Raw genomic sequence first — 144,179 nt, 5'->3', positions numbered from 1 at the left:
TGTAATTTTTTTTCCTGGTTCTGAAGTCAAACAGTAATGAGAGATACACATCAAGAAAGACATAGCCCATATTCCATAGTGCTTATATTTTGTATCCTTAAAAATATCCTGTAGTTTTTACCACAAATATTAATTCCTGTCCTAAACACTCTGTAATCTTGCTCTGTTCTTTTAAACAGCAGCCATGTTTTGACGCAGGATCGCTGTATTCCAAGGGCGAGAAAAATCAATGCACTACTGTTTAAGAGGTCTGTAGACTGCTTTGAGAACCAACCAGCAAAAGTGCCCTGCCTTTACTTCATTATTTATTGTTATTTTGCAGAGGTGGCTATAAAGCCTGCTGGAATTCAGTCCCCATGTGTGTTTGAGTGCTGGGCTCTGTTCATGGACAGAGGGCACCTCTGTCCAATTAGGAGCTTTCCAAGGGAACATGGCAGAGGTATTCACTCCAGGGATTGTGTTTTATTTACTTTGCTTCTTAAACAGAAATATCAACTGTTTTTCCACTGCAGGACCAGACCTGAAGATCCTCATCATGTTGGAAGGCAAAAGAAGTCTATTTTCTAAAATATCTGCCACACAAAGAGGTAAAACACACAAAAGTTCTTCTTTGTCAATATCAGTAATACACATATTAAGAACTACAGAAACCATGTGCATTTCATAAGTTGAACCAGCTTATAGTTGTTTTCCTTAACAAATACATATCTTTCAGATAAATCTGTCCAGGGATACATGATGCTGAGAACATCCCAGATCTCATGGATTTATTCATAAATGATACATTCCAACTACTACATACTACACCATGAGTTTTGAGTAACTTGTTCAAAATCCCACTTTTATCTGTACTAGAGCTGGAAAATTAGCTCTCTTTTACAGTGACAAACATTTGGAAAAGCAGATTCAATTCCATGTCATTCCATTCCATTTCATTTCAGAAACCAAATCTGTAAATCTTTATTTTTCTATTTGCAAAATGCAGCTGACAAAGAACATTGCATACAACCATGTTTTTCATGATCTAGGACTCCAGAGAGTAGTGACAACTCTAGTGACAAACTGCTGTCATCTGACTGTCATCGCCATCCTCTAGTTAGCAAACACACATTAGCAAACTTTCTAGGAACTTGCCAAGAGATAGGCCACAAGTCACCAGTAAAACAACTTGAATGAAGAATTCTAAGATTGCCTACTTGCTATGTAGGGACCCTTTTAAAATGCAGGATTTCTGGAAAGAACTCCTGGACTCTTGCCTTTAGGCTGGATAAACTTGTAAACCCTCTGACAGAAAGGGAGAAGCATCAAGAGATAAACAGGGCTATGAAATTTCAAGGTATTTTAAATTATTTCCCATTATTTTTTACCTCAAGAAAGACTCATGTTCATGGCTAGAGATTTTAAAAATAGCTGAGTAACTTCCTGGCTGAGGGAAAAAGAAAGATACAATTCAAGTTTATTGGCTGCCTAGCAGACATTACATTCTGGTTTTCTCTGTGCTTTTGCACAAGCAGTTTCCTGTATGTACACAGTCATAGAATCAGAGAATACACTGAGTTACAAGGGACCCATCAGTATAACCAAGTCCAACTCCTGGCCCTGCACAGGAAACCCCAGGAATCACACCATGTGCCCAAGAGTATTGTCCAAACACTTCTTGAACTCTGTAGGCCTCTCTGCTGCTGTGACTTCCCTGGGGGGCCTGGGTGAAAAAGTTCTTTCCTGGGTGAAAAGCTTTTTCCTGATACCCAACCTAAACCTCCCCCACTCAGCTTCATGCTGTTTCCTCTAACCCTGTCGCTGGTCACGAGCATGAAGAGATCAGTGTCTTCCCCTCTGCTTCAGTCCAAGATGTGAAAGTTATCCTCAAATTAATTATTCCGTTATTTTGGTGCCCAGTGCTTTAAGGAAGCCACTGCATAGTCTATCAAATCCTACCCAGCTCTTCAGATAAATCACTACTTTAAATATTCAGATACTTTGCCACTCACAAGAGCAGAGGCTGAATCCACTGGTTTCTGTTTCATTAGTATCCATTAATGGCTGTATCATATACAACATTTGTAATGAAAACAGTAGCTTTTCTTGTGGCTTTTTTTTTGGTTTTTTTTAATTTCAGAATACCATTACCAGAGGACTTGGGAAACTGCTGAGTTCAATCCCATGCAATACCATACAAAAGAAATTAATGTATCTTCTATGGTCATTGGAAGAACACAACTGTAGAAAACCCAGAAGAGCAGACTATTTGAAACAGACTGGAAAGGACAAACCTACATGACTTCATGTTGTGTTGAAAGCTACATTTGCGTGTCATGATGGTTCTTCTAGATGTGGCCACTGCTGGTATTTGAGACATGGTGCAGAACCCATGCAAAACCCCACTGGGAGAGGGGACCAAACAGTTGTTTTCTCTTTTTTGTGCTGCTTAGGCATATTCACTTGGCTTGAAATAATCAAGCAAGTTAAACAGATTCTTCATCTCTGCCTTAACTCTTCACTCCCAAAGCTATCCCCAAAGCCAATTATATAGAACCCTATAAGGTAAATATCCCTGGTTGTACAAAAACAAACTCACTACATGTTGTTTATTTTTATGAACTGCTAAGAATCACAAGAAAACTCACTTTCTTCAAACACACTCAAATACAAAAAATGGTCATAGGCATAAGCAAAAAGTTGATACAAAGGAGTAGAAATTTAATCAATCACAGAATTCAGAAGGAAACAGATTTGACTAAAGCATGACCTAGTCAATGCTTACCAGACTTACATTCTCAAAGTAGCATTCTAAATAGTAATATGTAATGCTAACAAGGAACATTCATCAAAAAAACACTGGAAACTGAAGTTCTTTTGGTCACTCACAGTTAAATATCCTATTTGAATTTCTAATTCCTCAATTTTTACTCAGACAAAAGCAAGGATATGCCCCACTCTCTGAACCAGTTTTGTCAGGAATTATTGAAGAAATGTTTATGCAATGGATATTAAGGGTTTTGAGGGAACTTTCACAACCCTTGTTTCCTTTTTTTACCTCTGGAGGGAGGTACCTCAAGTCAGATCCCATAGGCAGGGAATACCAGAAGCTGGGTTGCAAAGATTTGGCTTTGCTGTAGTAAAGCTGTGATGTTACATTAATTTTTTCGGAGCAGGACTAACAGGAAAGCATGTGTGGGGTCCCCCACTGCAAAGGAAAAAAAAATAGAAAATCTCCAGTTGGAAGGCTCTGTATGGATTCTAGGATCTCACATCTCGGTGAACGTGTCCAAGTGACCAAACTCACAGCTAGAAATAGTAATTTAATCCTCTCTTCCAAACACATTTTAGCAACATGTGGAAGCCACTAAGTGGGTTGCAACAGATAAGTGACCACACATAACAAAATGAGACTCATCAAAATAGTTGTAACAGACTGAGAAAAACAACAACAACAAAAACTGGAGCAAATAAAAGAAATTAACAGAATGAAAGGCAGGCATATTAGAAAAGCCTGGGAAGTTTGAGTGGAATCCAGTTCACCTTATTTATGTAAATTTTTTTTTTTAAAAAGGATGTCTGATTTCAGAAGACCTGTCAGCTTTTACATGAGCATGAAAAGGGCTTATAGGAAACAAGTATCATCACTGTCTAGAGCTGGTGTCAGAAACCCCAGTATCAGAGCAGAAAGCTTTCAGCTGGCAGGGAGACTGAAGGGAGTGAGTGTGAATAAGTAAATCCTTCAATGACTGATCTACCTACTTAGTACTAATCGGAGTTATTACAAGAAAGCAGAGAATCAAATCCATGCCTTTCTGAATCCAAATGATTTTCAATAGAAACGCTCTGCACAAACATTTATAGAAGTGAAAGGGTGACTCACTGCTTGCATACAAGTTTGTCTAGGAAATGATTGTCTTACTTTGCAGAGTTACATTTTAAGTAGGTGGTCTCCCATTTTTGAATTAATATTTGCTTCCTTTTTTTTTAAGGCAGCTACACAGCCTATAAAATGCTAAGGCTTGTTTCAAAGTCTTGCCATTCTGCACTGTTTAAATAGCACAGCTCTAGAAACCAACACATTTTGAACGCATTACCCACCCACATTACTAGTCATTAAATGAGCAGCTGTGTCCCAAAGTCTCATGCCGACTGGAGGAGTTTGGAGATCCCAAATTCGGTGTGGGACCTACTGACCCACATTGCTCCTCATCTGGTGCACTTACATGGGAGATGAGGCCACTGTTTCAAACACACCTCATCACCTCCCTTTGCTTCATTCTTTGTGCTTTTCACAGGGTGACCTTTTCAGTCACCTGCACATTTTCGTTTAGAAGTCTTTGTTTGTTTTCTGAATAGCTCATATTTGTGGCTCTCAAGCGTGTGCCCTTTGACTCCATCTTCCCAAAGGACAGCCATTTTGGTCATACCTACTCGCTTTTCCTAAACCACAATACAACACTCTGAGTCCTATGATAAGGTGGTTGCTTCTCCTGCTAATCTCCAGACACACAGCTCTTTACATCTGTTGCTATTGTGTCAAATCTCTTTGGAGGTGTTTTACCAATGCTCGTTTTCTTTGAGCATAACCAAGATAGATTTCTTCCAGATTTGCTCAAATCAAAAGGACTTTTTGCTTTTTCCTCTCTTTAAGAATGATTTCCTGATTGTTTAACTGTAGAAAACTGCATAATTAATAAATGTCTGCTTGTATGATTTTGAGGTAAGAGGGTAACAGTGCTGAGTGCCACCAGAGATACCTTTGGGTATCCCCCACTCTGCAGTAGGAGAGCTATGTCTTCCCAGGGACACATGAGACCTTCAAAACTACTGTATGATGCCTGCCAGCCCCACAGAACTGTCATACACACACCCTAGGGAATCCTGATAACATGGGTGCCTGTGGCTGTGCAGCAGAACTGAGCTCTGTCTCTTATATCAGGCTTTCAATATGCCATGCAAACAAAATCGGCTGAGGAGCCTTCATCCCAAGGAGCTTACAGCACAAGAATTTATAGCTGCAAGACTAAGGTGTAACATAATGTCTGTTTATACCCTGAAGACTACTGAAGATGTAAGCTGGCCAGGAAATAGCAGTCAACACAAACATTCAGGGAGTAGAGACAGCAGGCTCTAAACCAGAGAGGAAGAGAGTTCTTGACAGTGAGTGTGAATCTAAAGGAAAGCTAAAGGAAACTTGCAGAAGGGCTGCATGGAGAGATTTTTAATAATTAAGAGGAAAGACAACAATTATCTCTGGTTAAATAAGAGTTTGCCATGACAACCTCCAGATTTAGAAATCTCCCTGCAACTTGTGGATACTTCAGATTTGAAAGATTGATTAACAAAGAAGAGGGATCTCCATGTTTTTATGTTCTATGTGTTATGTGTAAACATAGATATACAGAATGTCTTTTCTTCTTTTCCCTTCAGGTTCTTATAAATCTCTCTCTCTCTCTCTCTCTCTCTATATATATATATATATGTATAACAAATAGTGGTTACAAGTAAGTTTTACATTGAACAAACCCATAGTAGAACATGAAACTGAACCCAAAACCTGAGTGCACGGTCAATAGAACTCCTAAGCCCTAAGACAGAATAAACCATCTCCCTAATACTGTTTTGTGCAGAAGCACACACACATATGTCTAAGACACAGGATTGAAATATCAAGACTCTATTCTTAGCTATGCCAAAGCTTTTCCACCTGACACTAAACATTATTTCCAGATAGCTTAAATCATCACAACTACATTGAAATCATTAATTCTTGTTAGCAATTATGTGTACAATATTCAGACCTCAAATTTATAATAAGCATGCTAAGCTGAACAAAAAAGAAAAAAAATTCACGTTCTGTGTCCTTGTTTGACATAATAAGACGCAAATTTTTTTTTGCATTAAATAATATTAATGGGAATTTTTAATTATTAGGTTGAAGACTGTCACCTATCACGCTTGATTTTTCAAACAAGCTGACCATCTTTGGCTTGCACTGGTTTCAACCAGAGCTGCACTCCCTTAGTTTGTATGAAAACTTCACACCCATGTAAGCACAGGAGTAACAGAGAAACTAAGGACAAAGCAAGACACCTAAAAGGATAGAACTGAAACATCTATATATTACAGTAATCTAAATTTGACCTTCTTTGTATTCAAATTGACATTGAGAGGGAAATCTTGTCATGTTTTGAAAATAGTTCTATTGGTAGCTGTAGAAAAGCTGTCAGAGGTACCTGGCCTTCTGCTGCTGGGTCACTCTTGCAGAAGATTTTTGAGCCAGTTCAGCCTCCCACTAATAACAAACAGATGTACTTAATGCTACTGAATGTAAATATTATTCTAACGCACTTTTGCCTAGTTTTCCATGAGGCCTTATTTTGAACCACACATGCTTGTGAATCCCCCTGCCCAAGGGTTCTGCAGGTGGCCTATCTCACAGTGCCATTAGAAAGTTAATTACCTACAAGGGAAGTTTAAACAAGTTGTTCCAAAAGCAGTGGAACTAATAAAGCCTGGTTTCCTAGAGATTTGTGGCTTGCATCATTCCCTGCTCTGTAATGCTAAAGTCCAAGCCCCTTTTCCATACTCCTTTGATAAATTCCCCTCTCTGTGATCCACACTGCTCCCCTCCACCCCTCCTGTATCCATCAGCTTCAGGTCAAACAAGAGGCACTGTGCTTGTTTCTGAGCACTGTGCATGCCACTGGCTTGACCAGGATATGTGTGCTGAAGATTTTCCCTCCATCCCTGTACACCTGTATTTCCTAGCTCTAGTTTTCTCATCATAAAGAGGAACTTCACAATTTTGAGAAAACAGTGCACTTAAATTCAGTAAAAATGGCCAACAAGTTCAAAAATCTCTTTAGAATAAAACACCTAATCATACTCAGTGAATTATTTTATTAGATATTTTCCTTCAGAAATTTAGTCAGAACTGTTCCTTCCTCTCATACCATCTGTGTATATTTTCCCACTGGTTAAAAGGACATTTCATCTCTTAATCTTCTAACTAGTATCAAATCTTTAAGACCATTCCAATCACTGCCTTCTTCATCTCAAAGATAATTAGGCCTACAGAAAGATAACTGCATGCCTTCCAAAATTTATCAAGTAACATGTAATACTAAAATTAAAATGAGAATTTTAATTTTTTACTGCCACAGGGAATGAGACTACAGTCTGAACCACTCTCAGATACCTGAACTCTTCAAGGACCAAAGTGTTTTATTTCCTTTTGATAAGCCTGTCCCACAGCTCTCATAGCATCTTTTCTTCACTAAGGAATGGTCTAAAAGTGTAATTTTCTTGGACTTTCTACTCAGTCCTCCTTATGACTGTTGTGAATACCATGGGTCTGTAATCTATACAGCGCAAGTTTCCTAGCCCCGCACTCACAGAGAGATTAGACTTTTACAAGAGAGACCTTTCTTAATAGCAAAAATAATAAATGTACCTCCTAAAATAACATCTGTGAATCTGGCCCAAATCACCCAAAGATATTTTTCTATCACCCAGTAACTATAACATGCATGCATATTACTATCCCTGAGCTCTCTGGTCCCATTTTGATTAATCTTTCCCCAGGACACAGAGCCTTCCAAGACATGAATCACTTTGCTTGATTTTGTCTGCACTTTTCCATGTCAGCAGTTTTCCTTCCCCGCCACATGATGACAAGAGCAGCATGCAGCTTTTGTTGACTGCCAAGTGTTACACTCACTGTCACACGAGTAGGAAAGGCAGTGGAAACAGATCTGCTTTGTTTGAGGATGTGCAGTGACTTTGTAGGCTTTTCTAGCTTCATCTATCAAAATACAAAACCTCACTTTCCAAAATACCCCACAGACCATGTGAAGATTTGAGGCAAAATTGCTTTACCACGTGTTGGTATGACACAATTCAAGTGTCATAGTGGTAACTTCACACTTGCAACACCCTAGGGTAACACCCATTTCTGAAGGCTGATACCATCTGAAGAGCCTGACCCTAACACCAGAAATTCCCCATGACACACTCAACCTCCCCAGCACATTTACCTCGCCCTCTTTAATGAGCACAGAGCTGCCCAGCTTCTTTCCAATGCCCACCAATTTCATATCAGCCTTGCCCTTTGAATCTAATCTTGCCCCTATTTTGATGTGTTGTTAACTCTGCAGCAAAGCTACGCCCTTCTTTTGGTGGAGAATATGTTAAATAGTTTTTCATGACAATAGTCATTAAAGACCTATCATGAGTCAAGCCTTTGGTCAGGACTTTGTTTATTCTGCATGAGAGCTTCAATGGAACTTGTTCCAACTGTGTGCATTCATCTTACAGCTGATGAGAGACATAGGGAGAATTTTGTTTTGACCTTCCTAAAATAAACACTTTCAAGAAAAGAGATACAAAATAAATAGCAAAAAGATTGTAAAATATTGAGGAAACTTGGAATGTCTTAGAAGATTACATAGTGTCTTCCCATGCAAAGGGATTAATTTCTTTTCAAAATCCTCTTTAAACTGTAAATTATCAAATAAATATCTATTTCAGTGATTATTTAGAAATTTAAAAACAAAAGGATGAAATTACTAGAGAGAACTATTAAAGGAAGAGGAGGTTAAGGTTCTAATTCATTTTAAAATCAGTCCTAGCTGAAATCTCTGGTAGGATGTTGTAAAGAAACACATGGGCAGCAGCCGAAGAATCGAACCCACTGCTCAGGGTCTGGGAAAGATGAGTTGTGGGGTGGGCTGCAAGACCCAGCCAGAGACACATCTACCCGACACATCACAATGTCCTCCTCTACCCCATGCTCAGGCAATTCATCTGGTTCTGCCCCTGGTGGCTTGTGATCCAGCAAGGAAAAGGAGTGAAGATACTTTCCCTTGCAGTTTTTCCCACTTCTTCAAGGAAAAAAGAGAGGCTGAGGTGAGGAAGAGGTGGGAAGAGAAATGAACGCCTAGTTGTTCTCTGCAACGGCGGCTGTGAAGAAATAAACAACTCACATTACTCACAAGAGGGGGTGAAAGGAAAGTGGAGCCAGTCTGCACTAGCTGGATTTTCCTGGCTCCAGCAAACCCCTCCTGGAGTAATATATTGAGCCACCTCACACCCTTCTCTCCTTTATCTGAAACAAACTGTCATTTTGCCTTCCTTCACAGACCTGTCCCCAGCTGCTTCACACAGGTAAGGGAACAGAGGGACCAAGAAGTCCAAGGCACAGGCAGAGACTCATCAGAGGAGGAAAATAGCCACAGGAGTCACAAGGAACTGAAATTCCGGTACCATCCAGGAAAGAGATGGGAATAGGCTGGCTGCACTGTTTGCAGAGAGGTGCCCTAGCTGTAAAGTTGCCAACTTTCCTTTTGACCTGCAACAGAGCTCGTGGTGTGGCTAACACACAGCAGGGAAGCTGCACAGGGACTAAGGAAAGTAAAAACACCACTTCTATTTACTCCGCCAGATTTGGATTTGTATGGCAGGGTGGCAAACTGGGAACACATGGTGTATTTGCTGTAGTTTTTGCAAACACAAGTTGTTTGAATATGTTTAATCCAAAACATTTTATCAGTTTTGAGAGGAAACGAATAGAGGCAAAATATGCATCTTCTTAGAGGCTTACATTTGAAATATACAATTTCATGCACATGGAATATTCAGAATTCTACATCTTTGCTTTGAAAATCATAGGTTAGATGATGCCCAGGCTAGAGCTCTTTCCTTTCAAAAAAAACAACAAAAAAATAAAGCTTCCAATTTATTTTACATTCTTCTGCACCCAGTACAACTTAAAATTACCTTTCCAACTCTTCCACTTTTTTCAGAAAGATTGCATACTACCATCTATTTCTTTATGCTTGCAGTAACTAACAAAATGGTATTGCAACCAAACTCACAATTTTACATAACCCCCCAAAATTATGGAAAATACTGTGAGTAGTGGAAACTTCTAGGAAACATTGCTCTAATATGCAACCACCAGATGACTGCACAACACATTTATAACTGTTTTAGGAGGGTAACTTAAAATCTGAATCTAACCATTGTGATGAATTATGGTATTTGAATTGTCTTAGAAGGCAGCTTTCTCTTCCACTGAAGATACATCATAGAGGAAGGATTTATGGAATTCACTTTTTATTCAACCCCAGTTTTTCTTAAAGCAATACAGACAAATACACAAACTCCAGGTCAGCCCTGAAAAGTCTGCAGCCCAATGGAACACAGTGGCAATGCAAGCTGAACAGAGGACATACTGGGAGGAATGTTGGGAGCAGCTGGCATGGGCAGGACACTGTGTGACCCACCTGCTCTCAGGTCACCCTGGCCTTGTGAGTACCTCCAACACCAGCTTCCTATCCATAACCTCATCAGAGACTGCCAAACTAGGAATCCCACATCCAGGTCTCAGGCAGGGCCAAATAACAGCCTGGTAAGCAAATGAAAAAACTCATCTCTCGGTCACTTTCTGCAAACCCATTGTTTGGCACCTTCATTCATTGTATGGGGTGGCTTCTGGCCCCTACCTTGAATTTGGAAATTTCTCTTCCAAAGAGTAGCGCCCAGAAGTCAGGCATAGACAATGCACAGGAACACTGAATCACCTCTTTACCTTTGCTTATCAGTAGATAGATGACTTTGGTGTCCAGCTCCACTTTTTCAGACATAACTTAGGCATCAAGAACCACAAGATCCATTGGTCTGCCATAAAGTTAGCTCTAACAACCTCTACATGTTCGAAAAATGTGTTAAGTTCCTTATCTCTGAGTTGGCTTTTGTAAATGTTTCCTTCAAGCCATTTTGGAGACAGGCACATGTGAGAGGACCCAGCTGAATGAATTTTCATCCATTGTGTGTGTGTCTCAGCAGAGCAGCATAAAGCAAACCCTCATTCTGTTAGAGATCCAGAGATTTCAAATCTCCTTTCCTGCACAATCCATTAACTCTGTTAGTTACATTACAGCATTGTCAGATATCCCAGTATTGACCAAGGCTTTGTTTAACATTAGGATCCCACGCAGAAGCTTCCTACTTGTTGGCCAAAATTTACAAGAGAGGGCTTTGACCCAACTCAGTCTAGCAAAAGTGTAGACTTTATTAGTGGGCCCCCAGTCCTTCATCACAATATTGCTGTGTTTCAGCTAACCAGAGTCCATGCTACGATCATCAACATTGTACTTTCCAGAAAGAAAATTTCCTGGGAGTCCTTTTGCAGTCTAGGGCCAGGATGAGGCAACTTGCAGTAGGAAAAAAAGAAAGGCTTAAATGTAGCTCACTGGAGCTGGCCAGTGACTGAAAACCTGAACATTCACAGACAAAATCCTGGCCCTGTTAAAGGGAATGAGCAAATTCTCACTGATTTCAGCAAGATCTGGATTTCTCCCAGATGTAGTCAGAAAAATCTTTAAAAAATCACCCTTGAGACTAGGTCAAGCATTCACATTCCTGCTCCTGTAAAGAAACAAAATTCTCTCAACCCCCAGAGCATGAAAACCACCCCTATATCTAATGTAATTGCTTTTATCTTCAAAAGCATAGCAACTAGTCCAGAAAATGGATCAAGAGTCTTGTTAAATGTTAAACAAGTTACACTCTTCTGTCTCTCCCCTATGTTTCCTCCTGTTTATTTTAAAAAGGAGCTTTATAATCCAAGAACCTAATTCCCATCCTGCAATGTTTCCAGCGAATGAGTTATGGGCATTACTAGGCCGATAAAATACTTACAGGATTTCAGAATTAGTTTTACCTTTTCTAAAATCATCAATTCTTAAAATAAAGTAAGAGGAATATCCGGTGGAAATGTGTTTTATCAAAAGGAAAAAGGCTGCACCTATATTTAGTCCCATTCAATACAGACAGTTTCAAAGGAGTACTGTAAAACCCTTAGACAACACTATATAAACACATTATTTAAGCTACATTCTGGATCTGATTAATTATAACAGGAGATCAAATGTTAACAACTTAAGAATCTTCACTCCCATCTACACATATGGAGTACTTTAAAAAGTATTATAATTTCAGAGTAATAAATAAGAGCTCTCACCTAAATTATATGAACATTATCTTTTGATTGCTTTAAGGTGAATGAACAATATGGTTTTTATTGCAGGCTCATTTGGTAGAAGTTGCCCATATATGGCTGCTGAGAGAACCAAAGAGGAAAATTATGTCCTTTGTAAGAACATTTAATTCACATTCCTGTTCTGTTTTCTGTACAACAGTTATGCTTATGACAGGTATGCATTCCTGCAGTACTTACAATGTGTTTTTATATGAAAAAGACATTCATATTCATCCTTAGCTGAGAACATGTCTTGCGTTGCTGTGAGTGTTACAACAATCCTGTTTCTTAGGAGAATAAGCCAGGCCAACTTTCTCAGTATTTAAAGTCCGAATTCAATTTGTATCCTTACCATTTTGCTTCCAGTTATTTTCTCAAATACTGGAAAACTTCCACTAAGCTCTACTTCTTACAAAAATATATTGAATGTTTATTGCCTGATAACAATTACAGCAATTTTCAGTATAATTAGAACTGCCACATCCTGTAGTCACCAATTTAAGTGAAAGGGAAAAACCATCTCCAGTCCAAACCATAACACAGATAGTCCAAGCTCATTCCAGATGAGAGAGAGCAGAAACACAAGCATGTGATCCCAAGTTACCAATATAGACTTTTATATGCCTCATATCACCTTATAAAATTCAGTAATGGAAGTGAATCCTTTATTTGAGGTTTCAGCTATTTTCCTTTTTCTTTCCCTTTTTCAGAAGCAGACATACTGCACCAGAGTTTCATTTTGAATTAATAGTCAAAGTGATCGACCTTAAGGTGGAAGACTTACAAGGAAAGCAAGCCCAGTATTTTGGAAAAATTACAGCTGTAAACCGCAGCAGAAATCTACTTCCATGAGTTTTCATGGTGCAAAATCAGACTTTTGGGAGAAACACCTTTTTCTTAACTTGTATGAGTCTGGCATCAACCAGTAACCTACCTGTTTTTTAAGAGTTCAATGGTACCCAGACCCTGAATTTGGGTAACTTCAGACCATGAAACATGGAAGGAGGGGAGGAACAGATGCACAGCATTGCTTTTACTCTTATTTCAGTGTCACATTTGAATCAGAAGTAGGCAGGATTTGTACCAAGCCACCACAGCATTCTGGTAACGCCAAAGATATGTCATCTTTATTATGCCATTGCATCCACCCTCCATTTAAAAATGGACACCAGAAACCAAACTTACTTGGTCTTATGTATTCTGATGGCTGTAATAAAAAACAAAGGATGCTCCAGAATTCAAAATGTCCACTTCCCTATAATATCTGTCACATCTTTATCCCATTCACCACAAGTAACTCAAAGAAAAAGTTTAACTTTTTCATTTACTTTTCTTCAGAAAGCAGCAATTGAAGGGTTCATACTATTTGCTCATTGACTAGTAAAATATTAGAATTTTTTCACCTCAGAACTCAACTAAAGTTTCAAAACAAACTTACTTTCTACTGGAAACATGGGGGGAAAAGAAAAAAAAATAAGACCCAATATTTTATCTGGAAAATGGTTAAACGAGAAAAAGGTTTTTTTAATTGTATTACTCAAAGTAACCTTATTTTTTAGATAAGCTCATTTGTTTTCCATTCTATGTTGTTGTTTTCCAACAATAAATGTATAATCAGAATATATCTAAGGAGCTGAGATTGTTATTTCTAGATCTCGCAAGGGAAGAACTTAGATATTTGATTGGTGTCTGAGCTCAAAAGAGCAGTGACTTGACTTAACCAACTTCTTTCTCCTGAAATGAGCCTTAAGACATCATACCTGCACTACTCTCCCACTCTCTCCCCTACCCTCCCCAAAACCATGCCATTGCACAGTGATATCACCAGGCAATCACCTCATCTGAAACATGACCTTTCATTTCAGCACCTCCATTATCCTCTTTGATTGCTGAAGTTTCCACTTCTCACCAATTCCCTTTTGGTCCATGGGCATGCATCATGCTTTCTTCAGACATTAACCTCATGTTTCCTCATAAACATTCAGTTAAGAGAAACCTTCAGAAAGAAAGGCAGATGATATGCTAAAACTCAGGAATCTGGGGTCTTTTGCATTCTTTGTCTTACTGGTGGGGAAGACAATTTGCTGTAGGTCTGAAGATGTACTGTATTATTCATTGGCCTTGACCAGCTAGGAGCATATAGATATTTCTGTATAATACTATTTCTATCTGGAATACACTTGATATTTAAAATGTATCTCACATGGTTAGGATGGTTTGTGTAGAAAACAGATATGAAATGCTACAATGATGATGGCAGCATTAACTGCATGGAAAACTATCAGCTAACTTTTCTACATTAATTTTAATATTTTCAATACTGTGTCAGGATGACTTATCACTTCAAAATAGCAAGTGGATATCCCTGTGGATAACCACTTTTTAGATTTCAACTGCATGAACTCCATAAGAAGAAGGCAGCAAACCTTCCAAAATGTTAGGTGAGGTTTCTAAAAACATTTTTGTTGTTAAGGAGCTTAAACATATATCTTTTGAATTTGGACTTAAACAATTACAAAAAATATCATAAAGCAAATATGAAGAAATGTAAAATGTTGGAGTCCAATATCTGAACAAAGTTCAAGCCCTGTGGAATATGCTCATTCTTTTAAATTTAGCGCAGGATTAACAAGTAACACTAGTCAGAGCCAGGGTGAAATATGGAAACTGTCTTATTGGGAGATGAATGGATAGTACAAGCCTACAGAAACAGGTCTGGACTTTTTGCTTATATAATGGATCAACCAGACAAAAGCTGTAGCACCAGGTTAAAGGTACATATTTATGAAACAGGTGCCACCTTCCTCCTTTTCCCCTGGTCCCAGAGCATTTCTAACACAATGGAGTTTTGTCTGCTGCTGGTTTTTACTGCTATTACACTGTAGGGAATTGAAGGATGTAGCTCTGATTCTTTCACCTGATGCAGAAATCTTTGGGAGAGAACCAGCCCTCCAACTTTTTTACTTATTTACCATATACATGATTCTGAGCTAACAACAGTTCCCTGTTTTATTCTCCCATCTCAATACTGCTCAATACTCAATACAGAAAAAAAAAGAAAGCATATTTCCTGTCCAGCTAAGCCCCGAAAGAATTACGATGTCTTTGGCCTTCTTGAAACTAGGACAAGGCAAGAAGTCCTTTGAGGGTTTGTGAGTCTTGTCACAAAGACAATGACTCAGCTCAGAAAGCATGAGCGGTGGTGCTCCGTGGGCTGTGCAGTGTATCCAGAACTGGTGTGCCTGGCCCTGAGACACTGGAGAGCATGGCTGGCCCATGGTCCAGGACAGCCTCAGAGTACTGTACTCACAGGCTGGAAGCTCTTGTTCTATCAGCTGCTGCACAGCCTGTCCCCAGCACATAGGAAAAGCAGGATCCCACCCACGGTCAGCAGAAACAGGCTCACTCTGTTCATTTCAGCCACAGCACATTGTCATAAATCCTACACACTGTGTGCAGGTGGCCAAGTGCCTCTGAATGCATCACCTGCTGCAGCAAAAGGTAGAGCCCTGTCTGTAACTGGAAATGATGCCCCACCTGCCACAGCTCAGCAACAACAAGTACAAGAATGGTTGGATTAGGTGAGATGATGAGCCTCCACCATGGAGCACTTGCTGCAGTCAGTGTCCATGGGCAATGTTCTTAGACACGTGGTTTAAGCTCAAGATTGTTCTGTGTGAAGAGTGGATTTGGACTTACCAATCTTAAGGGGTCCCTTCCAACTCAGGCTATTATTAATCCAAGGGGCTGGGACTGGGGTGACTTCGTAGCTATGGAAGAGATGTTATTCAGTACTCTAGTCCAGTAAATGAGCTTCATATCCTGTAAATGATCCTTTCATGACAGAGATGATTGACAAAAGCCCTGCAAGGTCTGTCATTTCTAAAGGTTGCTTTTAAAGGGAACAAACTGCTGGGAAGTAGAATCAGCTGGGACAATTGTGTCTCAATATAAATATTTTGCTATATTATGTGGACTGTCATTAACTCCTATATGAATGAAAGTTTCACAAACAGAGGTTCCACCTCCTTCAAAAAAATAAAAATAAACAGCTATGGGTGAGCCAGGGTAAAATTCACATGGTAAGCAACAGAGTTCAATGTGCTAAAAACCATTAATCATGCTGAGATCAACCAGTGCTTTACATATTTCCTCCCCAAACTCTGCCTTGTGGGTGATCTGTCTCCTAACAGGTTTTGTATCGCTGAGTTGTAAAGCGTTCCTGATTAATTGTTTTTGGCACTCAGTCCAAAGCCTTGAAAGCCCAAGTCCCTGAAAATAAAAAGCAGATCCTTTCTTTAACATCAGTGTTGGACACAGCACTGGAACACAGTCTACACTGTGTGCATAACAGGAGAGGAGTCTATGCACATTGGTTTGTCTGTGGTATCAGGGAGGCATGAGGCTGTCAGCAGTGTTTTAAAGCAAAGCCACTAGAGAAAGGAGAGCACATTTGAAAGAAAGGCTATTGATGTTAAATTTATTCCTCCTTCACTCTACCCCAATAATTGTGGAACTTGTTACTGACCCTCTAGCTCCCACCATGAGACAGTGATCCAGTACATCCTTTCTGCTGCCCTGTTATGTCAGGCCCCTGTCCCCCTGCCATATGGTCCTGGGAGAGGGGGTCTGGGGGGGAGACACGGGGTTTCCCTGCCCCGGGTCAGCCTCGTTCCCCATTGATTATTTTGTGTTCCCCTGCGCGGGCAAGGACCCTCGGGTCCCGTGATTGAGCAGTTCCTCGGCAGATCCTCAGCCATGAGGCTGGAGAAATAAACATCCCTCTGAAGCATCCGTCAAGAATCGGTCCATAGATATTTCTTTTCCACGGGCCTCATTGATTGATACACGTGTTGCAGTACCCCCACTGTAACAAATGGTGGTTAATGCGAGCAGAACGATCCCCGATCCCTAAGGACAGTGACTGATTCGTGAGTAAACTCTGGATTTCTCTTCTTGTTTTTGTTTTGCTGGTCCATCTCTAAATTATGGAGGAACCGTGGAAAGACTCTTGGCTCTCAGAGCCACATATGGACATTTATCTTAAACTTGAAAAGATTCTTGAACAACGATTTGTAAATTTTAGCTTAATTCAAGCTCAAAAGGAACTGAAACATTTCCTTTCATGGTTGTTTAAGAACCTGTTCTATGTTTCTTGGGATTTGATTCTTACCAAAGACTTTTGGAAGACCATTTGGACACAGTAAATTTAAGAGTCAAAATATATGCCGATGGAAGAATATTTTTGTGAATATTATTTAATTACCGAGACGGTTGAGCAATGTCAGCTGTGTCTTGTTGAGTTAAAACTACTTCAGGGACCGCGCAATCGAGGCCACGTGGACCAAGCGCTCTGCGAGCAGCAGCGAGGCAGTTCCCACGCGCGGGCGGAGCGGCGTGAGCTGCAGTGTCAGCAGCAGAGCGAGGCGCGGAGGGAGCAGTGGGACCCGGCGGTGCCTGCCCGGCCCCATGCAGCGTGTGGTGGAGCGAGCCCCGTGAATGCCTGACTGAGAGGGGCAGCGCGCGGCCGACGGCCGGCGGCGGTGGTGGCAGAGCAGAGCCGCCCCCAGCTGAAATGCGCACTGGAGCAGGGCGCGGGGGGGCCGCCGCTCAGGGGCCCGGCCAGACGTGGGCGCAGCCCCAGGCAGCAGCAGCGCAGCTGAGAGCAGAGGCGGCGGCGCACGAGGAGCTGAGCAGCGCAGCCCGGCCCGGCCTGTGCGGCCCCGAATGCGACCCCAGGAAGAGCGCGCAGGCACGAGCAGCCCCGACAGCCCCGGCAGCCCTGACAGCCCTGGTAATTCCAACATGGGAGCAAGCGAAAGAGAAAGAAAAAATGCAGCGAGACAGAAAACAGCAGCCACTTGGAAAAAGGAAAAAATCACCATAGCTAAGGTTTTAGGAATAGTAAAATGGTATAATGTCAAACAAAATTAAGGTTTTTCACAAGATGTGACAACCAAGAAGACATATTCGTTCATAGAACTGCTATTAAAAAGAATAACCCTGAAAAATACATCCCAAGTTTGGGAGATAGAGAAGTAGTGGAGTTCAAAATTGTGCAAGGTCGAAAAGGGTTACAAGCAGCAGAGGTCACTGGGCCTGATGGTGTTCCTGTAAAAGGCAGTATATATGCTAAAAATCGTAGTCATGTTAGACAATATCTCCATTATAGGCCCCCCCTACAGTCTCCCTTTCCTAATCCCACCTTTCCTTTTTACCCTATATCCTGTTACCCCCAGTGTATTCCCAATCCGTTTTTTCACCCATGGTTTCCCTCACAAAACTATGCCTTTGCCAATTGTTTCCCCAAAAATCCCTTTCCAATGCCGAGTGGGGGATGAAGAGGGGGAGGGAAGAAATTAACTATTGTTGTTTAGAGTTCCAACAGGTACAAATGGAAGAAACCCTCTCCTGCCTCAGTTTCCCCACAAAGCATGCTCGGAGAGTCCTGTCTCCCTTCTGTCAGCCTTAAGATGTTCCAGAAAATCTGTTTGGACATTTAAAGGCTCAGGAGGGTGGCTTGTTTTGTTTTGAAACTGTCCTTGTTATCTCATGTTTATCCAGTTGTTTTCAATGTTAAGTTTTAAATCTCTTTTAGCTAAAAATAAACGGGTGAAATGTCGGGGGCCCTCCCCCTGCCGTGTAGCCCTGGGAGAGGGGCCCTGAGGGCACAGACACGGGGTTTCCCTGTCCCTGCTCAGCCTCGTTCCCGTTGGTTGGTTTGTGTTCCCTGCGCGGGCAGAAGGACCCTTGGTCCCGTGATTGAGCAGCTCCTTGGCAGATCCCAGCCATGTGGCTGGAGAAATAAACATCTCTGAAACATCTATCAAGAATCAGACCATAGATATTTCTTTTCCACGGGCCTCGTTGTCTGATACACGTGTTGCAGTATCCGCACTGTAACACTGTTACTCTCCCTGCCTTTCCTTAACCTCTCATTCTCATTAGTTTCCTCACACTTCTGACAGAAATGTGCCTTATTCTCCACTGTTTGAAGAAGAAGAGCACAAAACCCACTCTGGCTTCCATCCTTTGTCCTGTGTTTTCGACAGTTGCCATGAGCAGTCATTCTGAATTCTTCCCCACTGACCTCATTCTTTACTCAGTCCAGTCTGACTTCTCCCTTGAAATTTCATCCTTCCAGATACAGTGAAGCACACCTCCTACCTGAATCCAGATGTTCTTATTCCACCTACAGTCCCTCAACTTTCATCTCTTTGTCATGCTTCTCTTTACATCCAGCCTTCCTTTGCTATTTGTGTTTTGATTCGGCATTCAACACACCTCCTTCCTTTTCTCTTCCACTTTCAACAAAGAATCCAAACACTCCATCTTCGGCATATGCCCTTTCTCTTTCAGTTTCCATACCTTCCATACCACCTTAAAATTGCAACCCACACAAACTTTTTGAGCAGAATCATTTTATCAGCTGTGTGTTAAAGAGTCATTACATCACAAAATTCATTAAATTACAAATTCATTACATTCAAAATAATTAGTACTGAATTCTGTAATTCTGTAAAGAGCAATGTTCCTAGACTGCAGAGAAAACAGAGCCCCTTTTTTCTTTTTTTTCTTAGTCTCTTCTCATATAGAATTATTGTCTGAGAACTGCCATGGTATTTTTAAGCAAAAAGTATCAAAGCAATGTATAATTCACTGTCATATGGCACTGTTATGGTATGCCCTACAGTTATACCTCATCCACACATACTCTGTCATAATTTATTTTGTCCTTCATAAAAACACTCAGAACTTCCTAAATTACCCATAATCAATAACATAAAAGGACAACTCTTCTATTCTCAGAAAAATAACACTTCAATTTATATCCGCTTTCAGGTGTAAAAATAGTACTATTTAGTACTATCATTTACTAGTTATTGTAGTACTATTGTGTCTCATGGCTTGGGGTTTCAGTGTGTTTAACTACACAGTCTAATTTTTCATAAAGCTTGTAACCTGAATTGAAAGATCATTTCTCTTTTTGTTTTTACAAAGGTCAGTAGGAATCTATTCCTGGATTTCAGCAGAAGCTTGATCAGACACCTGTTTTCTGTGATACTCAGCTTCATTCATCACTGTTATCTACTATTTATTCTTCAGCACTTGACTAGGGTTGTGATTAAAACACAACTAAACTAAACAAGTTAAAGGAAGTTAAGAGACATTAAAAATCATCGCTGTTTTAATTAAATAATATATGCAAATAACTGTTTATAACATAAGAAAAATATACTCTGCATAAGAATTAACAAACAGCAATGAAGAAAAATTTAATGAAATTCTGCATCTTCATTTGAGCTGGAATTTGTTTAAATACAACATACAATCATTTTAGAAAAACAGTTATGGATTGTTCAATGTAATTACAGTTGCACGTGTGAAAGTGAAAAAGCTTGTTAATATCGGGCTGTGAGGATCAGCTCCTTCATTCCTGTGATTACATTCATTTAGCTATTCCAATTTTTATTTGGTTATTTGTCCATGTCATGTCTATCCTTTTTTACCATTAAATGCTCAGAAATGGAAATTTCTATTTCATGTTTATAAATAACCTAGCACAACAGGATCTCAGTCCTGCTTATGAGATTCAGAAACAATTTGACTTCTAATTATAGGGACTTCATACTCAAGGCCAGCCACAAGTACAGTCCCATTTAACTCTAATTAAATAGGTCTGTAAACAATATTGCTGTCAGCCCCTTGTTTTTGTGACAGAAACTGTAGAATAAATGAATGCTTTAAGCGTTATCATTTCCCCTCTCGTGCACAAGACATGGATGTTTTTATGTAGCCTCTTCTGTCAATAAATTGAATGCATTATTTAATGCTTCATGGAAATCCGTGATCGATGTTCCACCTCAAAATTGCTAAGAAGCTCTGTGTTGGCCTCTAACCTCAGCTGCCCCAGTATCTGCTGGGGGTAAGTGGATGCAGCAAAAAATGTCTTGGTCCTTCGAGCTTGCCAGTGAACTGATTTAGAGCAACCCACGCCACATCTGACTAGCTGTGACCCCACAGGGCTGCCTGCCAGCTGGGATCTGCCAGAACATCGTGTGCTTTGGACATTCCCCTGTTCCCACAGTAACATTTCTGTCGGGGGGAATGTGCTAAGCAATGAGAATACCCAGCTGAGGAGATGCAGCAATTTTCCAGACATCCACAGTGCAGAATAAAGGCGCTCAGACTGACACACTCCAAAGCTGTTTGCAAAAGCAAACACTCTTATTCCAGGACTGAAAGATCACACAACACTACACCAGCCGTGGCTCTGAAAGAGAGAAGGGCAAATGTTGCCTATGAAGGCATTTCTATTTTAATTTATAGGATAGCTAAGATAAACCATGCAAAACTGCAATTGTATTCAGACAGAGAGCAACTAAAATAAATCCAGACAACAAGGATTTGTGGTTTCAGAGCACCGTTCTGTCTTGAAGCAGTATTATCTATCTTGTCCACGATTTTACACGTGTATTTAAAACTGTCCAACCATGGAAAAATTATTTTTATAAAATCAATGTATATAAATAAATGAGATGTATTAATGAAATATTTTTTTTTATCTCAACTATCTTTGCAAGATAAAATACATACTTGGGAGGGGCCTAAACCAACACCCATCTGCATATTAAATTATGTGTTTCTTAAAAATAACTTTTTTTTAATGGGACTTAAAAGTGAGGCTCTAACTGCCAAGAGCACTTAAAAGTCCAAACCCATTTCCAAAGAGGACCTAATCAACTACCTTGGCTCATTGTCTCCTGCTTGTTCACTTCCTGTCCCAATCGAGTAGCCAGGATTGCTCAACAGCATTGGGTGGTTATTGAATTCCTCTCCCATCGATCATGGTGCTCCAGTGCTGGGTTTCCGAAGCTGTGAATAGTTTTGCAAATCCCTGATGAAATGCAAAAAGCACTTTGGGGGGAAAGTTGATAAATGAAAGCTCCATAAAACTTTTTTGTTTAGCACAAGAGCTTAATGGAGCATGATCGTGGTGGGTGGTGTGCACCTTCGATGGGGGGTGAGGGGCAAGCCAGAAAACAATCTTGCTGAGAAAAAGGAGGAGGCAGAGACAGTAAACATGCAGCCATGGGCTTTGTAAGAGATGATTTCTTAAACAAGCATATTCCAGTATGCAACACATATTTTCTATTTCTTTGAAATTGCATCTGCTTTTTATAAGATTATTATGTAAGAAAAAGCCTATTTGCCTGAGTATGTGGTTACACATTTTCTACTGACTTCACAAATTGTTCAAATTTCAGTATTTGTTGGCTTCATTATAGACCAGTGTTATTACTGGCAGCTAGTATAAGGTATTAAAAAAACTTTTTTTATTGTTACTATAGCGTGGCATTAAGGATCAGAAACTCATCTGAAATAAGTGAAAGCTGAAAGGGCAGGAGTCAATTTACATTGTATTACATTTTAAAATCTTACTAAAATAAATCCTATTTTTCCAAAAGGTTAAGGAACCAACAGATCCCCCAGATGTGTGATGGCTTCTGAGGTCTCCTCAATTAGAGCTCTCTGTTTCAAACCAAATCCTGACTGATTATTCTGCTCAGTTGAAGAGGCTTCCTTTCACTGGCCTTTATGCATTAGCTCACTTCCTATCCAAGGCACTTTCTGAACTCATTTAGGGTTGATCTTCCCCCCATACTTTAATGTTTTCTATTGGTTTCAATCTCATGCTAAGTGAATACAAGAATTTCCATCACAGTCACCCACAAACATAAACAGTAAGGAGGAAGCCACAGTGTGATGAGCCATGCACACGGAAGCTGAAGGGTTTGCGTAGGTCAAATCAACAACAACTGGCCCTATTCCTGACAAATTGCCCGCTGCTGGGTGAGATGTTCCAGTGTCACATTTCTGCCAGTGTGACACGCTCTGACAGGCAGAGGAACCAACAGATTTCCACCAATTGCTTATCTAAGTGGTTGCTAATCTAATTTAATTGCTCAACTAATTGCTTATCTGAGTGGCACCAAGCACCAGGCAGTCCTGTGTCAGGAATGCAGGCTCCTCTGTAGCATCAGAGAGGGAACTCATACAGCATTTTGAGGAAACTAGAAAATCAGAAACGACACCACTCCCAAGTGAGATAGGTTAAATCTCTGTTCATTGGTTATGTTTTTACTTTGTTTCATCAGTAAACTGAAACAAAAAAAAAATTGTTTATAAAATCTCGAATTATACACTCAGGTAAATGTTTTCCTTCAAAATACTAAACTAGAATTGTAGAAGCATGTGAAGTTTTAGGGCAGCAAACCTGTGCGTACATTCATCCTGATTAACTGAGACCACAGAACACACCTATATGACTTAACAAGCAGGAAAATTTCAGGCTGAAAAGAATAAAGACATACATGAGTGTTACGTGAGCTGTTGATTTTTAAGACTACAAAAACATCAATTATTTTACTGCCTTTGAAAGTAAAGTGCTCAAAGGACATGAGAACTGTTTATAATCCAACCGCCCTGAGTACATACAGGGGTTCCCTAACTTTTCAGTGAGACACCAAGTGCAGTGGCTGAACTATTTCACTTCATAGAGTTGCACTGAGTGCTAATGTCAGCAGAAGCCACTGTGCACCCCTGAGGGCAAAACTCATCAGGTCTACTCTCAGGTCAGGACATTCAGAAAATTCAGGTTTAAGGTCAAATGTGATGGGACAAAAGGACAGAAAACAAATCCAAGAAGCCAGCAAAATGAAGCTTTCATCTCAATTTATGGCAGCACTATATGCAGACTATTAGAAAGCATACATCCAGTTTGCTAAGTTTCACTGGGGGAGAGGGAAGGTCAGTCAGAGTAAGTGTGAGGCTTTCTGCAGCATTACTAGCCTGGGTAAATGTCCAGTACTTACTGGTTTCACTAGGTTTGACACACCATCTCTAATACAATTACCTACAGCATTGCCACACTCTTGATAAATTGCCACAACATCAGCTCTATTCTTGGGTAAGGACACAAGACCCTTGCTGAGCCCACTCTTCATAAACCCTGCACAAGAGAAAAGATGATCCGTCACCCATCGGTGTCACACTGCAGTTGTACAAATGACAGGTTATTTTGACACCTACTGGCCAACTCCACGTACAGCATTGTTAATTTCCCAAATTCCCAGGCTGAGACAGTGCCAAGAGAAGGCAGACGTTTAAACCAGACCCAGTAAAGTAAAAACTATTTTTATTTCCTTTTAGCTTTGTTTGTTTTCTACTGGAAGCCAATGTATGATTGGAAAGTGGAAAGGCAGGACTGAATGCTAATCCTAGGCTAGTCTGAATCACAGCTTTACTTTAAAATAATTTGAAAGGATAAGGATAGGGAGAGGATAGGCCGGAAGAAGAACATAGGGAGTGGGAAGCAGGATGCCGCTTGGAGAATGTAACATTTACATTTGTAAGCACTGGTGTGGTTAATGGCTCTAAAATAGCTCTTAGGCATTGATGCATGAAATCCATTGCCAGGTTCAGGTGTTGAAAAAGGACTTGACCGATAAGAAAAGGCTGGCCAGAACTGAGAGCACTACCAATGATATAAACAACTGTCATTTGGGGGAAAAAAGGATTAATCACCACTGGAAGCTAATCAGAACACCATTGTCCCTAAATACCGTTAGAGGATTATAGTATCGGAATCCATAGAGAGAGAAGGTGCTGTTATATTACAAGGCAGTTAAAAAACATCATGAAAGTAAAATCTAGGGATTCAGCATGAAAAGATTAATGAACCCTACAAGATTTTGACACTGGGAGTCAAAAAGCATGGTTACTGTCAACTGTCCTGACAGGCTGACACAAGTACAGAATCAGCAGATGCAGACATAAAATGATGATTCTGCCCAGTTAGTTGGACCTACAAAGTGAAGAAATTATTAAAGATCCAGAAATTATAGTACTTTTTGAGAGAACAACAGAGTGCATTCATTTAAGCACTGATCCCTGGATTCTCCAATCTTCTTTGCAAGAGATTCCACACTCCACATTTCCCTGGCTGTGCACCTGAACAGAAAAGGAATCCCACAGTGCAAAGCAAAGCAAAGTTCAGAGAAATGCTCAGCTGAAAGCAGAGCAAATTTTCCAGCTTTCTGCTGTTCCAAGCCAGTCCTTCAGATTTAGCTACATTGTAGACAGCTTAAGCAACAAGTCATACCATATTTTTTGCAAGTAAGGAATACAAGCAACATGTTGCAAGAAAACAAGCCAAACATGCTTTCCAATTTTTTTTTTTAACCAATGAAATTTAACAGTTAGCACTAGAGTCACCATATGTCGCATTATGCACCAAGGAAAGGTGAGAAACGGGCAAAAAAGATAGATTCTAAAGTGTTGAGACCTAATTCTACCCCACCTTAGTCAGCTAGACTTGGACATGCAGCAGCTGTTCAGCTGGAACATTGAAGAATTAAATTTATGATAAGAGATGGAAAAGTTTTTCCAAGCTGAAAAGTTTGTGAAAAATCTTCCTGGTGAACACCAGTAGTAAAAGGGATCAAAGTCTTAAAAATTTTTCTTTCTTCCCTCTTTTATTATGCTAGGGGCAATTTAGTTTAGCTGTGCCACTAAATGGAACCCTGTCCTCCATGGATAAGGAAACTGGTTTGGACTCAGCATGGTGATTGCCCATATAATACAGAGAGCGCAGATGTTTTCATATGAATTCCTGCCCTTCCTAGTCCTATTTGTTTATCACTCTCAATCTCCATATTTATTTTTTTCAAGAGAAGCACTCCATTACCTTTTTTTGCTTTATGTTTTCACTGATTTTTTTCCCTGCCCCTTTACCATACTCTTGAAATGAAACGTGAACCCAGTAATATTCAAGATTGAGCTGAACCTTGAAAGTGATGACATCTGAACAGGTTTCAAATTAGACAAAATGAATTCTTCATTCAATTGCACAGGAAAAGACATCAGCCTTTTTAGAGAGATATGGGGACTGACTTATATTTTCAAACAGCACAGAACATTTTTACAATAATTCTGTACTGTATTTGGGATACTGAGTCATTTCAGAAGGATTTTGTACCCTACCATTTAGAGAGGGCCCAGTGTTCAGAGAGCTCATACAGAGTTCATATTTTACACGAAACTCAGAGAAATTACTCAGAGTAATTTTTTAGGCAATCAGTTTATCAGTTAGTATCACCTCTGTGTGGTTGCTATAAAAAAAGCAAAGCAAAGCTGCAAACGAAATACTATGAGAACACTTTTTGAAGTTTGTCTTTATCTGGCCAAATGTGTCTCTTCAGGCTGTTTCTCCCACTGAGACAGGGAATAGGTGTTTCTCTCCTCTGAAAATTATAGTCCCAAGTCTCCAGTAACGTAAAGCATTGCAGTGAGAGTGATACAAGCATAAATATGGATACAAGAGGAATTACAGCGTGAGGATTTAGCCTGTGCCTGTAAGCAAGGGCAGTCATTGGCATCTGCAGAGTAAGAGGTGCTGACTTCAGTTCATGAAGTGTTGTTAAACATATTTTCTTTGTATTTGACTTTGCTGCAGGGAAAAGAATTGCTGGATGTGGACATCAGTGTGTTAGGTGTAGCCTGATCCTGAGCGACCATGTACGACCTCTGTAACAGAAACATTGCAATTCCAGGATCAGACAAGAAGGTACAGACAACTGCAGATGTGCAGGGAAAGCATAAAGAAAGCTGAACAAGTCATCTTGAAGGGCAGAAATCTCAGCTGCCAGGTGCTAATACTCTTTTTCTAGGCTTTTTTGGGAAAACAGAATTTTAGGAGCTGATACTTAAAATTCATCTGCATGTAAAGCCAGTGTCAGTCTCTCCTACCCAATAAAATGACTAGAAAAATTCTTGAGTTCATGCCCTCCAGCTAGTTCAGCTAAAGAACTAGAGGGAGCATCCACTGCATCTCATTTTAGCAGTGCAGAATCAAGGTCCTTGAAACTTTATACCGTCAAATGATGAAGTTAAAAGTCCCTGGTAGCCATTGAGCCTGAGGTCAGATATTTCCCAGCTGCACTCCAAACACAAAAATAACTTTTATCTTAAGCCTCCCATGATACTTCAGATGCCTTAAGCAAAATTCTCCTCTTTCACATGCAAACTGGGTTTCGTCTCTGCTGGTTTTTGCTCTCCTCCTGTGGGCAGAGTTGGTGGGATTCCCACTTAAGCAGAGCAGGCAGAATAACACAGCCAAGATCTCTTGATTCCTCAGGAAAAGAAGTTGTATTTTAACAAGGCTGCCCAGGAAGATCAGAATGGGTATTATTAGAATTGACACATTCAGCTCCCTCCAGCATCAAGAACGCATGTACCCCATTCCTGTTATATACATGGAAGAACAGGAAGATTGTGAACAAATTTCGTGGCTTCATCCCCTACCTCACCAAGACTTCATCCACTCAGTTTATCATTAACAAACACACCACACTTTTGCTGGATAAGGAAAGATACAGCCCTGTATCTTGACACATACCTGAGTGTAATATCTCAGGGATGGGTTAAGAACATCCAAAAGCACTTAATAAAGACTTTACTTCCAGTGATGAAGGGTACATGCAGGTACTGAAGAGAATAAATACAAGAATGACAAGGCTAGTGTAGCACTAGCATTAGAGTTGTATGCTACTTGCTCTGCAGCTGTAGTTTGAAGTAGAAAGAAGCCATGTGTCAAGAGAGGGAGAGAAGAGGGAGGCAGTAGCTGGCCAAACTAAGGCAATTTTACAGCTGTATGGGTTGCAGATATATATGTACATATATGTAAAACAAAGGAAACCCCAGAGCCCACTTTTCCTTCCACTAACTATCTGGCCTCTGAACTCTGATCATCTGCTCCCCCTACAGCTACAGTTCTCCTGGCTTATTTGAGGATTGAGTTTCAAATTATACATGTGAAAAACCAGACTGAAATCCCATTTTACCATTGGTTTGATCACTACTGTCTGAACTATAATTCTAAAATATAGTGACTGTAATGTAGTTATGCTTCTTGTTTGTTCTTTGTAGTATAATAAGATACAGAAGCCAGGAACCCACTGTATCACATTGCGCAAACATATCCCTGTACAATTCTCCCTCCATGAGTTTACAATTTAAATACACAAGGGTTGAGCTATGTTAACACTACTGCTACTTCCACTTTTTTTTTTAAACTAGGCTCTGAAAGACCTAACACCAAGTTGACTGTACATGTTATAAATATTTTCTAAATATTATTTACCCAAGGGGCAGGATAGCAGCTCTGAAAGTATAAGTACAATGTAGAGCCACTTAAAACACACACAACTTTCCCATGCCTCTCCCTTGCAATCCATTTAACACAAACACCCACTACTCTTTTCTCCTAACACCTTCATGTTAAGCACTTCCAACAAAAAACAGAGCTTGCCTTTACCTTCAAGGCACCACTTACAATCACCTCATTCCTTTGCCCAGACAGCAATATCTTCTAGCTGCCCCATTTTTTTACTGTGGCTTTTTTCCACACTACCATAAATTTAACTGAACTTCCAACTACACATGGAAGAATCTCCTTAAAAATATTTCTGTTGCAAACTAATTTCTCCTTGCTACATTTAATAGAGAGCAGTTTCTGTACTGTGCTAAATTACCTTTTTTTTCTTAGATGATACCCAAAGACAGCAGGTCCTGTAGGGCCTACGACTGAAGAGGCTCCAATGGACACATGTTGTAAGAGAGAAACAAAGCTGAAGTTTATGATAAATATAATGCCACCTTCACTTCTGAATTAATTCCATCTTCTTCTTCCCAAGTATGTAACTTGAAAATTAATCCTTCCAGTGCATTTCCCAGCGCATATTCTCTTTCCACCTTTAAGCACTAAACTGAATGAGCAAGGGACTGGCTCTGTTTTGTATCTCACACAGAACTGAGCAGTTCTGTAATTTGTGATGAATATGTGAAAGTGAACAAGGCAACGTACCACCTGAAGTTTCCATTGCAGACCACTGACTAAATTCACACCCAGACATTAAATATTGATTTCCAGAACAGACTGGAATAGTTTCTCCCTCGTGACACACTAACAGATCTCTTGTAATTTAGCTTTTTTCTTTCAGGAATCATATTTAGACTTAAGGTTTAAGTAGTTGAATGAAGTTGCATAAATTTACGATCTTGATGGAGATTCTCACTTATTGTAAAAATGTATCTTTTCTTCCCCTGTTAGAGAAGCTATTGCAGTCACAAATTACTTAGGAGTGATTATAATAAAAGAATATCTCAAAATCATCTTTCTGTCACACATGCATTGATTAGGAAAACTTTCCACATTTTAAGCAGTGGCAAGTTCACCCTTATTGCCATCAGTGGCTTCATCTTAATATATTGAATTGGAAATTACAGATTCTGGTGATTAAAAAGATCCAGAAATTTATTTAATAGATATTTAATTGCTGTAGAGGCTACCATTTTAAAGCTATTCATCATGTGTTAAGTAGTTTATTACATGTAACTAGCCCATTCAAAATTCAAGGAGCTTTGATTTCACTAATATTAATATTTGTCCTAAGTTACTACTAATGATGGATACCAGTTTGAAACGATCTCTTTTCCTTTATATATATGACCTGCAACCACCCAAGCTGTGAGCCTGCTGCAGATGCACCAAAGAATCCATCTTCCAGTTACAGTCATGTCTAGGTTTTCCTCTTTGCTCTATAACTTACCAAAACAGCTGTAGGAGTTTGGCGAGAAACAAGCAATGTGACTTTATTGTGTCTTCTAAACAGTGGACTATTCAGCCAAAATAAACTTTGGCCTTCTAGTAGCTTAAAGGCAGTATTGGCACACGTAAAACAAAACATACAACAATACATACCACAATGAGTGCCAGATGTTCATGGGAGAAAACACACAGCTGTTGGGCTTAGATCACCTGAATTCATTTTAAAGCCAAAGACACCGGTCACCTTTGTTGAGCTGTCAGATTAACAGAGGGACTGCAAAGACTGGAAGCAAGGGTGGGTCGTCTCAGTTACACTGAAGAATGCCAATTTATGCCTCATCAGCCAGCTGTCATGTAAAATTCCTTATGATAGACAGAGCTAAACATAACTCATTTGTCTTAAATGTACTGTTATGTACTTTGAAATAATCTAGTTATAGTTACTCTTCTATCAGAAGTTGAATGTTTCTCAAGTCATCTGCAAAACCCAAGTGACCACAATTCTTCTGTTCTATCCAGAAATATCATTGAGCAGTTCAGAGAGAATTTATTCAGGAAAACTTCACCATCCCGTGAATTACAAGCAAATGGACTGCCAACCCCTGAATTCTATATAACAATAAAATAATAGCTAGGAATTATTATTATCCTGCATACACAAGCACAAGATAAATACTGGGTAATACATATCCCTGATATTGAGCTTCAGTAAACATTAATAGATTACAACAAACAAACTACTAAAGGTGGAGTTACCCTATTGCTGAAAGAAACTCTGGCAAAACTAGTCCCCAGAAGAGCATTTCCCTTAAAAGGATATATAGCTACAGGATTTTAAGTCATTTTGATGTAAACCAGTTGTAAGATTAAACACAATATTCCATTCCCAGTCCTGAATTACAGTAAAAGTAATAAATATTTTCCTCAGTTTTCTGAGCATTCAAACAGCAGGATCATGTATTCTATAAGGATCCAGCAGTTACAGTGTTTGGATCAGTGATCTAAAATTCTGATAGTTTGCACAGGCACAAACATAAACTATTTGTAAATCAAAATAACCAACTGAATAGTCTACTTATAAGTCTATTTTTATTGATATTTATCCTATGTATGTACCCTGTGGAATACACTCAACAATCTGTTGTGTTTACACACATTTCAGTTCTTTCTCTGAAATTCAGTTGTGGCCAATTCCACAAGTACGTTTATCAGTAAGTTTTATTTTCTCATCTTCTTACTATTTGACAAAATCATCTTTTGCCCCTTTTTAATTACATTAATACATAAAATAAAACTCCTTTTGACAAGATATTCTTGCCCATAGTAAGCAAGTATAAAGATGTACCTCTGATTACACAAAGAAACAAGGTTTGGACAAAAGCAATCCTAACTGGCAGCCATCGTTCTACTTAAGACATGAGACAACATCTGGGATGTTTTCTCTTACTGAAGACAAAAGTAAAATTCACGTGGTGCTAGCTCACAAAAGATTTGGCTCCCACAGTCCGCACATCAAGTTTCTTCTTCTTGGTGTCCACATGCACATCCGTGCTGAATTTCCCCAGGACAATTCTGTAAATGGCAAAATTATACACCTAAGTTTTTAAATTTTGTTTCTCTTACTTATGACAACTTACTCTGGCCTTACTTAGAATCAATATGCTCTAATATTTGTCTGATAAGCAGATTAGGTCATGGTAGAAAGTTCATCATGCATTCAACATCTTCTGACAAATTTAAATCAGCCTTTATGGAAAGGAGAGTCTATGAGGCCCATCTGCTTTCCATAGGGTATGAGAGCCCATGAGATTCCTATAGTTTCATATTCTGCTATTAGTTAAGGACTTTATTGCTTCCTAAATAAATACAGCAACTCAATCCATAAACTCACCACTGTATAACATATTTGGTATGACAGGCCTGACATTACCCATCTGAACACGATTGCCAAAAACAGGTGAACAATTCTTCCTTCAAAGCACTGTATTTCTACATGCACTGAAAGAAACATTGAGAAAAAAAAATTAAACTATCATAAGGAAACATAACAAATATCTTAAATATTTTCATTGCTGTAAACTCTCACGGGTGGTTTCATGGAAATACCCTCTTTTTATTAAGTCTAATAAGTTCAGTGTTTCCTAAAGTCATTGCCTCAACCGAAGAATTTAATTGCTATAATAGCACAAAACATTTATTCACACATCTGGTTGGAATTCCTTTTCTCTGACAAATTTAATCAGTGTAATTATCTATTTGACAGACACATAGAGAAGGAGAAACCTCAACAAGATGTAATTTACATGCTTCAATTAATCTTTCTAAAAATTTGTATAATCTAACAGATGGATCAAACTTTATGCAAGTATTTGACCAAAAGCTATAAATCAAATGACATGTTTTCTTTCAGGCAGAGGAATTAATATTGTTTCACAGACTTAGACAAAAGAATTGTTAATCTTACAATAGCTCCCTTCCTCATAAAACTATCTACTACATAGAGAATATTAATGATACAGCATTCTTAACCATGGCAAAGAAAGTATAGGTTTAATACATGTTATTCTTGTTAAATCATTTTCTTTTATTAATGTAAAGAACTTCATAGCTTTGTACTACAGCAAATTAATTCACAGTGACACTGATATACAACCAGTAAAACTCCCCTAAAGGCAGACCCCTCAGTTACCATCTAATCTCACAGCACTCTGTCAAAGCAGAGACACTGCTCTGGTTTCATATTTTCCATTGCATTTTGAAAAATGCAAAAAAATCGTGATATGAAAACAAAATTTGACCCAGGGAAGTGGTAATATTCTAGGAAAGGCTCCAAAAGATGATTTGTGCTGTACAGGAGAGAGGACTATGTCACTGGTGACCCTCCCTGTCACAGATGGCACCACAGTACTGCCTGTCCCTGGCCAGCGAACTCCTGCTGCTTGTGTCTGGAACACTGGCACCACGGCGCTGGGGCTCGGCACACCTGCAGTCGGCCCTCTGAGAACTGCTCTGGGTGTATCAGCTGAAAGCCTCTCAGTTTAGATCAGTCTGGACCTCCCAAGCTGCCCTCAGAAGGAAAAGTAAACTCACAGCTTCACCCCCCACTAACCAAAACACCCAGCAGCTGAAGTGCCATGGTCTGCAGCAGGTCACCATGTCACCACCCTCTCACTCTCCTTTTACACCCACCTGGCCACACTGACAGCAGCACTCAGAGCCTCAGCACCCACGGGAGCTCCTGCCATCCTCCCCTGAGGAGTGACACACCTGACACACAGCAGGTCTCATCAAGGAAGGGAGTGTTCTTGCAGCTGAGTGCCTGCAGGCCCTATGAGATGATCAGAGCTGCTGCTGCCTTGTACACAGTTGTTGCTGATCAGCTGAGTGATGGCATCTTCCGACAGACCAGCTCAAGCAGCTTCAAACAAAGGGAAGAATTAAACTTGCATCTTTCTCCTGCTATGAGTGGAATGCCAAATTCATTTATTATTTAGGCAACCTTCAAAATGAAGCCTCTTTCAGTAGCAGAGCATGCTACCATATTGCTGTCACAGCATGCCTTAAGTTTGGGTACCTTGGAGTGACAATACTTCTTACTCTTCTAAGCACAAGTGAGAAGACATAGGAAGAAAGTTTGTCTGTCATAAAAACGCAGTCTCTTGGTTATGACCTTCAGCATTCTGCTCTGTAAGAAGTAATAGGAGCTTTGACAACAATGAAGGAGCTGGCAACATGCAGCGCAATGCAGACAGAGTAGTGTAGAATTGGGTGGGAGCAAGAATTTCATTTAAATCTTCCACTTGTTAAATACGTCTTTCCATCTGTCTCTGAGTCAGCAGCATCCCCCTCAAGGCTGACACAAAGCTCAAGAGGAAACAAAACTGCTCCAAAACGTTTTTGAACTTAACCTATCAAGCCAAAATTGAAAACCATCTGAGGTTCACTCAGCTCTAAAAGAGAGGGTGGGAATATTCCTTTCTGAACCGTGAGTGGACTTCAAAGGTATACTCTTTTCACTTCAATGTGAAAAGCAGACCTAGTCCTCTAAAGCTACAAAGCCCTAATGCCCTTGATGTCTTAAAGATTATTTCAAATCAAATCAAAATTAATACCAGATGGGGAGGGGCAAGAAGGCCAGAAGAAGTGAAAAAAAAATTAACTTTCTGTTTTATCTGCAGTTATTTTTGGCATTTCATAGCGGTACTTTAATTTCTTTACCCTTCAGTCTGCTATGACTAACTAATTCCAAGCTTAACTGGTAGTGACTATTGGCAATTTTGGTCACTTGTCAGATAATCACAGCAGTTAATTTTTCCAGATTTTTTTATTTAATAGTGCTGGGCAAATACATAAAAATTTATTTGCAAATACTATTCCCTTGTCAATTATGTCTTCTGCTTTTTCATTGCACTGGTATATGCAACCTGCTTCTTTACTTAGGCCCTGGATCCTGCTGGAGCTTGTGTCCAGAACTTGCTGCTCACACAGAGCCAGCCAGTGGGATTGTGTGTCAGTCAAAAGCTATCTCATGCAAACCATGGATAAATGTGGTCAAACTTTGCATTTAGAGAAAAAAAAAAAAAACCTCTTACTTCACAGTGTAGAAATAGCTATTACAAATTCAACTTGGAAACAGAGAACAAGATAGCACATTTTTCAGTCTTATGCTTTCCATAAGGAAACAAAAAGAATAATGTGCAAAACCAACAAATGATCCTATGGCATGAAAAACTTGCAGTAACCAGCATAAGAAAAAAACCCACAGACTAAAATTAATTTGCACAGATTACTGATGGAACTTTAAGAACATGAACTCATTCCCAACACAACCTGTTTGTGGTAACTTGAATAATCTTGAGGGATATATTTTAAGAAGATGAAAAGGTCCCTTTTTACACTGTTGCTAGTTCAATCTAACTGAAAACCCAACAAAAATGTAAGATAATTTGCTTTAAAGTCTACTAAACTTCTCTTGGCAGACTTGGCTTCACCATAGCTTATTTATTTATGCATGTATATTATATTCAACATATATATTACATTATATTATACTCTATTATATTTATTATATAACATAATATAATAATCAAGACAGCCATATGGAAAAACATTAAGGCTCCAAAACCAGAAACAGGAAAGTTAGCAAAAAAGGCAAAGTTGCCTGTTCCACCATAGTGCCATCTGCTCATGCCTATACATTTTGACACCATCTCCCATTACACAACTGCTTACTCTTTCCCCTAAAGAAACCCTCACCCAGATATTGGATGAGATACTTTCTCCCTTCCTCACCCAGAAAGGTGTGGCACATTCTGTTATTTACTGCCTGCAAGCCTTGCTGCAAGGGCAGGATTCATTTCCTCAGTGGTGAATGCGGTGTTGAACATCCCCATAGTAACTGACTGCTCCAACCACACGTGTATTTCCACAACACCCCTGTCTCCATCCTCCATCACCCTGCTTGGTCCCAATCCCTTTGGCAGCCAGTTGCCTTCCACAGTTCCATGCCCCAGTCACCCAATTCCTCATGCAATCTTGGTCTCAGCCACACCTAGAGAATGAGATTTCTATCCAAGTCATAACTCTGGCACAAAAAAAATTAGAAAAGGTGGGGTTTAACCCTGACTTCCTTAAATTTCTTCTGATGAGCTCCTCTCCAACTCCTGCAGACCCACTCAAGTGGAGAAACATCAACCCCAACAGCTAAAATTTAGCAAATTTTTTTAAAACCCTGTGCAGGGAATTGGAAGGGATAATTTAATGTGGTAAATCATTACAGAAGAAGTTACAGCAGTTCTGCCAATAATTTTTATAAAAGAAGACACCAGTTTCTAGGAAAAATGAATTTGAACTGAGGAAAAAAAAGAGCACATGGGGTTAAAGACACCCCCTGGAGAGTCTCACAAGGTTAGGTATACTTTATTCTGCACCACTTTAAGGGCCAGTTCTCAGCAAAACACACCAAGGAGAGAAAGGTCATTTTACAGAAAGCAGACAAAGTTAACAGTTGTAGTGAGAAGTGTTGTTTATGTGTATTTTCTAATTCAAAAAGCAAAATATATTACATCTTCTGAATCAACTCTTGCTATCTTTTCAAATTTGAGTTTTTTTTAAAAAATAACGGTAATATGAAATTACTCTTCATTACTGGATTCGTTGGGGGGGCAGGAGTTATGTTTAAATACAGTGTTAAAACCTCTTGTCTCTACAGTAACTGGAAAAAATATTCTTGGAAACTTTCTCCCATTAAGACACATTTTGGCAGTCAGATGAACACACACGTGCATGTTGATGAGTTGGTCAGTCACAAAAATCAATCCAGATTCTCATTACTAAGGCTTTGTTCCTCTGCATCCCTGCCTGCAGGCTCTCCTGGACCTGACACACAAAGCTGCAATACAGGATGTGACCTGGATAATTCAGGCAAACCAGATGTGGGTGCACACCTGGGATCAAATATGTCTCTTCTGCAGTATTCCAAGGTTGAATTCTATGATCTTGGAGGTCTTTTCCAACCTTAATGATTCTATGATCTCTAAGCACCAGCTCCTAAGTGGAGACCATACAGCCATGTGTGGAATACTATGCTAATTTAAATCTTTACTGTCCTAAAACCTAATGGTCTGTCCTCTGAAGAGATGCCTCTCCAACACTGAGTCAGAGTATGACCCTGTCACAGTCTCTGCATCTCAGAGTTCACAGTCTGAGTGCAGATGCTCAGGGCCAAGACTGGTGGCCTTCGATTCAAGTGCTTGAGGCTGGAGACTTGTCTGGACTCCATCGTCACCACTGTCCCTGGAGCTCCCCTGCTGAGGACAGCACTGCAGCTGAGCTCCTCTGAAGTGCTCCCACGGCCAACAGCAAAACATTTGCAATCACACAGACTGAAAAATGTCATGGCAGCATAGACATACTGGCCTTCCACTGTGCAGTATCATCTCTGGTAGCAAATCCCTATTACAGGTATGAACAAAACTAACCTTTTCTTTTATCAAACAATTTATACAAGAATTGCACCTGCAGTGTCAGCTTCCAGAGAACTTGCAACAATCAGGAGCATTCAGACTCTATGAGAAGACTCCCCACCTCCAAACATCATAGAACAAGGCAGATAATTTTTTCCTACTTGCAGCTTTAAGACCAAGTACAATATGTCAAGTAAAAGAATGAAAAATTAGCAGCACGCTGACAAAAAAAAAAAATTGACTGGGCTTTATTTCAGTTTTATCAAATCCCAGTGAATTTCTGGAACATTTATTCAGCTGGTCTGGATAAAAAGTAATATCTTAAATATTTTGAAGTATCATCAGATGTAAGACTCTCTCATAAATTACAAATTGAAAGGTCAATAACTGTGTGAGTGTAAATGGTAACCAATTAGAAATCAAAGGCAGGAGTCCAACTATTATGAAATCCATCTCCCGACTCTATAAAGTAGGAGATTAAGTACTGTGTAGCTCCATGGACACTTAGTCCTCTATTAAACTCTTAGTCCTTTATGCATCTATTATTTATTAAAATTTAACAAATGTTTTGAAGGCCACATCACCTTAGTATAGAAAGAACCTTGAATGAAGGATCTTCTGGTTTTTGTCCATAATTACTTTATAATTAATACTTTATAATTAATACTTTATAATTGCTGGTAGTTTTAACACTTTCTAAGAGGTACTCTGCAGGTGGGGGACATAAACCATACTTAGGGTGGTGCTAGCCATCTCCTTGGGTTGTGATGTATTGATCTGAAGGAATGGAAACACTCTAATCTCACTGCACAACAGGTACAGATCTCCTGAGGTGCTGCTGCACATCTGCAACAGAACCAGAGAGAAGTCCAGACCTCCTGGCCCTGGTCTGAGAGCTCCATCCACAGCTCTCCTTTTAAGTGCCTGATGAACAGCACTTAAACAGAATTCCTTTCTGATGGAGAATCTGCCTAGGTGTCACCATTTAGCACTGAAGTAGGGATTTTTTAGTCAATTACACAGAAGTTCCTGTACAGGTAATGCATCCTCTGACCCTAGCAGTGATGGCTCAGGTAATGTCACCAAACATGACAGTCGCGTGCCCAGCTCTTGCCTTCTACTCAGACGGTGTTGCAATGCTATTAATTTTCTCTTTTTCGTTTCTTTTCTTCTTTGCCTTTGTTTTGTGAGTTGTTTTACTCACAGTTTGAATTAAAATACAGGAGACTGGGAGTTGATCTTCAGACTTAGATGTTTATTATATCTTATCTATAATACAGCTGCACAGAGTGTGCCTCCAAGTTAACAAGGTGAAAATGGCTCCGAGTTCTAACTTCCAAGGTCTTTTAAGGTCCAAATTACCCAATTATGGAAAGCCAAGTAATTTATTTTTACTTATAATCCAATAACTAACTATTCATGATCTGCATTGTGTGTGTTTTGACCCAATACCAGAACACCCAGATTTGTGAAGGAGAAAAGAAGAACAAATCCACACCCTAAATCCTCCATATTGTTACATATATCCCATAAACCTATTTTTTCTACATCTCTACATATTCCACCCAGTGATATAACTTTTAATTACACAGCAACAACATCAGTGTTATCACACAATTTGGGAAACCTTTCCCAAGGCTTCAGGTCAAATGCAGTGTGCTTCTGAGGATCACTGTCTGTCAGCACTGAAAGGGGGAAATTCTCAGAACTCAGGGCTCCAACACAATGCCACTGTTTAACTTATTCACGTTGAAAATATATCGTGGGCATTACTATTCATACTACACATGAATGTACCATTCTGAAGAGTAGGAATTTATGGACAGACTCCCTTTTGCTTTCCCTGGGAATCCAGGAGGCCTTGTTTGGTCTCCACCTTGAGAGCTAGAAAAAGAGTGGCTACTCAGCTTTTACCATCTGAATAAGTAATTTTAATGATTTTAAAATTCAGTGTCAACAAGCATCACAGATCACAGAAGAGTGGGCTGCCTTTGTCAAAATCCAACCTACAGAGTTTTTCATTTCCACCTTTAAGGGTGCACCTGAAGCTCTCTTCACCCTTATCTTTCTGCATCCATGTTTGGCTCCTGAATCCTACTTACAATGAAAGCTCTTTGTGACAAGGCCATCATTTGTTTCTGCATTTGAACAACATCAAGTTTTGCTAATTCCAGAACAATGTTAGTGTTTTAGCACTTTTTGATAAAGATAACAAATGGATAGTCTTCTGTTTCCCCTAGGAAAGAAACAAAACCCTCTGAAACACAAAGGGGAGAGGAATGCCTAGATTTGATTGATTTGACCAAATGTATATCATTTACATGGCATCATAACTTACATGGCATAATCATTTACATAAATGACATACTTACACTGCAAATACAAACTAACTAGGGATTGCAGTTTCCATACAAGTGGGCAACCTCAGCTCCGGTGCATGTGGGCATAATGACATTAGTCAGTGACAGCCATATGCTAAACACATGATTCTCCCACATGGTTGCTCTTGATCCAGGAACAAAACTATACAAGAAAGCCTCTAACCAGTATGGAGTCATCTATGCCAAAAAGTTACAGTCCCTTCCTCAAGTCACTTACCTTCAGATGGAAGAAGAGAATAGAAAGGTACACTGAAAACAGCAACTGTTTCTTTTGTGAAAAAGGTGCCAGAAAACCTAGGGAGAAGTGTAAAGTGTTTCTTTGCAACAGATTTCATATAGGCTGAAAGGGCACTCTGCATTTCCTCTCTCTCTCTCCTCTCTGCTGTTCAAGAAACCACTGAAGAGGTACAGAGAAGGGGCAGGTCATTTTATGCTTAAGGTAATCATCTTTCTTCATTGAATTTTATAAGGAAAACACAAACGATTTTATATAGAAAGAAGTTAAAGATATCAGTTTTCAAAACTTGAGGTAACCCTAGCTCTGCAACCAGATGCTCAAGTACTTGTCTCATTTTAGGCATCTGAAATATCTCCTATATGGAACACAGTCAGACCTGTCTTTTGGTGCCAGATGTTCTTTGATGAGACAGCTCATTTGGAAAAAAAAAAAAAGGAAATTCTTGAAAATCATCATCTGTTGTGTTTATGCCATTAACAGCAACATGCAGGGGAAAAGAAACAGTGGTTTGAATACCTAGGAGCCCAGGAAAGGATGTGTTTGCAGACTGGCTTTCTGCAGGTGGAACTGATGTCAAGAGGAGGCCAGATAGAGGTGAGCAGGATGAAAAAAAGGCCACTTTTCTTTACAACTTTTGGATGGCCTGTGGACTGCAGGTCATCAAAAGGTACACATTTTCCCAGGTCTGTGATTCCATGAGAAGTTGTCTTCACCTAAACACTGACCAGTGGTGCTTCTATGCTCCAGCTCACTGTCACCTCAGCCATGCTTAAAGAATGCATGTCAGGCCACCTTGATCCTTTCTTCTAAAGCTCCTCTTCCATATTTTTAAGCTAGATCATTTTCTCAATCCAGATTATAACATATAAATAATTGTGCTGCCTTAGTGACAGTGGAGGGAGGATTTGAAATACCGTAGCCTGATACTACTGAGAACATCCAAGTGCTTTGGTGAAAATGACAATGAGAGTTGGTTTGCATTCCCATTCTGCAGCCATCTTCCCATCGCCCTACTTCCAACTGCAGCTCTTATTGTGTTGGGTCCCGCCCCCGCCGTGTAGCCCTGGGAGAGGGGCCCTGAGGGCACAGACACGGGGTTTCCCTGCCCCTGCTCAGCCTCGTTCCCATGGGTTGGTTTGTGTTCCCTGCGTGGGCAAGGACCCTCGGGTCCCGTGATTGCCTCAGTTCCTCAGCAGAGCCCCGGCCATGCGGCTGGAGAAGTAAACATCTCTGAAACATCCATCAAGAATCGGTCCATAGATATTTCTTTTCCACCGGCCTCGTTGATTGATACGCGTGTTGCAGTATCCCCACTGTAACATTACTGCACCATGTAAATAAAAGTAGGTGGTGAGTTCTGGTCATGTCATTTCTGCTCCACAGCAAGCAACATTCCAGTGCTCTGCAAGGCTCCTTGGACCTGCTTTATTTGCTGTGTTGATGTAGTCAACGTAGCTTAGACACAGATATATCTAATATCTACCATTAATTATTGCAGGTGTTTGCAAGTTTTAGCCACATAATCTAATATATACTTCTAGCAGTACTGAAACATTTGGCTTCAAGCAGTAAATACAGAGAGGTGAGGAGAGAACCCAACATCTAAAACTTTGCTAGCACCAGCTACCAAGACACTCATTATGTGCACAAATGTATGGAGGCTCGCATATATTTATATACACACAGATGTAACTGTGTGTGTGAGCAATACAATGTCCTGCGGGCTAAAATACACAGGGATAGAAGAAATAGCCCAGAACAATTGAAGCTGAAGATGGCTGCCAGTGTGAAGGGCACAACAGAAACCACTGCTCCAATGAGTGGAACAGTTAAAGAAAATATTTTTAAGAAGTGGTTTTGGTAATTTTTTGGTTTTTACAAAAATAATCAGGGAAAGCAACAGACCAGAAAAAAAGACTAATTTTTTTTTCATTAATTTAAAAGAATCCCAAGACTCACTAATATGATTAAAGCACACTCAGGCCTTAATTCATCTATCTTCAGGCTTTGCCAGAATACCTCAGTGATCACTTGCATTAGCCTTCAGCTGCCAGCTGTGTCTTCTGAGCAGAAATAGACAACATCTTTTAATGTGTATGGCTTGCATGATGTAAACAGTCAACTAACCTTGCTGGGATAACTTTTATAAACTTGAGCCTATTGGTTACCTGAAATACACCTTGTCCAGGTCCATCCCAAATATTTAGCTACATGAGGGACACCACCAGACTGTACACTTGCACAATGGAAGCATTGACAAGAATCCTAGAAAATATTGCTTGATGTCTCCCATGTCTAAACAAGGAACCAGTCAAAGCTACCACTTCACCACAGTACACAAGCACAGGACACTCCCACAAATGTCCACGGCAGCCCCGCAGGATGGAGCACTGTGGTCTGCCTGCAAAGAGTTCCAGGACATAGACAGCTTAAGTGGTTTGTACAAACACAGGGAGCATTTGCAGCTCCCCCAACTCAGAGCCAAAGATTCTGCCAATTTCCATTGAAAATGCTGGTCTGCCATATCGAGTTCCAAATGAATTCAAAGAAATTGTCATTTGAATTTCTTGGTGACTAGGTGTCAATTAGACAAACAAGATCCTATAAACAGGCAAAAAAACCAATTCACCTATTCACCAGTTTTCATCACCCAGCACTTCTGCCATGCTGGGGGTTAAGAGCAGAGAAATAATCACAAAGACCAGAATTATCATAGCTGCTTATAGCATCCCCTTTAAATGGATACTGCAGCACCATACCAAATGCTCCTCAGAAAGTTGGCTAATGAAGTGCCTGCACAAGGATCTGGATTCGAACTTTCTCAAAGCTGCATCAGAAACAGTGTCCAACCTGAATCAGTATGGGTAGTGAGCCTGTACTGCAACAAGCTTCTCAACCAAAGAGGAAAAGACTGCCCACCGCAGGACACAGAAACATCCAACCTGTTGTCACAACTAGAACAACTACAGTATGTTTCCACCCATCTGAAAAAAACAGTAACAATAATTAAAAAGTCAGTTGGTGTTTTATCCAAAAGACAGAGGAAGACATTCAACTGCTGCTGACATGCACAAATCAAACTAATTGTATCTCAGTCAATTAACTCACACTTCCTCAATTGCAATATCTGGCTGAAGCTTCTCCAAGCCTGCTCAGCTGCACTTCAGTATCACCACTACCTGCCACCTCAGTCTCTTCTGCTGGGGACCTGGCTGGCACCAGGTGCCCTTGACAGAGGACACTGGGAAGCCACCTCATCAGTTCAGCAGCTGAGCACATGGAAACAGTGTTAAACTCTGAACTTTCAAAGGCTGGCCATTTAGTTAGGAAGATTACCACAGGGAAAACGAGAAAGAGAGCACCCTCTTTAAGACTTCTGATTATATTCAAGCTTAATTGGTACAAACACCAGTTGCACTTTTGAGAACGTTGACTACAGGCTTATCTGCACCCTTGAATTTCAGGGTGATAAAACCAGTAAAGAGGTTCAACTGAAAAAATTCCATTTCCTTTCTTACATCAGTGTATGATTCCTGGGGGATATGATTAGTTTTCTTGTAGTTTATGCTAGGTTGTGAGCTCACTCCCTGTTATAAATGGGTTGTCTGTATAATTGTTACCAATTACATGCAAATTGCTCCTAAACGGCACAGACAGCCCATTTGTGCCAAATGTTGGTTTACACTTTGCTCTCTTTCCAAGACAGTGGAGAGATAAAAAAGCAATTGGATTGATGAGTGGGATGTCAAAATTTCTCTCCAGTTTCCATTATGCAGTTAAACATTGCCTCACCGTTCTCTGACAAATACTGGAATATATCCAGAAATCACACTTCATTTTTTCCAAGATGGTGATCAAATACCTCCCCAAATCTAAGAAGTACCAGCTCTTGTTTATCCTCCATGTCAGATCTGCAATTCAGACACTACAAATGGGAACTTGATATGTTTTCCCGCACTATCAGTCGGAATTCAGTTTGCAATGAGACTTGTCAAGCACCTCCAGATTCTTTTGTTTCTGATTCATTATGGATCTGAGGAGCATTTGTTCCAAAAACAGCAACTTGCCCAATGTCAAGTAAATGTTCTGCTCACAAAACTAAACCACATTTCAACTTTTATTTTTTCAATTTCCATACTATTCATGCTAGAGAAAATACCAGAAAAACAACTGACTGTATGAGAAACATTTTTCCATTTTTTTTTTCTTTTTAACTTGGGAGTGGCTTTAGTTTATACCCTTCACAATGGGTAGAAAATTTAAGAAACAACACAGAAATTCCCGAAAGAACTTTAGCCTCAAAGGCATTTATTTCAATGGAGCCAGAATTTCTGTGTCAGCAAAGTATGACAGAATGTATTCAGCTTCAAGTGTCTACTTAAACAGCATAGACTTCAAGGGAACTTAAATACATGCTTAATTTTGAGCATATGCTTAAGTGCTTTTGGTGAATAATATTGAACCACAGCATTCACTTCTTTTTTAAAGGAGAGAATGCTTTCCAAAGCAACATTTACTTTTCAGGGCACAGTGTGTGTCTTTTAAATCCCCCTTTGATGTTTCTTGGTCTACTTTGTTTTTAAAAGCTCACCAGAAATCAAAAAGGATTAGTAGGTCATGATCCTCCAAGCTACCTGGTATGGATCAGCCCAGGAAAGGACAGAAATGGAGTTTTGCTAGCAAAGAAAAAATGTTCGCCTGAAGCAGTTTGCAGGACGTTTTCTGAGGCATTAATTAATTAAAACTGCTTTGGTGTTTTATTTTCTATTTATAATCATTATCATTCTAAAGAATAAGTAAGAAAAGTAGAAAGCAGAATACAGGATATTTAGCAGATAATGACAAGCAAATATGATTATTAATGTGTATTAAGTATCTTCAACTATGCCAGTGATATTTCATACAACATAAGCAGTTTTTTCCACTCATCCTTAAAAGAAAAACTTTCCTGAACCAAAGTATATTTACCACATTTTGTTTTTAAAATGGGGACTTGAAGTAATATTTTTTTAAAAACATTGATTGCTAGTATGACACTACAGAGTAGAAGTAGAGGAAGTCTTGAAAGTGATATTAAAAAAAGATCTGGATTCCTACTTCCTCCAGAATTCAGTGCTCTAAATGTGGTATCTGAGCAAACACAAGTTCTTGACTTCAAATCTATATTCTTCTCCGAGGTTCATCCACTAGGAGAAGGACTGCTGTGTAGCAGTTAAATACAAAACAAACCTGAAATTGGTACCTTCTGAGGTTTGGTTCTGACCAGCCTTTGAAACAAGATTGCTTTCAGTCAATCGGTTATTTCAGCACTTGACATCACCCCACATAAAACAAGGCAAATGGCCAATTAACTAACTGGAAGTCTTCCAGTTCAAAATGGTGCCAAAATGAATGAAGATGAAGTGGAGTAGAAAAAAAAAAAAAAGAGTTTAAATTGGCTGAACAGTCAGCTCTCTATGGGAAGCTGAAAATAGAAATCGGTTCATGGAACTCAGGAGCTTCACTATCTTCTATTTGGGGAAGATCAAACTTCGGCATTTGCAAGTTAAACAGGGATCCCCAAGGCTTCTAGAGAGTACTTTATAAAAAGAGGTTTTATATAGGACCTGTGTATTTTGCAAATAAAACTGCAACACATAAAATTCTAATCACATTCTATTCATAGCATCTGAAATCAGAGTATAAATTTGCTTCCTACGGATAATTATCTGGACTGGAGTTTTAATCTCATATGTACACCATTACCCCTATGCAAACATGGATATATTTTGGCTTTTTCTTTTCAGAAACATTCAGCTATTTTGACATTTTAAGTGGTTATGAGTTGGTTTTAAATAAAGGCAGCCTAAAGAAATCAGATTATATGTTAAGCAGTAGTATTTGAACTGAGAAAGAAAAGAATACAGCATTGTAGAGTAACATCTTTGCTTGGGAAATAATGTGCAAATTCCAGAAAGAAAAGTAGTTAATCGTGCCAGCTTTGTAAATATAACTTCTATAGAAGTCAATGCTGCTTTAAATACATCTATTAGGCCCCTCATACAAACTGTTAAGCTACATCAGAAATGCATGCAAGTATTCTAAATAGGAAAAATTCCCCTGCAGAAAATTTCCCATTATTATAAACTTGTTATTTATGTTACAGAACAGTGCTTTAATCTTCTGTCAAAACATTAACATCACAGTACAGTCCAAGTTAGATATACCAATGTTTACCTTCTAAACAGTACTCTCTAGTATGACTTTGTAAAAATGTCAAGAACATCATGAAACAAAGATTATAAACTTTTGTGGAAAAGCAATCATATTCCTGACATAAAATAACTGTAAAAAGGAAAAATACAATTGCAATTTATCTAAATTGCCATTCTCACAAAAAAGCAGAATAACCACCTTCAAATATTACAATGATATTTTTCTTTACAAAATTATTATTAAATTTTGCCTATCAGGCTCATTACCAGGTGCACCTGCTGACAAGTAAATTTGCTCTGCATTTAGAAGAAGCTGCCTGATTCATAAGGCCTTTTCTTCCAGTGAAAATCAAGCAGCAATTTAAAGAAAAGGGAATTTTCAGATGCCTAATGATGCAGATAGATAGCACTGACAATTTTCAAATTCCTCAAAATAGCACATTTCACATAATTTCCTAGTGATCTTGTATGTGTCTAAAACATTTTAAAAAAAAGTTATTTTGGTTAAAAAGCAGCTTCATGTGCTTTTATGAAATGTCAAAAGAACAATGTATCCAGGGAGATCATGAACTCATCACATGTTCTGGGACTGACAGCATCTGGTTGTAAGGGAAAATACCTTCACGCTGTTGTTTGTGAAACAGATTCAATTTGACTCCACCAAACTTTAGAACCACAAAAGATAAGAAGCTGCATTGAGTCTAATAATGCTTCAGATCCGTGTTTTAAAAGCACTGATATTCTACAACGCAGCCAGACACAATGTAACTACTGGTGTTCACCACATCACAGAGACTGACCTTAGCGAGGAGCTGAACTTAGCAACAATCTTTAACTGCAGAGCTGTTACTGAAATGATTACTTGCAACAGCTCTGAGCAGGCAGATCACTTCACCAGTGTGCATCTGTGTAAGATCAGGGCCTGAACATGTTTCTTCCCTTCATCTGGCCTCAGCTTCAGGAAAAAACATGCTTCACTTGTCCCAGCCCACTCCCTATGTCAGTGGACATTAAGCATATGTCGCCTCACTTTTGGAGAGCACTGCATTTTTTACTTCATTACTGTTTGCTGAATTGCCTTCAACGAGTTCTCACCTTGGAAAAAATTTTAAGTGCATTAATATGGCACAATTCAACTCTACTATATATGAATCACGTGAATCAGTAGTGGTAGGATGTTACTTACAGAAGGCAACCGGACCCAAAGCAGTGGCTCGCTTGCCTTCCCTTACACACCTCTCTAACTAGATTTGTGTCTATCCATCCAGTCACCTTGCCTTCCCTGCAGAACACTGTCTACTCCCTCTCTCCATACTGCTTAATCCCCCAGAATAATCTCTGACCTTTCTGCTCTGCCTGAGGAACTTGTGCCATAGCACCAGCAACAGCACTGCTCAATCTTCAATCACAGCTGCTGCAGCACTTCAAAGGCAGCTACCACAGCCAAGGATTTAGACTGCAGCTGGAATCAGAAGGCTCAAGGTGGGGTCCCCAAGGCTGAGCAAAAAGAGCAAAGCTCATTTGTAAGGATTAAAAGGTGGACAGGTAATGGATCTCAATGGGGCAGGAAGGGTAGGGAAAAGCAGAGAGAGTGGAAGTCAGTATACAATACAAAAAGCTGAGGAGGTTAAGAGGGGCAGCAAAAGGAGGGGCTGAGGGCACGGAAGAGAGGAGATTCCCAGTTAGCATAAATAATACAGATGTACATTAGGAAGAATGAGGGCAGCTTGGAAACATAAACAACAATATCTTCAGAGGAGGTAGGCCTTTAACACAGCAGTTGGTGAAAGATCAATAGGAATACAATACAAAAGGATGTACAAGTCAAAGACAGCTAGGAAAATAGGCACCAAGAATAAAAATTGTGATGAGACCAACACACAAAATCCATCTGTAAAACAGCTCGGACTGGGACACATATAACATCTTTCATACTATAGGATACCCAAAATGTAAAAGCAAAAATTTTTTATTATTCAAGGTAGCAATGGGCTCTGCATATAATTGTGCTCAGCTCCTCAGAGGGGGAAGTTCTTGTTAATATTTGAACATACCATCAGAGTTCAGGCCGCAAACACACCAAGAAATCTAAGGGTTTAAAAAAACTTCCCACCTGCCTTGGAGGCCATAAACTTGTGAACTGAGTAACTACTTTAGAAAAACTCTTCAAAGAGAAGTTCTCATCTGGTGGTAGTGGAAGAGAGTTCCCCTTACAGCTGCACTTAACTATACACTAAAGCAAGTGGGACACAAACTCCATGGGAAGGAGCAAGAATACAGACTGTAACTCTAGAATAAATAATTTACTGCAAATCACACCTATGTTAGTGTAGAATAATCTTCTCAATATCTAGGCTTCTTTCTTAGAATTTCCCATACCTGAATGCTAAACATTACACACTAAGTCATATCACAGAATTATATGTGTTAAGCTAACAAATAGGACTTTTTGCCATCTGCAATCTTTTTTTAATATAGTTAAAATAGTTTAGCTACTTTATTAAATTACTAATTGTTTAATTGCTCCAACTAGTAAGCACTTGCTTGAACAGTTTAATAGTAACATTCACTTGAAGAACCTCATGATTTTCACTTGTGATATACAAGCTTCCCTCAGAGCCTCATTACTTTCTGAATCTCCAAATGCTTCCTCATGGTGATAAGAAAGCACATTCTGGAGTTTAAACATGAAAAGATTTCTAGTTTGGAATTGAGACAGCTTAATTTTTTTTCTCTCCTTACCTTTCTGTTTCAAATGTGCCAGCAGAGAACTGTGTGCACAGCTAGAAAAGGAACAGGGAAGAAGTGTGAAGTTCACAGAGCAGACTGATTTTTGTCATTTACTCTCAACTAGAAAGAAGAGTACCAGGCCAAAAGTCATTCTGTTAGTTATTTAAAGTGACTGATGCAAATTGATCTATCAACAGTTTCTAATGCATGTTGAATATATCACTCATCATTTACAGACCAAACTGCTGACTGAGATTCATCCATATTCATAAAGATATATAAGCCTATCTTTTACTGCAAGAAGTAATGCTGATGTGGTAATAAAAATACACAAAAACACTAGCATTTTTCAGAGCATCCATGGAGACAACTTGAGACATCAGAAAAGGTATTTTATAATAACAGCTTTATTTCAAGCACTGTTTCTCACTGGATACAATTTATACATTTTGTGCTAACTATATATATTAATGGAACACTTTCAAAATTATCCCTAGATAAAATATATTATATGTTTAAAATTATTCCAGCAACAGCTTTTCCAAGTAACATTTTTCTGAGTCTTAGTTCAAATAACTGGAGAAAAAAAAATTTAAAATGCTTTGGCAAAATACACTTCCATGATGATGTCTTTAAAAGCATTTTGAATGCAGGGCTTCCTCATCCATTTTTGTTCTGGTATCAGTCAAATAGACAGGAGAAAACATAAACACAGTTATACAGTTTTATTTAAATATAATTTAAAAGAATATAGACCTTAATTTTTCAAATGTGTGGTCTCACACATATTTGAATTTCAGCCAGTCAAACAACTGCCTGCTGCTTCTTAATGGACAAGGGTGCAACATGTTTCCGAAACCTCTAATTGCATTGTTGCGGTGGTCCCTGTTAAAGTTCCTGGTAATCCCCGAGCCTGTGTCAAGGCAGGAGGACTGCACAGGTATCAAACCAGAGAAGAGCAGCGTGGTCATTGAACCGCACACATTGAGCTTCTGGGAGGATTAACGCTTCTTGTCACAGGCTCCTGACTGTAGTTGACAATATCTGCCTTCACCACCCTCTGTCATAAAAGAAAACACAGTAACAATCAAAAAATACAACCTTCATGCTGGCAAAGCATTCAACAGATTTTTACTGAAATATGAAGGGAAAGACAACAAACAAGCCAGGTTTTTTTCCACTACCTTACAGGAAGCTTTATCAGGCGCTAATTCTGATTGTAATTTTCAGTTTATTCATACTAAGGAGAAACAAGTGCCTTGGTAGTTTTCACAACACTACAAAAGGAATAAGACTTTCTTGCTAAAGCAGTGAATACAGTTCTACTTCCATGAAAATTGTTCTGTATGAGAGTAATAAAGCAAAATTTATTTGCAAAAGTTGTGCCATTCATTCTTTAAGAATAGCTGCCTAAATTGTAACTGGAAATTGTACCTCAGTTTGCCTTTTTGTCTTTACTACAAGCATTTCATCAGAAAACATGGACAGACTTCAAAGCAAATTTTAAATACAGCCATATTTTTAAAAAGCTTTGATAGGCATACTGGCTAAAGATTACATTAACATAAAAAGCATACTATATTTATTCTCCAATACAGATCTAACAGATATTACCCATTCTATTTACAAAACATTTGATAAGACTGATGTTCTCTCCTACATGAGGAGACGAAAATGTACAATTTTGCATCCATTTCCATCTGAGACAGCTTTGTAATATTTTGAATGTACAGCACTGAATACATGAAGCATTTCAAAGTTTCTACCAACTATCTGATTATTAGAAACACTATATAATTAATTGTACACAGAGTTCCAAAATAACATGTTGAGTATTGCAAGTGCTTACATATACAAAACACAATCTTTCAATAGAACTTACTTTAACAGTTGTTACTTCATGTAAAAGCAACGCAGCTTATAAAAAAGAAACAAACCGAGTTTTCCATCAATACCTGAACTACTGCATTGAGCAGACTTTGCTCTGGCAGTTGGAAGTGTGATGCTGGTTATCTTCTTCAGGATATTTCACTAGTTCTGCCCTGACAACATGCTGTTAACCATGTATCAACATGATGGATAGAGGGCAAGGAGAAGAATGTAAAAAGAAAAGAGAAGGAAAACAATGGAGAGATTAATCAGTTGAAAAGAATGAATGGATAACACAAGATTATGCAGAAGCAAAATGAAAGTGCATTTTCAGGCCTTAGGCTGATACAAGAGCAACATGTCTGGCTGAAAGCAGCACCAGGGCTGCTTCTCGAGCTTCTTCCAGGACATGCCCTTTCAAAGCACCAAAGTGAAAGGCTCATACATGCAATCAGCAAAAGTGTATTAAAGCTAGAGAAGGGACAGAATAAAAAGGCAGGGAATTCAGTGGAAGAAAAGATGACAATGGCCTATTCCTCCTTTAAGTCAAAGATACTTAAATATTAAATACTACATTATCAGCCTGTAACAAATGCATTAGCTGTACGCATGCATCTTTCCCATTACATAACTATCACACTATACCTAAATATATAATCCAAAAGCAGTGACCAAATTAACAACCTCACATCAAAATGCTGCAAGTTTTGATTTTTCTTTGCTTCTTTTAAAAATAAAAGGTTCCCATTTTTCCCCTAAAGACAAACAAACAAGACTGTTAAAAAGTTTTCTCATTATTAATATAGGTAAGGGATACAGGGTTCTCCTTATTAATAAAAGGTCGATAGAAGGTTCATGCAAAGGAAGTAAAACTCATGGAACAATTTCAGCAAAGAAGCAGCAGAGGAGGTAAGTCTGCTATGAAAGATACCCTAAACCAGTTTAATATTTTTTTCTTAAATACTTCAACTTTCCTACAATACATTTTCAAGGTTAAAAAGAATTAATAAAGAATTAAATTCTATCATTTTAAAGGAAACAATATATAAACTGGATTAGGAATATATAAACAGAATATGTTAAAAGATTACCTCTGTAAATAAAACCTGTATGTCAAGCAAGCAACGATAATTGAATAGGCTGGTAAAGGACCTGGATTTATTAGCTGCTGAAGTACTCTTCTTGAGTTTAATGGATCACATTCATATTATCTTATCTAGTGGACAACACTCATGATTCACTGGACTCCTGGCCTGATGTTATCAAGAGAAAGGTTGCCAAATTCCATGTAGGGCAGTAGTAGGAGTTTTAGCATTAAACAGCGTTATCTGACCTCACAGGACCTAGTTTCTTCATACCAATCTTTTGACTAGAGCTAAGGGGCAAAAAAAAAAAAAAAGTCTTGCAATCAGTAAGCAATTAATTGTTTCTCAAACATTGGTCTAAATCCCATCCTGTAAACACAGGCAGGTTAGTGACCTATGCTTAGGTACACTGTAGCAAAAAACTGACGATCATAAATTACTTCCATTTTCTAATGGAATTTCATCCAAATAGGAGTAAAAAAATATCATTGCAACATTTCTTTTATTAAGTTCATGGTAATTAAAAACTTGGGCCTCTGCATCAGATTCTATGTCAAGTGTTATCATTGCCATGGTTCAAGTCACTGTCAATAATGAGAAATAACCTTTCTTGGTCCAGGTGTTCTGTATTCAAGATCTGACTTATCTGCCAAACATTTTATTGTACAAAGCTGGCGCACACACACTGGTCTGCTGAACTGGCGTTTAGTTAGAGAGAAAACTACACATCACTTACAAAAATGCTAGCTCTTGCCAATGCCAAGGAACAAAGCTGTACCCCATGCAGTTTTTACACTACGGTTGAAAGTAAAAAATACAGAAAGAAAAACATTTGATTAGTAAAGGAGCTATTTCCTCAAATTTCATCAGACCCTTGCAATTTAAAAGGGAGAGTATTTTGAGGACTAAAATTAAGTCAGAATCGGCAATTTTTTGATTTTGGAACTGTTCCATTTCAAAAAACATGCTCTACTTTCCAGTCACGCATGAAGAGTAATCTAGTTCTTTGTTTCACCACAGTTTTGTCCAAATAAAGGTTTGATTAACAGTCATCTCAGCATGTGAACAGACAAGGTTTAGTCGCTCTAGCTGAGATAGTTTAAAAACTTACCACCCCCAAATGTCTGTCCTATTCCTCTGGTGGAGATCACTGCTGCCAAAGGAGAGCTGGTGGAATGTAACGTGTACTTGCACCTCATCCACTTCAGCACAAAGTCTGGCAGCTTCTCTTTAAAACAACTTTCAGCAGCAGTTTAAATTAAGCTGCTCAACTTCACCCTGATGTGGCCAAAGCACATGATCACCTTCCATTTTCTGATTCTGATGTGAGAGCAACACATTCCAACAAAAGGGCAGTAGCAAATAGCTTGGGCTGCATTAATATCTTAAACTGCTGCAGCTGTTTTCTAAAACAATGCAGAGTAAATATAATTCAATTTCTAAGGCTTGTTCTTGCAGTTAATTAACAGAAGTTGTGCTGCTAATTTGAAGGCAGCTGAGAACCTCAAATACTTTCCACAAGAGCTTCTGCAGTTCTGCCAGTCATCAAAGTTTAAAAGTCATGAGCCAAACGCCACAAATTCACACAAGTTAAAATAATGTGTTTGGGATTCTTACTACTTATTTCTATCCACCTATGAGTCACTGCTAAGATCTTCCTAGACTGTGACAATTATAACTGACTCTAAACACAAAAGATAAGATCTTCAGGCATAAAATCGAGTGCTAGAAATAATTTTAAAGCATATTCTCAATACTAGACAATAAAAAAAATACACGTATAGCATTTGACTGTTGGCATCTTACACAAGTTCAGTATTTAATCTTATACTTTGTTACCAGCTAGATGGAATGAACATATCTGATGTTCTCTGACAAACAGATTCAAGCAACAACCTTCGCTGTTTTCAAAATGAGGAAATCTCACATTACACAAAATATGGAAAACTCAAATATATCATGCAGTGTGTAAGTAGTGCATATTTGTAAAAACTACAGTGGCTTTTACTCCTTATTTAAAGATTAAATCCAAGTCAACACTTGTATACTTTAGGGATGAGTCACATTATTGTTTTTACTGGATTATTTATAGCATTTATCCAGCATCCATCTATCCACCAATCTAATTTTATAGCCCAATAGCTAGAATACTCAATGCCTAAAAATTTCAAGGAAGCCTACTTAAACCTGATATCATTTTGACACAGAAAGTTATGTATTCTTGAGTTGGGGCTATGTGGAGGTTCCTACTCTAAAGTAACAACCTAAAAACAGACACTCTCCTTAGAATGACACAATTTCCCATATAAACCTATTATCAGTCTCTTTTAAATTTAAGGTATTTGCACACCTTTCTACAGTCTTACACCTGAGGTATGGAACACCACTCACAGCATAGAGAGGTCTAGGACTGATATTCCAGTGCTAGCCAAACAACCAAAGGAAAATTCAAGAACTCTATGTGCTCAATTATTTATATGCAAATAATCACAAAGCTCAGAGTAATAGATGGATGGTACCTTAGTAGTAAAAGAACATTGAAAAGACACACTTAGTATTTCTCTGCCTGTAAATTACAGCTTTTTGAAACTACTCTGCTTGTTAAGTATGCTCTGTAAGTATATTTTACAGTTTTACTGTTTGCAATACAGTTTTCTAGTTAACCACTTCAACACAGATTGCAAACACTGCTGTGGCAAAGCACTTTCAGAAATTACATATTTATTGTATATTTCAAAAAGCAGGAGACCAAGCTGTACATAAGAAATGTTTTACCATTTATTTTAAATAAACTCATTGACTTATTTTAGGGTACTTGTTCAACACTGGTAGGGAAAAGCAGTTCCAGGATATTACACCTCTAGAATAGCAACATTTGGGTTCACTAAGTAAATTTAAATAATTATAATCTCAAATGTCATTACACAGGGTTGCCTCAGTAGTATAATCTTCTTTTTCTGAGGTTTCTGAAAACTGGGTTGTAGAAAAATTTTTCAGTTTAAACCCATGCATATATTATCATTAATATCTTCCTTGCTACCTGTATATGCATACATATTTAATTTTTAAACTCATTTTAAGCGCTATTTTTAAACAAACATCCTTAGAACTAAAGTTTTTCTTCATTTTTGAACATGTTTTTTCTTGTTTCAGAGAGTTGATCATGATGGATAAATAAGAAATTATTATATTTTTAAAAAGCTGTTGTGAAATTAAATAATTATCTTCAGAAAAATAAATGAACATTGATTTAAAGAAAAATTATAAATCTGCAACAAGATAACTTTTAATACTAAATAAAATACTAAAAACACCCATGTATTTGTGGAAAATCACCTGTGATTGTTCCAATTCTGCTTTGTTTAATTTGATGCCGAGTATGTCAGCAGCAATTCTCTGAAAACATAGGAAGACCTATGGAAAAAAAAAAATTGCATTTAAATGATTAAAAACAGACGTCCTTGAGGTTCTTTCAAATATATCAAACCATTCTTGAACTGTAAACAATGATATACAAGATTATGACCTGTGCAAAACAGATCTTAAAATAACCTCATCTGGTACTTTCAATTTTGTTTAAAATTTTGGGAAAATAACTCAACAGTGGTACAAGGAATGAACAGTATGCTGGATTGTTAAGCAACACTTCTACTCTGCCTCCAGAGACCTAAGTTTAAACAAGCTTTTACACAACGCACCTCTCAAATACTACTCTTGGTGCTATAAAATATGAATATGGGTATTCACTAATGTTTAGCACAAAAATATATTATCAGTGTATTGTGAAGTAAGAGATGTAGGTTTCCAAAACTGAGAACAACAGAACTGTGCATCGACATCACCAAAATCTCTGCTACACATGTTCAAAAAATAGCAATATGAAAGAGTTCTGAAGAATCTTACAAAACATATCCTGAATAGAAGTATCTAGGAACAAGCAAGATGTTGTACAGCCTGCAGCAGCAGCCTGGCAGTTAGACTTCGGACATGGTTTTACACATAATACTGGGTGGCAGTGCTGTCTTAAATAATTCCTTTAATTTATCTCAAGACAATCCACTTACCTTACTGTTTAGGTAAAACTGCATTTTAAATGTGATTAAAGAACATGACAGATGTTCAAGAGGAGCAGATTTAAGTGTACACTGCTGCTGAACACTGTATTGCCAGGCTACATGTTGTATTTTATCTGCAGGGCGGTTTGTCTGAGTTCACTCACAGTCTAAATTACTAACAAACATTGGTTTTCATCATGTAGCTGCCACCCCCAAAAAACAAGATCTATGTACATGCTCTCAGTCATTTTCAGTGAAAATTCAGAAAAATACCATTTACACAATCTCTTCTTCCACCTGAGATGGAAAGCAGAAATAAATTAGTGGCTCAACCAACAAAGTGCGGTAGTTTCCAAAACAATTGCTCTTTCTCTCAATTCCTTGGTCTAGTACTGGTCTGTTCTACCAACATCTACACAACAAGAAAGGACTTACTCAACAGAGATTCTGAGGCCCAGAAACCTAGTTTAACCTACACCAAGCTCTCAGGTGCTCTGAGCTACATCACCTGCCCTGAGGACACTCTGTGCAAAAAGCATCAAGCACAAGTGCAATGCTTCAGTTATGTGATCTGATGGACAGTAACACAGTTAGTTATAAAAATCTTCCATGAAAATTTTTCTCCCGAGGAGACTTTCAGAATTTTCTATGTACACAAAATCATCTTCTGCAAACAAGTCTGTTGAAAAGATCTGATGTAAACAAAACAAATCATTTAACTGAGTAAGAATCCTGTGGTCTATATTCACAGTTGCAATGGATGCCCTCTTCTTAAATCACTGTCTAGGATAAACACTCCATCTTTCCTGCACAACTACCAAAGTACATGAAGATTTTGAAAGATGAGTGTGCAGCAACAGTGAAAGGGCTAATTCAAATTTATACTGAAATTCAAAATGAACTACTGAAACTACTTCTTTTTTTAGTAGATATTTAGGCAAAGATTTCCGGTTAATGTTTTCTAGGTATGTTCAGATTTAATTTTGTTTTTAAACAGTTAGCTATGAAAAGTAAAATCAGTATATATAGTGGAATGCTGATGTAATTAATGACTTAATTTAAAAGCTGCAATAAAGATTCTGTCATAATTAGCAATGATAAATGTATCAATTATGAAATGAACTGATTTTGGTGGTCTCCTTGAGAAAAGAATACATTTTATCAGATGCACATTTTATTAACTGCAGTATTATGATTTTTTTCTTCTGTTTCTAACATAAAAAGCCTGTATTTTCACACTTTAAACAAAAAAATATGCCAGGGATTTAACACAAACTATAAAGAGAATCAGGACTCACCGCATTTGTAACAGCAGTATTGTTAGACTTTACAGAAAAAAACTATTATCTTACAAAATTAGGCAGTTCACTGCACAATTTTAATCAAAGACCTTAACAAGTGATTCCTTTTGTGGACTATACTTCCCTGTACTTGAACAAGGTCTTGCTGTTCAATAACATAAAAATAAAGTAAACTTTCATGTCAACAATAATACTAAGGAGACAGATACAAGACTTTTATGGCAATGACAAACTCATTAGGCATGTGACAGAAATCCAGCAAAACAATACAATATGATTTAATTTGACTGGTAGTGTCAACTAAAAAGAACCTTTTCTTTCATACACTTCCAACTAAAACAAATAACCCAGTTAGCTCAGAGTCAAAAGACTGTTCAAAAATGCACTCTGCAAAGCATCTGCTACAAATGCCAGAATGTTCAAATTTCAATGGACCTGCAGAGGCAATGTCTCTCATGGCTCAGGACTCATATTAAAAACTTTTATTGCAACAGGGTCTTGTCACATTATTTACCAATTGTTGGAAATTTCTATATTGATGGTCTATAGATGGGACTCCACCTGGAAGGAAGAAATAAATATTTAACTACAGGCTGACAGCAAACAGAGATTTAGCTGGTCTCAGTTCTCATGCTGATGTATAAGCCACACCATTTCCATTAAAATCTGTACCTCAAACTGAAAATCAGATGAGAAACCACTGTAATTTAATAACAATAATATGCACTCATACAAAGATCTACTTTTCATGCAACTAAGGGAGGCAAAAAAGGGGCCTGCAGCACTCCGAGTTCTCAATGGTTTGTTATGTGAAGTATAACAAAACTGCTGCATCTTGAAAAAAAACAACAGACATCTACAAGTTTGGTTTTTTTCTTACTTACAGAATCTCCTGTCTTGGCTGACACAAAATGGCTACTGAAATTGTTTTCCTGACAAAATCGCTGGTGCTTGTCAGCTTTCACTGTGCGCATGTGCTCCAAGTCAACTAAAAATAAGTTGAAGAAATGAAAAATTATTACACTAGAGCCCATTTTTTTTACCCAGCTTAGAAATTATTCATTGAAAACACATCAGATGTAATACTTTCCTTTATAGCGGTATACAAATGCAAGTTTCTTGCTCTCTATAATCATTTGCTAAAATAAAAGCAATGAATTACCTCAGACTAATTTTATTTGCAAAACTAAAATGAAACCACAATTAAAATTTTATGGTCCCATGCAACAAATTCGTATCTCAAAGCACAAATTTATTTCTGGATACACTCAAATAGAGTTTGTAATAACTCTACTGCTAGCTACATACAAAAACAAGACAGAACTAATATTCCATATTCTGTTTGCAAGCAAGATGCATATTGGGGATTCCAGTGTAACCTGAAGACTTTTACAAAATAAATTCACCAAGCACATCTAAATTCACATATTTTTCTTAAGTAAAAATGTAAATAAGTTATAAAGAATTTTACTGCAGAACATGGCAAAGCAAAAACATTCACTATAATAAAAAACCGAGTAAGAGCAGTGATGCTTAGTTACTTACATATGAGGCTTTCAATTCCACAAAGGTGTGGTTCAGAAAATTTTTAAAAGAAAAATGCACATTTCAAGACACACACATATTTTCATTTTTATCACTTTACAACCACTGGAAGCAGAGTAAAGCTTTCAAATGGTATTTTATGTTGCAAAGCAGTGGTTGCTTCCAAAATCTCACAGAACTCAAGTCTTGTGCAGGTTTTATTGTGTACATTCCAGTCTCTCCAATCTGATCCTAAGGTAATTGGAAACTATATTGAACAGTTTCTCTTTTTTTTATTGCATTACGGTTCCTATAAGGGTGTTGACTCAATGCAGTCAAATTATAAGGCAAATATATTCAGAAGGATTTAAGGACAACCAGGCTCTTTGAGTCAATACAGGAAAAAAAACTTCAACTGATTTCCTGAGGAAGGGACCCAACTGACTTGTAAAAACTTGTAAATTTGCAAATCTAGTAAGCCTGCATAATAGTGTCATTTGATTATCAGCTGAAAAAATGCTCTACTACTACATAAAAGGCTTTATTTTTAAATGATATTGGAGGTCTTTAATTTGTAGGCTCTGGAGATTTTCTCTTGGAGATTTTTAGTCTAACAGGGGATTCCTACACCCCATTTATACTGCTTACCTTGGTTAATGTGGAGGTTTTGACACATATTACTGTTCCTTGCACATCAGTAAGGCCTTGTTTGTAAGAACAGGCCTAAAATCATCCAGTTACCACAAGCATTAATTTGTGAAGGACTAAAATACTAAGCTATTAACACTAACGTTTCTAGTACAGATTTTCCATAATACTAAATGTCCACTATATAATAAAGTTTCATTAAAAAATGGAATAACAAATACATTTAATAAAATAAAGCCTGAAGTCAATAAAAATTTTGCTAAAAACTCATGCATTTAATTTTTTTCTCTGAAAAATGCCAAGATAAAAGATAGACTCTTTTGAAATGTCTTTAAGAATAAAATACAGCATACTGCCTAAAACATTTCATTATTAACTATTATTTTTATGCTTCACATATTAGCTTTAAGTGCAGCCTGGAAAACAGAACAGTGAGATTACTCTTTGGGGAAAAATAAAAACATTTTTTTTTTTATTTTCATTTCATGACCTTTTACAGGAACTTTAACCCCACCTCCAGATTTCACTCGTATTTCTCTGACTGTACCTGAACTCCAAAAACCTACACACAGTTATGATACAAATAGATAAATAGATAGACAGTATGTACACTATATTCCTTTAAAATACCATGACATGTTTACATAAATACATAAAGGCACATTCACTAGTTACAATCTCTCTCAAACTCTCTTTCCCAGGAAGGAAAGAATAGAGAGTTTACAAAGAAAATAACAGGCTAAAATTGATGAATTTCCAGGAAGAAAATGCCACTGACATATTGGAAACCATATCCTCAAATGCCTCTTATTTTCTATGAAGAAACATCAATAATAATACACAGTTAGTGGAGTACATACTTTACTACAGAGGAGAAATTAAAGCACATGAGATCATAGAAACAAACAGACTGAAAGTAAAAAATCAAGGTGTAATTATGTTTTCAAACTTTGTGTACTTCTCAGCCCTTTTCCCTGGTCACAAGTCACTTTCCACCTCCTGAATGTCAGGCTGTCTGCTCTGAACTGTACAGTCACTGTCATGCCAGGGAACTGCCAGGTGACTGTCCATGTACACATTCAAAGCCCACAGAAAATGCCAGGTTAATTCATGTTACATTAGCTCTTGGTGAAAAAGGGCATGGTTTTAGTACAAGAAAAGAGTTTCAAGTGTTAATAAATATTTAACTACCCAAAACTGCAGTCTGAAGTCAATGAAGGGCAATGATCCTAAGTCCAATTCCTTTGCATTGCCCACAGGCCAAGGGCATAATCACAGAGTTACTGAAGATCAGCTAAAGACAGTGAATAGTTACCCTCCAGTCCTTTTTCTTTAACATCTGACATTGGTCAGCTCAACAGGCAGAATTCTTAGCACACCGGGAGATAAGTCTTGCCCAGCTTTTATTTAGACATCACAGCAAAAAGACTTTAAGGAGAGCTTTGGAGGAGAAAAAGGATTTTCTAAAAAAGATGTTTATAAGGAATGCAGGGACTTTATAGAAAGAAAACTAACAGCTGGCCAATGTGGACTCATACGATGAGCCAATTAACAGCAGGAATAGGTATCTTGGGATGAAGGATGATACAAGAATGCACTTAAGCCATGAAAAGTTTAATGGCAAAGACAAATAAGTTTTGGATAGAAAGAAAGTGAATAAGATACATAAATACAGTTTGATTTTATAAACCAGGAAAATGATCTTGAAGAATATTCTAAATGACTAGATAACATAGCAATGGCCAAGAAAAAGGAATTACTGAAATTAAGATACAAAATGAGAACATTTTAACTGTGTCAATGGCTATGATATGCCACATCTAACAAAGGTCTCAAAGAAGGAATCCGAAAATTTGGCCACACATCAAACACAAACATTTAGAGAAAGGCCCAAAGTGACGTTTACGTGCCAGATGGTACAGTCATCCTCCTCATCTTTAGGGAATGAGAAAGAGGGTAACAGCAGGGCAAAATTAATAGCTTCATTTTTACCAAGTAGAATATAAGCTGATGGCTAGAGATTCACAGTGGGATGTATAAAGGAGACAAAAGGACATAGGACACAAGTTAGAAAAGTAGAAAGAAATTTAACTATTTGCAAACAGTGACTCTCTACAGCACACAAATGTTACAAACCAGTACTTTTGGTCAAGAGCCTGAATACAAACTCTCCTATCTACATTAAAGTATGTTTTTGGATCATGAAAAGCTAAAGCAAGCCCAAGATGTGTAAACTTTGGAGAAGGCCATGAGGGTATTTCTTTGATGTATCATTTCAAAAATTCTATACATCTTAAAAATGGGTTCAACAGGCAGAAAGGGCAGTTAAAAGTATAAATTACCAAAGCAATAGTTAAAATGTCAAAAGAGTACATTGCTAATTCCTTGGCTAGAATGGAATGACCATACTTGCATTAAATTGAACACTTAAATATAAGTATATGAAAACTTGTATCAGGAGAAGCAGAGGAACATCAGGAGCAATGGGGGAAAGAAAGAGAGATATAGGTCATAGTATTGCTCCCCTGGCTAGCCTGATGAGGACAGAAAAAGGAGGCTCATCAGCTTCCAAAGTATATTCAAAGTCCATTTCAAAGAAAAGGCATTCACAATATAGGCTGTTTGCGGTTTTGCTCATTTTTATGCCTGAAATACACACTAAAAGCCTCAAGCAACAACTACAAAAAATACATGGCTGCCAGATAGTCTCCAAAAATTATTGTCGTCTTGCTTATCCTCTCAAGAGCCCATCTTGTTGATTCTCTAAAATAAGACTAAACATTCATCTTTAAGATTGTCTACTATGAAGAACCATTTCAATTACACATAGCAAGATAAACTGCTGTTCCATAACTAACAGGTTGATATACATCGGTATGTACAAGTATCCCATAAAGACACCGACACAAAAAAAACAGATTAGAAACTTCAGGAATTCAGACATAACCCTCAGCAAGGCAAACAGATCCAAGTGAAAATCTCCCCTCAAAGATTGAGCCAGCATAGATCAACTGCTGTAGCAAAAGTAGGTAAGACTTACTAAGAAGTATGCTTGCTTCTCATGAATTCCAGGGAGTTCCGTTTTGATTTATAGGTGAGACTAAACAGAGATCTAGTAAGGTGAAAAGAGAAAACAGAATCTAGGAGAGAAGTATCAAACTCCCACAGAAATCCCAAGGATACTCCCTCTAAGGCATTCCTGAAGCTATCCTGAAGACTTCTTGGAAGAAAACCAACTCTCTCCCAGCCAAAACCAGCACAGCAAAAAAGAAAAAAACAGGTAAGAACAACAACACTGCAGAACTTAGGTAAGGGAAAAGACATAAACACCACCATGGCCATCTCTGTGGAGAGCAAGTGACGTTTCAAAAAAGAGAAGGACAAAATAGTAATTTTAAGTTATAACCAGAGAGATTAGATTAGGTTACATCTTCAGGTGATTTATAAAAGAATTTTCACTAAGTACCCTTCAAATTGCTATTATACATCAATTACTTGCAGTGAAAATCTCATGGACAATGCTAAATCAAAATGGAAAAGGAAACCATAGTTTTAAATCCTGTAAGGCTAGATATCTATCCTATGATTAAAAAGTTGTGAGGAAACACTTGAGACAGCATAAATTGTTCTTCAAAGTCAAAACTCTATATGAATTTACTTGAGAAATTGAGAGTAAGTCACTGAAATTTTAGTTTATTGCACTGTAGCAAGGGAATAGAAAAACCTTAAAAAGTACCAGATAAAACACAACTGGGTGCTTTACCATCTACCCACACCCAGACATTCAACAGCAATTCCATCTTGATTGAATAGTTCTGCTGCTTTTGACTTGAGACTCTGAAACCACTAATGGTAAATAAGTTAATGTCAAAATTGTTTCTCTTCCACTATTTAGATATTTGCATCATTCCATAAGTTAAAAAATGGCCTGCAATGAGCCACACAGCACCACCATGCACAGATGGTCATTTCCATTCCACTACACCATTAAACACTACTTTAACTCACCTGCTTCTCTGAAATCCAGGAGCTAGGACCAATATAATTAGCTCACCCGAGTTTGCTGCGAGGAATAAAGTGTGATATCAAATCCCAGAACTGTATTGTCTTAAAATTAAGGCAATAATAAAATACATGTAACAGTTTACCCAATACAGTTGGTACAAACACAAAGCCAGGAAGTACTTTAAAATATATATCATCAGTCAGAAGAATGACAAATATCCTGGTTTTAAAACCATATAAGCAAGTAACTGCATATACTCTAAAAAGACAACAGAACATCATTTGTGCAGAATGTAAAGGCTGCTACTCATTTTATTTATCTCCCTTTCCCACAGGAAAAGGAGATAGGACTGCCAGTCTCTTCTTTCATAACATTACTGGAGAAGAGCTCCGTGGAAAACTACAGGGGTTTTTTAAGTAGGAAAACATCCATTTTGCATGAATTTTTCAGGTAATTCTGGAAGAAACACAAGCAGGTAACTTGTACAGCTACTTCCAAGCAGCTGAGAAACTAGTGACAGTACTTGCTGAGGATAGTATGGACAACTGAGTATAATGCATGTGAAACAAGTCCGACTGTTTAATAATTTGTTGGCCTTTCTCCTGGATCGTGAGATTACGTTTGCAAACTGTAAGCTGTTTTCAGTGATTATACCAGTGATAACTTATCCACTTTCTAAACCACGTGTAGGGAAAGAAACATGAAAGAGATAGTTCAGAGTTTCAGTAAAGGAATGCCTCTCCACCCAAATCTGACCATCTTCCGCTTCCAGACCTTGAATTGTAAAAACTGCAAAGGATTCCATTGCAAAGGGGCAGTTCTCTTTAAAATGAACTTTTTTTTAATTGACAACAGTATTTTCCATTAAAACTAGTAGTAACACATAAATGAAGTTACAACTCTCTAGTTTTTTAGTTATCTTACATATTATAGCTATTTCATATTTCAATATAATTTAGGGTAGTTTTAAAGTTATGAGTAAACATCTTTATTAATCTACGGTACCACACAAAAATATATTCTTTTATAGTATGCTGTGAAAAATGAAATACAAATCTTTCTGCAAAGTATTTGCAGCTGTGCACACAAGGTATACAATTACATAATGTTTAAATAATGAGCTATCACGATTAGCCCACACAGACATGACAAGTAAAATGCTTTAATAATTTATTAATTTGATTTACATGTGCTTAAAATTATGTACACATTTTCTCTTCTGAAAATACTCCAGGGTCATAAAAAAAGGGGTCTGTATACGACAATGTCTTTTTCATCCTATTTTTTGGTATAATTTCTGACTGATTTCTTAAGAACAAAGCTAGCTTGAGCACCTGAAAACATAGTAGACTGAGGACAATACTGTTAAACAGCATTATCTTCATGCAGTACATGCTGCTCAACAAGTACAGTCAGTTTAATTCCAGAACATGACAGTTCTGCTTCCTCCATGCATAAGCAAACATGTATGAAAAAGGGAATTAAAAGAGGGATTTTTCCAAGAGGTACCAAATATCCACTATTCTAAAAAATAAACCATAAATCAAGCTGAACATCGAGCAACATTCTAGGCAACATTATTTACTTCCCAGTTTATCAGACTTCTATTCCATAGCATGTCAACAGAGAATAGCTTAGCATACCCCACTGCTCTGGCCAGAAGGAACCCCCTTTCAAGCCCTCTTCTGCCATAAGCAATATTACCTACTTTTAATCCTAATTCTACCATCAAGAAAAAAGTGAAATTAAAAAAAAGGGCAACCAAAAAAAAATCCTTCCCTAGTTTTTTATTGCACAGCTTACCAGCAACCTACTGCTTTTCCACTAAAAGATGGAGCTATTTCATTATGTCTTAGATTTTAAAGAGTATTTCAATAGGTTACTTAGAACTTCAAGCAACTGCACTTTCATTTTCTATCTAGACACAAAGGTTCTTTCTGTGTAAATAAAAAAAAGAACCACCTAATATCCAGTTATTATTATCCAATATAACCAGATTTATACAGAAATAACAATAAATTAATTTGCTAATAAATTGTACCAGGTCTGCAGCGCTACCAGAGTGTGCATCAGCTAGCTTTTTGAAAATCTGTTTTGATTTGGTACTTCTAAATTACTACAGCACACATTCTCGCATATTCAATCCCAAATGTCAAGAGTGCAAACTGCAGCTTTTCATAGTTAATTTTCTGTTAATACTTTCAATCTTTTTCTCACACTAAAATTGTATAACTGCCAAGAAAAGAAAACTCTTTCATGGAAGTCCTGAAAACCATGCCCCTACTCTGATTTAAGGAAGCTCAAAACGAAATATAAATATAGTTCCAGTACAGATTTTCTCAGTAATTTTTTTAGGTTATCAAGAAAACATCTAGAGTGTTGATCTGGTTATACTCATGTCAGACAAACTATGTGTCACATTAACTACCTCCAGGAAGTTATTCCAAACACAAAATAAACTGTTTATGCCGCTTCTCAGATAGATAGCATGACAGATTGTTATTAATTGAAGACAGATGAAATACATTAATTTGATTGCAAGCATGTGTTTACTTTTTCACTGTCATGTACACTCTACTGCTGGTGCTTTCCTATGAGGACATAGTAACAAATCAAATGTTGTATTAAAAGACTTGCTAAGGCAGAATAATAGCTGGTGCTGCACTTTAATACTTAAAAAACTACACTTAACATTTCCAGATACAACAGGAAATTACTGGTTTCAGAAAGAAAAAAAAAAAAAAAAGATAGCTTAAAACCCCTTGTAATTTACGCAAAACACTGTAACACTTCCTCCTCCAAAAAAATTAGAAATATCAGCAAATATGCTTCTCAATTACAATAATGAAAAATACAGCTTTCTAAATGACAAATCTATGATCTGAGCGCCTTCCAAAAGACAAATTCCTACAGATACAAGACATGAAAATGTATGCCTAATATGGGAAAAGAAAGGTGAAAATTCCTAGGCCTCTGTTTAAAAACAAAAAGACATCATGTCTTTGAATGAGGTTTACCTGGTTTTATGCACACCTCTCATATAAGCCTCCACTTATTTGTACAAACCTTATGTGGAATCCTCTTTCTTGTCCAAAAAATGACATACAAAGACAAAATCTGAGCTTCTTGGAATAAGAATATTTCACACATTAAAATCAAATTGATGAGGCTGACAGTTTGTTCTAATATGGGAAATAATAAAAAGAATGTGTTTACCATGACAGGTTCACTGATTGGCATTTATGAAAGTATTTTATAAAAATATCCCATATTGAATGAGACTTTCAAATACTGTTAAACAATAAACAATTACAGCATTTTTGCTAAAGCTCTAAAACACAGTGGTTCTTGTGCATCTTAGGTTAATGAGGTTAACACTTGCAAGATTTAAAGTAGGTTTCAACAGAAAACAAGAAGAGCAGCCAGAAGCAAATGCCTCCGTCTCAGCACATCAAGTGCAGAGGACACAGTGTGACACGATTCTTGCTTAATAACAAGCATTTTTAATGTCTGGTAGATGGCAGGTCATTTTTAAAATGATGTTAAGTTTTGCAAATACAACAGCAGGCATCTTTTCATACAAAAGTAAAATTTCTTATGAAGGTAAATCAATAAACCCAAGTTCCTTTTCAAAACTAGGATGATAGATGACTGGCTTATACAGCTTGAAGAGACAGTTAAAGAGAAACTAAGAATAATTTTTTTCTCAGCTAGACATTTCCCATTTTCATTTTTAATAAATTCTTGGCAGAAATTCTTGCAACCATTTCTCATTTGACTGAAAAGACTAAGACTACACTGACAGCTGGAATCTGATCCCTTCTGTTAGGTACCTGTACCACTTATCCCTACCCCTAATGGTGACATTCTCGGAAACAAGTATTCAGAAAAGATTATATTATTAAACTAATACAAATTTGAGTCACCTTGAATATTATTTTAGGATTAAAACATAACTGGAACTACTCCTTTTTTTTTTTTTTTAAAAAGGTTATCATAAGACCACAGAAAGCAAGAGATGTGGATGAAAGGCATTGTTGATTTTCCTCTCCCCACCCTGCAACTCTAGTGGCTAAGTACACTGAAGATCTATCAAGGCAGCAGACAGTGAACTCAGAAGGCATTAATCTAGGCACAAAGAGTTTAGATGTCATGCACAAACCTCTGTACAGATGAATGTACCACGTATCTCTGTTTATTGCAGCGTACAGACCTACAGAAACACCTCCTTAGGGTAAGCGCAACAAACCAAGTGGGGCTGTGAATGAAACATGAAACACTTTTGTGCATTCTGGTATGGAGAATGAACAACCTGGCTTCAGCAAATTAATGCTACTCTCTCAAAAGTATCATCTCACAAGACTTTAATGTTCTCTAATTTGCAACCTTTGGTTAATTAGTTTTTACTTTCCACAGAAAAATATATCCTAAGGTTACAAGCTCCTCCTGGAGAGAAGACAGTTTGTTCACTGCTGCTTTTTATCCAGTCAGTCAGATTCTTACATGGCCCCAGTGCCAATTTACAAGCCCTTTGCAATTAGTAATAGATCATTTGCTGACTAATTTGCTTCCCAGTAAATTAGGCAAATACCATTCTTGTTTTTACAAATGGAAAATGAAACACATATGAAAAGATCAATTTAATGCCTTGCTAAGATCACAGGGACTTTCACTGAACCATCAATTTACTGCTTTGTGCACTAAATCATCTTTCATCTTCTTTTACACTTGTGTTCAGGCTTCCTAATCTTTGTGCCAATGAGAAATTTAAGTTATTAAGTTAAGTTAAAGGTGTTAATTTAGACTCAAACATCTTTATGAGTAGCTATTTCCTAGAGACAAGGAGAAATGAGAAAAAGCCTAGGACAGGAGAACACACTCCAGCTGGACTTTTCTTGCTATATTAATTCAATTATAAAAATCACTGGGCATGCACAGTGACCAGCATAGGACAGGAACATAGTTGAAAATGTTTACTGAATGATGCTGAGAAAGCATAGCATAGCACAATAAGCTGTGTTCACACAAACCATAATCGCCAGTGCCCAGCACCCTGAAGATTAATTCCAGTCCCCACAGGCACACTAAAACACTGGCATTAGACAAGGGTATGTTTAATGAAATTATAAATTATACAGCAATAGCTTGCTTCTGACTTGCTGACAGAAAAAAAAGAAACTCTTCTCTGATTCAACATGAAACTATTTTTATCAGGATTACTGGAAGTTCAAATAAATGCTTAAATTGATTTACCTGTGCTACTAGTGACAAATTGCTGGGCTCAATAGCTTTTTTCAAAAATAAATTTCCTCCTTTTATCATTAAAGGTAAGTTTTAGGACCGAGGTTAAAGACGTGTAAAAAACAAAAAGCCTATTTTCCCACTAATTCAGCTAGAGATATCCTTTGTTTTGGTTGAATTTAACAATTCCATAAGGTCAACAGAGTGTAAAAAAAAAAATACAGTAATGCAATTTCTGAAATTCCAAGTTGAATGAGTATTATTTTAAGTGTTCTTTAGTACATTATTGAAGACATAAAGTTGCAATGTACTAAACATTCAGAAGATGGTGCTAGTCCAATATATCCACAAGCCATGGGTGGATCAGCTTTTCTTCATCTCTTTCAAATATTTTCTCTAATTTTCATGTATCTACTACATCATCACCGAATTTATCAATACCAGGACAAGGTATAATCATCACCAGTTAAATACTAAGGGGACTACTAAATTATACCATTCTAAAATTCACGAAGATTTACTGGATTGACAGGCATAAAATATAAAGCTCACTGTAACTTCATAAACTCAAGGTCTTGGGATCTTTATGAAAACTCATACAACATTTCTTGCATCCTGCCTTCAGTCACTCACATCTGTCTCTTCCTGCAGTCAAAGCAAGACTTTCTGGTCACAGTTTCAAGACTTACTGATGCCAGCACCAAGGTTTGCAAAATCTCACCTGTCCCACTCCTGGCTCTTCATTCCCACCTTCACACCACAGTGTAACTACTCCCTCCTCACCTACTTAGGAGGCCATGCAACTCGCGTGAACTTACGAAGCTCAGTGAGCTGATCCACATTAAAAATAGCCTTTTCTTTTTGACCGCTCTGTTTAACCCAGATCAAGTCTCAGATCCGATTTCCATGGAGCAGCAGTGGTAAATTCAAGCTGCAAACATGCTTCACCCCAAAGCCAACTGATTGTGGACCTGCAGCCTCCTTGAGCTTGCAAGGGCTGAATTCCTTATCAGCATTGAAAAGGGCTGGCAGGTTAACAAATTCAGTCTCATTGCTGCATATGAAAAGCTAACCTTTTCATATTAAAGGCAGGTATCTACTTATTAAGATATTATGCAGTCTGTAGCTATAGACAGAAATCAAAACTAATTCCATCTGCCCTCTCCCCACCAAACCCCTACAAAATCTTGGAACCCATTTCCAGTTCTGCCTATAATTCAAACATTATACAGTCCCTTCCAGACTACATACAGTTGTACAAGTAGTTTCTTCCAAAAAATAGTAAATCTGGACATATTAAAACATCAAGCAAAAAGCCTTATCCTTACCTAACCGTTCCTAAAACAGTCTTTTCCAAATAATGCATAGAACATATCTAGGAGTAATATATTTCATGAAGCCATGGAAATGAACTATTAATACCAAACTTATTCCTATAAAAAACATTTACCTAATAAATAACAATGTCTCAGAGGACCCATGCCAGCATTCTTGATGGCTACTGCTGCATCCATCTACACAGTTTCCACAGGTATGCTTCTGTTGACTTCAGGCCAACAGCTACGTTTGGCTACCCTCTCCAGGGTGACGCTTTATCCAATACTCTGAATTACTAGCTCCTACCAGAGCCAGCCCAGGTCAACTCCGGGGCCCTTCCATGCCTGATTCCTTTGTGCTTCCAGCAGATGTAATAAGGAGTTGGAGACGCTTAGTGCTTCTCCTACATACCCCTCTGGGAACTCGCCCACAACAAAAATTATAAATGAACATGAAATCATTCACTGGGATATAAAAGCAAGCCTTAAATGTTCAAAGATCAGGCCAAGTTAGTATTACTGTTACTACAATAAACCTCCAGCATTAAGCAATTTCTAATATCAGTTCTTCTTCCAAAATTTTTCAATGTAGAGACAAGATTGGCACATATCTGAGTGAAATTATTCAGTTACTAGGCAATTTATTACTGCTTAACTGTTCCATGTGCATCAAATCCTGTTTAACAGCAGCCCAGTTTTTCTTCCATTTGGAAGCTTTTGTAACTAATTATTACCAAGCCAAACTGATTTCAAATGGCAGTTAAAAAATTAATAATGCAACTTAACCTTATATTAAATGACTTTTTATAAGAAAAGAAAAGTAAGGCTGGCTAGTAAATAAATATAACATACTTCAATTAAGTACAAAAGGAGAAATTAAACCCAAGCACATTCAGATCAATGACAGTAAATTTATCAGCTAATTCTTAAACTGAACCACAGCATTTCAAAGACTACAAAGAACTGAATTCAAACTGTTTATACTTAACAATATGACTTCAGAGCAGACAGTAGAAGTGGAGCTGTACAAACCTCTTACACATTTGCCAACTCACATATTTCATTATCACAATCTAGTCATCCAGGCAAAAAAACCCACTGTCCTTGCCTCCAAGTAGAGTGAGCATACAGCTCATTTCTCACTGACATAAATTTCTATCATGATGTGAACAGAACTTCATTAGATTAACAGAAAGCTATTATTGACTCAGATATTGAGGAAAAGCTACAAAAGCTTTTTCCGAAACAAATTTAAAACATCAAATAGTGGACACACTAAGATGGATTATACTAATATTGCAACTTTACTGTATTAACCAGTCTCAGATGAGCAGAAGGAACCAAGTCATCAGGCTAGCCATAAGGGACTAAACAAAAATCATCAACAACCTTGTCCAAGATTTAAAGTGGTAACATGCATAAAGGAACCAAGGGAATAAGAGAAGTACTTTTATGCAGTTTGTTACAAATCAGGACCCATACTCTTTTCAGAGCAAATCAGCTGTCTGCCTATGCAAAGCAATGCAATTACCTCTGTTTCTCTCTCACACACAAACAGAAAAAAAAAATTAACCAAACCAACCTCACACCAGAAAGACTTTCATCAAGAAAGTAATGGTTCAGCAGAAGAGGCAGGCCGGAAATCAGTTACGAAAATGATAGTTTCTTTAGCAGCTTAAGCTACTGGAATTGCAAATCAAATGGATGGATATGGCTTTTCCTGGACTACTGGCTGAACATTTCCAAAGGTTCTCATGTGATAGTACCACTGCAAAAGAAAAGGAATCCACATGTTCACTGAAAAATGAACTCCTCTTCGTTCTGTTCATTTGAGGCTGGATCAGTGAATAGAACTCACTCCGTGCAGTGCTACCATGACTGCAGATGACAAAAGAGAAAGTGGGTGAAGTCAGTCACAAAACCAGACCAGGCTGTGTTGTGAGAAATACATCACTGAGAACAGCTAAACTTCAACACATGTATGCACCCTCATAAGTTTTTGTCAGTATTCATTTTGATTTGAAAATATTAAGCAAGTAAGTTAGGATTCAGCTGCAACTTCTTTTTGTAAACTTTTTAACACTTTTTTTCTAAAACTTCCTAAAACCAAAGGTGATTTTAAGAGTTTCTGTTTCATTCCATTTTTGTTGAAATTAGAGAAATCAGCTACATCTGACTTTAAGCAGAACTTAGTTGCTGAAAGCATATTTTCCCAGACTGTTTGGTCAGTCATATCCTCAAACAGTGAAACAAACTCACTCTACTTTTTACAGTTTGGAGTCCTCAAGGATCAGCAGCACTTCCTTTGCTAGGTTTGAAAAAGAAAGGGAGAATATGCATCAAGAAGTTAACAAGTCCCTTGTAAATAACCCCAAGGCATCATCTACTAAAATTTTAGCACAGCCCTGATGATGATCTAATTTCTTTGTGACTTAGAACACTCCTCCTCTTCTAATATACATTAAGAGTTTCTGCAGGCACAACTGCCATGGGTGAAATTTTCTGAATTAGGATAGTAAAGAAACTTTAGTTAATGGTTAAACATTTGTTTAGGCCATCACTGACTACTCTTTGACAAATTTATGTCAACATCAATTCCATTTAAAACATATTAATAAAAATATATTAAACAACACACTAGATTTCTAGAGCTTTTCAGTATCACAAATTTCTTTAACATAGTCTAGGCAAGAAATAGGGTTTTCAGAAGAGTCTGTGAGATTCACACAGCTGAACTGGTTAAGAGCAGATACTTTGAAGAAATACCTTGAGGGCCTAAAATTAATCACCAGGGACTACTGAGATACTCAGTACTTCTCCTCGTCCCCCAGACTTCTTAATTTCTTTATCCAAAGACAATTGTATTGAAAAATAAATGAGACTGTGGAGCAACCACCAGAGTACAGAACACATTCTCTCACCTGCACTGTTCCAACAAACCTGCTACAAAGTAATACACACAAATACAGCTACACAACCTAAGGCACTGAAGTCAAAATTGCAAGGACGTTTGGAGGTGTTTTGTTCACTGTTCTAGAGGGGGTTTTGGAGCTTGGAGTTGGGGAGAAGGAGTTGTAACAGCTCAAGATTGTGAATTTATGATTTTCATTTAATCCAGTAGTTGAATGTCTGGTATAGCCCATGCCAGCAACTTCCCTTAAAGAGCATTCAGCAGCAGGTACTGAGGCAGGAAAATAACAATACAACTACAGTGATCACTCCTTCATACACACCCCACTTTGAGGCAGCCTGAGTTGCTCAGCCTGACACTCCAGCTCCAGGTTGCCAGGAACACAGCTGAAATGTTTTATAGACACTGGTGGGCCAGCCCTTCACAAGTTTCTGCAGTTCCTTTCTGAAGCCATGTGCACTTCTGACTTCTACAATCAATGAATAGGACTTCCACAATTTAGTTCTTCACAATGTGAAAAAGTAATTTAATCTGTTTATTTTAAGCTTGCTGCTTAATAAAAAGGCATGAGATTTCCTCTTGGGTTTGTACTGAAAAGATGCCATATAATTTTTCTCTACCCTTTCTTCACGGTTTTATATACCTGTTTGTTTTTTTCTGACTGCAAAGGAACTCAATCTATTTTGTACCTCCTCATATAAAAGCTTTTTCATTCCTCTTGTCATAATTGCTTTCCTGTGTAAAATGGGATCATCTAAATCTTCCCCAATTCTTGAGGATCATTCTGAGATTCATACTCAAAATTCTAATCCCAGTCTTATCAGAGCTTTGCAGTTTGGCACCAGGGATACACACTGTGTTAGAAGGAAATCACTCACTTGGCATTTTGCTTGTCCTGCTTGTTTCTTCTTTTCATTTCAGAAATGATAGTAGGAAATTTGTAGGGAATTCAAACTAAACAACATAAAAATGGGACATCCAAGAAACTGGAAGTGATAAGAAAGCTTTTTGGGTTCTTGCTTTCTAATAATATGAAGTCACAACATACTCAGACATATAAGGAGAACAATGGCCAAGTAACTTTAAACAAATTTACACTGCAACCCAACTTGTCTTCACCAGCTGCCTATGAAAAGGAAACAAGGGCAACTTGCAAAGTTGCAAAAAGAAAAAAAAAATTGCAAAGACAGATGTGTTAAATGAAAGCCACACCAAACCTTTGAACATGAAACATTTGGCTGCACACCACAGGCCACACCGTTGGGAGCAAAAGTGATACTGAAGGTGTTTCCACAAGTGTGGAAACCCCAACACAGCAGCTGGAAGTGTAACAAAGCAACAAATACCAAGACCAGTGACGGCACCAGTTATGACAGCCTGTAATCTGCTAAGATTAAAAGTCAACAACCCCAACAACCTCAATTTAAAAAAAGAAAAAATCGCAGCTTGGAGAACACTTCAACAGCATCTCTGCTGCCACACAAAACAGTCAAAGCCTACAGCCACCTACCTGACGTGCTCCCAAACTGTCTGAAGACAAATCCACATCCAGATGCATGCTCTGAATGGGCACTGACACAATAAGCTTGAGCTAAGTGAACTCAGTGTGCCCCTACCACAAAGTAACCTCTTGGTGGGACAAGTCACACCTGCTCCAAGTACCACCAGACATCTGGGAAGGCTTTGCAGCGACCATGTCTCGCTTATGGAAGAGACCAGCCAGGAGAGGATCAAAGAAAATTGTTCAAGCAAATTCCAGAGATATGTCTACATGGTTATTAGGTCACAGAGAATTTTATATTCTAGCCCCACCACCACAACATCAATAAAGACAAAATTTTCTTGAGGGAATTACTTTTTTTTTTTTTTCTCTTTCAGAAGGTGGATTGAACAAGGAATAGTCTACATCTGATAAATTCTCTGCCTGTTTCTGTCCAACTGATTAATCAGATTTAGTAACCCCAACTGAAAAAGAGAAATCCTATGATTACCTCAAAATACTTAAATCATGAGCAGGACTATAATGCCTGCAAAATACGGCACAAGGGAAGTATTATCCTTCTACACTTGGTCTTGGAACTTGGGAATTTCAACGAACAAGATCCGTCATTAGAATCAAATGGGGACAGATGTACTTACATGGTGGGTGGGCACGGGTGGACATCAGCCCCTCCAACCTCTCTAATGAGCAATTTCCTCAGATTCAAAGAAAAATTTCATAAAAAGTTAAAGAGAAATGGCAACTTGCCTCCTATTACCACTGGCCTAACTGCTTGGGCTGCTGGTTCTATAAAAAAGGGTTTTTTTCAAAGAAAATAATTGTTAAAACCATTTGGCTGAAAGTGAAGAGCTATTGAAAAGTACAGTCAAACTGGCAGCTTGCTCTTAAAATTCCTCCCACCACTTTTATAAGTATCGTTTTGCTTGTGGCTTTTAACAGCTGTTCACACACGTCTAAGCTAGATGTGAACTTTTATTTTCCCAAAACTAAATGGGAAGCTTTAAACAGCATCTGATTTAATTTTTTTTTAATTAAAAGTGGAGGTTAAAAGGACTGTGGAAATGGATGATGCAGCTGTGCTGATGCTAGGGAAAAGAATTCCAGAACAAGAAGTGAGGTAGAGTAAACACACAAAGTAAGTTTCCCAACACTAAGTGCACAGCACACTCAAATGATTTTATTAGCTGAAGAGAAGTTAACTCTATGTTTCTTCAGAAACATTTTCCAAAATTAAAATAAATTGTATTTTGCAAATATAATAGAATTGTGATGTCTACTATGTTTTTCCCTCAGACCAATCCTAAAATTAATTCCAGAATGAAGTGGGTTCACAGGTTCCAATGTTATTCCCAAATTAATTTAGAAACTCAGAAACTCAAGACACTCAAGTCAGAACTAGCTCACTAATATTGCCATATATTTATTGGTTTGGTTATCAAAAGAATTGAACTTCCCCTGCATTTAGATGTTTCTTGGAAGAATTAAACATTTGGAGTCACATTTGCAATGGTACTGAGAGACTGAAACATGAAAGCAGGCATTCCTGGGGCACTTTTTTAAAGTACTAAAGCAACTACCAGTCAACTAGGCAACGGTTTAACCACATTTGAAAGTGTCACCAGACAGCAGTCTCCATTTCTAAGCACCAGCATACTCATAAAAATTCTGCCTTCTTGGCCTAATTACTTAATAAACAGCACTAGTTACTAAATTCAAACAAAAAACCCACAGAAAGAATAAAAACGCCACAGTTTATTTCTATTTGTACATGTTAAGTACAAAAGCACACTATGAAAACATAACAATTCTGGGTATCGACACATATTAAAGGTCTATTCTACTAAAGCTCTTAAAAAAAAACATAAAAGGAGTTCTAAGGCAGAAAATTCATAGGATTATGAAGGAAATGCCACATTAATTCACGTGGATTATGTACTCTGTAGATGGTAACAGCTCCAAAAGCAATCTTCTTCAGTACACTAATAGAGCTACTACTTAAACCAAAAGAATTCAGTAGTTCATCCATCAAGTTTATTCAAAGAACTTCTATAAGATGTCTAATACAGTGAAAAAGTATGCAAAGTAAGCTACACTTCTCAAAACATAACCATTAAAAAAGAAAAAGAAAAGAAAAAGAAAAAAAACCAAAAACAAACAAAAAAACCCTTTGTGTCTATATTGGGCTGATGAAGCAACACTTCCAGGTCATCTATGGATGAAAACAAAGCCAACAACACTAAGAGCATTCATTCCCTTTGCACCAAGCACCAGGGACTAGGTGTAAAGAGTATGAAGAAGATGAAAAAGTGGAAGAAGAGAGACAAGTAATCCAGCCTGGACAGCAGAGCCTAAGAGAGAGAGGCAGATGGAAAATTACAGTGATGCAGTCATTTGTTTGCCTCCCTTGTCCACCCACATACAAGAGGGTCACTATAAATATGAAAATCTGAGCTAATCAAAACCAGAAATCCAGAACATTCTAGTTAGGTCTAATAAAAAATATTGCAACCTGGATCCCTTCCTGGGTTTCCTCTGGGACAATATCCTCTGGGATATTGTCTTTGATGATACAAAGCCTTGATTTCTGTTGTGTTAGCTCCTTGCTAAATCCAAGGCACAAATCAAGTTGAACAAATGAAACCCCAGTCACAGGTGAAACATTTTATGCAGGTGCACATAAATTACACTTGTGCACTTTAAGAAATCAAAAGTAGAAAATAAAAACTCACCACAGGTAAACACAATGATATAGCAAATATAGCATAAATGTTTCTGACCCTTCTACAAAAAAAACCCTAATGCTTTAAGAACTGATATTAATATACCGTACACCACTTGCAGATAAAATGATTCAGAGTGAAAAAATTCACGTTTTGTATTAGAGCAGAAAGGAAACTTAAATTCCATAATGATGAAATGATTATAAGTCACTTTTTGATTTAGTTCCTAATAGTACTGTCCTCAGCACTACAAATATACATAAACTAACCATAAGAGTATCACTCAATGAAAAGACAGAAGGAACTATCAGTGACCAATATACATTTTGCTGAAATATACAGTTGCTTAATATTCCACAAGTGAGCTGGAGAAAAAATTGGCCAAGTAACTTCAGAAATGGATACACACTACCAGTAGGACAGAGATGCATCCATGCTATAAAATGCTCCAAAATGGCTGGCATAGAAACAGAAAATGCCTTCCTACTACAAGAGATTTCTTTGTCCAAAGGTTACCAGAAATCCTTTCTTTTCCCTACTGTCAGTTAGTATGAGCCTAAACTTACGAGAAGGTAGCTCCCAAAGGTACACAGAAATTTTCCTGTCCTGAGAATTCTTAGCTGGAAGTGTTCCCCTCAGGTTAAACAACTACAAAAGCTTTTTTTTAGGTCTTGCAACCTAATAAATAAGGCATAACAGAGTGAAAGTAATCAAATTCAAATGAAAATAAAGCATTCAAATGAAAAGTAACCATTTCCATCAATAAAGCAATATAATCTGTTAAGGACAAGGAAAGTGGTTTTACTGCATGTTTTCCCAGTGTTCTTTCTACATGGTGGTTTCCTAATCACAGACTTTGTCAAGAACCTGACTTTGCTTACCAATGGCAGCAGAGCTTAGGATGTTAGCAGTCAGTACTGCTTTTCAGAAAAATTGATGGCCTTTCAAAATGATCTGTTCTAGTTCAGTCTGAATTACTGGACATGAAGTAAGAGGCAGAGAACAAAATATTATGACCTGAGCTGTGCAGATCAAGCCTAATTATAAAACAAGGCTTATGGCTAAAATCTCTGAAACAAATCTTGGTCATACTGACATTAAAGGCCAAACAGTACCACTGACAATGGAACTAGACACTCAGTTTTAAATTTATGATTCTTCAGTTCCTTCTCAAAGCTGATCAAATCTTAAAGCTCATCCTCACATACCTGTCAATATGACAAAAGAGTAGGGTACTACTCCATGTAAACATCACAATTAAAATAATCTTTCTACGATCATTTACTTCAAAATTAAGAGATAAGGGGAGTTAACAGTGTTTTGGTGACGGTGAAAGACCAAAACAGTGGATCTATAAGTACGTTTCAATTTTAGAGAAACAATATACAAGATATTTTTCTGAGCAGTTTGCTCCCTAGTGTCCTGCTTCCATTATTAGTTCATTGCCATGCTCTAAGCTTGAAAATATGAAGGAAACTGAAGTCTTGTTTCAGTGCTTTTGAAGGCAATGAGACTGCTTGGAACAAGTGAGGATAAGTGTATATAGCGGGATTGTGACGTTGCTATAGTGCTCTTTCATGAATAGTAATTACTCTGCAAGTGTGTAAAGCAGACAGGCCCAGTTGCATAAGGCTCAATGCAAGTTTTATGAACTGCAGAAAAGCATGATTAGTATGGGGGGAAAAACATGTTTCACACTTTTATTGTAAAGAACATGAGAATCTCAGAGAAACTGCCAGAACAGATGTTCATAAATTGGGCCCTTAATCTGCAGCACTTTCCAGGTTTTAAGCTATATCCACTGGTCTGTAGAACATATTCCTCTCTTTTTAATATAATTCTTCTGTTTAGTTTTTTTAATAAATAAGTTTATGACTTTAGTAGTGTTGCCAGCTGTTCAATTTTGATTTACTGTCAGAGTCTGCTTTAATATATAGTGGCTTTTGTGGCTTACCCATATAGATTACATTTTAAGCTTCAAGATATCACTATAAAGCAGCTGGAAAAAGTACTGGCTGTGCTCAGAAACCAGCATTATTGCCCTAGTGATCAACCACTGAAACATGCAACTGCACTAGCAACCATTCTCTAATAAACTTTTGTATACACCATTCCCAAAATAAAACTGCAAAACTTACAGAGTAAGTTACAGAGCAGGTCATCTTAACACATGTACTTTAAAAAGCCAGCCCAAGAAAACTGCAAAATTATTAATTAGGAGGTATATTAGCTGGCAATAGAGATCTCTACAATGACTGCTCTTTATTCTTTCATTATATTGTTTCCTTTACTTCTACTGTGCAGCTTGAGACAATGTAAGAAATAAAATATTTTGGAACTGCTTTATATAGTGCTTTCTAGGAATTTTCTTTAAAGCAGTGTTTACTGAATATTACTGGGAAAGAACTGTCAGTACTCTTAACACTGAACCATTTTCAACCTCACAGAATTACAATACAAGCAGACTAGGCTTCTCTTCTCCAGCATCTGCAAGTACACAGAGTAATGTTATTAAAATAAACTACCACTACAGTATACTTAGAATTAAACAATGAATTAAACTCAAAAACTCTGGAAATTCTCTACAGCTGAACTAGTTCAGAATCATCAGTCAGAACTACGAGGGCTTTTTTATTGCACTGAAAATTACTTTTTCTGCTCAAAAAGATTCCTTTTTCCATATAAAACTAACTCCCTAAAAAAAATTCCAACCAAGAGAACAAAACAGTTTGATTCAAAAAGATCAGTATGGTGCCTCGTGAGAAGGGGTTTTTTGCTTGTCTTACACTGTTGTTTTCCCCTAAGTTTATATTTGCCAGTTGGACAGTATCCATGGTGCATTACTCTCATGAAGTCCTATCATACCTAAGGGGAAGGCAGACCTACAACATGGAAGATATAACGGGAAAAATAAAACAAAAACAGCCTTTCTACCCATAGCATCAGGAGCAAAGCTTGTAGGAGAATGAAGAAGGAAGAGAAGCATAAAAAATGCTCATCCCTTGAGCCATCGCAGTGGCACCTTCACAACAAAATATGTCAAGATTTTCCATAATGCTTTCGAAGGGGGATTGAGAAGTAGACTCCAAAATGCCACCATTTTCTGTGTCATGAGCAGAACATAAAAATATTTTTGAAACAGTTCAACTTAACAGCATGACCAACAACTCCTATCCACTCCCTTCTGCATGCCTACAGCAATTACTTTCCAAAGTCTCCTGTAAATGTATAAAGTAAGATTTTAGGAACTGAGTGTCTCTCTTTCTGTCCACAGTATCAAAGGTGTGCTATCTGTACAAATCTTGGGTTCTCCAGCCTTCAGGTTAAATTATCTACCCCAAAAAAAAAGCTTGGTTGCAAAATCCAACAATTTAAAGTTACTCTCAATATGCATACTGACTATATCCCTGTATTTTTCCAAAGCAAGCCTTTCTCAAGACCTTTTACTATTCTGTGTGTTTCATTCAACTATTTAGTCTGCAGCTTTTTTTAAATTACTGTTTGTTTAGCATTTGAAACAAAAAGCAATGGTCCTGATGGCAGTTTTTAAATGGTATAACCCAGGTATGATTGAGTTCTCCAGTAAAAGTCAGAAAGAGCTAATGTTATTGCTCTTTCTGTACATATATTTCAAAACTTTAATGAATTCTACCATCACATACTAGTATTATACTAGTATGATATATTCCTGTTACCACACATAATTAGGTAAATGTATTGGACAATACTTAACAGCCCAAGAAAACCCTCATAGTATACAGATAAAAAAGGTAATCCAAAAGAATATTATAAACTAGGGGCTAGCATGAAAACACCAGAGTAAACTTGGAGGAGCTCACTAAATGTGCTCTAAATTTACACCCATGTAAACAACAGAAATGTTTATCTTAAGCACTACTTCTGAAAAAAAATAGATTTAAAAAATCAAAAATGTATCATGAAAATTTCATAGGGAACTCAGTATTTTTAAAACAGAAACTATGTGCAATGTACATAAAATAAAGCCCTCCTCTATTAAGACCTTATTTTAAATAAATAAATTAGATTACTAATTTACCATTCATCCTGACTGTACTCCACCCTCCTTAACCAACACATTTCAGTAAATCTTAATTGATTTTTAACTGAATTTAATGCTACAGGGTCTTAGATCTCTCTCTTGAAAACAAGCATTTTTTGAAGTTATCCTCCAAATCACAATGGCTGGAAGCACAGAGTGTAAATAACAACAATAACAACAATAACAACAATGCTGTCTGCATTTAACCACCAGGCTTATCTGAGCGATCTGTTCCATACTGGCTTAGTAGTTACTCCCATGGTAACACCTTCACGGTCTCATATTACACACACAGAAGTAGTGAAATATCTTTTTTATTTTTTTTTAAATGATCTATAAAACACACTGAAGTAGATACCAGAACGAAACTGCAGCACAACTGGTACCTCATCAAGACATACCTTCTCAAATACTGGAACAATGAAGAACTCGTAACCGTAAGTGTTTAATATGCTTAAAGCTCTATCAAAAAGCCACACATTTAGCAGAGTACACATGCTCCTGTACTGAAATGGGCATCATAAATCCACAACATCTCAGGAATGGAGCTGTAACTGTGGACTAAACTTGAAATGGTAGCATTAATTTCCACTTCTCTTGCAAAACTCCAATAAACATGACAATTACACAATTAAAAAATATATATACAATGCATTTCCCATAATTCTTCTTCTTTGTTCGTAAATCTGCATGCACATCATTTATACTATACCACTAAGAGAATGAAGGTTATCCATTATGATTATTCCCCATATTAGCACAGACTATCCCTTATTCTCTAAATTGAACTGGAATAATAACTGCTTACTTCCAATAAGAGGTTGGTTTTTTTTTTTTTTGTTCACTAAAATAAATAGAAAAAGCTTAAGTTTTCCCTGCTGATTAGGAATAAATTTCTCTTCCACACTTTCTGCCCATATAGAGTATTAAATATATTCAACTACTACATGCATTTCAGTTGAAGTTGCAGAGTACACATAAACACTGTACAACTGTTACTATATTAATCAGTCTGACTCTGAAACTCTGAAGCTTTAAAAAAAGGTTAGTTTACTGACTTATCTAGCTTTTAAATAGAAAATAATGCTACAATAGCGCTTGTCTTTTTCCCCATTTTGTCCAAAATCCTAATATTAATGCCCTATTCACACTCGAAATTTGGTTATCCTCTCTCATCAACTTCCTTCAATAATAATATATGAGAATATATTTCCACAGTAGCTAATGGAGACATTCCTACAAATCAATGTGCTGCAGTGATACAGAAATAAAAGCTTACTTCACTGTAATGATGCTTCCAGACTTCCCTCAAGTCAGGTGGTTACTTGCAGTTAATGATCTGTGACATACCACACAAGTAGTCCTAAAAAGACTTATTATCCACTGCATGTGCAACAATATTTGCTTTATGGATGGCTAAATGAATGAAGACATTCAACGTAACTGTAAAAGTAAAATCAAAAGAAAACTTACAAGTAACATGTTTTCTTTGAGTAAAAGAGCTGTGAACATTTTCCATTAATACTTAACCTTTTGCTGGAGCAGTGCAACCACATATAATGCTTGAATCCATAAGGCCCAAGAGCTGCTCAGGGTTAACACTGATTAACTGCCCCCAATCAAAAGTTGTAACTTTTAAAAATTTCAGAGAGCTTCCCTCCACTAATGAAATCAAAACTGCATTTATGTCATGTGGCAAAGATAGGAGCAGGACCACTGGCAAAAAAAAAGAAATTCTGTCCTGCTTTAAAAACAAGTATTTTTTTCAATCCAATAAAACAGACATGAATTTGACTGGGATTTAAAACTATGTATATTATGCTCCACTGACTTCTATTAATATACTAATAGAAAAGAATAGCAAATTAACCTAAAATAAGCTCCAATCCAACAGCACAATATCTCCCATGACTCTCAGACTGTGCAGACATTCACACATTTTCTGTTTATAATTTTTTTCATTTACTAGACTCAGCTTTTGTCCACCATATGTCCACTGTAGATTAACTATTCCCTTAGGTACAATTAAGGGCTTTCCATTTGTTGTAAGAAGACCTAAGTATGAAGGACGCAGCCAGAAAAAACATTTCTACCTAAACCAAAAACAGAAGCACATTCAGCCTGGACTATAGTTTATGCAGCATCTTTTTTATTGGACGTATGTCTACATTGCTAAATAAACTACAGACAAAATCCATGGAAACAGTAAGAGATCTCTCACCATTTCATTTGTGTATTATTATAAAAATATGATACATATACTGTTCTAACCTTTGTATTTAAACAGTTTACCTCTATTTGCATTTTTCGGTGACACCTCTACAGATTTTTCTGAATTTAAGCATAACGGTTAGGGAATGAGAATATATTATTTACTGGCACTTCTGTCACACTGATGTTTGAGCTCCAGCTACACTAACAACAGTCTACCAGGTCCTTGAACTTGGTTGTGGCTCTTGGTTAGTCATAGCAGGCAAAACTCAAGTGCATAAAACAAAAACCTCAAGTGCAGCCTCAAGATTTGACATGTAGGAAGAAGAAACCAGTTTATTCATAGTCACTAAAATAAAAAAAGTGTAGCATAAGAACTGCTTATTAGTTGGAATAGCTCACAACTATTCTCACTTTCTTGTTAAAGCACTGTATAACCCAAATGAGAAAATATCTTCTGCAAATAGTTCGCACATACCTAAACTGGCCCAGTTCAAATAAATGCAAATTCATTAATTTTCATAGAACTACACCTGTTTAGGTGTATCAGAACTCTGTCTAGCTAAAGAAATCTCAAACTTAGACAAGTGGTATGACAGTAATATATATTCTGTGTGCAAGTCATGTATATTGTTCAGCTTCAACCCTGTAATGAACCCCAGATTGAAAAAGCAAGCTCACTACTAACTAATGCTATCTGGGTTTAAGACAGGCATTTGATAAGGATTATTAATTATCTTTTCAGCAGCATGAGAGAAAGGACCTTTCTAGTCTTTTTATTTTTTTTTATGGGTACTCTGGCAGAGGCCACTTGGTTTTTAAGAGCCACCATCAAAACCTATACTGTATACATGCTTCAATAATGGCTGCAGCACTGTAAGAAAGTCCAGAAGTCTAAAAATTTGCCTTTAATCAGGTTACTTATCAGCTTCTGTGTTCACTGCCTTCCCCCCTAAGAGATCATTTTGTGAAGGATTCTGAAGAAGGCTCGAAACATGGGCTGATTTGCAACCCCTTGCAACAGATACATTTAGCACAGCAAATCCCATGAAGACCGGAGCCAGAATGGAATACATATGCACAGGTCTTTGTGATCTTTCCTGCCAGGTGTTTTCCCTTCACAGCAAATAGAATATGGCAAGGTAAATACTACACAAGAGCAATAAACGTTCCCTCTTTTGTTCTGTATAATGTTCTGTGAGCTCAGATCCTTTCTAAAGAACAGTACTTGAGGCTCAAGCTCTACTAATCACAGTTTAGTAGACTTGTCCACATGGCAATTTAACAGACATAATTAAATAGATCTCTTCAGCACGGATGGTAGCCAGCACTATTAATGTTAAGCCAAGCATGATTTAGAATCAAAATCTTGCAAGACAGATGCTTTCTCAGACAAGCAAGGTAATTTTCTCACTCAAATTGTGTGTTTCTACGTTGCTCCCACTGCTAAAGTAATACAGAGCACATAGAGACACCGGGTTGGAAATACAATATTATGGTGAATAAAAGATCATTTGTGCCGGTAGTTTTCCCTTCCATTAATTTAAGTTTGTTGTTAAAAGTAATTTTTAATAAAGTTACCTGACCATTGAAACAAACAAATCCATAAGACTGCAATTTTCTATTAATCTTACAAGTTGGTTGAGACAAACATTCTATACATACTTTGAAACAGGGTATCATTCTACATTTATTCAAATGAGTTGGTAAATTGACTGTACCACAGGACAAGGTTTTCTTTTTAAGGGAGTCTCTACATATAAGTAGTTTACCCTCCAATCCCAAGAGCATGTGTAAGGCTCAAGTGACCAGACCTGCTGTCAGGCATACAGAACTTTAGTTTAATCAGGCATAAGACTCTAAAGAACGGGGGTCTTTGGATTAGATGCTCAACACTTGTCATAATTACAAGTGAAGGCCCTAAAAAGGGCAAGCCCACGGGAAGCAAGAACAGAAAACCGGGGGAGGTTGGGAGGGATAAGAGAATGAATGCATAGCTCTGAATTTTAATAAGCCAGAATATCAAAGTGAGTATTAATGAAGAAATTTTCTGAGTACAACTGGGGAGACTAAGTATATAATGCAGCAACAGAGTCTAAAAGCAGACTGGGCAAGTCCCATGACCAGCCAGATTCACATTAGTACACTGTACACCAAACATTAATTTGTATCTGGGCTGGAATATGTTTCTTTCTGTGCTCAGATAAGATAGGCAAAAACATTTTATGTTGTATGTAAAGGCAAGTTAAAGGGTACACTGAAACGTAACCTTTAAACTTCACAATGTAACAGCATACCACTTCCTGTTCAGAGATAGCACTCCAAGATCAATTAATCATGGCTAAGACGAACAAACGGTCAACATTCTTAATTACTGTTGATGCATTCTCTTCTGTGCCCTCATCTGTCATGAAGACTGTTTAAAAATCTGAGTTATTAGTCTTTATTGAGGAGTGGATCTGGTTAATATCTCTAAGAACAGAAATAATTCATCTAGCCACTATACACCGGTACCTGATAATTCCTACCCCCTATATAAGCTACAGATAACCACCGCCCTAAGACCATCTTGGTAGCTATAAATCAAAATGAGTATAGCTCCCATGCAACCTGGGTTAATTTTTGTTTACAATATATCCACTGAAAATGCTGGTATGACACTTGAGGAGACTGCTTATAGATTAGTGCAGAAGAAAATACATAAAACAGTGAAGGTAGAAAGGAAGAAAACACATCAATCATACAAAACACAGTAAACCCTCTCGAATTCACACTTAATGACTAGAAGATCCATTGTGATCACTGCACTTTATCAATAACTAATTTAAGCAAAGATGCTAAGCACACAAAACACAGTTTATTTTTATTCACTTGATAACTATAGTTTCATTTATACTATACAAATCAAAGTATTTGACAGAAACATAGCTACAGAAGTTTTAAGTTATTGCATGGAAACTTGAAAACAAGTTAAAATTAACACTAAGGTTTACTCCCCAATTAGCAGTGCAACTCAAGTGGTATTAGCAACACAGAAATAAGCACACTTCAAATATACTTTATTTTAAATAAGAATAAAATGACCCAACGTAAGTTACTAGGAAAGTCAAGTTTAAGATTCAGTATCAGCTGTAAAGTTCAGGATTATTAAGATCTTATGACTTATAATTAATAGGAAAAAATAGTTCTACATCAAATTTTATAATTCCTTCTGTTGTTCACCAAATGCACCGACAAAAACCTGTGGAAAGACAGAGAACTAACTGGTAATTGAACATAGGTGCAGAAATCAGGTCTGGGCAAGATCTTGATTCAAATCAGTTTTCTACTCTCTCTGGCCAAACATGTAGGAAAGGCTATGAAAATAAAAGAAAAAATGTACAGGAAGGAAAAAAGAATGAAAACTGAAACTAAGCACCCAGGAGGATTCCAGCCACCTTAAATAAAGTACTGGCTTTACAATAGACGTCTGCATCTCTGAAGCTCTTCTTCTCCCAATTATTTTTAATAAATTATTTAAATAAATTAACTTTTATTTAATAAAAATTAATTAGGGCAATGACAGTCCTTCATTTTAGCTACTACTGAATAACAAAAAAAAAAAACCCACCCCAAAACAAAACAAACAAACAAACAAACAAAAAAAAAGAAAAAACAAAATAAAAAAGAGAGGTGGGAAGGTCCAGAATTTAGATGTCAATTCATACCACTCTACTGTTTTCAAATAAATCTCTGATGGATGAGAGACCAGCAACTGATTGGAGCTTTTTAAGTAGAAATAACCTTTCCAATGTTTCATGAGTAACTCGTAATCTCTTACAATCATAATAGGACATTTTAATATATTGACACCACTCTGAAGTTAATTATCATGTTTTCAACAGACACAGCAGCTTACTGTGTTCATGCTGCTAATCTATTGCAATGTACAATAAACCAGAACAGTGAAAACAAGCACTGATTCATTTAAATCAGCACCGAACAATTTCTTCAAGTTTTATGGAATACTCAAGAGATCCCCACAAACTTAACATTTAACAGAATGACTACAAATTGATACTAGAAACCACTAATTAATTATCTATAATATTGCATGACTTAACAGTAGTAAACAATTATGCACCATATCTGCTATATATTAAATAATTTACTTTCAATGATAAAATTACCCAAGGAAATTATTTTCCTTTAATACAATTCAAGTGTACAGTTTTCTATATCATACTGTGTAGAAAAATATTTTTGCTTTCTTCCAAGCTATAGCTTTATTCATAGAAAGAATCCAGGTATATCTCCCCAAAATGGAAGAAACACACATGTATTTCAGACAGTATCAGTACGAGGAAACAGACAAAGGACAGCCTAAGCCCAAGTTAAGGAACTAACTTTAGCCCAAAGTTTCAAAACAGAGGCTGAGTTTCCAAATTCTTATCAAGGTATCTAAATACTGGCCCAAAGCTTTCCAGTTGCTATGAATGAAAATAACTGCATACTTGGCAATTTTTAAAAGCTTTTATCAGAAAGAAAGCTAAGTGTTAGAATAACTTGCCTGTGGATATTGACATTTCTAGTCTTTCGGTGAGCTTACCTGGATATTTTCCTAAAAGCAAAAGCTCAAAAAAACCAAGTGAAATCCTGAGACAGAAACCACTCACCGGAGTATTTCTCCTGAATGATGCATGAGGTCAAGTAAGTTCATCAATTCATCAAATGGCTTTTCCTGGCTCTTAACCTATTATTGCTCTTGCATTGTATATGAGTGTCTTATCACTTACTAAGTAAAGAAGTTGAACAGATTCTTCCTCAATAATTTGTTAGTACCAGTAGTTTTATCTTTTCATAATACGTGAGAGTCAACACCATGCTTCTATATAAACACCTTGTTTTCTATTTATGTAACAACAGGAACCTGCCTACAGTTTCCTCTCACAGGCCACTAATTTTTTAGTATTGGGGTGGAAGCCTTCTTAGGTATTCTTATCCTACTACAGAATTTAGAAAACCAATACACTTCTAAAATTTAACTTTTATCATGCTAAAATAAAAATAAAGCAAAAAAAAAACCCTCTGTAAACAGTATCCCCTGCATGCTCAACATGTACAACAGCAACAAACATCCTTAGCATCACATGAAATCAATATTTTTGCTGTTTTTCTTTATACACGGCTTCTGAAGGAAAACAAGGCAGCAAGCACAGTTCCTTCGGCTGCTGTTTTCATAAAATTAAAGCCCTTTCACTAGTCACTGTCAGCCTTTATATGAAAATTCACCTAGGAAACCAGACTCTATTTCCATATGCTCCCAAGGAAATGCTTGGATATAAAAGATTTGCAGGCATGTATATGTGAAAAACAACAGAAATAAAATGCCTCAAAATGGAAACCACTGTATCATTTTCTACATCTATTGTGTCAGTTCAGCAAAGGAACATTTTTTATCCTATGTTACAGTGTATCTTACTGCAAATACTTTGTAAGATTTACAGAATTCCAGCTGGGAAGTCAAATTCTGGGGCAAAATAGAAACCACTGAAAAATATTTTTAATTCGAATTTCAACAGAATCTGTATTATTGACTCTGGTTTGCTAGAGTACAATACAGTCTGTGTTATACTTTCAGAAGTGCTATATATATATTGTAACTCTAAGACCTTCTCTGTTTTCTTCACAGGAAATTAGTCTTTCCTAATTAATGTCATAAAATGTTACAGCATCACTGTAGCAATACTACAGTTAATGGTTCTGAATGAAAGCGTTGTCTCTACATTGTTTTCAAATGATTTTAAACAATTCTAACTTGCTGGATAAGGTCCTTTTCTCAGGTTTGTTCATGACATGGTCACTGTAATGTGGAAACAAATTACTTGGAAAGTGAAAAAAAAAAAAATCAACTTCTACCACTTTGTTTCCAAAATTTTTATATGTTGCTTTTATCATCTTCAGCAGAAAAGGGGGTAAGAGAGCCAGGATCAAGACATCAGTTATGCCAATAAGGATGTTTCTATTAAGATGTAAGATTTACTTGGAAACAGGGGAACTGGGAATCCATCTAACTAGGAAATTAACTAGGTGATGATTATTTATATTTTGGGGGTCAGAGAAAACTGTTATATCATACTGATGTGATCACAAAAAGGAGAGGGTAAAAAAATCCCAAAACAACACAAAGTCACCTGATGTGTATACAGGTATGTTAGAGACTGAAATATTACAATTTATGACTTAAACATGAAGGACTTTCAAAACTGTATTACAAAAGCTGCAGAAAAGACTACCACAGCCTGAATGGGGCTCTGAGAGGCCCTGGACTGCTCACTGATGAAGATAAGATAAAGTAATAACTCAGGGCTGGGGACATTCACAAAGCACAGGCTTAACACCTCAGGAGTAGAGACCACAGCCCCAGGGCTATCAGCTGCCAGGCTCACACAGACCCAAAGGGTAAGGGAGAGAGCCTTTGGGTGTGTGTCGGAAAAGCCTCTGGTGAGAGGCACAGTGACTGCCCATCCTCTGCTGTGCAGAGGAGCCCAGCTGAGGGCCCCTTCACTTGGGAAAAAAGCCGCATCCACGTGAAGGACAGAGGGGGTGACATGGCCCATCAAAGCCCTCCCCCCCAAAGGTGTCCCCAGACCCTGAACCAGAGATGATGCAACAGACCCATAGCGTTGCAAGGGACAGGGGAGGCACCCAGCTGTTCCCACCTGGCCCAAAGGTGTATTATTCCACTGGACTCTGTACTCTTTGGTGTGTGGCGGCGTGGCGCGGAGTGGCCACAGCGACGGGGGACTCTCACCACCAGCAGAGCAGATGGAGGGGAGCAACGAGACATCGTTGGGACCCTCGGATGGGTGATGTGCTTCCACCTAACCCCTGTCCCCCCGCTCCCCCATGCACACTTCTGTTTCTTTCTTTTCTCTTTCCTTCTCCTTGCCTCTTTTACTATTAAATAAAATATATCAAATTTTTGGCACCAACATCTAACCTCGTTTGGTTTTAATCTCATTTTTGAGTGTATTTTGAACCTTCAAAGTTCTTTCCGGTTTATACAGAGACTTAATTTTCTTTGCTCTTCTGGGTTTAAACCGGATTGTTAACAAGGTAACATAAAAAAAAGTCTGATAAGCAACTCCTAAGTATTAGGCCTAGTGCATTGTGTAGTTTTTTAAACATTTACCAGTAGTTAATCCGGCAGTCTCTTAACACACAGAATCATGAAATATACCTTTTACTACATCCAGGAATGCTTCCCAGTTCTCCATTCCAGATGCATGCCATAGGTATATCCTGGGGCCCTATCAAATTCAAACACGGGAGAGTGACCTTGCTCTCTACTCCTGTGTGCTGCTCTCCAAGCAAGGGAGAGAGGGAGAGAGCACAGGGAGAGAGGCTGCAGGCTAGGCAAAGTATGATGCAGCAAGTCCCATAACCTATCTGTGCAGAGCCAGAATCCTGAAGTATACCCAAATATGTCATCTGTATGCTGCAAAAATACACAAGATAGTATTTAGCTGCATTTGCTAAATATATATACCTTATGTCGTTTCTTTAATAGCAAACCACATCCAGAGTATTTCAATTAATATGTAAATATGAGTAACTTACTTTTATTTCCAACCAAGGCCACAAGTGGCTGTGTTTCTGATTCTTCATTCACTTTTTTTACCACATTATACCAGTCTTCCAAATTTTCAAAACTCTGGCCATTGGTAATATCATAAACCAAGAGAATACCCTAAATAAAAAGACATGTTTAAAATGTTACAGATTGTAAAAGGATTTAACATGGTAAGATTTGCATGAATCTAAATTATTATTATCATAAAATAGAGCATTAACAATAATGGCAGCCTATCATTTGAGGGTCAGTTAAAGGAATTATAAATTTCTATAGTATACACGTTATCACAGCATTTGTCCTGCATTTCATGTGTTCCAAATTCACGTTAACTAAACTACAATGGTAGAAAACAATGGCAACACAGTGAAGAGCACAACTGGTTAGATCAGAAATATTACGAACTGCATATGCTTTATGAAAAACCCAAAATAGCATTTCACACTAATAGGAAGATAATTACACTGGAGAAGGACTTTTATTTTAACTTGTATTAGTTGCAGTTTCATTGTTCCCTTGTTCAGGAAAAAAAAAAAAAAAGGCAGCTCAATTTTACATTTCTGCAAACTGTCTGTCATGTTTCTGCTGTCTTTCGGTGATAAAGGTCGGATTCCATTCCTTCAGTATTGTAGAAGATAAATAAGAAATATTGGTGAGCTTTAAACTTTCAAAAGAGAACCTAAAGACATGGTCAGAAGTCAAAAAAGGAGTCCCATATATTTCAGAGGTTTTGGGCCAAGCTACAGGTGACAAATACTCAAAGCAGACAGTGATGATGATTGCTCTGCAGAGGCTGGAGCACTTGTTTTATGAGGAAAAGATGAACAAACCCGAATTCTTCAGCATGGAGAGGAAGCAGCCCTGGGAGGACCTAAAAGCAACCTTCCCATACCCATGAGCCAGGCTCTTCACAGTAGTGCATGGCAGGATAAAACTCAATGGGTATAAGCTGAAATAAGAGAAATTCAAATAATACCTAATGAAAAGCTTTTTCACCATGAGGAAAATAAAGCAGGTTGACCAAAGAGGTTCTCAGTCTCCATCCTTAGAGGTTTACAAGAAGGAACTCAATAAATCCTTGAGCAGCCTAGTTCCTTTTCTCAGTTGACCCTACTTAGAGAGTGTTTTACTACTCACCTCCTAACATCATTCCACCCTGAACTTTCTTAGGAATCTGTGATCAATACAACATGTAGCAACAGGTTTAACTCAATGCAAGAAGATTATAGCAAGGATACACACTAAAAACAAGCAAACAAACAAAACAAAAAGATCCCTATGGAGACTGTAAGAATAGCAAAGCTCTGAAATACACCACCTATTACAGTTACCAACCTGGAAATTTTTGAAGGTTGCTGGAAGTCATTACACATGGATAGCTTTGAAGGAAGGCAACAGATCCTATTGAGATTCCTCCAACTCCTACTTTCCTATGACAGCAATACCAATCTATCTCTTTTCTTCCAATGTTAACAACTCCTTGGCAAACTTGAGTTTTTTTCCTTATACTTACATAGTTGCTATTAATTTCTGAGGAACAGCTTTCATCAGTTCCTTCAAGGAAATTAAGAATTATGACACCCCACTTTTCCCTTGCTATCTTTCCTTCTTTACCAATCAAATCTAATATTAAACATCCACTTCACTCTTCCAACTTTGGTACAATTTATTCCTTAATATCTTGCATCTCTAAGTTAATCTCAGTTAATTTCTCCTATTTTTATAACTACCCAAATGTCTGGGCATATATGTAACTGTCTTTCACAATCTAAGTTCTGCTCTAACAAGGTCGTATTTGTGTTACTAAATGCTCAGTGGAAAAGAGGAAACTCAATCTAAAGGATAGGTATGGTACAGGTTAAAAAAAAAAAGCCAGCCATAATGCTGAAGTTGTAAATGAGAAAGAGCACACAGCAATGCTTCTTTCACCAGCTGCTGAGTTCTCTCACCAGCTTGCAGAAGAGCAGACTATCTAAACCATCTTCAGCACTAATCAAAGTTAGATGAAAAAAAAATAAGAAAGTGTGAGCATTTAAGGTTAGCCAACTCTTTCTAACTAATTCTTCATCAAAATGTACTCTGCTTCATGTCCTCTAGACAACTGTAGCCTACCTACCCCTTTGGATGAAAGGGTATTCACAGTGGATTCACCATGGAAGAAATCATTTAACAAAGTTTGTAACTAAAGCTGACCTAACTTCCTTTTCGTCCCTTTCTTTGTGATCTAAAACACTGCTTCTAAAGCACATTCTTCCATTAACCATTTTTTTAGTCTTTTCAATATTTGCCACACTTAAGAAACAAAGATGGCAGGTATAACATCATAGAGATGCAAAAAAGGTAGCATGGCATCCAGGTCATAAAGAACACTTTCTGCTTAGATTTTCACCACAACAGCACTCTACAAGCAACTTATTATGACATAGATAATTAATGAAGGACTGGTTGTAACCCCATGGCTAAAATTTATTTTACCTTTATTTTATTTAACAGAGAAATCCCATAATTGCTTTCAAAAAAATACATCATATTTTCCACAAACTTACAGTATATGGAGTACAGACCAAATAGCATAAAAGCTGTTGTTTCCCTATTATGTGTGAGGAATTAAGGAGGAAAATTAACACTGGCACTTTTACACAAAAGTAGTGTATTTCCCTGCCATGAAAAAGGTTTGAAACACATGGTAGACAACATGCCAAGAACAGCATACTGATTCTCTAGTCTCCAGCAACGTGGCAAATAGTCCCTACTTGCATAATTGCACTCTAGTAAGAGAGAGACATTTTGCCTACATTAGTGCATATGTGAGTGCTTTTTGTTTTGGAATTATAGAGCATTTTCAAAAATAGGTCACTGGAAACTGAGAATATTGCAGAAATTATTTGCTGCTCCCTGGAGAAGGTAGAGTCTTCAGTACTCCTATTAACAAGCCAATTTATGATGTAGCATATGCCAGATTTTAAAGATAATTTAAACTAAATATGTGGGTAGGGGCAGCAATTACAGGTAAGATATGGGAGTGGTTCTGAAAGATTTACCACGCAAACAGCAGCAGTGTTATTTCAAAACTGAACTGCTAATATGGAAATGTTGTAACCAGGCAATATATTCATACTGATAATCAAAATTTAAGAGGCGTTTATGTCAAGTTTGTGTCAAGACTTGTCACAATAAAAGGAAGCTAGAGAAAACAATAATTAAAAACTTACGTTTTCTTCTTTATTTATCCTCAGCTACCCTCTTCTTATGACTGACTTTTGCATCAAGAAACTAAATTAACTTTCAAGTTTTCATTAATAATATAGGTCAGGCCAAAATTCTAGAGTATTTTTTCTAGTCACAGAATATTAATTTAGTAAAGAGCAACTTAATTGTTGCAGAAATGTGCAGATGAAAACAGTTTTTTGCAAATGAAAGCAGCTTACAGTCCACATATACTTAACCACTGCTGTCTTTGCTGATACTGAGGACATAGTCACTCAGATAGATACATGTGATTAAGTTGCCATAATTGAATGATTTACTGTCTATCAGTACAGCTGTGGCAACGGACTACACAATTACTCTCAGCATCTCTCAATTCTGAGATAAATGTGGTAGTTTTAAAGAGCTTTCAGTCAGTGTTGATTATTAACACCTTTTATTTATAAAGAACAAAGAGCTCTTTTTTCCCCACAGCTTGCAGAGTTCTTCTGCCCCATGACTGAAATTCAGCTACCGAGATGGGATGCAGCAATTACATTGTTCTAAATAATCAACATCAGAGAAAAAATGGGCAGGGGGAAAGCAACTGCTTCACAACAGCAAGTGAACTGCAATTTCTCCAACTGCAACCATGCAAGCAAATTATGCAAGTTCTCATGCTCAAATCTGCCATTCTTACTTTTAAACATGGCACAAGAAATAGGGGATCTCAATCAAAATATGGCATCTTAGCAATAACCCAACAAAAAGATCTATCCTAGAGAATTGATTCAGGTCTCATTAGGGAGAAGGAAACCTCCAGTGGCAAATTTTTGCAGTGAAGTATAGATGGATGCTCCACTTACTCTTCTTGATATCCTGATCAAATTTCAACCAAGATCAGGTGAACTGTGGACCATAATCTTTTCAATTGCTGTAGATTCTCGAAACTTCTATCTCCAGCTGGCCATAGGATTTTAGAAGTAGGCCTACCATACACATAGATTTCTGAGCACAAAAACAAGAATTCAGCCACTTATGATTTCTGAATCTCACAATGATTGAATAGACAGAAATCTAAACAAGGTTATGGGCATCTGCAAATACTGAATAAAGGCACAATGCATACTGTAGGTATGTTACAAACAATTCCACCCATGTAGTTTGAATTATTTAGATTTAAAGAATACACAGATGAACACAATTTCTGCAACAGATCCAAATCATCTGCTTTATCTGTAAGCTTGTGTACTTTATAAACCAGATGTTTAAAATCCCAGCTGCACCACATATGCTAAGTGCTACACATCATAGCCACATACACTTTCTTTGTAGCAACCTTCACCCGAATTATTTCAATATTTTAAAGGCTTTCTTGCACTGGGGAACCCTAAACTGAATTTGGAGTACTGAACACAGACTGAATTTTGGAGTACTGAACACAGTACTCCAAACGTAGCCTCAAAAATGTCAGACAGCATGATATTCACTTTCTTTGATTTGACTACTTCATTCTTACTAACACAGCTCAGTATTCAATTAGCTTTTACTGTTGCAAGGGTGCATTGCAAACTCAGATTCAACTGGTTTTTACCCCAATAAAACACCCATCCAAAACCTTTTTCCTCCAAAGCCATTTCACAGAATGACTGAGGCTGGAAAGGACCTCTAGAAGTCATTTGGTTCAACGCTCCTGTTCAAGCAGTGGCCATGTCCAGACAGCTTTCAAGTATCTCTGAGGATGGAGACTCTACAACCCCTCTGGTCAACTTGGGCTAGTTCTCAGTCACCCTCACAGTAGAAAACGTGCTTCTGGATGTTCAGAAGGAATCCCCTCTGTTTCAGTTTGTGCCCATTGCTCTGGTCCTGTCAATAGACATTACAGAAAAAAGTCTTCCTTGCATCCTTCCTGCATGGATGTATATATATTGATTAGCCCTCTATTCTCCAGGTTGAACAGTTACAGCTCTCTCAGCCTTTCCTCATAGGAGAGATGCTCCAGACCATTAATCAACTTTGTGGCCCTTCACTGCACACTCTCCAGCTGATTCCCAGCTGGACAAGATTATTCTGTACCAGGTGCAGGACTTGGCATCTGTCATCACCTGAACCTCACAAGGTTTCTGTTGGTCCACTCCTTCAGCTGGTCATGGTCTCTCTCAGTAGCAGCCCCACCCTCCAGCACAGTGATCATTCCTCTCCAATTTGGCGCTATTCATAAACTTACAAACAATTTTTTGTTTCATTGTTAAAAAATTAGTAAAAGACACAACAACAGTACCAACCCTTAAAAAATAAAACTTATAATCACGTACCAGTAAGACATTGAGCTATAGACTTTTAAATCCAGCTGTCCATTCAGATTTTCAGTCAATTTATGGTCCACTCATTCCACCTGTTACCTCTACATATTGTAACAATATTATGGGAGATTATACCAAAGGCCCTGCTGAAGTGATGATAAATGACATCCACTGCTCTCCTCTCCAGAGCTGACCATCTAACCACAGACAGCAACCAAGTTGGCTGTGTACAGTTTACCCTCACCAACTCCATGCTATCTCTTCTCAATTACTTTCTTGCTGTTTTGTTGTCCATTCACAGGAAATTTTATCCATGTTTTAAAGGATTTTCCTTTATAAACTTGTTCTACTTTGCCTTTCCTTTTCTTATAAAAAGCTGCAGATGTTCAACATGAAATAAGCTTCTGCATAGAAATAAGCTGAAAGCAGTGCCTTTCCAAACTATTCATGGCATTTCATGAATAGATGAAAATAAAGACAGTTTTATGTGTCCTTAACAGGCACTGTTACAAAGCCAATAGAAAAGTGTGTTAGAAGTCAATTCTGATTATAAGAAGCCTCTTACAGACGTTGGCAATACATGCCAACACTGGGAGAGAAAAATCACTAGTACATTAAAAAAAAATTAAGGTTACAATGAGGACTGGGGGAAGATAAAGACAAAGAGATTGGACGTAGGAGCTTTTTGTTAATGTGTCCTGAATGACTGAAAAAAGAAATCAAACTTTAGTGTTATTGATATCAACTGTTTACCCACTTTGGGCACTGGTATTAACTTTTTGACCTGGTATTTTTAGTAAGAAACTCCTAAGTTTATCACCAAATTCAATACAGACAAAGCTAATAGCCTTTTATTTCCTTCATTAAATTTACTTTGGGCATATGGCAACAATTTGTGATTAATCAAATTCCCTCTGTCTTGGAAGCCACTTTCTCCTATTGCTTGGTAGATCTGTAACAGGTCAGCAAATCATTTTTTATTTAAAAAACAAGAATATGTTATAAAACAGATGCAACAGCTAAAAACATTCAGACATTTTTTTGAAAGTGACAAAATGTTACATTGACAAGTTTGTCTTTATCCAATTAACTAATAAATCCCAGTCTCTTTCACTAGCCATTCCTGTGTTGTATAACATTATCTAATAGCACATGTTATGCCTATTGTTCTCATTACAAACTACAAATTAAGGAACAGAGTGCCTTTTAGGATTACTCATGCTAAGAAGTTTGGCATATATAATACATCCTCCTAAATCTCAAAATGACTCAAGATACAGTTATAATACTTAGCTCTTAATCCTACCATCCACTTTAACTTGCTTAGTTAACCTGAAGATAAAATTAATTTCCACTGAATAGGAGTCTGCAAAAATATTTAGCTACCTCGTTGTCTCCTTTTGTTTGCCCTCTTATAACCCCAGTTGCATGCATGAGTTTAATGGTGTAGGATTGTTCTTAATTTCCTCCTTCTACCTTTTCCCCCCAGGAGGCAGCTGTTCTGAAAGCAACCACTCTATCTACCATGTGGATATCCAAACAGCCTTTACTATTTACTATGATTGCTTTTCTTAACTCAAGACACAAAGCCTGGAAACAACCATCTGTTCTCGAGAGTTACTCAGTTATATAAATGCACACTCTTGCTTTGCTTTTTATGTCAACTCTAAAAAATTAGCTACACACCAAAATTAATGTATTAATATCAATTAAGTTTAGATTGAACAGACATTCAACATTTTTGAGATTTATTAAACAACCACCTAAAAGCCATATATATGTATGTATAATTTTAAGAACAAAGATTCAATTAATTTTATATCATGGCTATAGATACAATTATCAGCATTTATACTATACCTGAGCTCCATAAATATATTTATCCAGCATTTTGCCTCCTATCGTTTGTCCCCCTACATCCCAAACTTGAAGAGTAATATTCAAATTTCCTGGAAAAAAAATTATACAGATATAGTGTAACTTGGAAAATTTAGACACAAATATATTCAACAACAATAGCTTTTAAGAAGTATACAAGAAATAGGAATTAAATATCAAACCAAAAATTATTGTATCATTTGGGAAAAAAGTCATTTGTGTCCAACTAAATTATTAACATACAGTAAAACTACAGCTAGTTATTAACATATCTAATATTAACAGAAAATAATTGGAATTGCATAAAGTATAACACTCCTGACTAGAAATTACATAACATATTCCACTGACAAAACATGTAAAACTTCATAAAGAACGTTCTGTAGTGTGGTACTTGGAACTGAAAGGTAACACAATGAATGCCAATTTATCCACATTATTTCATACTGTGTGTCCCTTCCTCAGCCCCTCTCCAAATCTTCCTTACAATCAAGAAGCGAGAAGAATCTTCATGGTAACTTCATTTTGGAAGTGATGCTACCAACAGTACTACCAACAGTAGTATACAGTTACAGAATTATATACTTGACAGAGTAAAAAAATAGAAATACTGACACACATCTAAGTTGAGGGTGCAAACTATGATTACTTCCTTCACTCACCACTTCAAAGCACAAAGCTAAATTGGACATGATTTACATAATTTCATCTTCGAAGAATCTACACCAAGAATAGACCTTCCTTTCTACTCTAAATGATTTTTAAGCTATGTTGCAACTGTTAGCAGGTTTTTAAAAACAAAACTAACAAAAAAATCACTGAAAATACAGAGTATTTAATATCCTACAAATCATACATATTCTGCAAGCCAACTCAGCAACTCACAGATCAAAAATACACACAGAAAGGTATGTCACCATGTACAGACAAATATATTAAAGTATGATTTCTCACATTTTGCATGGTAAGAGCCGTTTTCAGAACTGTACTGATTACCTGGGAGCACCAAACTCTAAGATTAAGGACTGACAAAGTTTTTTCTAATCCACATATAACTCACATGACATGTTAATACCAATTCTACATACTCACAAATAATCACAACTGCCTATTAATTTTACTCCTAGATGTAAAAACATGCAACAAATTTCACACCACAACAACTGAAAATCAAGTGAAAACGAACACATTATTTTGGGTTGGTAAGAAAGACATATTCTTACTTCAACCACTTTATGTAGTTGACACTCTGATTTTATACCACGTGATCCATAGAGCTGTAAATTTATAACTAACATGCTCGCATTGGTTACACAAGGGAATGTGCTCCATGGAAATGTGAAATCAACCAGCAAATTGTAACTATACAGCTGAATGTATGCTACTCGTGGTGTTATTTTTATAATGCACCTTGCTTTAATCTGGTTAAAAGAGCAGATTTCCAAAACTACTACCTTGGTCTCAAAAATATAGAGATGAATGTGAGACAGTACTATTAAGCTACACTGAGTTTTATGTAATAGTAAGAGGATTTCATGGAGAGCTTAGAAAACACATCATAAACACTCCAATTCAATAAAGGCAACCTTTTATAGTCAACAAAAAGCTTATTTGTTTTGATAGCACATATAGTAAGTATTAATTAGTTAATTATTTTAAAAGCTTAGAACATAAATGATTGCAAACAATGCAGGAAAGTCTTCCATAAAGCACCTGGCATGGATAAACTAATGCACCCACAGTCTGAAAAGACTATACATCCTCAGTGGGTAAACAAGCCATGCAGGCTCAAAGGCTCACCATGCTGCAGTATTCTACCCCTATGTATTCTACTGGAAGTCACATGTCATTCATGTCAGCTACTCTGAAAAAAAAAAGCCCTTTATAAATACTATCACTTTTAAACAAAATAATTTTCAGATGCCTAATTTTGTGTTCAAGTGCTCTAAAAAATTTCAACTTGATTTTTCCTCCTAAGGAAGTAAGTATGCACAGCATACTGGGCTTTGTATCTGGATAATTGCATGGAATAACATGAGAAATTTTAGTGCAATAAATTAAATAGTCTAACTATGACTGTCCAACTAAAATATCTCCTATTACAAATTATTTATTCTGCTTCATTAACAACAGAAAAAAGAAACAGGGGAAAAAAAAAGATTGGTATGTTCATTTAAAGTGAACTCCTCCTTAATTAGGACCTCACTAACTATGAAATTCATACTGATCATTTCCTGTGCAAAATGCTTCATTTTCCCTTTTATTTCAATTAGGTTCTGTAATATTTGCTTTGTGCTCAGATTGATTCTGGGGGAGAAAGAAGGATGTTAGGATTATTCTGACAAAAAGAAAAACTGCAGGCAATTTACCTAGCAAGTGTTTAATTAACAACTCTGATAGTAGCACATACAGTTTTCTGCACAAAGTTTGAAATCTTTTATTTTTTCAATTTAACAGGAACATACAAACATACAACAAAACAAAAAAAAAAAGCATAAGACAGTTCTTAGAAACAGTCTTAATACACCAATAAAAATAACTGAAGAATCCCATCAAAATAACATGCAATACACTGATAAGGAACAAGAAAACTCCAGCTCCTCTTTTGTCTGTAGAAAATGCACACAAGTGTAAAGCTGAAATACACGAGGCAGCCCAGCGCGGGTGTGTAGACTGCTTCTGGTATGAACTGAAGCCACTGGGCTGCTGCAGCACTGACCCTGCAGGAGGACACTTGGTGCACTGGTTAACCTTATTTGAAGCGCTGCACAGTCAAGATGGAACTAAAAACACAAGTCTGACCACTTTTTACACCAATGACTTTTAAAAAAATCCTTTTAACAGAAGAATCCTGTTTACTGAACTGCACCCACAACCTCCCAAAAAGTATACAACTATGGCTCTTAAGAGTCTCTATCAGCAGACTCTCTGACTAACAGATACACTATTTAAGCACTAAAATCTACACCATGGTTGCATCCAGACTATACAAGATTCTGCATCAATAAATATGATGAAACCGATTTGCACTTTAAAAAAAGTATTTTGAACAAACTGCATGAGGTGAATTTTTCATGTTGGAACACTGAAAGTCACATTGTTCAAAATTTATCAAAGGATTTCTGATTTGTATTAAACTCTATTTTACAATGTAAAGTATTTAATATTTTCACTGCAAAACTGCATTAGTTACTAAAACAACTGGAGACAAATGCCACTTTTATCTTAAAAAATAAAAAAAACCCAGAAAAACAGTACTTTATTTTATAAGTTGCAATGTATTTCAATGTGGCCTAATGTAAACTTCTGTGCAATTCTAGAAACCCATAATTTTAACTTCTGGAATCTTTGTTTATGTTGAAGAAGAAAAAAATCAACTACTGAACCATAGTTATTCATCAATTCTCCTACTGAATAAGTGAAATTGAGTCTTTTTTTCCTACTGATACACACATAATTTCTGTGCAGTGGTATGAATTAACCTTTCGAGTAAACACAGCAGCTCTGCAAACCCAGAAATAATCAAGAAATTAGAAAAATGCACTTACTAAAGTAACGTTTCCCATTCCAGTATTTAGAAATGCTACCTCCCTCCCTCTCACTTCCCACAACTAGTCCAGTTTACCTATAAAACAGAGAGCCATATATACCTAAACACATATATAGGCATAGGCAAAACCAGAATGACAACCTACAGAAAAATGTTTCTTCCTGAATATGAATACTAATGCTACTGTTTTGAGGAAAACAGATGTACAGACTTTTTGGTGCTATTTTTACCTGCATTCTGATTTTATTACAAAATAAACTATGAATGAATGAAATTCACACACAAAATAAACTATGAACAAAAATGAATGAAGCAATAGTTGATAATTTTCCAAATTTTCTACTCAACAAGAATATTTAGAATCCCAGCAATGTACTAGTAGCTTCTGTATGCTTAACAGCTGGAAAAAAATTTGCAAAGTACAAGTTCTCAGCATGCACACTGCATGATTTGTGTACACATTCCACTTGCAAGTACTGCTGTTAAGTATTATGCACACTGGTATTTTTAGAGGTATGAGCAGGACAATAAAAAAATTATTCTGTTGATTTTATGGAGAAATAAGCACTGGAATTTGGTACTTTATCACTCACCAGATACTAAAAAAGTACAGCAAAATGGCCTAACCATAACAGTGAATACAGAAGTAGTGTGAAAAGATTATTCTGTTTCACTTAAGAAAATATATAAACATAATGAAGAAATTATTTGCAATATATATTTTTAAAAAAAGTTAAAGAACTGCATATATTTTCTAATAACTTCAGGTTACAGATAAAATGCTTAATTTCTGGGTTTGCTTCCCTCCCCACCCTTCACAAGGAGAAGACAGAACTATAGAACCTGCATCAACTTTATCAAATCTCACTACAGCTTTTAATAATTACATATACTTTTTCTAACTTCTGATTTCTGAATCCAGAAGTAAATGTTTTTAATTATATACTTGCATATTTAGACTATGAGTACACAAAAGTCAGTGAAAAGACATATTTTAAACCCCAATTGTTCAGAGACAAACTTAACCAGCAATTATTCTTTTTTAATTATTTCTTTGCATTTTCCACACAGTGTGCTGCAACTGGCATCTAAATAGTTTCTTTCCTGTCGTGAAGTGAAACATCTTGAATGCTCAAACTGTATTTTTATGAGTGCCAAGGGACCCTAAATTTTAGTGGTCTATTAAATACCAGCAATTTCATGCTGCCTTGCATAAAACAGCATTCGCATATTAGACCACTGTGAGTCCATAGCTGCATTATGTTTCTCTCACACAACTCAAATATGAATTGTGTATTTCATTTAAAAACATATATATTTCTTTCAAAATACATATACTTTTTCAATTAATATGTTTAAAGTTCCATTTCATTGTTGTGTGTTACACTAACCACATGGAAAGTGAGTGCACTCAAGCAGGGATAATAAAATTCATCAATATAGATAGCATTCCTTTTATTTGAATTCAGTGCTTTACTTAGAGACGTAAGTTGAAAATGCATAACTCTTTGTCACCTGGCAAAAATGTACAAACAAAATATTCTCTGAACAACCTAATTTACTTTGCCATAAAAATCACTGCACTAACCTTATTTAGTACACATTACTCTGACAAATCTGTTTCTGCAAGTCTTGCTGCCACCCAACCTTTCAGTGTTAGTTTTTATTCTCTTACCTGGCAATAATATCCTTTTCAAGAAGAAGTCCAGTCCTATGGTTTGTTTGTACTGTTTTCCAAATGTTTCTTGAGCAAAACGTGTAGCTAAGGATGTCTAAAACAGAACAGTATCAAACTGTCATTTTAAACAGCAATAAACTTTATGTTAACCCAGAAGTATGAAATACAGTTAAGCACTTTTTAAATCAATGAATGCTAACAGTGTTCATGGACTTGGATTGACAAGCACTCCAGTCAGTTTCAACATAATAACAGGAGGTGGCAAAGGCTACTAATTTATGCAAAAAGAAGCAAGGTGCGTATTTGCTTTGATTTCAAAAATACTGTAACAGTCCTATAACAAAATGTTACACAGATTTTCATAAGGTATCATTAGTATGCTCAAACTGACACAAATCTAAGTGGCACTATCTGTACCTGAAGATCTTAGCACTTTTAAAAAGCATTCATTTCCAAAACAAGGGTCCTCCCCTAGTAAAGAACACCATGATCCCAGACCTCTTTCTGGGAGGGAATAGAGATCTGCACAGTGCAGAATCCCGCAGGGGGCTCCTAACTGTGCCAAGATTTCTGCCTCTGTACATCAGTTTCAGGATCAGGGATTACAGGAACTCTGCGATGGGAAGGGTACTTTCTTGCACACAGAAAAAAAAGCTGAACTCATATAAGAATGCATATTTAAAGAATCATTCCTTTCAGCAGAACTTTGAAAACTTATTTCTTCAGTTCGTATTTTGTGGATTTATGAAAGCAAACCAATACATTGTTGACATAACAATAAGCTTTTACTATATACTGCTAAAAAGATACAAAACTAACCTAGATTAACTACTGAAGCAAGGCATTTATATTCTGTCAGTAACAATTTTGTGGCAATTTAAGGTCTCCATTCAAGACAAAAATTAAAAAAAAAAAAGGTGGGTGGGAGTAGAAAAGGAAAGAACACAAAAAGCCCACAAAACAGAAAAGGAGAAAACAGTGGTACAATCATAAATAATATGGAAATTTGTATTGTGAAAAAAATTAACACTAAATATTAAAAATTATAAAATACAACCCACATCAAAATAGTGTACACTTAAAAATCTCTTGTTGACATGACATTTGTAAATATAAATACAAATTAACTACAGAAAAAAATAATCTAAATATTTATTTACCTATTTAGAGAAGGAAAAATACTAAGAGGCTAACAAAACCCTTACACTGTCTGAGAAAACTCAAAACGGGCCAGAAGGGCTTTTTCTTGCCAGTTTTCCATTCATCAAGACCTGAAGAGATGAGTTACTCCAACTGTTACCAGAAATTGCTGTTAAGAGCACATTAAGTCAAAAATGCAAGAGCAAAATAATGCCAACAGTTCTGAGATATGACAATAGGCAAGGTCTATGAACAGAAGGTTATAACAAAGATCTAAATTAGGCTAATGATGTCGAATGTACAAACTTTTTTTTTGCATTAAAACATGATCACCAGAGCTCCAGCATTAAAGCTCTAGTATGAATAGGCAAACATTTATTCAACTATTAAATTTGCTTTTAAGTAAATAAAACGAGATTTACTGTTTTCATGTTTCTATATCATACTTATATTCCTATCACTCCCATATATATAATGAATTATATGATATCAGAAGATATGTTTAGGAAACAATCCAATAAGTCAGTTACAGCTTATGGCAACATTTTCATTTACTTCACTGAACTCAAGCCCCAAGAGGATTAAAAATAAATAAACAAATGGGGAAAAAAGCAAGTAAACTAGAAATAGCATAAGTATGCTTATATATTTATATCACTGTGGAAAGGGGGAAGACCACAGAGGATGAATCGTGCGAAGATTCATCGTGCCTCAGGATGAATCGTGCTTCAGCTATGTGACAGTAATACTAACAACATACACAAAATAAAATTCAATACAGATTCAGACTGCAGTATTGAAGAGTCAGTAGAACTGATTCATTTAATCCCAACAGTTAGCATGTCAAGATTACAAAGACATTATCTTTAATCTGTCATGACCTTAAAGATGTAGATGAGAACAAGATGGCTGCATGAATACACCATTCAGTCTTCTTGAAATGTACCTTTTTGGAAAAGTAACTAGAGCCTAGAGTACAGGTACAAGGATCATTTGACTATATCATCAAATTCTATATTCTTCAACACACTAATTTAGATCCTCATTAAATAAGTAACCACTCCCTTCTTGTTTTAAAGGCTCAGTAAATATTAGTTTATCATTCCATTATACTCAATGTTCCCTGAGGACTTCTACAGGTGTTAGTAAAAATAAATGATATACATTCAATTAACAGCCAACCTGTAAGAGCAGGAAGTAATCAACAGCATGGCAAAGTCCACTTAAACAGTTTTTCTCTACTGTGCTCTTGAATGCAAAGGAATTTATAGCACAAAATCATTGACTAACTCCCTTTTAAATTTTTTCCTAATAAATGTTAGAGCTCAAAGAAGGTGTTGGATTACCAGTCTAGGGTCCTCTATTTATTCACAAAACAAGCATTTATCCACAAAATGCTAAGAGCAACAGTCCAAACTTCTTTACAACAATAAACAAAGAAGTTATGTCAATGCATATTCAAGTACCTTTACAATGCAAATACTCCCTTCAAATCCCAGAAGTGTTCACTGCCATGCTTGCCATAAAAGATTTTGCTCAACAGTTTTAACTGAGAGGATATGTTGAATATAATCTATATAAGAAATAATGGAAGTTAAATAATGGTTCAGTAGAACTTTAGTTGTAAAAATAAATAAGTAATCAGTGATTGTTTTTTAGAAAGGTTGCGTTCCATACAATTCCACCCCTTAATGTTGGGGTCAGAGAACAGTACGATAGCACAAAGGCCTTGTTCCTTTGCCCCTCTACCAAGACAACCAGGACACCAGCTTGCAGGGCAGAATTTCCAGCTAAAATTCCATCAGTTTGGAAGGTTCATACACTTGCCTTAAATACTCCAAAGTGAAGGTCGACATCCTATTCTAAATATCAATACACTATTGAAGGCTGGTGTTAAAAAGCCCCTCCTTTCAGACAAGAAAACATCTTTGGGTGCTAACGTACAGCAACCAAGATAGCAGTAAAAAAAAAAAAAATACAGTATTCTAAGCGCAAATTACAATAGGATATTTGGCAAGGTGTTTTTGAAAGAAGCAAAGACGGAATTCAACCTTACATGAAAGGCATGACAGTTTCTCACTTCTGTTTTTCAATGTCAATAATTCGGTATGAACTGCTGACATGCTGTTCCTAAAGGCCTACATAATGAGTAAATAGGAAAAAAATCAAACAATATCTATTAAATAAACTGAAAAATCAATAAATTGAAGTAAATTGAAAGTCAAACAGAACAAGCAATGATAGCCATCTCTGAAAATGACTATTCACCAGGGCAACCAGAAACTTGTAGAGAAAACCCCACCAATGACAACTCTTTGAGTAAAGTCCTACAGAATAAAGTTTTGAGAAAGCAGTGATAAAGTGTAATATCATAGTTGGAAGAAAGAAAACTAAACCCAAAATTCAATTAGATGCAAGCACATAGTTCTGAAGCCATGAATTTGCACCAATGTACAAACTTCAGCCACTAATTGAAAATCCACTTTCCAAAAAACCACGTCTCTATCCCTTCCCTCACTCCCTTCTAGAACGTCAATGCCATTATCCATGCACAGCTACACCCATCCCTCAGTTATGTCCTATCCGAGTGGCAAAAATTTTAGGACAAACAAAATAAAAACAAACACTAGGCTAAATAATGAAATGCTTTAACTGCCATAAAAACACACAGCTGTCCAAGCTGATGTCCTTCCATCCCACTCCTAACTACTGATGCAACTTTGTTCACTGAAAAAGTGAAAATTATCATAACTTCTTGACATTTGACGTAGATCTATTTGATGCAGCTGGGCCAATCAGCACAGCACACTTCATTCAATTTTCCATTTGCAAGACTCAACAGTGACAACAATATTTTTGTCACCATCGATGAAGTTTTTGAGCCTGACTGTAACAAGACAATTCAGAATTGCCACAATGCTTAAAAATCTGGTATCCTAAAAAACCCTAAAGTAAGCAGGACACTACTTTTTATGCCAGCCTGTTTTAGCTCCTGCAAACTCCCATACCAGCTTGAGCATTCATTCTTTCATTTTCATCATCCATTGTTAACAGAAGGAAAAGGTAGGCTGTTTCTGCTACCACACTTCAGTCCCAGCTACAACAGATAGCAAATAAACAGAACCTCGGCACACCTATTTTTCAGGACCTCCCTTCCCATGAATAGCTCCAGGATTTGCTTCCACAGGCCCAAAACATTTTTCAACAGTAGCAAATCATAGCATTCTACCTCAAATCAGCATCCTTGTATATTTCAGTATTAAGCCAATCTGTGCACAAAAAGAGTAGAAATACTTGGATCATAACATTTTTTTTTCAATCCATACTAGTAATGCTGGTTTATTTTAATGGAAAATCATTTCGGCTCAGGAAGAGAGGGCTGATTTAAAACTTAGACATGTAAGGCTGCTGTGTCTATACGTGCCCTTCCTATACACAAAATCAAAGAGCCAACTGCTATTAATAATTGCTGTTTATTTTCATCTCACATTGTCCCCACTTCTGATTGCTTTTTAGATTTTCTTAGTTTGTCTAGTTCATTAAAATCATTCTCTATTATCTTCTGACTAACCAGTCTTGCTTCCCTCAATTTTCTTTTTCACAGTTCACCATTACCTTACCATCTCTATTTTATTCTAAGAGTTTTACAGATTCTGCTCTGTCTCACTTCTCTTATGCTTTCTTCCATTTTTACTCTTCTCTACTTGAGTTTGCTCTGGCAGTGCTTATTGCTACCCTTAAAATTCTAGGTCTCCAATTATCCATTCAATCACCTCAAAACAAATGACTAGAAGCACAGCCTCCCCCCCTTGCCTCACAGATAGAGTAATTCCTTGCTAGGGTAAGTACAAATACTACCCTTAGCTTGAACTGACACTGATTTGTTTTTAAGCTGCCACTAATCCTTGCACAAGACCAGAGTCACATTGCTTCTAAGCAATAGATGAGGAAAACAGAAAGCAAGTTTCCACCTGACCCACAACAACAATTTTTTTTTCTTTTTAAGAGGGGGCAAAAGACAGAAGTCAAATGTGAACACCTCATACTAAACACAAGATACAGTATTCCAGACATATCCCATCATTTTCTACACTCCTCCAGTCTCATGATCCCAGAGTGACAGAGGAAGAGAAAAACTAACACCTTGCACAGTAAAAGAGATTTTAAGTATGCATGTGTGGAAAGACCAGCTACAATCCAGATGTGCAAGCCAGGCAATTTAGAGTTGAAAACACATAGACATACACGTTTTAACAAGTAAGCAGAACAAGTAGCCAACAAAAGAGAGGAACCTCAACAATTTAGACTTCTGAGGTGCTTGAAATAGCACTAGGTACATTTTATCTTCCCATTCCATGACCCAATTGCTTCTCTGTTTTTACAAGACCTTACAACAAATCTGTTATGTCATGTGTGTGCTGCCAGGCCATTGGGATGGCACGAAGGAGCCTCTATTACAGCATCATCTAGGGGGGACAGGAGGAAAAGCAGCCCACCAGAGTATTGCTGCTGTTCATGCTCAATAACCTGCCCTGGAAGCATGAGATTCCCAGAGTCAGCAGGAGATGCAGTGAGTGGCAGCTCCTGTGAGAGAGGTAGGAACCACCAGGAATATACATCAAAACTCAAGAACGCTTGAAAGCCCACGTTTGGCGAGAGGGCTTGCCACAAGCTGCTCAACAGCAGTAGTGAAAGGACTCTTCAGTTTTAATTAAAAACTCCTGGGAAATGCTACCAGTGAAGCAGCACTTCAGCTGTCAATTCTGTGCATTTATTATGCTCTCATCACACAGCTGGTTGGCATTGCCCATCTACTGACTCAGATGAACACAATACCACTTCAGACTGGGCTTAGAATTGCTGGAAACATAAAAAAATGTTTTGTTTCTTCATAGAGCTCTGAATAAGTGAGCAAAACCACATGTACTCTCACTAAGAGCTTATTCCTATTAATTTAAGGCAGTTCATTTAAATATTCATTTAAACTTTTCATATGAACTGTGAGTCAGGCAGAACTTCTTCTCCCTATAATTTCAGAAGTAAACGACAGAGGAACAAAACTGCATACTTCAAGCACACAATAAATTTAAGTGTATCTCACAAAATTATTTGGGCTCCATATGACAATAGATATGTTCAAGTGTATAGTTAAGATCAGTTACTACTTTAATGGTTAAGAAAGCAGCCCCTCTTTTGCCTTCTTTGGTCTCTCCTTCTCAAAACTTCTCTTTCACAAAGAGAAATTTGTTGGATTATTGTATGATTGTTTTATTGTCTGATTATTGTTGAAAAATAAACTTTTATAAACAGGATTTCATTATGGTGATTATAGATAGGGGAAAAAAAACAAAATCATAAAAGTTACAAACGAAAACTAAATGGACCCAGCAGTGCCTTTTCAAACTCTGGAATACTAACTCCGCTAGATGCAAACTGTTCTGTCCAGCTCGGGAGGTTGGTAGCTCTGCATCCAAAACGAAGGGCACCTGCAGACCCTTCTAAGCGACCTTCCCTGCTCGTCCTTTCGAGGGGAGCCGCGAATCCACGTGCTCCAGCCCGGCCCGAGCCCTCCGCGCCCGGGGCACTGCAGCCACCGAGAACTTTGGGCTATTCCAGCGACTCCAGCCAAGGAACTCCTGCCTCCAGCGCGCCATCAGCAGCGCACGGGGATCAGAAGGAAACTCCGTCAGCACCACAGGAGTTACGTTATTCGCCGCTCCTTTTCTTACGGCTCAAGAAAATTGGATTACAGTCGTGTACGTCTATTTGTTGACGATGCCTCCTCGGGTGCGGAAGCCCCGTCAGAGGGTCTGGCTGCCGGGCACGGCGCGGATACCGGCGGGAAGCCCGCGTCTCCCGTGCAGGGCCTGGAGCCCAGGGGGAGCAGCCAGCCGGGTATCGCGACAGCGGCTGCGCGACAGACTGGAAGCCGCCGCGGGCTGCTCCTTCCTCAGCAGCAGCCAGGGGCAGCGTGAAGGGGAAGGCCGGGAAAGGGCTCGGGGCACCGCGGCGAGGGAGAGGAGCTGCCGGCGGGGCCGACACTGACCTTGCCAGTGGTGCCGTCCCCCAGCACCACCAGCTTGAGCTGGCGGTCTGGACTCTCCTCCTCCTCCGAGTCTGACATGATCTCTATGGTCCCAGCGAGGAATAAGAGGCTGAGAGCAGCCGGGAGGAGCCGGGTGCAGGAGCGAGGACAGGACAGGGGGAAAAGCGAGCGCCGCGCTCACGAAGCCGGCAGCGACGGAGAAACCAGCGCCGCCATCTTCGGCGCGCCCGCCGTCGCTATGGCCCGCGCGGGGCGAAACCAACCACAGCGCTGAGGGAAGGGGGGGAAAGCGGTAGATTGCGGGCGGAAGCTACAGCGACAAGTCCAGCAGCTGCTTCGGGACACACCCACTTCTGCCCCCTCAGGGTGATGAGATGGTTCAGCCCGGCTCGCGGCCGCACGCCGCGGTGCCTTGGGCTCCGCAGTGACGCCAGGCGCGGTAACCGAGCAACGGGGGGCGGGGCTAGGGTCCGGGTGTCCCGCTGCAGGGACGGGGCCGCCCCGTGTGGGACTGCCCGGGGAAGCCGCTGGGTGTGGCTGTGGCAACTAAATATGGCAACTACGTTGTAGAGCCGCTGAATGGTTTGTGTTGAGAGGGTCCTTAAAGATCATCTCGTTCCAAACCCCCTGCTATGGGCAGGGACACCTTCCACTATCCCAGGTGGCTCAAAGCCCCATCCACCCTGGCCTTGAATACTGCCGAGGATGGGGCATCCACAGCTTCTCTGGGCAGCCTGTGCCAGTGCCTCACCACCCTCACAGTGAAGAATTGGTTCTTGATATCTAATCTAACCCTCCCCTCTTTCAGTTTAAAGCCAGTCCCCCTTGTTCTATCTCTACATGCACTTGTATGAAGTCACTTTCTGGCTCCCATACCCCCGTTAGGTACTGAAAGGCCACAGTAAGGTCACCCTGGAGCCTTCTTTTCTGCAGACTGAACAATCCTAGTTCTAAGGACTCCACCACTTTCTTACACAATCTCAGAACTTTTCTATCCATATAGGCAATCAGTAAGAAAATTTACCGAGGTAGCCCTCGGCAGGGTAGGCTGAAAACCTAGCTGAGGTAGCTGAATTTTAGACTGTTACTTTATCACGCGCCATGGCCGTGGAGAACAGGCTATAGACTCCTCTTTTGCATCAGCCTTCCCCGTGTTTGAAGACTGCCAGTGTCCCTTTGGCCTGTCGTCTTTCCCATAGACTAAACAACTCCTCTTCAGTCAGTCTTTCCCTGGGTTGTCTTTTCTAGACTTCTGATTATTCTTGTTGCTTTCCTTTGGCCTCTCTCCACTTTCTTGCAGTACTGTGCCAAAAACTGGATACAGTACTTCTGTTGAGGCCCTGGGAATACTGAGTAGAGTGGAAGTATTACTTCATGTGTCTTACATACGAGACTCCTGTTTATATATCCCAGTATGATGTTTGTTTTCCTGACGGTATGACATTGCTGACTCATACCAATCCTGATTTACTAAAAAATCCTCTGAATCCTCTCTTGTTATTGGCATTTCATAAATGTTGAAGCTTTATTTCTGTTTCACTGTAGTGCTTTCTGCTTTTCCCCATTGATTTGAATCCTGTGTTTCAGGCTACTTCCATAATTTGTCATATAATATTATATAATATTATATATATATAATTTTATAATATAATATAATTTTATTTATAATTTTGTCCTCCAAAATGCATACCAGCCATCCCAGCTTGGTTACATCTGGAACTCTGAGATCTATACTCTATTCAAAAGTCATTAATAATGATATCCAATAGTACCAAGTCTCTGCAAGCCTCTATTTGACATATTTTTCCAGTTTGAGTGACAACAATTCTTTGGGCATCATTTATATGACAATTTGAACAGAGGCAGCTGGAACTCTTTAAAATATTGATGTATTTTACTGGATTCAATAACAAGCTAAGAATTTTTAGAACAACTTTGTATAATGCCTGCATAGAGATCAAACCTGTTTCAGTCTCTTTCAGGTTTTCTTTATGAAATGTATGTCTGAAATTTCCAATATTATGAGTGCACTGTTTTACTCAGTCCTCAGCAGGATTAAGAAGTTCCTTGTAAATCATGTATTCATGTGTTTGCACAATTGAGGCTAAATGCTTTCCCAATGACATTCTGGGAAAAAAAAAAAGGAGGGGGGGTGGTACACCATAAAGTACTTTAAATTCTAATGGAAAACGAGACACACACCTTTGTCACTCCATACTTTGAATCAAATTAAACGTGTCATTCATTAACTGTTTTCCACTTCAGATCATCTTTTAGCCTAATTGTACTGCAAGTTCTCTTAACTTGGCACTTCAGCAGGATCAGCATCAGGGCTCAGCTGAACAGCATTTCTTGGAAGGAAGAGCAATAGGGACAAACGTGAAATTTTCCTTAATGATTTCTGACCTACTGAACAGTTGTAAAATTGGCATTAGACATTTAAAAGCTTCACTTCTCACTCCAGGGCAGACACCTGATTGATAAACCAATGTTGGTGGAACTGCTCATATTTCTGAAATTCTGCCTCAGCCACATTAAGAAAAAAGTACGAAATATTAATTTAAAGCTTTCTGATGCTCTTGAGGAGAAGTAGGTTCTATTTAACCCACAAGATGAGAAGCTGTGTGTGCAAAAGCAGAATGATGAGAGAGCAAGGTGCTCCAGGTGTCCAGACTATGTGTATTTTCATTTGAAATACCACAAAGAAATGTGTGTGTTCTAATACAGATCCCAAAATTTAATTTACTTCTTAAATTATATTAGTTTTTCCTTCTCAAATTACCCAAGCTTATTAAAAATCAGCATCATCATCTAAATGAACGTGCAATATAGAAAAAGCTGTTTCATCTTCATGGGCTTAGATTTGTCTTGACCCTGTTTATCTGATCTATTTAAATAAGCACTTAGATACTAAAGCATGATTTTGGAAATAGAATGAATACTTGGTGTGGATAAACGTGTGCTTGCTGTTGACTACCAAGAAAAATGAATGGAAACTACCCCAGGAGATAGTAATGCAAATGGACAACTCAGCCCCCCAAAACCTCCCTGCATAAGTCTATGAATGATGGGGATGTACTAAAATCCTTTTTTATTATACAAAAGATCAGTGTACAAGAAAAAGCTGCCTGGTGGAGTTAATGCTTCAGCAATAATACTACCAAAGAGTGTTGTTTACCATTATTTAACTTTACTAGCATAACAGAGCAAACAATCTGACTGCAAATCTTTACACATCTTGCTTGCGATGTTCAGCAAGTGCATTAAGAGTGTGGTGTAATTTTACGTAGAGTGATACAAATTTTTGCTACCAACACATCCCCTCTGGGAGGCTTTCAAATTGAACTAGTTTTGTCATTGCCTTCTTAACTAAATATGGATAGCATTTTACAGATGAAATGAAGCTAGTCTTGAACTTTTTGATACTTCACAGTTGAAAAACACTGGAATTAATAAACAGAACACTGCTGTAAAAAAGAATCATTGATGGCAGTGTACAAATAATTTGAGACTTACGCATTTTTTAAATACTAAGAAAAAAGTCCTTGAGCAGTTACTTTGAAAAGTACCTGGGTCACTTTTCAGTGAAAAATAAATATATATTGTTAAATAAATATGTATTTTTTATTTGACATTCTGTCTGTATTTTGATAGTTGCTCTTTTGGGTTTTTTATTATACTTTCTATATACTTTATATTATTTCTTCATGATGAAAATTCACTGCTAATCCACTGGTAATTGAGAATATTATGAATAATAACTGAGATGACAACAATTTTAAAATTCCCATATTTCATTAAGGCTACAAACAAGAAAGTAATTGCATCCTCATTCTCTGTCAAGTTTTGGCCTATTACTTTACTTGACCATTTTCTTCTGAGTTAAATCGACTTCTTAATATGTGAAACAAATGGTATAGATAGTTTTCTATATCTGTATTTCAAAAAAAGTGAGGAAACAGCTATGTGACTTCATTTCAATTCCCCTCATTTCAATAGTTCTTGATCAGTAGAGCTGTGGGCGTTTGAAAACACCTCTCAGGAGTCCATGGAAGGTTGCTGAGAAAAGTAAACCCAGAAGACTTATATTGAAGTTACACAGACTTTAACTTGAGGACTTTGAAGAGTCTGTAAGATTGTTTGTTGCTGCTGCTCTATGCCATTACTATATCTTCCACCTTTATCAGCTGGGCAGTGATTTTAATAAATGTTTTTACTTATTTTAGTTCTTCAGGGTATCACTGAAGTTGTTTCAGTTCAGTTCTAGTTGCAAAGGCTTGACTATTTAAAGGCTTGGTAACTCTCCCTAAGTGGAGTCACTGCAACTGCTGAATGAGTTTTGGAGAGACAGAAGTAATAGAGTGTGACAGGAGGGGCCAGAGATGTTTAGGAGAGGAGACAGGCAGTGGTGGAGAAGTCAGAGCTTTTATGTAGGTGAGGAAGAAGGGCTGGAAGGGGAAATCTGTGGGAATTTCTGAGGGTCAGAGACAAGTGTGGGAGTTTTTAGTATTCACTCTTCTTAGTCCACATCTTCTGTGCAACGTCTTCCTCCATCTCAGGAGACACAGCGAGGCACTCAGCTCACTCCTCATCTGGGTCAAAAGGAACTTTCATTCCTGGCACCGGTGAATTTTGTGCTGCTCTTGGATGTCACTAGTTGCCTCCTTCACATTTTCCCCAACAAACCCCTGGTTACATTTTTTCAGTGCAAGCCATTGTTTTTCATTTCTGCTCACGTTTTGAGCTGGCAGTCAGAAATACTCTGGTTTTTTTTTTTTCTCCTGTCATTTTGTTCCAGTTTAATTAGAAAACCATTTTTGGTAATTCATTTCAGTTTGAAGAAGAAATAGCACAGTTCCAGTTTTGGTTCCTTTGCCCCCTTGTTCTTAAGTTGGCCTGACTAAACAACTGTGGCATACACAGTCAACCGTATTTGCAAATGCAAACTGTACAAATGCAAACTAGAACTCTGTGAATGTGGGAGGGGTTTTTTTAGAACATTCTATAAGGTTGCATTCCCTTCATGCAAGTATCTACAAAAGCACCAAAAATTATTACCTACATAGGAAATAGATGTATGCTTCTCCCAAGCTCTGAGAAAAAGAATGAATCAAGCTGAATGAGGTGGAATCTGCGCTGAGAGTAAAAGGAATAGCATGTGTGAGAGCCTTCAACCTTTTTGCCATCCTCTTCAGGAATGCAGGGTCATTAGCTACCGAGTCATCTGTGCTGTCCTTACAGCGCTTGATGGAAACAACACATTTCTCAGAGTGATTGACATGAACTGTGTCCTCTGTTACCAATACAAGACATTCTTTTAATTTTTGTTCTGCTTTTTCTTCCCATGATTATACAACAATACTCATTCTCTTTTGAGTTTCATTCATACCAATTTTTCTATTTCCAGTCTCTGTAGCTGGGATCTGTAGATGCTCCTCTTCTTCAAGGTGGAAATTGACATTACATTTGTTTGAATGAGGAAAGTGTCCTTGAAAAGAAAAATAAAATTGTTGCCACAAAAGTGGAGTGTGCATTTAAAAAGAAAACATATTTACTTCCATTATAATGTTGATTTTGCCACCCATCTCTGGAGCAGAGTAGAAAGCAGCTGTTGGTTTTAATTGCACTACAGATTTGCAAATAAAACCCAAACTGTTTCTTCTTCATCAGTATCATCTCTAATGTCTTTACCAGACAGTGTTTTCTTCTGCACTGCCTGATGACTGTGCCTTGAGTGAAACTCTGATTAATGTGGCTGACTAGCCAGACCACTGAGTGGAAATGGTAAATAATGACTTGTTTTTATACATGTAAAAACCAGTTCCTACTCAACTTGGAAATCCTTGCTTTTGGAAGGGCATTCTTCCATCTTGCATCCTGCTAACCTAAGGTCACTTAAGGAGTAACTGTTTCAAATGCTGTTGATTACAGTGATGTAAACGTCTGTGGCCCAGACACTGCAGTGAACAAGACTTTCCACACAGGAATATGGTTAAGCTGAAGGCCGCAACTTTTATGAACTACATTCCCTAATAAAACAGGGAAGAACCACTAGCCAGCTGCTCCCCACAAACTACCCAGTAAAACAGAACCAATGAGGTTCACCGAGCATGAGACGGTGGAGGCCAAGCTAAATGTTTAAGAGAAAGCTGACCGCATCCTCCCTCTGGCAAAAGTGACCAAGGTATGTGGTCCCACTGAAACTATCTCCTCCTACATTGTCTGTCCTTGGGAGGGGAGAGAAAAGAAATGTCAGCAGTAACTTTAATTTGTGTAAGGCGCTACCTTTTTGCCTGTATTGGGGAAAGAGAAATAGCTCACTGACATCTGGCTAGTACTTAAGACATGATCAGTAATTCTAGCCACAGCTAACATGAAAAACACACATTGGAAACCTACTCTCCAGTTGTGTGAATGGACAAACAAGTTCTCTTGTCTTTTCACTAGCTGAATTTACTAATAAAGCCACACCACGTTTTCAGTGTGGTAAACACTTTTTCTCACTAAAGCACACTATCCAACTCAGAGTATAAAGGCCAGCAACAGCCAGGCTAACAACAACAGTTACAGAAAGACAAGGGGTCTTCAGAGTAAGAATTATTTTATAAAGGAATTACATCTAACTTCTACTGAGACAGTCATGCAAATTTGGAATTTCCCACATGAACACAGACGATCACTGGGAACTCCTGTTTCTTGTCTCCAAACCTCAATGCTTGTTGGAATAATGGAGAAAGCTGTCTTTCTCACAGTCTTGACCTGTTACCAGTTCAAAACAAAGTCTTTTTTTCTTTTTTTTCTTTTTCCTTTTATAACAGCATGGAAAATCCAAAATTGTTTTCTAGCATGTACTGCATGTTTGGAAGGACTCACCTGAATCACTGGTGTCCTGTTGTTGAATTCCTGAAGGAAACCATCGAGTTCCATCACAAAAGTAGGCAAGCCATTTGCCCTCACCACTCTTCCTGGAAGTTTGTTCTAGAGCCTGGTGGTTTTTTTCTATGTTGTGTGTTTACTCTTAAAATTCTTTCCCCAGTCCTGCTGATGGTGGAGTGTGCAAGAAGCTGCATGGGGCTTGGTTGCCAGCTGGGGTGAAACCACAACACCCCACCTGACAGAGAAGCTCCCACCCAGTCACTTGCTCATTCTCCCTCAGCAGGAGTGAGGAGAGAATCAGAAGGACAAAATCAAGAGATGAAGGTTGAGATAATGACAGTTTAATAAGTGAAACAAAGCTACACACACAAGCAAATGAATTTTTTTTTTTTTAAAGGGAATTAATTCCCATCAGCAGGAAGATGTTTAGATACTTCCTGGAAGGCAGAGCCTCAGCACGCCTATTTGGGAAGACGAGTGCAATAATCTCAAACGTCCACTTTCCTTCTCCTTTTCCCCAGCTTTTTTTACTGTGCACAACAATTGCATTTGCTTTTTATCACACAGAAATCACATTTCCAGTAGATCTAACAGCCATCTCATTCTCCTTTTAAACTTTTAGCTATTAAGTCTCATTTTCCCCTGAAGATTTAGTTGCTAGTTCCAAGTGCATGACTTTGCACTCTATATGGCTGTATGACATCAAGGGTTTCAGGCCACAGTTATCCAGTTCTCTTGGCCCAGTATCTTGAGTCTCTGCTGTAGCTTCCCAAAATCCTCTTACCAGTTAATCAGCTTGATCCTGCTTTTTTTGGGCAGCTCATTAAGAAATGCATTACACAATGTTGCACCTGAAACTTACTGCTCAGGTAGCCCACCCCCTGCAACCTGATACTTCTTCCAGTAACATCCATTATAATCTTCTCTTTATCTAAGTCTCCCATCTTCACCTTATCTACTTATTTCCACTTTTCTGCCTTAATGTGTAGCTACTCTTCATGAAAATCCACATAGTTTATATCTACCTATGGTGGGTTGACCTTGGCTGGGTGTCAGGTGCACACCAAAGCCACTCTGTCACCCCTTTCCTCAGCTGCCCAGGGGAGAGAAAATACAATGGAAGGTTCATGGACTGAGATAAGGGCAGGGAGAAATCTCTCACCAACTACCATCATGGGCAAAACCAGCTTAACTTGGGGAAATTAGTTTTATTTATTACCAATCAAATCAGAGTAGGAAAAAGAAATAAACCCAAAACCTAAAACACCTTTCCATCATCCCTCCCTTTTTTCCCAGGCTCATCTTCACTCATAAATTCTCTAACTCCTTCCTCCAAGAGGTGCAAGAGGATAAGCAATGGGAGCTGTGGTCAGTTCATCACACACTGTCTCAGGGAGGACCCCTCACACTCTTTCCCTGCTTCACCGTGGGTTTCCAAGGATCACAGCTTCCTTCGAGGATCTGCCTGCTCCAGCATGGGGTCCTCTAGGTGCTGCTGGTGGATCTCTGCTCCACCATGGACCTCAACAGACCACCTGCCTCTCCAGGGTCTGCACTACAGGCTGCAGGGGGATAAATCTCTGCTCTGGTGCTTGAAGCAGCTCCTTCCCCTCCTTCTTCACTGACCTTGGTGTCTGCATGTTTGTTTGTCTCACATATTCTCACTCTGTTCTTCAGATGCACTTGTGCAGGTTTTTCCCCCTTCTCCTTAAGTCCTAGAGGCACTGCCACTGTTGCTGTTGGCTTGACCATGGCCAGTGGCAGGTCCATCTTGGAGCCAGCTGGTATTGGCTCTGTCGGACATGAGGGAAGATTCTGGCAGCTTGTCAGAGAAGCCACCCCTGTATGTCCTCCCGCACCCCCCGCTACCAAAACCTGGACATGCAAACCCAATACACTGCCATGTCTAAATTGCCCATGTCTAAGAAATCTTTCAGCAAATCAACTGTCACATTAATATGACACATGAAGTAAACCTGTGTTGCAATGCATCCTATTTTTCACTTGCCTAAAGGTCCTTATTAACATTCTTTTTAACTTTGAACTATATGCCAAAAGAAATCCCTTGGAAATATGTCAATTAAAGCCAGAAATATGTCAGTTATTAAAATATAATTATATAATTTAATATCTATTAAATATATATTAAATTATATAATTATAATTATATAAATTATATAATCTATCAGTCTGTGAAGACTGTGTGAACAATTCAGAAGAAGACAAACTCAATTTTCTGAATAAATTCTTAATTGCAAATGCTTTTTCAAGACTCCCATGATAGTGAATATATCCCTTTCAACACTTTTATGATCAGCTTCCACAGCAATAACTATTCACTATTGATCTTCATCCAAGGAGCCGCACACACATGAGTTGAATGAATCTTGACATTGGAAACCCACTGCAATCCCCTTTTTGCCAAGTCTAGATGACCTGCTCAAAGTCATATATGTTGTCAGCCTCAAAGGCAAGAAAAGAGCTCAGAGTTTCCTACTTTGACCTCTCCAAATATACTTTTATCTCCAGCATTAAACTGCAAATATTATAGTCATGACAGCGCAGTTCTGTGTTCACTGGGGCACATGCCAACCATGCTTTCAAAGTGCTCAAAGCTAATTAGTTCCCTAGACTCCTAGACTTTATTGGACTGGTCACTGTAGAGCATCTACTCCTCTGCTTCTCCACTGCACAACCTCATCTATAAGTACTTGGCAGCTGGAAGGTACTGATGATCCAGTACAGTTGTCTATCGTATTGTATAAAATTGTCTCATTGTTCCTTGCTTGTGCCCCATGACTGTGGCAAATTGCTTTCCTTTTTCCCTAGATTGCAATTTGCAATTTTTAAGGAACAAATATGATCTATTGGCTGTACCTGTGTCCATCACCTAGGGAACTGAGATCCTCATGTCTGACTACAGATTTTAGCTGCTGTGAATATTCAAACAATGCAGTCAGGTGTATAGCTCATACTGGGGTTATTTGATGTACACTTTCCTGTGAAACTTTCATGGGAGAGGTAGGTTTGCAGTGACTGCAGACACCCAAGACTGATTTTCTTGAGCAGACAACTATTCCAGTCCAAAATTATATATGTGTGAAATATCTGTGAAGTGTCATTTAGTATCTTCCAACTCAGCTATGTCCTGTCGTTAGAGTCTATATAAGATACAGTACTCGAGAGGATGAAGCCTAGTGTTTCCTCCACAAACCAACCAGCCAGCTATCAGCTGTGCCACTTCATTGCCATGTCAGCAAATAAAGGCAAAGTACTAACCACCCTAGTGTGCTTCTCCAGAAAATGATCCCCATCTGAATAGTTTAATGTAACATCTTAATCAGCTTTGAAATGTCTTCTGTGCCCAACAGGCATGCGTGTCAGTACCCGCTGTGGCAGAGGGCTCTGCCTGTGCTTGGGACCCAGCAGCTGCAGCAGTTCAGGATGTCACCATCCACACCCCCTCCATGGTTTGCTACCACAATTGGCAGCAATGAACGTGCACCCACACCTCACCCACACCACAGCCTCACCTGAGCTCATCTTCATCAGCGACCTGAGCCATGACTTGAGCAATCAAGCTGAATACACGTCCCTCCAGCTACTTCAGCCGCTGTGACATCCAGCAAACTGGAGAGCTGACATCCTGGCTGGGAGCTAGGCACCACAGTCCAATTCATTAGCTGACCTGTTGTAGCTCTAATAAACATGCTTTCTTAGGCATTATTTATATCATTTAGCACAGTAAAGTTCTCAGTGTCAATGTGTGTCAGCTGGAATGACAAAGAGCTAATATTTCTGCTGGTTTTTCTGTACGTCTTTCTTATTGCACATGACAAACTAAAATCACAACTAGCTCCCAATTTTCCATAGGGGAATTTGAGCAGTAGAATTACATCTCTGGGATAACTAATTTTCAAACCCCTACTTTGTATCAATTTTCTTCTGATGTGGTATCAAAAGTTGTGACTCACTCAAACTGTTTTTCCTCAACACTAGCTTATGTGCTTCCAAATAAATTTCTTCCCAGTAAACTTTACGTCTTGAGGGCAATTCTATTACTGATGCCAAAACTGTAGGTGGTTCTGATGGAGATGAAGTAGCTTTGTGGTATGATAATCTCAGATCTACATTGAGCCAAACCATAGAGATGTATTAGCAACATGATAAATATAGAATACTAAGGAAGAGAGAGTTAAGAGAAGCACACCAGGAAAAACTGAACGAAAACTGTGACAGAATTTGCATATCTAATTCTGTACTCAAGTAGACCAAGAAGAAATTAAGGTTGCAATTAAGGTTTTGAGAACATGCAATTATTACTAGTGAAAGATTATGTATTATTTTCTGTTTCCTGAGAATTCCAACACATATACTTTTAACATCTTATAATGGATCTGTTTCTGTTGTTTTTACCTTACTTAGGTAAAATTCTTGCCAGTTAATAACACACTCAAAATAATATTCAGTTTGACAATATATTCAATTAATTGAGAGCTTACTCAGCTTATTACATAAAGAAATACTATAAAAAAAAATCTAGACTGCTATGAGAATTGAGATTCAGACTTAGAATTAGATATGGTGTCTAATCCTTCTCACCATTCAACACAATTTGAAATGTTTGAAGTGATTTTCTATTCTTACTTGTAACTAGAATACATGTTTGTCAAAGGAAATATGATATTTGAGTTGCTAGTGTTCCTTTTAAATGGACCAATGTACAGACAGACAGACACAGACAGTATGTATCTGTGACTGCTGGAGCACATCAAGTGAAGTGGCTGGATTTTAGATCCCTGCTGGCAAACACAACCTGTTGGATGCTGTGCAATTCTATCACTTCACTTTGGTTCTTCAGTGGCAGTTGTAATCTTCTGAAAAAAAGAAAAATTGGTCTCATAAATTTCTGAGCTGTTTGGCTGAGTTCCTGTAATCCTTTGCCTATACAAAACTGCCTTCTATTTGAGCTTTGTTATCCAGTAAAATATTAGCAAAGTTCTCCACTGATCTAACTTTGTCATGCAAGAACTTTTCCAAGATATTGCCTGCTAGATCTCAGCTTTAACTGGTAGGCATTAATATGTTTTAATTTTCCTGAATCAGGGAATGTCTGTCTCAAGAGCAAAACAAGGATCCTTGAGCCAGACTCTTGCACTGCACATGCAAAGAAATTTTTTGAGATCAAAGGAGAAAATCTGGCTGGTCTGAAGGGTGATATCACTGCTAATCCTGTTTTATTTTCTGCCTAGTGAGAATGAAGAGCAGAAAACTTTATACAATATACAATGTAAACATAACAGAGGGCATGAGCCTGTCAGCCTATCATTGACACAAGACATGCAGACCTGGATCCTGAGAAGGATATTTTGTGAGCAAAGGCAATAATGAGGTTTTGAAAAGCACACATTTAAGAGTAGTGGATGCTTTAGAGCTGTGCTCCTACAAGTTGTGATTTAAAAAGCTGGAGGCTTCAATCTGAACCACTAAAATTCAAAATGACAGAAACTTACAAAATTTTATTGCTCTGCAGTTAATAAAATTTACATTTACATGCTGTCAGTTTGAAATGCTGAATAACTCATAGTTTAGAACACTGAACACCAGTTTGAATTACTCTTCAGTTCATTGCTTCCTACTTACAGTCTTTCTCAGATACCCAGAATAATCCTTCCATCACACACTTTTCCTATCTCTCTTAGTTCATCTTTGGCCCCAAAAATATCTTGACTTTGAAGGAAGGTCAGGGAAAGAAATGCATCTTGTTGCCATTAAAAAAAACTCAAACAACCTAGGCATAATGAAAAGCTCCCTTTCTGCTTGCTTAATGTGTTAATATAAGAACATTAAGGCCAATATACCATCTACAGCTTGGTTGCTCTGGCTGTTTGGATTTTTTTTTGTTAATTTACAGACTCAATTATGCAGACTCTTAACTTCACAACATTAGTGGGTGAGAAGATAGATGGTTAATGAAAAAACACAGAGTAGGAAACTTCTGGTTTATATGTATCTTGGGTAACATTTTTAGAAGAACAAGGATCAAAGATTGTAATTTGAAGAAACTCTCAAGACAGGAATAAATGTACGTGACTTTAGGTCACCCCTAAAAATTATGGGATGGCTAATATCCCCACAATTCTGTGGTCTGTTCTAAACCAGAAATATTAAGCCAAATCTTTGGCTCTATATAATAAAAACAGATTATCTAATGGTTTCCAGTGGGAAATATGAGAAAGAGCATTCATAAAGATTCTGTAATAGTTATGAATTATAAAGACTTCCTCATTTTCAGTATGAACTGAGACCCCAATAGAAACTGTTAGATATTTATTCACATGCCCTCAAAGGGACTGCACATGGACATTTTTAATTAACATTATTTGCAAGACCTTACTCAAGTTGTTCATTATTAATTTGACATGTTTTGAAGTCCTGACCAGAAAGTTTTCATCACTTACTCTAATGACATCATTCTTACATGATTTTAATACTTTTAAAGGGTTACAGTGATTTGCAATCTATACTTATTTTAATGAAGAAAGAAAACAATGTTTAAGTAATCAAGGTCATAACATTTAAAAAAAAAAGTCAGGAAGCATAAAATAAACTTTGGGTCATTATCTTTAGCATGCCATTAGACCTTCTCTGTAAGAGAAAACAAGTAAAAAATAAAGGCACAATTTGACAGCACTTCTGCATTTCCAGAGATTCCCATTTTGTTGCCATTTTGCTCTTCTCTTTTCAGCTGCCCAAAATGTTTTGACATTTATTACTGGATATAAAACAGGTATATCAACTTCAGTTCACCTCCATCTGTCCTCACTGGCCAGATGTCTGTGCCCATCAGTTCAAATTATTAAGATAGGGTAAAATGTCTTTTCCTTGCCTCATTTGAATGCTTTTCCTTAGCTTTTCTCTCTCATGCAGTTTTAGCTACTGAAGCCAAACCTGCATGGTGTATCTGCAGCGATTTGTCTGAGGTTACAGCATTGGAAGCAAAGGCAGAAAATATGCAGTAAAAATATGCAGAAAAATATGCAGAAAAAGTTCATGTTTGTGTCTGCAAAGGATAAATAAATTCTACTACTTTCTTCCTAGAGAATGGTAAACATAACTAGAAGAAAAGCACCACTGAAGAGACCTGAGAGTACCTGAGAGTTGTACCATGATAGAGACAGAGAAACCTGCTCATCTTCATGAAGATCTGACAGGCTCAAATATGCTTAAACTTTGCTCTTTAGCTAGAAGCTAAAATGCTGAAATTTAGCCTTTAAAATAAAACGGGCGCTTGGCACCTCCCTTTGAAATAATGTGTTTAACTGTCTCAGCTACCTTTTATGTTCACAAATAAACATTTTCGTTGAAACTGGTTTCGTAAATAACAGCTGGAACTGTAGAACACAAGATGGCAGTGTCAGACGCCACGTACCAGCAGGGGACTGTGGGATGGTTCAGCGGTCTGTCCCGAGAGAGGGGACAAGCAAGAAGCGCTGAGGTCTTTGTCCTTTCTTTAATACCCCTGTGGAACAATTGCTAGGAAGCGAGGAGACCTTTCTGTTCCAACAACACCTAGAAAATACTCTGCAGAAGGAATAAAGATACAGTACCCTCTGCAGAATAGGTTTTGCTCCACGCAATTCTCAGAGATCTGGATAAGGTGGTGTGTTAAGACATAAAGTAATATGTATCTTACAAAGTTATCAAGGAAAAGGAACCTTCTGTCGCTGGAACAATGCTTTTCTTTCCTTATCTAGCAAAGAATGAACACATAGGTTCTTTTTTTTCTCTCTCTTTTTTTTTTTTCTTTTCACAAATTTGCATACCACCAGTCTCTAGATCAATACACATAGTGAGAGGCTAATCTTTGTCAAAGACATACAGGAAAATTAATTTACTAGTTCTTGAATGCCATGGTGTTTTTTCTGGTTTTAGGAAGCTCATTATAATCAATAAGGGCGTGCATGTGGAGGCCAGAATGGAGAAGGTGCGAACGTGGTCTAAACCGTGGCAAAAGCCCCAGACCGAACCTGCCTGAAATGGAGCTATCTGATTCCAGACACCTGGCAGAAGCTTTAGGGGAAAATAAGCTTTAAAGACCCTTTAATCAAACCTGTATGCCCAAAGCGAGGGAAGGTCATTAGCAATTACTGTTCTGCTGAATTTGAGGGATTCTTTCTGGGGTGTCCATCATGACTTCCTCAGTACTACCGAGCACCTGAACCCCAGTCCCGCTCCCAGTGAGGGATGTGGGTCTATTCCTTTGCATGATGCAGTTCGGACCCCCAGTCTTGGAACTACGGGATCCCCCGGCTGTGTGTTGGGCCCCGCCCGAGCACGGGCCGTTTCAGCCCAGCCTGCCTTGCCCGGGCGAGAAGCCCCGCTCCCGGCAGTCAGGCGGTACCTGCTGACACGCAGTCGCTCTGGCTTTTTAGTATGTACTGGGCTGGTGATTTTTTTTCCATCATCTTTACCTTGAATTCGAGGGCTGAGAAAGTATTTTGTTTAATTCTTGGGGAAAGTACAAAAATACCTCAGACGTGCCTTGGAAGTTTAACTGGAAATAAACCTCCTCATCAAAATACCTCGCCGGGAGCCGAGAAACCTCAGACAGGCAATCCCTCTAGTCCTTATTTTAAAGTATATTGATGGCTAAATCCTTCCACTTGCTCCGTTAAAAAGGCTGTGAGAACCCATTTCCTGCTCCTCAGCTGTCCAAAGCGGGGGTCGGCGTGTTTGCCCTTTGCGGGGCCGTTTTGCTGTGGTGGAAGGTGCAGCAGGGCCGGGGCAGTGCCGGGCGGCGGCCAGGCCGGATTCAGCACTTTCCCGACGATGACAGTTCCCTCTCACCACACCGAGCAGCGGCCATGGCCCGGCGGTGTCCCCTGCCCTCATCCCTGTCTCGTCCCTCCGTCCTCTCGCCCCGCCGCGGCCGGGAGCCGCTGTGTCAGTGCCCAGCGGGGAAACGAGTCCGTGAGTGGGTTTTGTAGAAGCACTCGGGGGGAACAGCCTGGGGACTCATCCCACCAAGGGTACTGAGAAGGCCCCGGTAATGCCCCGACGTTCTCCGATGTGTGATCCTCACCCCGGTAATCACCAGCCCCGTCTGTCCCACTGGAAACACGCGTGTCTGCATGACCCTGTCTGGGCTTCTCTGTCACTCTGACTGCTCATTGGGCTGCGTCAGGGAGCATTGCAATGCGGGGGAGAGTAGCATAGGCTCAGGATCTGGCTTTGTCCGTGTCTGCCCGTCCTTCCAACTGTGACTGGGGTATCCACTGTCGGTTATTCCTGACGAAGGAAATGTTTCATGTGACTCTTCGAAGGTTAATGCAGCAGAAATACTCAGGGTTTTAAAAGCAGACGATGCCTGCCTCTTTATAGAAAAGTGAAGTTTCTGCCTTGCAGCACTTGGGCACGAATGTTGTGCTATCGACGTTGCAGTGGCGCTTCCGTCCTGCGGGGATTAAAGTCAAACAACGGCGGCTTCATTCGTTTATTCACAAAAACAAAAACGAAAACAACTAAACAAACAAACAAAAACCAAATAAACCAAACAACCCCAAAGAAATCACCCAGGGTGAATCCTCTCACTTCCTTTTTGACAAACGAGACCCAGCGCAGGGGCTCATCTGACCGCAGAGAGAGTGAGTGCCCCGACGGCCGGGCCGAGTCGGGCGACCGGCGCTGGGGCTGTGACGGAGGCGCGGAACTGCCGATTCTGCTTCCATTGGCTGCATCGGGTCCCACGGAGAGACCTTACATCGGGTGCATCTAATTTCTAGGGGACCTGCGGAGGTAAATACCCCAGGAAATGTGATGGATGCAATGGAAATGCACTGCGCACCCTATTTGCAGCTGAACCTCCCCATCACGCTTTGCTGTCTCCCACAAAGGACAGTGCAAGGCCATGGGTCGTGGCGGATCGAAGCATAAATACACGCGGGTTTTCCTGGCTGCGATGGTGATAGGAGAGGCGGGAAGGGAACAGCCCGCATGGGCGGCCCTGGATGCCGGATCAAGCCGCTTTCCAGCTGGGATTCCTCTGAGGCGTATGAGCGCCTCGGGGGCGAGCACAGCCCGGCTGCCCCGAAGGGCGCCGGGGCGGGGAGAGGAGGGCCCGGCTGCTCCGCGTGGGACTCGCTCCTGCCCCCGCCGGCCCGCCCCACGGACACCCACGGCCGCCGAGCTGCCGTCCGGGGGCTTGCGATGGCGAACAGCCGAGCTCCGGCGGCCTGGGGAAGGGCCGGGGGTGCCGGGGGGTGGGTGGCATCCCAGGTGCCCCGCTCAGAGGAGAGGGGCTCGCTGCAAATGTCATCAGGGCCCCGCTCGTTTCAGCCACATATGGTGGGTGGATTTAGGTGTCAAAAGCCGGCGAATTAGAAATGGTAATTGTCCGTCATTATGGGTGAAACGCGATCTATCACAACAACTGGAACATGTCTGGGCGCTAGCAAAAATAATTTGAATGATTAGCGATCATTATGGATGTCAAGCCGCGTCCATTAAGTTGTATGAAGAAATTATCCTTGACGTGCGAAATCAAACTACAAATACACAGGCCTGGCATTGAGGAGACCCTCCCTGCCGGGCCGCGGGAGGCCGGGAGCAGCCCCGCGGGGCGCTGGCAGGGACTGGGAGAGGCACTGGGACTGCTGCGCTGCCGGGGCCGGGCCGCCGAGCGCTCCCTCTCCGCTGTCCGCAGCGGCCGGTGACGAGGGCTCTGCCGCGAGCTTACATGGCCCTGCTCACGGCGAGGGGACAAGGGACAGGCGCTCGATCGGTCAAAGAAGGTTTTGCAGGGAGCGGGAGGCAAGAAGCAGAGAACCGGGCGGGATGCGGCAGCGATGGGAGGTTGTCCCGAGCAGCCGGCCGGCACCTCGCGGAGGTGCAGGAGAGAAAAGATGGGGAGAGCTTCTGAGATATGTCTTCTGCCAGGCACACGCTGCATCCTCCGTAGCTGCTCCTGTCCTTGGCATGAGGGGATGTCCGGGGATCCGTTCCCCTGTCCCGCGGGGTGCAGCGGCCCCGGCCCCTCCGCGCTCTCCAGCCCGCAGCCGCTTTCCCCCGCTCGCCCCCGCCGTGCCTGCCTGGCCGAGGGCTTTGCCACCCACTGACAATGACATTCTTCCCGAAGCGAGGTCGATTTACAAGTAGCTTCCATGTTGCAAATCTTGCATATATTATTTTCTAGGATAAAAATGTCGGGCTTTTCCTTTTAAAGTTCGCCCCGTACAGAGGGCTTGCAATAGATATTTTTTCTTGCATCTTCGTTTCTGTTCCTTCTTTGTGAAATAATTTGTTCGCAAAAACAAAGTGGTTATTTCAGTATCTTTTGGAGGTATTTTGGGTAAAACTATGTTATTGTGTTCCCACGAGCCATGACCTGACATGGACACGTAAACACAACTTCCCAGTGGCAGCGAATCCACGCAGCAAAAAGCAAAAGCTCTTTGAAGAAGAGCCGAAGACCGAAGAAACCCGTCTGTTTCTTCCAGACATTTATTTTTAATCGGGAAAGTTAGTAAAATTTCAGACAAATCAAAGGAACCTTCAGAGTTACTTGACAAAATCACAGTCTGCACCCGTGCAGAGTGGGGTTTAGAATTAGCAAATGAGCACATGTGTTCTTTTCTTGTTCTGGTCGGTGGGAAAACGTAGTGTGTCCATAGAAGTTCCCCCTTTGCCACCATTTTTCATTTTTAACTGAATAAAGAGAACCGCGAATCATTATTATTATTGTTGTTGTTGTTGTTGTTATTATTATTATTATTACTAATATTAGCTAAGTAAAGACTATTTGTCTTATGTGGTCAGTGCCCCCGTGCAGAACAGATTGGCAATGCCGCCACCTCGGTAAATCCGCGCACGACACGGAGGAAAACGTCTCCGCGGCTTCTCGGGGGGGTCTTCGGGGCTGCGCCACCCCGCCACCCCCCTGCTGCCGCCCAGTATCGCAGTAGAGTGCCAAAAGGAAAGTCCCAAACACGACCTGTCCCTCGCTTTCCCCTCCTGAGCTAAGAAGCCCGGCACAAACTCCGCCACCGAGTCCTAGCTCTGCCGACAGCCGGCAGAACCGCCTTCCCTCCCTCCCCTTCCAGCCTATCCAGCTTTATTCGTACAGTTTGCAAATATGTATTATTCCCGCAAAAGCCAAAAATAATATTAGTCCTCTCCACGCGCATTTCATCCCTAATTATCACTCGAGTCCTCTGCGACACAAAGCGTTTCTTTGGCCAGTTTAAGCGCAGCGCAGATCCGTGGGCAAAGTGATTTACCCCGACCCGGGAGACAAACAGCGGGGGTTTCATCGTCGGACGACTTTAACGGAGAGCGGATCAGCGGTGCCGAGCGGGGTCCTCAGACCGCCGGAGCCGACAGGCAGAATAGGTCTCTGTAGCAGCGGGCAGAGGTGTTTTTCAGAGCCGTCACCCCCTGCAGGATTTGCTTTCCCCACAGAGCAATTTAGGAAACAGCGCCGTAACCCGCGCCCCCCCGACAGCGGCTCCTGTCCCGTGAGCGCTCGCCCCAGCGCCGGCCCCAGCCACCCCTCTTCCCGGCGGTCGGCGCCCCTGCTCGCACGCTGATACCCTTCAGGCCCGGAAAGCTGAAAATCAGACCCGTCTTTGCCTTTCCACCCGTTTTATGGTTTTCTATCATTCTCGTTCGGTGTGGAAGCATTGTTTTACTTGTCAGTCGGCCGTGCATGAAAAGGCTGCGTGTGGCCTTCCTCCCACGCTTCTTTTCTTTTTTCCTTCTTTTTTTTTTTTTCCTAATAAAGAAAAAAATGTTTGAAGTACCTATATACATTTTTATTATTATTAATAGATTTATCCCTACGCTGGTGGGAAGGACATCCTTCACCAGTTCTGGTGGCTACCTGCACCCTTTTGGAGACAGCAAGGTAGTCCCTGAGGGTCGCCTTCTGCGCCCCTTTCTGTCTCTCCCAGAGCCGAGCCACTGCTGCGGGAGAGGAGAGACTTCTTGACTCAGTTTCTGTTTCAGCAGAGGATGGATGTGTTGCTAGCTGCCATTAGTGTCCTTCGGGAGCCCAAGCCGTGGCCTCTTTACTACCGAGTCAGATTTTAGGCAAGAAGCCACAGGCGCACCTGAGAACCCCAGAACGGCTTAACCTGCAGCTCTGCAGCCACCACTCTCCGCTCTAATTTTTTTCAAGGATCACCCCGACTACCGCCAGCATCACTTGGGATGGTTAACACCTCTAGCGGCTCCGGAATGGGGCAACAGGCCTGGGGAAACCCTGGAGAAAGAGCCGGGGATTGTTCTTCAGCCACCCCAAGGGCCTCGGACCGAGGAGCCAAACCCCTTATCCTCTGCCATGATTTTCCTCTGTGGGCCGTAGGACCTGCCTAGGAGGCAGTCAGGGAGGTGTCTGCGGCTGTGGGCGGAGAAGGGCAGCCCTCGTCCATGGCCTGCCCCAGGCAGCGCGACATCCCCCTCCCGGGCCGGCCCGGGCGTGAACTCGCCCTCTCTATCCGCTCCATCCCTCCCTTAAAAAAAACAACGAACAAAACCCAAAACAAAACAAAAAACCCACACCACAAATATTAAACGTTCTAGGAAAAGGACAATCCCCACCTGCGGGTAAGAGTCCACCCTCTCCCGCGGTCCCTCGACAAGGAACCGGCCAGCCGCGGTGCGGAGCCGCCCCGGTGCGGGTTAATGCGGCTGCCGGGGAGCAGAGCGGGGCGGGGGTCCCGCAGGCGGCAGCCCTAGTGGGGCCGGAAGGCCCCGGACAGAACCTGCCGTCCCACCGGCGTCTCTGCTCGCCTTCGGAGGAGGGAGCGCTGTCCCGGAGCGGTGCAGTGTCCTGCCACTGACGGCCGTGACACCCGGTTGGGAAACGTGTCATTTGCTCCCTCGTTATCCTTGCTCCCCGGGTAATTATGTTGTTTCCCGCAGCAGCGGACAACGCGAAGGAACAGTCCGCTTTCTTGCGGCTTTCGGAGAGGTTGGGAGAAGTAATGTCTCCGATTATGCGGCCGGGACAAAAAGACCTGCCCTTTATTTTTCCCATCACCTCGGGAAAAGCCAGGTTGCTAGATGAAGCCACTTTGGATCTCCAGAGGCCGCGGGGTCTGGCTTTCCGGCCGTCCGGAGGAGCACCCCTGTCCTTGTCTTAGGAGCCCTCCCAGAGGAGCGGCTGCTCCGGCGGTTTGGTGCTACAGACCCGGGAGAGCCGCTGGAAAGGCGGCCGGGATTCCCTGTGGCCCCGGCACGGGGCTGCCCTCGGGGCGCGTCGCCGTCCCACTGACAGGAGAATTGGAGCGGAAAAAAGCCTGCCAAAGCCTGCCGGGGAGAGGCCCTTAACCTCCGGACACCTTTGGCCCCTGCTCCCGGGAGCCCCTGGGAGGCTGGGCAGGTGCTGCACCGCCGGGGGGCTGCCTGTGCCCCGGTATCTTCTGCTGCTTCTCCTCATCCCGGGAAAATGACGCTGATTTCTACCTGAGTGTGTTAGCGTGTGTGTGTATGTGCGCAGGGGGGGGACAAATCTACGTGGCTTCCTGTTTTATTACCCTGCGAGCGAGCGGGAGGTAGCTAAATATAGGCAGCCTCCCGGTTGCAGAGTTGGACTCTGCGACTGTGCGACTGTTTAATACACAAACACAAGCGCCAGTGGAGACATATGCAAAGATATACACAATTTACATTACATTTCAACAATCGAATTTCTTGTAGCTGCGGTATTTCCCCCCTCTCCCTCTTGTCTTTGCAAGAATTTTTTTTTAAGACTAGAGCTTGCCCATGGTGAGATGGAAAATGACTCCCACGCCCCTGTATAGATGCGGGGTTTGTGAGAGAGGCCGAAATTGGGACACATTGTTAGGGAGATTATTTTTACGTTGAAGCCGTGTATGTGCTGATGAGCTGAATGTGTGTTTGAGGCTGTATGGAGAGAACATGTTAGAGCCCAGGTTTTGCTGATAACTTAAACGCCGAAAATACAGAGTAATTCCTTTCACCTTGGTATAGTTACACGCCTGTTACTGGGGATTTTGCCATTAAGAAAAGGTAAAGGATGAAGAGAGTTTGCTTTATATTTCAAAAATCAAAATTATAAAGAAAAATAGGAATAGAAATGCCTCAAATTCCGGAAAAAATCCAGTTAAATTATCGATTATATTTTTCCAATATCAAATACTGACGTTTCTCAAATATCGGATTTTGTCAACGTCAAAAGAAGACACTGTCGATGCATAAATATTCAATATTAAACACCAATACTAAAATTCCGGGCAACTTTACTCAGATCAACTTTTCCAGCAACTTCTATCTCGAGTAAAACGCACATCAGTTTTACCTGATTAAAAGGAAAATAGTTTGACACTTTGAGTCCGTTACCCGGTGTTATAACCTGAGGAATCTCGAATAACCATCGCTTCCCTTTCATATCAGAAGGTTCCCTAGAGCACTACATCCTTTAGCAAGCACGAATCAAAATAATACAATACGATGACCTACAGGGAAAAAAATTAAGGCTTAGAAATAGTCCGCTCCCTCGAACAGAGAGCCCGATAGGAACCATAGCCAGCTTTGCCAAAGCCATCCCCGCCAGGGACAAAACCTCCGCTGGTGCGAACTGTCCCATCGAACCTGAGACGGGAGTCAGCGGCTCGATGTCTTGTACGGGGCTACAGGCAGAGAAAAAAGCAAACTGCGAGGCAGCAGTGGCACATCTTTACCTCCTGAAGTGTACGAGAGCCCAGATTCTGCCATCCAAAAGTTTCATTTTCCCAGGAAGGAAAGTGTTGGGAATGTCGGAAGGAAATAGTTACAAAAAAAAAAAAAAAAAAAAAAAAAGAAGAAGAAAGAAGAAAGAGACAGGCACTTCGGGATCGGGCCAAATAAACGTCAGTCCTCCTGCATCTGCCAAGGGACCGCTACAAGGGAACACTCCTTTCGGCAACAGGACCGCCAACACACCCAGTGGAGCAAAACCAAACCCAAAGCATTTCCCCCGGTGTCATGACAGCTGTTGGCTTTGGGAACAGAGAGCTTGTCCCCAGCCCATGCTGGGGCTGGGGCAGCCCACGGGGAGCCACTGCCGCCCCTCTCCCTGCCGCCGAGTTCTGCTGGGGGTGCCAGCCCGGGGACATCGAACCTGCGGGGTGCCCGAGCCTGGGGACAGCGAAATGACAGCAAGGGAGGGTCGGAGTGAGAGGCTGACAGGGAAACAGCCCGGCTGCATCTTGGAGCTGCTGGCAAGCACAGCGGCCGGGAAGCGATGGGGAAGCAGGGGCTTCCTGCAAGCCACTCCGTGCCCGGAAGCCGCAGCGAAAGCCCGTGTGAAAACCAGCGGGAAAGGAAAGAAGCCGGCGGTGATGAAGAATCAGCGGCGCCCAGGCAATGCAGCCGCCTGTCAGCATGGTCCGGCCAGGGCTCCATCGGCGCAGAGAAACAACTGCAGCCACCACCGGGTCAGGTCCCACAGAGCGCCACTGCCCGGCCCCGGACCCCCAGGTGGAGCTGCCCACCCCATGGCAGACTGCCCTCCCCTTCGGGCAGTGCTGCCCGAGGGCCGCAGCTGACGGGGTTGAGCCGCCAGCACCGTGCCGAGGGCCCGGGCCCGCAACAGAGGCTTGGAGGAGATTCGGTCCAAGGAGGGAGGCTGCCCCAAGCGGCTATCGCGGTTGTGTCGGGACACAGACAACCTCGGCAGTTTTGTCGAGGACTGCGAAGCCCCCTCTCGCAGCCCAATCCTGAGCCCGCGCCCCCAGTCTCCCCGCCAGACTCCAGCAGAGAGAAAACAATTCACCGACCCACACACTTTTCCCGGGATCCGCCAAGGTTTTAAACTGGCACGGCCCGCGGTAGAGGGGCAGCAGCCTGCACCGGGAAAACCGGTTCGAGGTCTAGTGGCTCCTCCGACTGCACCACATCCTCACCACAACAGCCAGCCGTAAATTCAGCCAGCGATCCTGGCTCTCCGGCAGATGGGGGATCGCTCCATCCGGGACAGGCGTGACCAAAGAAGTGATTAAGGCGCCCGGCCAGAGCTCCTGGGCCCCCTCCACCTCCCATTGAGGGAAGGGGCATCGGCGCTGCACGGTACAGCCAGGCAAGGCGGCCCAGATCTGCGACAGACTCCACGATTCGCACCACCTGCCTCTGTGCAAGCGGAAAAAGGAGGGATGTGGTCTGAGCCACGGCTGAGGTCTGCTGCATGGAAAAAAATATCACTGGGGAAATCCGTGTCCTCTCTCATGAACGACACAAGCAGCAGAGGTAAGTGTTAAACTAAAGTTTATAAATTAAAAAAAAACCAACAAAACAAGTACAGCGGGTAGCTTACAAACATTCACAATTCATTTGTAGTAAATAATCTAGTTGAGTGCACAGTGCCATTAAAAGAGAAATAGAGGGGGGGGAAAAAAGAAGGGGAAAAAAAAGCAACGAGTTACCTTGGAAGAAAGAGACTGTAATTACATTGCTGAGCAGATCAGAAATCCCTGCCCCTGGAGGAGAGCTCTGCAGAAGAACTGTAAAAGGCACTGATGGTATTAAAGTTTCCCATTACATCGATTTCTTAAAAAGCCTGACTAGAAATATTCACATTGAATATAAAAATAATAACAACAACTTTAATACATCTGGAAAGTGCGAAAAATCCATAACTCCTCCCTCCCCGAACACGGAAAGATCTCAGGAAAAAAAGGAAAACAAGAAGTCAGGAGTTTTGATATATCTCACCCTTTTGTGACATATTTATCCTTTGCCAGGGATCATGGAGTACAGGAATAACATGGGCAACAAGAGCAGGGGGGACCTGAAAGAGGTTTCCTTACATTCAGCACCATACAAGGCACACTCAGTTTGCAACAAGTTGGAAGACCAAGGACTCAGACGACAAAAATAATCTTCCTTACAATCCACTGAGGGAGTCCTTGATCTCCTCTTTTGAGCTGCATTTGGTTTTGCGGATTGTACTTTTTTTTCCTCTCCTTTGTTTTCTCTCTCTTTTTCTCCACACAAGATCGAGTCTCTACCGATCCGAAGGAAAATAAAACACACAAACAAAAAGTCTACACCAAATACACTGACAACATGGATACCATGAACAAGTTGTGCCAAATTGCAAGAGTCCTCAGCTGGCGGGGTGGGGACAGGGTGAGGGTCAGGGTGGGGGTGGCCGAGAAGTCCTACGTTGAAAGAGGAGAGGGTGAGGAACCATCCAAAAATATTAATAATAAAAATAATAATAAAATAATAATAATAAATACTGTCCGAGGCACTGAGAGCTGCAGCTGGGGCTCTGGACTTGAGAAGCTGAATGGATGGATTCATGGATGGGGAGGTGGCAGAGGGAAGATGGGTTTTCTGGCTGCCAGTGTGTATGGTGGGGGTGTCGGTGCCGGGGGGGTATGTATGTGTGCCTCTCACTGGGTGCCGGCAGCTGCAGCGCAGGTGGACAGAGCCCACCCGGAAGGCAGTAGTAGGGGTAGTAGTAGGATGGCTGAAGGGAGAGCAGCGAGGGCGGCCGCAGCACCTCGCCGGGGTGGTATTGTCTCTGGTCGTCGCGCACCAGCACCTTGACGGCCACCTTCTTGGCGGCGGGGGCGGCGGCCAGGAGGTCGGCGGCCATCTGCCGCCGCTTGGTCTTGTAGCGCCGGTTCTGAAACCAGATCTTCACCTGCGTCTCGGTGAGCTTCAGCGAGGCGGCCAGGTCGGCCCGCTCGGGCCCCGACAAGTAGCGCTGGTGGTTGAAGCGCCGCTCCAGCTCGAAGACCTGCGCGTGGGAAAAGGCTGCGCGAGAGCGCTTCTTCCGCGGTTTCGGAGCCGCCGCGCCTCCTCCTCCCCCGGCAGCAGATTGCCGCACTTGCCCGCTCCGTCCTCTTCCTCCGGGGGGCTGCGATCTGCGGGCAGGGCGAGAGCACGGCGGTCAGGGCAGGCAGGAACCGGGACAGCGGCATCCCCGCTCCTCGCGGGGCCCGCACCCGCGCACAGGCGGCCAGGTGCGCTCCCTGCGGCCAGTCCGCAGCGACGGGGCGAGCGGAGAGCCCGCCAAGCCGCTGCCCGCCCCGTCGCCGGAACAGCCGCCGCCCGCAGCCGGGGCTTCTCGCTCTCCTTTAAGCGACGGGCGCTCAGGCGGGCTGCGGGCTCAGCCTGGCAAAGGCCCTCCCCGATCCGCCCTCCCTCGCCCCGCGGGACGCGTTTTGGGTTTTCTTCTCCCCCCGACACAACCGAGCCTGTCGCACAAGCGACTGTCGCCCTGGGGGGCCGGCGGAAAGCCACGATCATCTCCAGTTCCCAGCCCCCCGGGTCATTCCCGCCCTCCTCGCGCGGGTGCGGAGAACCCGCCATCGGGGCCGCCCCTACCTGAGACGGCGGCCGACATCTCGCTGTCGCTGAGGCCGGTGGCGTCCCGCTCCGCCGCCTCCGGTGGCTGCGCCTCCCCCGCCGCCGGCCGCCCCCCGCCCGTGGCTTCCGCAGGGCGGGCGCGGCCCCCGGCGCCCTCCTCCTCGGAGCGCCGCTCGCCCTCGGGGTCCTCGCTGAGCGCGGAGTCCGAGTCCCAGCCCGCCGGCGTCCGCAGGGCCGGGGCGCGGGCGGCGGGCGAGGCGCGCGGCGGGTCCTCGGCGGCGCCGCACAGCCGCCAGCCGCCGGCCGACCCCGGGGCGGCGGCCGCCCCGCCGCGTGGCGGGCGCGCTCCTCCTTCTGTTGAGGATGGCTTGGATGGAAAAAGGCGTCAGGGCGTTGCCGCCGCGGACGGACATGGCCCGGCGACGGGCAAGCCCCGCGGGAGAGCAGCGGACCGCGCCGCGCCTTCAGCTAGGCGACCGCATCACCGGCCGCCGCCGCGCCGGTGCCGGGCCCTGTTCTGCCGCCGGGAGGGCGGGCGCCAGCGGGAGCAGCCTCTCTGCGCCACTGCCGGCCCGCCCGCCCATAGGGCCGGGGCCGCCGGGGCCACCGCGCTGCGCCGGGCGCCGCCGCGGGTCCCTGGCGGCGCGGGCGCTGCCTCCGCCCGCTCTGTCCCGCCCCCGCCCGCCCTCCGCTTTTTCTGCCGGCGGCGCTGCCATCCCTCACGGCCGCCTGACAGCGCCGGCCCCGCGCCTTCCCATTGGGCAGCCCCCGCGCGCCCCGCCCGCCCATTGGCTCCCGCCGCGGGGCGATGCGGCTCCGCGGGGCGCGCGCCGGGGCGCGCCGCCTCTTAACCCCTTGCGGCCCGCGGGGCACCCCCGCCGTCCCCAGCGCCCGTGGCCGAGGAGACCATCGAAGGGACGGTCCCTCTGCATAGCAGAAAGCGGCGGCTTCCACCTGGAGAGTGTCGGATCATAGTTCGGAGGTGTTTCGGGTGTTTCCCCCCTCGCCGCGCCTCAGCAGAGCGCCGCAGCCTGGCGCCGGGAAAGGTCCCGTCCCGACGGGAACAGTCGCGGGGACGGGACCAACGCCGCAGTCTGGCGTGCATCGGTGCGTGCTGCTGGGGAAGAGCCTCGGAACTCGCTTATTTGGAGTCTGTCGGGGGCCGAGACGCCGCGCCGGTACGGGGCTGTGAGAGCCCAAGTCCCCGGCCGCTCGCGCTGTCAGGGTAAACGCAAATCAGGCTCGGCCGGATTTGAAAAATGTGCTTTTCACCATTTCGTTTGTTTAAAAACATGGTCGGGCTCATATTAAGTATGGTCTTCTGTCCATGGGGCTTTTAAAGCCCGTATTAGGAAAGCAATTTCTCGCAGATTAAACTCTTTTCCCTAAACCATGCTTTGCCTAAAAGAAAACGGCCCTACACAAGAAGCTTTTGGAAACTATTACACGCACGTGAATTGTACACACGCGACTCATTGCCAAAACAACAATATGCCCCCCAGCATCATGCTTTTCTATTTTTCAAATATTATTGGCGTTCTCGGAGCTAATAAAAATACCGGCAAGGGTATCAAGCAGGTAGATGAGAAATGAAACGCCTGCGCTTCACGAACACGGGTGTTTGGTGCTGGGAGAACGCGGCAACAAAAGGAGACAAAGCATATAAGAAAGATATCCGCAAACCCGCTTTGTTCCATGAACTAAATTCCCAGGGTGTTACCGGGCTTCTCCACAGGCGTATGGCCACCGCTAACACCTCCCTACTTGATCTCACAGAGATGAGCGTCTGTTTGCAGTAGACTACGAAGCAATGATAATTGATTATCAACGACTCTGGCATGAATTAAATGTTTTCAATCATAATTCTTACCCCCAAACTAAATCAGTAAAATAAATAATCTCTCTTTCAGACATAGCACGAAGCTGGAGAGCACCTCTGCATGACTAAGCGAGAACTGGATTTATCTTTCTGAACAAACTCAGACCGTTTTAATGACCTTGCTTGGACTCACCTTTTACCTAGGTATTTCCCAGGAAAGCCATCGCTTTGCCACCGAAGACTTCGGTGTCACGATACACTAAGAAAATATCCAAAGGGGATTTTTTTAGAGCTGGAGGTAAACAAGAAGCATCTAAAGAAGCTGAGAGAAATCCACTTACGAGAAGATACACAGGGGGCTAGGAAGGGTGCCCTGTACGAGTATTTTAAAGGCTGCTTAACAGCCAAGAGATGAAATTTGGGATGTCGGAAGAGATGCGTGGCCTCAGACGCGGGCACAGAGGAAGGGCTCCGCTCTTCCAAGGGGGAAGGCTGGAAGTGCGGGTCGTGGGAGTCGTGGTTTGGGTTGACGGCCAGAAAGCGGCTCGGGGCACGGCGGAGACGGGGAGCTCCGGGACAGGGAGTATCTTTTGTCGGGCTCTGTTCAGGTGCGGCAGAGCGCCGAGAGCGAGGCAAAGCGGGAGGCTGCGGGGGCCAGCGAGCGGCGGGGAGGAGGATGAGCCTCTCCCCCGGTGCAGCCGATCTCCGAGCTCTGGCACAGGGAGTTTCCAACCCACGAAGACCCTGATTTACAGAGTTTCGTGCCCAAACTGTTGAAAATACCTGCAGATGGTTTACAGTGGCTGTAATTCTTTGCCAAGTTACTCAGGTATCATACACACACACATACACACACACACACACCCCCCCCTCCTTTTCTTTCTTTCTTTCCTAATTTTTTTTTCTCTCCTCCGCCTCTCGGGTGATCTCTGCACCCTCTTTCCGATCAGAAAACCTCTGTTTGGAGGAGGAAATGCCTGAGGAAGAGGCCGGGAGGAGAGCGAGCGGCAGCGGGGGTAAAGCGCAGGGGAGCGGCGGAGGGAGGCCGGGCAGGGCCGGCGGGCCGGGGCCGTGGCGGCCGGGGGCCAGCTGGGTGGTCCCGCCTCGCCCGGCCCCCAACCCCGCCGAGGAGACGGGCAGTGGGAGGGAGGGAAGGAAGGAGGGATGGATGGGGGGAGAGCGGCGGCCCGGCTGTGCACCGCGCTGGCCGCTCGGGCGAAGGGCTGGCAGCCGGCTCCCGGCCGCGCTCCGCGGGGCAGCACCGGAGTGGGCGGCCTGCGGAGGGCACAGGGCCCCCTCCCAGAGTGTGAGGGGGAAACCGGGCGCAAACTCTCCTCGTTGAAAAAGGCTCGGAGCGGGCATGAGGACGCAGCGGTGAGGGCAGTAGAGGGGCAGGGCAGCACCTGAAACGGGGATGTCTGAGGGGACACGATTCCCACCTTGCCTCCACCCTTGACAAGAGCTGCACACCTCCCATTACTCGCCGTCTGAAGCGGCCAAAAGCCTTGATACACCGTAAGATACCGTAACACAGGGATCCGCCGTTTCACAGACTTGTATTACATTGCAGCGGGGGAAAGCCCAAACCCCGCCGAGAGCTGCCTCTCTCCGCGCCCACCGAAGGCCCCCGGCTCCCTGTCCCGGGAGCCCGGCTCGCTGCCCCTCTCCCTCCCGCTGCCCAGCGGCGGAGCCTTCCTGGCCCTGCCGGCGGCCGGGCTGCCCCACCTAGAGGCGGCCTGGCCGCACTGCCCGGCCCGGGGCTCCTCTCGGGGCTGCGCTCGGCCCCCGCACTTACCGGGGCGCCCGTCGGGGCCGTGGTGACAGCGGGGCTGGGGCGGTCAGGGCAAGGAGACACGGGTGCCGAGGCACAGCCCCGGTGCCCGGTATCCAGTGACAAACCACTGCGTGAACTGGACAGCTGGAGGGGAGCCTGCCTGGCTGCAGTGTGAGATGGCTTCTCTCAGCCACCTGAGCTGTTTTACTTCCCAGGTGAGAGGCAGCCCGCTCACAGAAGCACTGCATATGACATGTGGGGTGATGAAATGGGGAAAGATGTGTTCTGCTCATAGGCAGCTTATGAAAGCCCTTTTATCACATGTGAAAGCACGAAGAAAGGCGGCTGCAAAACCTTAAAAAAGTCTTTGTAAGGAGCACACACTTTCTACATAATACATAACGTTGTATAAAAAGACCCAGATGATCCCCTGAGTGGGAGTACATTGCACTGGGAAAAGGAAACGTTATAACTTTTCCTTCAGGGTAGGATTTGCCCAGTATGGGAAAATAATTAGTGGTGTAATCTCCATGTGCCAGTTCTGGGGCAGAGCCAAGCTAGCACAGTACCACTTCTGCCTTCCAAGCTCTTCTCAGCTCTGAGGCAGGCCAAGCAGTTTCATGGCCAGGGGCTACCACACACTGCAGCCCTCTTGGCAGCACCTCCCAGAGCCTGCATGGTGGTAGGTAATACTTTTGCCATACCTTATTAGAGGTGATTTTTTTCCCTAGATACAAGCTGTCTCCCTGAACTAATTTGCCTCCCGATACACTCAGAGCAATGCAAATCCTTGCTGAGTCTCCTGCTGGGTCTTCCAGGGGCTTAGGTGGAAGATGGCAGTGGTACAAACAGTACTTCCTTCTATAAGGAATTTTAATCCCTTTTTGGTAATGGGGAAGATTTCATTCATGGCTTTTACCTCAGCTGCGCTGCTCTCTGGCTGCACAGAAAAGGCACATAAACATGTCCTGGACACTTGTTTTGCAGGAAAATCTTAGATCATCTGCTTTTAAACAGGTTTTGACTCTATTTCTTGAATAATAACAATTTATTTCCAAAAAATGTAGCTGTAACTACACAGTAGGTGACAGCTGTACATCTCTAAACCACATTCCTGTCAAGATTTCTCCATGTATTTCATGAGGGACCTCATACAAGTAACTGCTGCAATATTCAGTCTCCAAATTCCTTTTTACAGTTGACATAAGGACCCTGTGTTGTTGCTGAGATGTCAGCTGTAAGATGCTTCCAGACTTGAGTGAGAGAAGAATATACCTTCTACAATTAAGAGAAAAACTGGAATGATTTTTAGAATTAAACCGAATATGTGCAAATATAATGCTGACAATGAGAACTTTGTTCTCACTAACTTGACAACCTTTTAGCAAATTAGCTCAGTAGGTTTTAATAGCTGCTTTACAATCCCCTTCTCTGCTCATATTCCTCATATGGGGAAAAGCTCACGTCCTTCAGGCCTGGGAGGCTCAAACAAAAACACTCCTATAGGAGTTTACAACCAAACTGAAAATAAGGCTTGAATCTTGCTGGTTGCATATATACAGTGACACAATTTCTCCCAGTTTTATTGCTCAGAGATGCTGTTTCTGGGAAAACCAAACCAAATCTCCCTCTTGTTGCTTCATCTTTACACTAACAAGTGAAAGCTTAGCATGCAGAGTACTAAGCATGAAAATAAACCTACCAACATTTCATTTCACTGCACGGCAGTTTCCCCTGAATTATTCCTCCTTGCAAGACCTTGAAAACGAGAAGACACATGGGTTGTCTAACCACGTTGTGCTCCCAGGAAGGAGTGAAGCTGCACGGTTGTCTCTGATGATTAATGTCAGGAGGCAACCAGCTCTGTACACGCTGAGAGTCCTGTCCCACAGTTGCCTTCAGGCACCACCAGCTTTTGAAATATGCTGCTTTTTCTAGGCTAGGTTTCCTACTAAAGAAGTAAATGGCTATATATTCCTCATTTTCTGATTAGTTACCTGTAGGATAGCAATACAACCTGGATAAGAATAGTTTGTTTTACTAACAAAAACCAAATTAGCATGTGCAAATGGCCAGGTGCTTCTTACAGTAATTAATTAAGGCTTTTGTAGACCCTATATTTAGCTTCTAATCTGTTTTATTTGCAGTCCCTGATAGAAAAATTAAAGTAGAAACAGATTGAAATACTTATGTCATATGTGTGAGTCATCCATATAGTGTATCTACTTGTTCTGAATTTTTCCTTATAATTTAGTAGAACATTTTAATGACTATTCACCATATTACAGTAGATGTGTTTACTGTGTGCAAGTCTCTAGACTTTTAGGAACACCTCTAGCACAGGTTAATCATTTGATGTTTATTTGATACAACATCACATGAAGTCCTGGTTTCCTTTACCACTGCCCTTTCACCTATACGAAAGTAATAAACTTTCCTAATTTTTGTTTGAAATAGTTGAGCTCACTGTTCACATATTGTGGAGGAACTTGGTAATGAAATCAATGGCTACATTGGGGTAACATTTAAATATTTTTATTGCTTCTGATGCTTAGGTAAATCAAGTGAGCCTCTCAGGATACTGGCACTGCTTACACTTCTAAAGTGATTTTACCTCTTTGTCTGACAGTCACCTCTTTATTGATAGCAAGTCAATAGTAATTTTATATTAATATTTCTATCTCTTTATTATTCATATCAGGAGTAGACACCTACAAAAGGTAGAATCTGGTAGTGTTTGGGACTTATCAGTTAAAAATTTACACAGATCATTGATTTCAGAATTTGAGAATTTGAGATCAAGGACTCATTTGTTTCACATCCTCCTCACACTGAATATGAAGCCTAAACCATGGAGATAGGATGTGGTATTTCGCTGTGTGTTTTGGGCAGTCTCCTGCATGCAGTTCTTGCTGTTGGGATCCTGCTCTGAGGAGCAGACCTGACTCAGGAGCTCCTGTCCTGACTCAGGTGTCTCAAACATGGTGTGTTGCAGAGATGAGAATTGTGGAGTATCTGTCCTGTTTTGGATCCAGGCCTATGTGATTGACTTCCTGCGTCTGAAGGGCAATCAGAGGTGTAAGAGCACCAGCAGTTGCACTGCGTGATGGGTCTGGTCCCCAGGAATGCCCATCGTGCTGCCCAGCAGAGAAGGAAGCCAGGCAGTTTAGACCAAGAGTCTCACTCCATGTGAGACTCGGTTCTTTGAAGGGACCCCTGCCTCTGTGAGAGCATTGTGACATGTCTGGTGGAAAAAAGGCCCCCAACTCTGCCTGCTGTGAGACAGGAGTCCTTCCCTGCAGCTGCCTTGCAAGCTCACAGTGCTGGCCTTGCCCAATAAGCTGTGGTGGAGCAGCCAAGCCAAGCAGTTTGAGCATGGAGAGCTTGGATCCAGCGTTGAGATTATGAAGTTAGAGCAATTAGCAGGTTCACTGTGTGAGTTGTTTCCACTGGCAATGATTTTGTATGTACAGTGACTGTATGTTTCATCTGAACACAGCTTTTACATTAAATCACCAAGTCTTTTGGCTTTGTCAGTGAGAATACAAATACTTACATAAACTTCACAAATAAATTAGTGACTCTGTTTTGTTCAGTAAACCTGCAGATTTAACTGGCTGCCTGAAAATTACAAACCAAAACCCAAACATGACACAAGTTGTCTGCAGGCAATACAGGTATTGTTCATATTTTCTGAGTGTTTCTTAGAGGAAAGAGACTTTGAGTGTGCCAGTCGTGGATGACTACAAATAAGCACCCTGTCTTGTCCTTATGATGCTCAATTCTGTTCTCTCAGAATTTCTGTCTTCATTAGTATTTTTTTTTGCCTAATTTTAGATGTTCTGAATTATAGGTTGTCTCCTGAGTGGGTTCTCTGGGTATTCCTGTCATAGAAGTAGCTATTTCTAGAATTCATTCTAGACATGTTTTGGAATTTACCTAACAGAAAAAAAATGTTAAGACAGGTTGATGCCTTAGGTGCATCAAGGTGGCAGATGACAAATAAAAACGTGTAATATGACAAAAGCAGTTTGGACCCTACCCCTTACATGAGCAAGTGTAAACAAGATGGTTGGAAAAGTGACCAGTACTAAAGGATTTCTGTGACTTAGTGGAAAACTCTTGTGATGTGAGTTGGACAGAAATGCAGGTAGACAAAACATCAGTTATGGATTCCTTGGAAAACTAAGAAAATCCTTTCATTTCTCCAGGTTTTCCACAACAAAAGGATGCAGAAATATGTTTGCAAGTGAAACGGAGAAGTAGAGGAGTGCTGTCTGGAAGGAATGCTTCCAAGATGGCAAATTGTGATATCCTGCAGTATCAATGAGGTTATTTT

At 39.9% G+C, this 144,179-nt stretch overlaps 2 protein-coding genes across 4 annotated transcripts; both read right to left on the bottom strand.

Annotated features, from left to right (window-relative positions):
• Window positions 1-48,591: 48,591 nt before the first annotated feature.
• Window positions 48,592-110,310, bottom strand: RAB28 (RAB28, member RAS oncogene family). Of its 3 annotated transcripts, none has more exons than XM_039551097.1 (8): window positions 110,052-110,309; window positions 102,863-102,959; window positions 97,620-97,708; window positions 90,258-90,387; window positions 57,402-57,505; window positions 54,498-54,575; window positions 50,163-50,260; window positions 48,592-49,267 (listed from the first exon to the last, which is right to left on the bottom strand). In XM_039551097.1, the coding sequence occupies exons 1-7, from the start codon at window positions 110,127-110,129 to the stop codon at window positions 50,168-50,170; spliced, it is 669 nt and encodes a 222-aa protein (XP_039407031.1). In that variant the 5' UTR covers window positions 110,130-110,309; the 3' UTR covers window positions 48,592-49,267; window positions 50,163-50,167. The 3 variants fall into 3 exon arrangements, 2 of the variants coding, with proteins under 2 accessions (XP_039407031.1, XP_039407032.1); XR_005601775.1 differs by lacking the exon at window positions 48,592-49,267 and adding an exon at window positions 50,722-52,439 and having other exon boundaries at window positions 50,194-50,260; window positions 110,052-110,310; XM_039551098.1 differs by lacking the exon at window positions 50,163-50,260 and having other exon boundaries at window positions 110,052-110,307.
• Window positions 110,311-135,229: 24,919 nt separating this feature from the next.
• On the bottom strand, window positions 135,230-136,810 carry NKX3-2 (NK3 homeobox 2). The gene is given in 6 exon segments (XM_039551110.1): window positions 135,230-135,369; window positions 135,372-135,734; window positions 135,737-135,802; window positions 136,266-136,562; window positions 136,565-136,603; window positions 136,606-136,810. Coding segments are annotated over 6 exon segments (864 nt in total). The 5' UTR covers window positions 136,661-136,810; the 3' UTR covers window positions 135,230-135,325.
• Between the last annotated feature and the right edge of the window lie 7,369 nt (window positions 136,811-144,179).

This window comes from Corvus cornix, chromosome 4 (genome assembly GCF_000738735.6).
Source record: "Corvus cornix cornix isolate S_Up_H32 chromosome 4, ASM73873v5, whole genome shotgun sequence".
Taxonomy (NCBI): Eukaryota; Metazoa; Chordata; class Aves; order Passeriformes; family Corvidae; genus Corvus; species Corvus cornix.
The sequence above is the reverse complement of the archived record's forward strand: the minus strand, read 5'-3'. Positions and strand labels throughout refer to the sequence as shown.

What these genes read in the sequence shown, in the direction of transcription:
- RAB28 (XM_039551097.1), bottom strand. Translation starts at nt 110,129, where the DNA reads ATGTCAGACTCGGAGGAGGAGGAGAGTCCAGACCGCCAGCTCAAGCTG. An exon ending in GAAAAGGATATTATTGCCAG is followed by an intron (nt 97,709 to 102,862) that starts GTAAGAGAATAA and finishes TTTTTTTTCCAG; the next exon opens with GAAATTTGAATATTACTCTT. An exon ending in AATATATTTATGGAGCTCAG is followed by an intron (nt 90,388 to 97,619) that starts GTATAGTATAAA and finishes CTTTTTATTTAG; the next exon opens with GGTATTCTCTTGGTTTATGA.